Below are 126,788 nucleotides of genomic sequence, written 5' to 3' on the forward strand. Positions count from 1 at the left end.
TTGGGATCTCGCCAGGTACCCCCCTTCCTCTCTGCTCTGTGTGTGTGGGTGGGTTTCTGTAAACTTCAATTAAATGGAGAGCCAAGCTGTAAGACCAGGATGCCTACATTTCCCATCAAAACTTGAGGGAAGCTGACAAGTGTCCAACCTGTGTCAGGCGTCACTTGTAGCTTGGCTCTCAGAGAACTTTCATTCATTCATTCAGTCATTCACTCATTCATTCACATGATTAATAGTCCACCTTTCTCACAGAGACTCTAGGTAGATTACACAATGTAAGTCAGTATGATCAACAGCTGGGACATTTAATAAACAATGCTGAAACAAAACATAGGGAAGTTGATATGACATATTAATCAAGGTGGAAACTACCTAGTAGGAGCATACTTGCAGGAACAGACAGTGCACAGTAGTACAGTCTACAGTTTCTATCCTTTAAACAAAGCATCATTCTGAACACTTTCCTTGTAGTACAGCCCTATTACATGTGTAAAAAGCCCTCCAGGACCTCTTAGGCTTCGCGGTTCCCCGGCAAGGAAATGGCCTTGGAAGAGACGCGGGCCTCTAAACAGCCCCATCTTTCACAGAGGGAGCTTGTTAAAACAGCGCGCCTCTGTCACCCAGCTAAGAACAGCGCCACCTGGCAGAGCTCAATTGGCCCAGCTGTGCAAGAGGCTGAACACAGAAATCCTACGCAGGGGTACACCTTACAAAGCCCAACTGACTTAGATGGGTGGAGCTCTGTTTAGGATTGCACCTCAAACTTTCTTCACTATTACCAAGAACAGAACCCAGAATAGGAACCGGCGGGGGGGAGGGGGGGAATCATCAAAGGCAGGGGACAAGTACAACATCTGTGAACAAAATAAGTGTCAGCTGAAAAAAGGCTTACATTTTAAAAAAAGATATTCTCAAACAGGGTGGTTTAAGGGAAACTTTTCTGTTCACAGTGTACACACTATCATAACTTGAGTCACAGCAGGTTGTGTGTGTATAGCAGCCTCGTAAGTCATTTTAAGCAGAGATGACAGTTTGTATGTGTGTCCATCATAGTAGGCGCAACCTCTCTCAAACCTCTTTCAGCTAAATTATAGTCTCTCACCAGTCTCTGTTTTTTAAATGTCCCTTGCCCCACTTCTCAACTTTAGAGAAACTGCAAAAAGAATTGGTGTCAGCTTTCACCCTCTCAGTCATACCTGTGGGATTTTGTAGATGCTCAACATGCTGGAAATGTCACCAGAGATGTCAGAGGTCGCCCCTTCAAGAAGAGCCAGTGGGTTACTCTGACCTCCACAGTTGTAGTTGGGAACATTTTTCCATTCTGGAGAAGCCAGGTCTACCAAGGCATCATAAGTCACTCTTTTATCAGACATGGTCTCATACATATTGTAGCCCAGAGTGATGTTGGGCAACAGCCTGGGATTCCAATTGATCTCCTGAATGCTAAACACGAAGGACAGGATGTGCCAGTACTTTGAAAGTACTAACCTGCAACAAAATAGATGTATCATATTTTATTATGTGAAAACTTTTTGCTCCCAATATATGTTTGGAAGGCACATGATGCACCAACCTTGCTTAAGCTAAGCAAGACTGGATCTAACTACTGATCACAAAGGAAACTTTCCTAACAAAGCCTATGTAGGATGCCTTGTTTTCCAAATTGGGAGAGATGTGGAATATAAAGGTGGAAGGTAAATGTATTAAATAGTACCCAGCAAGTTCCAAACACCCATCCCATTCTTCCCTGTGATTGATATACTCTGCCCAGTTTAATATATATTTTAATAGTATGCAATCATAATCTATCACCATGATATCATTTCTTACGGGATCATGAAGACAGAGGGAGGCGTGCGGAAATGGTATGGTATATATGTAGCTTGTGTTGTTGAGAGGAGTCCGCTGATGACGTAGTCTCCTGGGCTGTAATAATTCAATGAAGGCATGTCAAGCATGGAGTTACGTACGAAATTCAGTGGGCATTTTGCCTTTAGCATCCCACAAGCCGCATGGAGCAGTAGCAGCAACACTAGCAGCAGCAATGATGCCATCCTGGCTCTGCCTGCCGCAGTCCCTCCTTCTTGGCAGCACTTGGTCGGATGTGTGGATAATTAGACGGAGCCAAGAGTGCCTCCTCTGCAAGTCCAAGGTTTACAGTGACATGACTGACACAACCATGGATGCCGATCTTAAGGAGGAGATGTTGAGCCACACACCAGCCCCAAATATCAGCCTCAGCCCTAAGGAAGGATTTATATACCATTCTGGCTTTTCCAGGCTTGTTTGCAAGGACTTACATCGTGTTGCTCTTGATCCTGATGTTTATGTTATTGGTTTCAAAGGTGATAATTGGAGAAATCCCTTGAGATTTAATCAGAAGAAGAATAAATCACCATGATTTTGATAATGCCTCATACAGGACTCTCTGGTGGTTCCACGGACAGGTGCACAGCTGGAGAAAACAGGATTGCAACAATCCACCCTCCTTGCCTCCTCCTTGCTCGCTCTTCCTTCTCTCCTTCATCTCTCTAGCTCTTCCTCCTTCCATCCTCTCTCTCTCTGAGCTTTTGTCAGTCACAGCTCACTTCATCAGAAGTGACTCGTGACTCACAAAAACTCATACCCTACCACTAATTTTATTAGTCTTATAGGTGCTATTGGACTCGTGCTCTTTTCTACTGCTAACATGGCTACCCAACTTGTTCATTTATATGTTGATTCTGTGTTTTAATCCTTCTGTGAAAATGTCCAGAAATTTTATTTTATTGTATTTTAAATTTTATCTTGATGTTGTCAGGGTTCGGCATGGGCGTGGTAGCGCAGAGCGCTGGTGGGCTCATACCCTATGGCTAATTTTGTTAGTCTTATAGGTGCTACTGGACTCTTGCTCATATAAATCAACAGTTCACCAGAGCAACTTGACGTTCTGATATGAGTCACTGAGAAGGCAAACTGAGTTGGCCTGAGTTTTACAGAATAAGAGTCAAACAATTTATTTATGATGAACAGTATTAATTATTTCAAAACAAAAATGGTTTACTCCTCAACATTATGACCATATGAACCAGACAGTGTATCAATCAAACCACTTCCCACACCACACACAATCTACTTCCTATCACCCATTGCAGTTTTGTACTTTATGTTACTAGAAACAAAGCCTGTTGTGAAAAAAAATACAACGGGCTCTAGAGAGCAGGCAGGCAGGCAGGCATTCCCTCCTCCTCCATCACTGATCTTGGACATTGCCACCTGCTTCTCACCTGATCTCAGCAATGTGAAGGGATGGTGGACTTTGCTACCTGCTGCACACTTGATACAGGTCGGGTAAAGGGGGGCAGGCATTGCCACCTGCTCCGCTCCTGATCCCAGCTGGGTGAAGGGAAAACGGGCATTGCCTTCTGCTCTGTGCCTGATTACAGCTGGGTGAAAGGGGGCAGGCATTGCTGCCGGCTCCAAGCCTGATCCTAGCTGGGTGAAGGAGAGTGGGCATTGCCACCTGTTCACTGCTGGGTGAAGGGAGGAGTGGGCATTACTTCCTGTTCCTCACCTGATCCCAACAGGTGAAGGCGGGCAGTGGGCTTTGCTACATGCAAGGGGGGCAGGCATTGCTACCTGTTCCAAGCCTGATCCTAGCTGGGTGAAGGGGGTGTGAGCATTGCCTCCTTCTCTGCTCCTGATTCCGGCAGGTTGAAAGGGGGTCAGAGATTGCTGCCTCTTTGGCACCTGATTCCAACAGGGTGAAGATGGGGTGGGCATTGCCACCTGCTCAGTGCCTTATTCCAGTAGGCTGAAGGGGGCAGGCATTGCCACCTGCTCCATTTCTTATCCCAGCTGGGTGAAGGGATGAAGAGAATTGCCTCCTGCTCTGTGCCTGATCCCACCTAGATGAAGGCACTGGGTGGGCAATGGCACCTGCTCCACTCCTGATCCCAGCTGGGTGAAGGGGCGGGCATTGCCATATGCTCTGCTCTTGATCCCAGCTGGATGAAGGGGTGGGTGGGCATGGCCCCCTGCTCCAATCCTAATACCAGCTGAGTTAAGGCAGAGAGTAGGCATAGCCACCTGGTCTGCTCCTAATACCAGCTGGGTTAAGGTGGGGGTGGGCATTGTCACCTGCACCACTCCTACTACCAGCTGGGTTAAGGTGGGGGGTGGGCCTTTCCACCTGCTCCGCTCCTAATACCAGCTGGGTTATGGCAGGGGGCAGGCCTTTCCACCTGCTCTGTTCCTGATCCAAGCTGGGTGAAGGGGGGAGGGCATTGCCACCTGCTTCGCTCCTAATACCAGCTGGGTTAAGGTCCAGGTGGGCATTGCCACCTGCTCCACTCCTATTACCGAAAAAAAGCAAACAGGCCGTGAAATCTAACTAATAAATGTTTCTATTGTAAATCAATCAAATTTAAAGCAATATTCCAGTCAACTTAAACAAAAGAAACAATATATACAGACATACAGGGTGGGTGATTACAAAGGGCAAAGCATCATATAAAGTAATTCAAATATAATTCAACAAGAATTCCTGTGCAATATTAAAGTGCTATGTGCCTAGAATTGACCAGAGGTCTATACAGTAATCACCAAAGTCCCAATAAGTTTATGGTATAACAATGCAAGAAGGTCTTCAGTGCAATAAATTCCTTTAAAGAAACGGTGTATATGGTCTCATATGATGACGAGAGGCAGCAGAGAAGAAGTTGTGTATCTATTATTCCCTCTTGCTCTATTCCCAAACCTCTGGCTATATCTCCTAGGACTCTTTGTGTGTGTGTGATTATTTCCCCCCAGTAATTGGTGTGTATGCGCATGAAGTTCTTGTGTTCAATAAAAGTTATTGTTTCGTATTAAGCACCAGACTCGCTTGTCTTATTATAGGAAGGGACCTGGTATACAAAGGTGATAGATTCCAGTTACCGCCTCTCGTATAGTCGTCTTCCTTGCTAGCTAATTCCCCCCATAAATCATATTTATGCAAGGAGACCACTTCAGGTAACAGGTTGGCAGCCAGTATCTCCCTTCAATACCTCCTGGAGACGTTGGAGAGGGCAAACAGTGTGGAGCCTGAGAGGACAATGTGCTGAGTCAGTGTAAGGCTGCTTGATGTACATACATTCCTGGAGGCAGGGCCATGGCTCAGGGGCAGAGCACCAGTACTGAATGGAGGAGGTCCTGGGTTCAATCCTTGCTAGCACCACTTAAGGAGTTCAGGTGCTGCAAAAGGCATTTCTGCGCCTCTGGTCCCAGAGAGCTGTGGCCGGTCAGAGAAGACACGTTCCTTGCTCCTTGGACTGAAGTCTGTTGTGTGGGTACATGCCCTACACTTTTCACAGTGAACACCGGTGGGCAAAATTCATTCCGCTGCTCTGCCATCTTCCTTTAGCAATCCTTTGATTCCTTGATCATCCAAAGGCCAAACTGCTTCATTAGCTGGTTTCATCCTCTGGATATATTGAAAGATATGTTTACTGTTTATCTTGATGCTTTCAGCAATCCTCTCCTCCAATTCTCTGCCAAATTATTCACTTACACTTCTTTTGCCAGACCCTGTGCTGCGCCCATACCAAAAATGGCCCCAGCGTCAAAACAATGGTAGGACTCGCAAAGCAAATGAAGGGAATTGGAACATTCCTGTGATATTTGCAATGGAAGTGAAGGTTTACTCATACAAAGACAGGGAGGTACAGGTAGCCCCAACATGGAAGGTGGAAAATATATCCTCCTTTACAAAACAAAGGGAGTTAAGAACCTCCCTGAGCAAGCAGAGACAGTTGGGTAAACTGGTTAGAGTGTCTGTCTAGGACCAAGGTTCATACCCCACCTCTGAAATGGAAACCTGCTCGATGGCCTTGGGACAATCACACCATCTCAGTCAAACCAACCTCACAGGGTTGTTGTGAGGAAGACACAGAGGTTAGGAGAATGCTGTAAGCCCTTCAGGTCCCCATTTGGGAAAATCGTGGGGTATGTCTACTGTTATAAATGTAATTTTGCCAACCTTTGTCTTAAAAAAGATTGTCACTCTTGTGCTTCATCAGTTCCTGCCGCCGCTCTTTCAGCAGGAGGCAGAACGGCTCATTCAGTATTCAAATTATTGATAAATATTGCAAGACAAGCCCTGCAAATCACAAGATCACAGAGTGCAGCAAGGGATGCCACAACCTAGTTATTGAATCAATAGCTATAGTCGATATCTGGGAGGGTCTAGCAGCCATCACCTGACACACAGGTTTTTCCCCCTTCTGAGTCCCACCACAGTTTTCATTTTCCATCTATCCCACTGCTCCCAGTGCAAAATCCAAAAGAAAAATATAAAGTGGGTTTGAAGGGATACGATCTGGGCCTGAGTATAAATTCACCCAAGCCTGGAACAATCACTGGGATAAAACTGACAGACAAAAGAGGCTTCATTTTTTAAAATGAACAAGGACAAAGTTTATTTAGACAAAAAACACAACTTGAGATGAACATTAACACTTTGATTGAGAGCCAATGGGGTGTAGCAGTTAGGTTGTCAGACTAGAATCTGGGAAAACCAGGTTCAAATCTCGACTCTGTCACAGAAGCATGCTGGGTGATCTTGGGCCAGAATCACTCTCAGCCTAACCTACCTCAAAGGGTTGTTGTGAGAATAAAATGGAGGAGAATTATGCCACAGGCTCAACTACTTTAACACACTCCACATGGATCTGCCACTGAAGAGAGAAAATCCAGCGGGTATGGAATGCCATGTCAACTATTATTAGGCTTCACATCTAGAATGCACATTAAACACTTTTCGCAATTTCTCCGTAATCGACTGATTAGTTTTTACGCTCCATTCCAGGTGCTGCTTCTAACCTACAAAGCTTTTCAGGGCCCAGGGTCCACATCTCTCTACAGGACCAGCTCTCTCTATATGCTCTGCTGCAATAGCTTCGCTCATCTGAGCAAAGCCAAGGGGTGAGTTGTATAGCTGCCCATATCGAGACAGCGGCTCTTACGGCTGCCACTTCATTTACATTCAATTTAATTTTTTGAATTTCTAACCAGCCTGCCCTGCAAACAGGCTCGGGGGGGGACAACATTGTTAAACTATAATAACACTTTTAAGACTAACCAACTTTGCTGTAGCATAAGCTTTCGAGAATCACAGTTCTCTTCGTCAGATGCATCTGATGAAGAGAACTGTGATTCTCGAAAGCTGATGCTATAGTAAAGTTGGTTAGTCTTAAAACTGCTACTGGACTCTTTTCTATTTTGCTACTACAGACTAACACAGCTAACTCCTCTGGATCTATAACAACACTAAATACAGTATAAATCATACAGTACAAAATACAGAATACAATTTAAAACCATAAAACCATATCCAGTAGCAGTGAAGATATTTAAAAAATACACTTCTTCAGCAATCAAAAACGGTAAGACTGGCCAAGTTACAGATGTTTCAAATAAGCAGTGGACCAAGGCCACAGCAGAGATGCTGACCAGGTAGCCCACCCAGACCTCACTTATCGTTATAGGCCTGGTGGAACATCTAGGAGGGCACCGATCTCGGGGGAGAGAGAGTTCCACCAGGTCGGTGCCAGGACCGAAAATGTCCTGGCCCTAGTGGCTAGGCAAATGTCCTCGGGGCCAGGGACCACCAGAAGATGTTGATCGACTGAACCAAGAGCCCTCCAGGGAACATACGGCTAGAGGCAGTTCTGCAGGTCCCAGTCCGTTTAGGGCTTTGAACATCGTAGTCAGTACTTTAAACCTAACCCGGAACTCAACTGGAAGCCAGTACAGCTGGCATAAAACAGGTCTAATGTGTGTGGTCTAATATCACAGTGAGGATATGTGCTGCTGTATTCTGGACCAGCTGCTAACTTCTGGATCAACCTCAAAGGCAGCGTTGCATACAGTGAGTTACAGTAGTCTAATCTGGAGGTGACCATTGCCTACATCACTGTTGCTAGGTTGCTAGTCGAGAGGTAAGGAACAAGCTGCCCGATCTGCCGAAGATAATAAAATGCAGACCTGGCAACTGCAGTGACCTGGGCACTTGGGAGACTTGCCTGCCCGATGTGCTCAGGAAGGGTCCAGCAATTGTACCATCCCACAGACTGTGTCAAACAGAATGGTTTAAGGTGGCATATTCATAAAGGGAATGGAGGTAGAAAGTGCTGTCAAGTCATAGCTGACTTATGGTGACTCTTGGTGGGGATTTAAAGGCAAGAGACTAAGAAAGGTGGTTTGCAATTGCCTGCCTCTGCATAGTGACCCTGGTCTTCCTTGGAGGTCTCCTATCCAATCACTAACCAAGGCCAACCTTGCTTAGCTTCTCAGATCTGACCAGAATATGTTTGCCTGGGCTATCCAGTTCAGGGCAAAAGAACAATTAGCTTCCTCCAAACAATCATTAGGAAGGGAGGGAGGGAGGAATGTGTAAGACAGAATGGTTTAACATAAATGTATTTTATGTAATGTCCTTCAACACTCAAAACATTTCTATGGTTCCTCTCCTGCATCAATTTGTTGATGACGAGTAAGGTTCCCACTCTGACTGAACCTTTTCCCATACACCTGGCAATTATATGGCTCCACTCATGTGTGAATTCTTCAATCGGAATTAAGGTCTCCTCTCTGACAGAAGCCTTTTCCACACTCCAGGCATTTATAAGGTTTCTTACCTGTGTGAAATCTATGGGAATTAAGGTGTCCACTCCGACTGAACCTTTTCCCACATTCTAGACATTCCTATGGCTTCTCCCCTGTGTGTATTCTTCTATGGGAATTAAAGTTCCTGTTCAGTTTGAACCTTTTTCCACACTCCAGGCATTTATAAGGTTTCTTACCTGGGTGAACTCTTCTGTGGTAATTAAGGTGTCCACTCTGAAGCTTTTCCCGCAGACCAGGCAGCTATATGGCTTCTCCTCTGTGTGAATTCTTTGATGGGATTTAAGGTGTCCACTCTGACTGAAGCTTTTTCCACACCCCAGGCATTTATAAGGTTTCTTACCTGCGTGAATTCTTTGGTGGGAAGAAAGGTTTGCACTCTGACTGAAACTTTTCCCACACTCCAGGCATTTATATGGCTTCTCTCCTGTGTGAATTCTTAGATGGGAATTAAGGTGTTCACTCCTACGGAAGCTTTTCTCACACACCTGGCATTTATATGGCTTCTCCCCTGTGTGAATTTTTTGATGACAAATAAGGTTTGCATTCCAACTGAAGCTTTTCCCAAACTCCAGACATTTATATAGTTTCTCCCTTGTCTGACTTATTTGATGGGAATGAAGGTTTCCATTCTGATTGAAGCTTGTTCCACACTCTAGGCATTTATGTGGCTTCTTCCCTGAGTGGATTCTTTGCTGGGAAATAAAGCTTCCAGTATAACTGAAGCTTTTTTTGCACTTCAGGCATTTATATATTTTCTTTCTTTCATGGTCTTTCAAATGCATTTTAATGTCTGATTTTTTAGGAATTTTCTTTCCACTTGCTGGATAATCATTTATATTATTTCCTTTGTACATTTTTTGAAGAAGTGGAATTTCATGACAGTCATCACCCTGTGAAAGACCAGAATTATTCCTCCTTTTACCTAGGTGTTTTCTCTCCTTCTTCCTCATTGAACCACAATATTCAACCTCCTCTTTTCCATGTGAATATGTATCCCCTTTTTCCAGGTCTAGATGCTCAGATGTTCCATTTGCTGACTCCCACATGCCACCTGCTGAATGAAAGAGAAACCTCGTGTGATCATAGGACACTTTTATCACATATTGTTGCCAAGAGTTTTCTACTTTGCTTTGTAATGGTTGTGTTTGCACTCTGTGGATGCATTGAGATCCATGCAATGGCTGTACATAATAATTGACTATGAATTTTCATGACCTGACTGAAGAAGACATGTGGGTCATTTCCAACCATTATTTAAAAATTGATTTCTGATGGCCCAAACCAATTACAACAATACAGTGGGATTTACCCATTCCATTGAAATATCTCTCTGGTATCTTGTTCGTGTAGTTCAAAGTTTTGCTCAGGCATAATTTTGGATGATATGTTAGTGTAGTATACAAAAATGTTAACCATGAAGAAGGCCATACAGCCAAAATACGTTTTGTTTGCTTTGGTATACGTGCATTTTACACCTCAATGAATTGTACCTAATCACAGGAAAGATTTCTGTAACATCCGTGTGTGTATAATTAAACATTTTTCGATTTAATAATTTTAAAATATTTTTGGATATATACCTTATTTCTAGATAAAAGGGTTCCCTTTTTTCCACCTTCTTGGTCACCTGCACTCTTTGAATGCTCATGGGTTAAGCTCACACGCTGTACCCAGTTCTCCCCCTCACTTTCTTAATCGCTTCTAAGTTCCAAGATGACTAAGCTGGCAGAGCAGCGATCTCTATGGTAATGAAGGAAACACTAGATGACAAAAAAAGAGTGTATACTGTGGAGGAACGGGCGCTAGCTCTCAGTCCGGGCAACTGAGCCGCCGTCAATAGCCTGCTAGCCCCGCTATCTGCCTCCGACCATCCCTGGTGGGCGTGGCTCACACTCTCCATCGCTGCCACCACTCACTGATTTGTACACCGCCTGACTGAGGGGCAGTGAGACCCCTCCAGCTGAATTTCCGTACTGGGAAGTGAATTACCCAATCTTTGGTTGGGCCCTGGAGAATTGGCAACCCACCAAGGTCTACCCTTATCAGTTTCTCCTGGGCTCCCTCCTTTCTTGTAGCGTGCCAAGTGGGGGAGGTTATGTAGTCAGAGCAACACAAGGTTCTTTATATTCAAAAAGTATAATTTAATAACTATATACAGAGCACTTGCACAGAAAGCAGGTAAAGGCACAACACATAGGGGTAGACCCCCCCCTTTCGTAACCCATAGGGCAGAAACTTAAACAGAAGAGAACCGCCATCTGCTTTCCCTACCACACTGTTCCCTACTCTACCTTAAGAGGGTGGTGGTCTGAGGGAAGGTTCCCCCTTTCTTTCCTTTCTGCTGCCTCCCAGGCCCTCCACATTTAGGGCCTAGGCACCTGGGTTTCACCCAGCAGCAGGAGGCTCTCCTTCTTCAACCAAGAAGGCGACTTACTTCCCCTCAGGATGGGCTGGGTATTTCTGTGGAGGCTGCTCCACCCCTTATTTTTCCCGCACTTTCTTGGCCCGGGGCAGCTGGGAGCTGTAGTCCAGGAAGAAGGGCGTCCCCTACCAAGACTCCTGCAGGCCCCTCCCTGGCACTACAGCCCATTAAACCCCATGGGGAACATTTTTTCCCCCTTTAAGACAGATTAACCGCAACCAGCACTCATTTCACCCTTAGTAACCATTTCGTTACATAAACAATGGAGACTTCCTGCCTCAATATGAACCCGGCATTTTATGAAGTTGTTATACCTTAGGATATTCTTGTGCTGTTTTTTTTTTAAAAAAAATTGCAAAAGCCTTGGAGGCCCAGGGGAGGGGAATGGCCACTTCTGGAGAATTGGGGAAGGGAAACCTGCCAAGTGGAAGCCCCATGGCTGCTGCACATTATCTTTAGCAACAGGGAAACCACAAAATTCCCTCCCCGTGTGGAATCCCATCAATACCAAGGTTTAGGGTCTAGATAGCATTTCACTAGGACAGTTATTGGCAGAGTGACAAGGGAGAGAGAAAATTCTGGCCTAGTCACCTAAAGCAAAGGAGAAATCAGTGGCATTTCTGCCCTGGTTCATTTTCCCAAGGAAATTTCCAGGAAGGAGATGCACTAGTTTTTAGAAGGGGGGCTTCCAGTCGGTGTGTGTGTGTGGCTTCTAGGGAAAAACGTGCCTTGAGAAGGCAGCCAAAAGCAACCATAAAAGAGAATAGAGATACGCGATCCCGTGGCTAAATGAGAGATGGTGGTTAGATGAAGAACGTAACTGGACTGATTTTAACATGTACAACAAACTTTGATCCAGTAACTCAGATGTGCCTCTCTTTTCAAACACATCATAGTGACCAATAAAGCATGAGGAGATAAGATGCATTTTTCCATACTTGATTTTCATGGGCACAAATATTGTCATCTGTGGTGTTCAGTTCTTGTTTCTTTTGTGTGTCCATTGTACACTAAGCATTTAAGGTAAATATTTCTCTCTAGCAATAAAGCCCATTGTGAGAAAAAATACAATGGGCTCTAGAAAGGGGAGAGTGGGCAGGCAGGCATTCCCTCCTCCTCCTCCACGCCTGATCCTGGACAAGTGAAGGCAGGGTGGGTGGGAAATGCCAACTGACCCTCTTGATCCTGGCGGGCTGAGGTGGGGGGAGGCATTGCCACCTGCTCTGCTCCTGATCCTGACTGAATGAGGGGGGTAGGAATTGCCATCTGTTCTGTGTCCAATCAGAGCTGAGTGAAGGAGGGTGGGCATTGTCACCTGCTCCACGTCTGATCCTGGCCGAGTGAAGGAGGGTGGGCATTGATGCCATCTGTGCTCCTGATTCCAGCCAGGTGAAGGTGGGGGTGGGCATTGCCTCCTGATCTCAGCTCGGTGAAGGCATGGAGCCGGCATTGCCACCTGCTCCGTGCCTGATCATGGTCAAATAAAGGTGAGGGGCAGGCATTGCCACCTGCTCTGCTCGTGATCCCAACCATGTGAAGGCAGGGAGTGGGCATTGCCACCAGGTCCGCTCCTGATCCTGGCTGGAAGAAGGCAGTGGGTGGGCATTGCCACCTGGTCCGCTCCTAATCCCGGACGGGTGAAGGTGGGGAGCGGGCACTGCCATCTGCTCCATGCCTGATCTTGGCCGGGTGAAGTCAAGGGCAGGGTTCGCCACCTTCTTCACTCCTGATCCTGGCTGAGTGAAGGCAGGGGGGGCTGGCATTGCCATCTGCTCTGCTTCTGATCCTGGCTAGGTGAAAGTGAAAGGGCAGGTATTGCCACCTGATCCGTGCCTGATCCCAGATGGATGAAGGCTCGCGGGCGGGCATTGCCTCCTGCTCTTTCCTGATCCCAGCAGGGTGATGGCTAGAAGCAGGAATTGCCACCTGCTCTGCTCCTGATCCCTGTCAGGAGAAGGTGGGGAGCGGGCATTGCCACCTGCTCTGTTCCTGATCCTGGCTGAATGAAGGCGGGTGGGCATTGCCTCCTGCTTCCCTCCTGATCCTGGCTGGGTGAAGGCAGGGAGCAGTCATTGCCACCTGCTCCATTCCTGATCTCAGCCTAGGTTTCCTGCCCCAGCAGTGCCCTCTAGTGGGGCACCAGGGTAGGAAGTGAGTTGTCTAGAATACGCTTACTTTTATATAGTAAGATGAGGTCTTTGTACGCACCAAAAGCCTCAATTTTACATTGGAAGAAAGCAGGAATTAAGAGTCCAGTTTACATTCAAAAAGAGAAGCCAGCCACAGAAGTGACAGTTCACTCTCACCATTCACCTCAAGTGTCCCCAGCAGAAGCAAGAGTCAATCTTGCTTCTTGTAGAAGCAGCTGTCAATCTTGCATCACCTCTGAAGGGAGAAAAACTCCTGCCTTCCACAAGAACACCCTGTTCACCCAGCGCCTGTGCTACATGCAAGTCAGCTCTGGGCCAGCCTGGCTGCCCTTCCCAAGCAATCCGCCACCGCTCTGTCCCACCACCTTTCTCTCTGCCAGGGTCTCTGAGAGCAGCTCTTTCCTTGTTAAAACTACAGATTGGGTAGGGAACTAAACCAGCCTCTTGATGGGCTGCTCCAGACAACAGGCCATCGGCTGTAAGTGGAAGAGATTAATCCTGACTAGGGTTTAAAACTGGCTGGGAAAGCCGGGATTTCCGCTGCAAGGTGCTGAATGTTGCACTGCTGTGGCATCCTGCTGGCTCATCTCTCTGGGCCAGGCAACACGGCTCTGTGCTTGGGGGAGGAGGTAGGATGTGTTCATATGAGATCTGTCTGCAGCTGCTTTGAGTCATGTCTCTGAGGAAAAGCCCACGCATTGCTTTGCAGGCCCAGCATCCCAGGATCAAGTCTCCAGTTAAGGGATGGCCAGAGAGCCACGGCCTCTCAGAGTGGAAAGCACTTGGCATAAGTCATCCAACTTGGGAGGAGGAAGTGGCCTGTTTTCATACAGCCAGGATCTACAAGCAGCATTTCAGCTTCATTCATCTGAACAGGGCCTTCTGCAGATATCACCCTGCAGTTGGTAAAACCAACAGCTGCCTGCACTCGTCCTTTCTCTGTGGCAGCCTCCATCTTAAGGAATGGCTTGTCTGAGGACATCATGAAAGCTCCAGATCTCTTTGTTATTATAAATCATGCAAGATCAAATTATTCAGAAGGGCTTTCTACTCAGATTATAGGGCAGTGTCATAAATAAATAATAGCTGAAAGAGATACCTTGGAAAGGGACAGGGACTGTAGACTAGACTAGGTAATGTCTGCTGATGTACATATAGTCCTCTGGGTAGTTCAATGTTGCTGAAGATGTCATGTTGATTAATTATGCTTTAATTGAGAAAGATTTCATTTATATGTTCGGCTTTATGTTAGTTGTCAAATTTGTGCCTATGATACCCTATCCTATCTGTTTTTCCATTGCATTTCCTAACTGTTGATCTAATTGTGTTTTTACTCTGTGAATGTCCTTGCTATTGATTACATTGTGTTTACTTGCAGTATGTAATCCGCCTTGGATCTTGGTGAGAAAGGCGGACTATAAATGCGAAATATGAAATCACAAGCCAACCAAGCTCTTTGAAGAAGAAGCTCAAACTCCAAGGAGAAACAAGGCCATACAAATCTACCAGCCCTTGGAAGGAAGTACGAGCAACACACAGTTCCTGCAACAGATTAAAAGCAGATACCTGCCAATCCTTCCTCTTCATCAGAGATCCGGGGAAACAGCTCTTCCTCTTCTTCCAGCCAGGATACGAGGCCAGGTTTGGCAATCTCAGGTCCTTTTATCAGGGAAAAAAAATCCACAAAATTATAATGCTTCTCTGTGCACATACATTCAGTAATTCCAAGCCAGGACTACTGCTCCTCCAGGAATACACAACAGACAAGTAATAGGGGTGGGATGTTATGGGGCCATATTTGGCACTGGAAGTTCTGTGCCTGTTCCATGCCATGCTGAAAAGGAAATACCAGCTGAGAACTATGTCAGAACTAAGAGAAGCCAGCAGAGCTCCGTCCATAGCCACATCTCAAGATGAGACAAGACCCAGACTGGAGGGACCCCCGCCCGCGGTTAGCCCTCCCACCTTCTCCAGATCAAGGTTCATGGCACCTCTTCCGATACCCTCTCTTGTGGTCCAGACGCAGCAATGCCAGAAGGGCTCCTTCGCCACAAGGACCCACAACCCCTCCCACATCAGAGGAAGAGTCATGGATGGTGGCAGAGATCAGCCAGTGAGCCCAGAGCAGATTGCCTGACCACATCTTTCCTCAATAAGGAGTTCCTTAAAAGCAGTCCACACATCATGAAGAAGAGATCCCAGCAGAAGAGGATCCTCACCCAGAGAGGCCACGTTCCCAAAATTCTCCAGCATGACCTCCTTGTACAGGGCTCTCTGGGCTGGGCTCAGCAGGGTCCACTCCCCCTGGGTGAAATGCACAGCCACCTCTTCAAAGGACACCCCACCCTGGAAGGAGAAGAAAAAGTATCTTTATATTGCTGGAAAGGTGGTCCATGAGAAAGAAAACCCCAAAAGTTGGTGAGGCGTAGTGTTTAGAGTGAAAGACTAGGACCTGGGAGGACTGAGTTCGGATTCCCTCTGTGCCATGCAAGCTTGCCCAGGGGCATTGGTCCCATCCAAATTTCACAGCCTAAGCTACCTCACAAGACTGTTGTTGGGAGGGTTAAGCAGAGAAAAGAAGAATGGGTGTGAATAGCAGCTTTGAGCCCGTTCAGTGAACAAAGCAGGAGGTGATTTTGAAAACAGGAATAAATAAGAAGAAAAACCAGGGATGGTAAAACCAAAGCAGAATCTCAGCAGCAAAGAGGAGGGGAGAAGAGCCTCATGGAGACCTTTGCCTCCCCGCTCCAAGTCTTCCTTGGGGACATTCCAGGCCCACTGGGGCTCTCTTCATTCACAGGGGCCAGCAGCCTGGTGGGGAAGAGGCCAGAGATATCCATGTAGAGCGGCAAATACTTTTCCATGGGAAATCTGTGGCACAGTCTCGTGTTCTTATCTGAACATGGAACCCAACACAGGATGAGACCCCTTCCCACCTTCCAAGCAGGCAGCCTCGACATCTTGCATCGCTAGGACCAAGGGGAAAGAGCAGATCCTCTGATCCTTGCAAGGGAGGAGGAAGCACCCCTCCGTTCCCTGCACATCTCCCTTACCTGAGCCGGCTGCATGGCTGGACTTTTCCTTCAACACACAAAGGAGAAAGCAGAGAAACTATCGAGGGCGTCTTTCCGCTGCTTCCTGGGAGGGTGAGAAAGAAAAATGGAGGGAAACTATTTTTGCGGCACACCAATTTCTATGCCAGTCCCTTCAGCGAAGCTCTCTCTGGATTTGCTTCAGGGCACAATTCAATATCTTGGGTTTGATCAAGGAAGACTCCAGAGTCTTCGATTTTATTTTTATTTATGTCGTTTATATCCCGCCTTTCTCATTGAGACTCAAGGCGGATTACATAGTGTGGGATCAGTACAGTCAATATCAAAGACATTTCAGCAAACAATACAATAGGTAATATAAATACAAATTTGCATACATAAAATCAGCCAAAATCCAATGCAGAGTAGAAGAAATGCTGAAATTGAGCATAAGCCATCTAAGACCAACATATTAATAACCTAGAACTACCCAGTAGGATCTTTCTTAAAGGAATAGACAGTACATTATAGCATATACGTAAAGCAACAAATGTGCAAATGAGATCTAAAGACCCAATATCTCCCCGCCCCCCTCCCCAGCCATTCCATATGGGGGAAGGGTCCATCTTCCTTATCAATCTGTCCCCCTCCCCCCCCCCGGCCATGTTTCACAGCAACCTTGCCAAATCCTTTCCTGGGCGCTGAGTCCCTGACCCAGCCAGAAGCCACCCTCCTCCCCTCTGAGGGAGGACAAGACCCTCTGGCCTGTTCCACACACAACTAGTAGGAGGCAATGGAAATGAGGTGGCTGAGCCCTGAGGTGATGGGATGGCCTGCCTGAGGCGAGGCGGCAGGTGGGAGATGCCAGCTGGGAACTGAAATCTCCCCACACAGAGAAAACTAGCCCTTCAGGGGAAAAGATTCTGCTCTCTCTCTCTCTGCTTGCCATGACACTTTTCTGTGATAGGATTTTAGCAGAGGGAGGCATCCCAAAATGTGTTCTTCCTTGCACAGTCTCAAGCCGATTTGAAGGCATGTGTGGAGAAAGCAGGGGAAGTGCCTGAAATTGCCATCCCCTCCACCCCCTCACGTCTCTGCCAGCTCATTCTGCTTGACATGCGGAATTGGTCTGAAACTCTGGTTTATCCATGTGCCAGACGGGGGATGTTTCTCTTGTCTGCTGACCCCAAAGACATCCTGCACCCACGGATGATAATCTGTGGGAGGTTGGAGGGAGAAGTCCCCTTCACACACACCCAGTAGATGAGAAAAGCAGCCAAGAAGTTACGGGAGACGGACCAGGGCAGCCAAGTAGAGTAACGGAGGAGCAGTGGAGAGGAAGGGGGACCATCTAAGGCGTTTTCCACACGAGGCCAGGCTTGTCGCAGCTGCAGCCGCCAATACAGGGCAGCAACAGCAATGGGGCTTCCACAAGGCAGGTTTCCTGTAATTTCCCTGCCCCCTCTTCCAGTAGTGCCCACCACCCCCTAACCCTTCCGTGTCACTGATTTTTTTCTCCCCCTTGTTTTAAAACTTGGGTACTGGACTGATATAACTACACTGTCATAACGTCATACCAGGATGTGAATCAAGTTCTTTGAATCCCATCTTCCGCCTTTTAAAACAGGTACGTTTCTAGCCCCCCTTGTTGTGAAGATATGAGGAGAAAGGCTGATCTCTGCAGAGGAAGGGTTAGTTTTTTTTTAAAAAAAAAGCAAATTGGGAATTCTAAGAACCTGACAGAAACATTGTTATAAGAATAATCAACAGCCATTTTAAAAATAAAATCCACGGGGCCTTTTGCAGGAGAGGAAATGGCTGCCATGGAGGCAGGGGAATGGATGCTGTGAGGGTAAAATAGAGAAAATCCAAACTTTCCTGGTTTGCCGAGAACTCCGGAATTTTGGTGCAGGGGCCTCCTGGCTTTGCAGAGAGGAGGAAATTGCTGTCCAGCGGACTTTTCCACACACCACACACCACTTCATGGCAAAGCCACGGCACAAAGGATCCATGAGAATCCTTGCCTTGGAACAATGTTTTTGGACTGTGACATGCTTGCGAACCAGTAGTGGCATGATTTTTGTGGTCCTATCTGTGGCTATGGAAATGATATTGGATTGTATGGTGAGTTTGACACCAAGTAAAAATCCAGAAGATCCAAGAGGATCCATTCCCTGCAATCCTGTTTTTACACCGTGGCAGCTCTTGGAAGTGGTGGGTACATGAGATTTTGGGTGCAATCTGTGACAGCGAACATGATATTTGATTGCATGATGACTGATGGGTGGTGCCATTTAAAAATCCAGAGGATCCGTGCTTTTGAACCACATTTTTGTGCCGTGGCAGTGCTGCAGTGTGGTGGGTGCATGATTGATCCATGCCTTGAAACCACATTTTAAGGGTTGAGCATTGCCCCCTTAAGTCAGCTGGGATCAGGAGTGGAGCAGGTGGCAATGCCCGACCCTGCCTTAACCCAGCTGGTATTAGGAGTGGAGCAGGGGGCAATGTCCACCCCCACCTTAACCCAGCTGCTATTAGGAGTGAAGCAGGTGGCAATGCCCTCCCCTGCCTTATCACAACTGCCATTAGGAGCGGAACAAGTGGCAATGCCCACCCCCGCCTTAACCCAGCTGATATTAGGAGCACAGCAGGTGGCAATGCACACCCCCTTAAGTCACCTGGGATCAGGAGTGGAGCAGGTGGCAATGCTCGACCCTGCCTTAGCCCAGCTGGTATTAGGAGCAGAGCAGGGGGGGGCAATGCCCACCCCCACCTTAACCTAGCTGGTATTAGGAGTGAAGCAGGTGTCAATGCCAACTCACCTTCGCCCAGCTGGGATCAGGAGCGGAGCAGGTGGCTATGCCTACTCTCCGCCTTAACCCAGCTAGTATTAGGAGCAGAGAAGGTTGCCATGGCCCCCCTTCATCCAGGTGGGATCAGGCACAGAGCAGATGGCAATGCCCGCCCCCTTCAGCCTACTGGAATAAGGCACTGAGCAGGTGGCAATGCCCACCCCATCTTCACCCTGTCAGAATCAGGCACCAAGGAGGCAGCAATCTCCGCCCCCCCCCTTTCAACTTGCCGGAATCAGGAGCGGAGGTGGCAATGCTCGCACCCCCTTCACCCAGCTAGGATCAGGCTTGTTGCAGGCAGCAATGTCTGCCCCCTTTGCACGTAGCAAAGCCCACTCTCTGCCTTTACCTGTCAGGATCAGGCAAGGAGCAGGAAGTAATTCCCGCTCCTCCCTTCGCCCAGCAGGGAACAGGTGGCAATGCCCTCTCCTTCACCCAGCTAGGATCAGGCTTGGAGCAGGCAGCAATGCCTGCCCCCCTTCACCCAGCCATAATCAGGCGCAGAGTAGAAGGCAATGCCTATTTTCCCTTCACCTGGCTGGGATCAGGAGCGGAGCCGGTGGCAATGCCTGCCCCCCTTTACCCGACCTGTATCAGGCATGCAGCAGGTAGCAAAGCCCACCACCCCTTCAGTTGATGGGAGCAGGTGGCTATGTCCACCCCCTTCCTTCACCAGCCAGGATCAGTTACGGAGGAGGAGGGAATTCCTGCCTGCCCGCTCTCCCCTTTCTAGAGCCCGTTGTATTTTTCCCCACAACGAGCTTTGTTTCTAGTCCCTCATAATTGTGCTGCAGCTTTCCTACATCTGTGGCCTTTTGGGGGGCTACCAGTTTTCTGCAGAGGTAATTCTGGTCCCATTCAGGACTGCATGGGGAGAAGTCCCAGTTGAGTGATGGGCTCTCCCCTGCTGTGGGGTGGGGGATGGGGGAGAGAAATAGACTTCACTGCTATCCGTTGTTAAGTACAATTCTGGTGGGTGGTTTCTCTGTTGTTTAATATGTCAGAATCCCTTAGGCTGTTTTAGCCTTTTTTTTCCAGCTCTGTATCAGATTCTTGCTGGTTTTAAATCTTGCAAATTTGCATTTATAGATCTTATTGCATTGTTTATTGAAATTGACTGTAGTGACTCACACAACTTAATCCACCTTGAGTCTCACTGAGAAAGGCCGACTATAAATAAATAAACAAGACCCACCCACCCACCTCGCCCCCAGCAAAAGGCAACCTCTCCTGCCAGTTCGCTCTTAGTTCTGTCTGGGGAGGGGAAAGTCAGAACCTAAAAGAAGAGAATCATGGCAAAGCGCGGGCTGGACCCTGCTTGGAGACTGAGAGCGGGACCACAAGTGACGCCTGACACAGGTTGGACACTAGTCAGCTTCCCTCAAGTTTTGATGGGAAATGTAGGCATCCTGGTCTTGCAGCTTGACTCTCTGACTGCTGTCCAATGGACTTTTCAACTGTCACTTGTCCAACATTCCGCCAAGCTGCCTACATTTCCCATCAAAACTGGAGGGAAGCTGGCAAGTGTCCAACCTGTGTCAGGTGTCACTTGTGGTCCCGCTCTCAGAGAGGAAGGGTGCGTTAAGGCCAGGAGCTTCTACTAGGTTTGCAAGCTGCTCTTCATTTGCTAAAACGCTTCTGGCATCTTCCAGCATTTCCTGGCTTGCTTCATCAACCTGTTCATTTCAAACAAGAAAAAATTCCAATGTACTGCCCATAACGGATTCTGCAAGAGCTCTAACAACCCCACTTCCCCCTACAAAAATGCAAAGACCGTTCATTGGCCAATCGCGTGGGTGGAGGCGAAAGGCAGGCAGGCAGGTGCGCTCTCTAGTGAGGTCCCCCTTTGCCCCCTTGGCTGCCTTAACTATTTAAATACTAAAAGGCACCGCAACAAAAGAAAATTTCAGTGGCGCAACTGGGAAGAGCAGTGAGACCTCCTTTGATGGGGGCGGCAGCATTTTTTTTTTTTTTAAATCAGCTCTCATCCAAAGCAAAGCCTGAATTGCTTCTGTCTCTAGGGTTGCCAGCCTCCAGGTAATAGCATCATAAGCACAAGGAAAGGCTGCTCCTGTACCAAGCAACGCAAAGAAAAGAGAGAAAACCTCATGGGAGCACAAGTAAATAAATAGTTATATATAATTGTATATAATTTTCAATTGCAAATTGCTACTAATCTATAATATACTCAAATAGCAAACATTTGTACAGAAGGAAACAATAAAGAGAGTCCAGGAAGTAGTATTTTCCTTTAAAGTAACCTTCAGTAGAATCTTCACAAAGACTTCCTAGAGAAAATTGTTTGAAGTAGCAGACATGCTCATAGTGGCGGCCACGCCCGATCGGGGGCCGGCTGTGTGACAGTTTTCATCCCCTCACTTCATCAGGGGCGTGGTTCACAGCTGTTGCATACACATCAGGTGTATTCTCATAGGGTATTTTCATAGGTTAATTCAAAGCTGTAATATAAATAGATTCCAACTTAAACTGCTCAAGGCTAATGCCACAAGATATATAACAATGTATACATAGGCAACCATACCACTAACCTGTTACATTTATAATGAAAGTATTTTAAAGCACGCATTTTCTCCCTTCCTGGGAAGCGGCAGCAGTATCTTCCTCTGCACACTTCCTATCCACCCACATGGTATTTAAAGACATCAGTAGTACCCTTTCATACAGCCTCCAGGTAATGGCTGGAGATCTCCCAGAATTACACCTGGCCACAGAGATCAATTCACCTGGAGAAAATGGCTACTTTGGGGGTTAGACTCTATGGAATCATGCCATGCCACGGTCTTTTCCCTCCCCAAACCCTACTTTCTCCAGGTTTCTCCCCTCAGATCTCCAGGAATTTTCCAACTTGGAGCTGGCAACCCCCCCCCCTCTCATGGCGAGATTGCATCTCAGGCTTAAAAGTCAGAGAATCTCAAAGAGGGGTGAGGAAAGGAAGATTCAGAACCCCCTTCCATGCACACTCAGACATGGGATCGTGCCCTTGGAGTTCCCCACATATTGTACCACCCATCTCTCTGTGACACTGAGAGATCTCTGTCTTTTGGTGCTACACCTCTGAAGATGCCAGCCACAGCTGCTGGCGAAACGTCAGGAACTACAATGCCAAGACCACGGCAATACAGCCCGGAAAACCCACAACAACCCTTGAACACAATATAATCAGTAGCTAGGACATCCCCAGAGCAAAAATACCATCTGAGCAACAGTTAGGGCATTCCATGAAAACAGATACACTAGGGTAGGGTAGTTGCAAATGTGAAAAGTAGCATAAAGCTGAACACATTGGCTGGATAATGCACTTCCAATCCTCTTTATAGATCATTTGGAATGGATTTTTTCGTGTGTGGAACAAAAAATCCACCTCAAACGACTGATAAAGTGCATTGAAAGTGCATTATCCAACGTGTGCGGAATCAGCCATAAAGGAAACCTTTCTGAATTAAAGCATAATTAACATGACATCTTTAGCAATGCAGAACTACCCAGTAGGAACAGACAGTACTCACTAACCTAGTCTATAGTCCCCTGTCCCTTACCAAGGTATCTCATTTAGCTATTTCTTATGACACAGCCTTATAATCTGAGTAGAAAGTCCTCCTGAATGTCTGGCTCTCTCTGTTGGTGAGCAGACGTGCCAACCTCCAGGTGCAGCCTGGAGATCTCCCAAAATGACAACTGATGTGTCCAGATGACAGACCAGTTCCCATGGCAAAAAATAGCTGCTTTGGAGGGTGGACTTTTTGGCTTGATACTCCACTGAGGTCCCTTCCCTCCTCAAACCCACTGTCCCCTTGATCCACAACCCAAATTTCCAGGAGAGGTCCCCTCTGTGTTCCTAGCTCACCCATCCAGTTTTCCTCCATTAGCGGCCTCACCACGCCCCCCCCCACACACACCAACTAGGGAACTTCTCTGGCAAGACAGTTCTGGATCTGTTCTACTGAATCTGAAGATGCTGAACCTGGGTTCAGTCAAAGAGGTTTCCTTAAGCAGAGCAGGCAGTCCACAACGAGAGAAATAAAACAGGAGTCCAGGTGCCCCCCTCCCACCCCTGGGCTGGATATCCCAGGAGAGCCTGATCTCATCAGATGTCAGAAGTTAAGCATAGAATCATAGAGTTGGAAAGGACCTCTAGGGTCATCTAGTCCAACCCCGTGCACAATGCGGGAAATTCACAGTTAACTCCCGCCATCCCCACACAGTGACCCTTACTGCATTCCCAGCAGGGAAGGCCTTGGTTAGTAATTGGATGGGAGATCTCCAAAGAAGACCAGGGTTGCAGAGGCAGGCAATGGCAAACCACCTCTGTTAGTCTCTTGCCATGAAAACCTCACCAGTGGTTGCCATAAGTCAGCTATGACTTCAGGGCAGGAATTCATTTCAGGTGCCCCCTCCAACTAGAATCAGCTACTTAAGTGTTTCCTTCATCAGTTGCATGAGGAATACATCCATTCAGGAGCAAACAACAAAGGTGGGGGGGGGGGAAGATGTTACAAAGAGAGGCCTGTTTAGAATGATACCCAATGAAAAGTGTAATCAATTCATTTGACTGGGTGGGGGGTCACTCTCAAGTGTTGTTTTAATAGGAAAAATATAAAATCTAGTACAGGATAAGCTTATCAAAAAGGAATGCTGAGCCAATCAATATCTGTAAGGGGTGAGATACGCAAGACACAAGAGGCATTCCAGGTCACTCTAAGCCTGGGGAAGGGGAGAAAATAATCTTGCACTTACTAACTAAATCTAATTCAGTGATTTTGTATTGTCAGATCTTCAGATGGGAGCCCCCAAGCGAACAGACCCTCCCCTCGCAGTCTCTTGCTTCTCCTCAAGTCTTGGCCCTGGCAAAGAGATCCTTTGGCCTTGTCAAAAGTGGACTGGGCCAAGATAGAAGGTGGGAAGAATGGAGGATTCTGGGAAAGAATTGTAGGAAAGATCCTGGCTGAAGACACCGCCAGCTCCGAAGCCCAGCGCCAACACTTCAGGCATTTCTGCTACCAAGAGGCTGAGGGGCCCCGAGAGGCTTGCAGCCGACTCCACCATCTTTGCCTCCAGGAGCTGAACTCAGAGAGGCCCAGCAAGAAGGAGATGCTGGACTGGGTGAACCTGGAGCAGTTCCTGGCTGTCCTGCCCCAGGAAATGGAAAACTGGGTCAGAGAATGTGGGCCAGAGACCAGTTCGTAGGCAGTGTCCCTGGCAGAAGGCTTCCTCCTCAGTCTGAGGAGGCTGAGAAGCAGCAAGGGTAGGTGAGGCGGACTCATCCTGGGAGGTGCAAAGGGCAGAAAATGTGAAAGACGATCCTAAAACTCTTTCTCCAAGTGCCCCCTTTCCAGGAATTAATGTGTGAAACATTCCCTTCTCTCCCATTCTTCCCTAGTAGGCCTAGGCCTACTACTGAACTTTTCCTGTCCTCATCCTCTCTTCTCCTCATTATTCTCTGCTGTTTAAAAGGCTATCTGAAGAGGCAGAAAAACCTCCCTGTCCCCAGCCAGGAGCAGCTCATCTGCGGGACTGCACAGGATGTAGCTGTAAAAGGGTAAAAGCTGTAAAAGCTGTAAAAGGTAAAAAGGATTCTTTTAGGCAGTGGAAAACTAGTCGGAGTGAGGTTGATAAAAAGGAGCATAAGCTGTGGCAAAAAAAGTGCAAGTCTGTGATCAGACAGGCAAAAAGGGAATATGAGGAGCATATTGCAAAGAACATAAAGAAAAACAATAAACAATTCTTTAAATATATTAGAAGTAGGAAACCAGCTAGGGAGGCAGTGGGGCCCTTGGATGACCAAGGCGTAAAAGGATTACTAAAGGGTGATAGGGAAATGGCCGAGAAGCTGAATGCGTTCTTCACTGTGGAAGATAAGAAGTGCATGCCCACTCCGGAAGCACTGACTTTGGGAGGGGTTTTGAAAGACCTGAGTCACATTGAGGTGACGAGAGAGGAGGTTATGCAACTGCTAGATAATTTAAAAACTGATAAATCACCGGGCCCAGATGGCATACATCCAAGAGTTCTGAAAGAACTCAAGTGTGAACTTGTAGATCTCCTCACAAAAATGTAATCTGTCATTAAACTCCGCATCTGTTCCTGAGGACTGGAAGGTAGCTAATGTTGTCCCCATCTTTAAAAAAGGTTCCAGGGGAGATCCGGGAAATTACAGGCCAGTCAGTCTGACGTCAATACCGGGTAAGTTGGTGGAAACTATTATCAAAAATAAAATTAGTGGGCACATTGATGACCAAAAGCTGATGAGGAAAACTCAGCATGGGTTCTGTAAGGGAAGATCTTGTCTCACCAATCTGTTAGAGTTTTTTGAGGGAGTGAACAAACAAGTGGACAAGGGAGACCCGATAGATATTGTTTATCTTGACTTCCAGAAAGCTTTTGACAAAGTTCCTCATCAAAGGCTCCTAAGTAAGCTCAGTAGCTATGGGATAAAGGGCCAAGTCCTCTTGTGGATCAAAAACTGGCTAATTAATAGGAAACAGAGAGTATAAACGGGCACTTCTCACAGTGGAGGGTGGTGAGCAGTGGGGTGCCACAGGGGTCGGTATTGGGTCCAATGCTTTTTAACTTGTTTATTAATGATTTGGAATTGGGATTAAGCAGTGAAGTGGCTAAATTTGCAGATGACACGAAATTGTTCAGGGTGGTGAAAGCCAGAGAGGATTGTGAGGCACTCCAAAGGGATCTGTCGAGGCTAGAAGAGTGGGCATCCATGTGGCAAATGAGGTTCAATGTAGCCAAGCGCAAAGTAATGCACATTGGAACCAAAAATCCAAAATATAAATACAAGTTGATGGGGTCTGAACTGGCGGAGACTGACCAAGAGAGAGATCTTGGAGTCATGATAGATAACTCACTAAAAACGTCAGCACAGTGTGCGACTGCCATAAAAAAAGCTAATGCTATGCTAGGGGTTATTAGGAAAGGGATTGAAAACAAATCAGCCGGTATCATAATGCCTCTGTATAAATCGATGGTGAGGCCTCATTTGGAGTACTGTGTACAGTTCTGGTCGCCACACCTTAAAAAAGATATCATAGCACTGGAAAAAGTACAGAGAAGGGCAACTAAAATGATTAAAGGGTTGGAACACTTTCCCTATGAGGAAAGATTGAGGCGCTTGGGGCTCTTTAGCCTGGAGAAAAGACGACTGAGGGGAGACATGATAGAGGTTTACAAGATAATGCACGGGTTAGAGAAGGTAGAGAAAGATGTGTTTTTCTCCCTTTCTCACAATACAAGAACTCGTGGGCACTCTATGAAATTATTGAGCAGTCGGGTTAGAACAGATAGAAGAAAATACTACTTTACACAAAGGGTGATAAACACATGGAATTCGTTGCCACAGGAGGTGGTGGCAGCTACAAGCATTGCCAGCTTCAAGAGGGGACTGGACAAATATATGGAGCAGAGGTCCATCAGTGGCTATTAGCCACAGGAGATAGATGGTATTCTCTTTGTGGGGAGGTGGTGCTCTGTTGTCTTGGTGCTGGAAGGCAGGCAGTGGGAGGGCTTCTGGTGTCCTGGCCTCACTGACAGTCCTTTAGATAGCACTGGATTTCTAGCCACTGTGTGTGACAGAATGTTGGACTGGATGGGCCACTGGCCTGATCCAACATGGCTTTGCTTATGTTCTTATGATGGTGACAGAAATGCTGGTTCTCTGGATAAGGATTGACGGGGGGCATTTCAGCTCCTGAGAATTTCTATCTTTGAGCTTCCTTCCCATGTTAGAAAGCTTTAACCAGCACTTTGAATTTTACAAAGAAGCAGTGTATTTGTATGTAGGAAGAGCTGAAGAACAGAACGCAAACATTTATTCATTTTATTGATGATATGATTTATTATTTATTCCCTTCCCCCAAAGCACTTGTTCCTCCATGACTCCTCCACTTGTTCCCTTCCCCCAAAGCACTTGTTCCTCCATGAATTAGGATCACTCAACCAAGCCATGCTCTCAGTACAAGTGTTTCCTGGCACGGGATTGCTTTCAGCACAGAGCATGGCCTTTAGGGTGGTGGCTCCAGAATGGTGTAATTCTTTGCTCCCAGAACCTGTAAGAGTTCAATCCCTTCCAATTTCTCAAAGGGCCTGAGTGAAATTGCATACATGCTTACAGTGTGGAAAGAGCTTATCTTGAAATAGTAACCTTAAGTACCATCTAAGAATCCATTCAGGAGAGAAACCATATAAATGCTCAGAGTGTGGAAAGAGCTTCAGTGTTTGTAGGTAACTTGCTTCTCATCAAAGAACCCACATGGAAGAGAAATCATATAAATGCTTAGCGGGTGGAAAGAGATTGTCTTGGAATAGTAACATTATGTCCCATCCAAGAGTCCATTCAGGGAAGAAACCATATAAATGCTCAATGTGTGGAAAGAGCTTCAGTCAGAAAGAGTACTTCACTACCCATCAAGGAATCTATAGAAGAGAGAAACCACATAAGTGCTCAGAGCATAGAAAGAGCTTCGGTCATAAGGCCAGACAACCCATCAAAAATCCACACGAGGGGAAACCGCATAAATATTTAGACAATGAAAAAAAATTTGGAATGAAAGCCATCCTTACAACCCATCAAAATGCTCACAGAGGGGTGAAAACATATAAATGCTAAGGGTACAGAAAGAGCTTCAGTCAGAAGGGCAACTTAACAGCTAATCACCATTCCCACATAGGAGAAACTATATGGGACACATAGAGCTTCTCCTCCTGTTGACAACTGATGGACTGTAACCTTTTTGGGGAGCAGTGTTTTCTTGTTAACATTGTGGAGACGTCTAATGATATTCCAAATGTAAGGCCAGTTGGATCAGACTGAAGGTTAATGTGCTCCAGGTTCCTGTTTCACAAAGTGTCCAACTTGGAGGACCAACACACAGTACACAGAAGCCAAGTCCCTCCACTTTGTTGCTTCAGGACAGCTACACAGAGGCCTGCCTACGAATGTAATCTGTGAAGAAGCTAGTGTGTGCTCGGAGGGAAGGAAAAGTGAGAATCTTACAGTATGTGTGTGGCAGATTCTAAGAGGTGGAGGATACAGGGGAATTCCAAGGAGGCTGCAGTAGCCATACACAGCAAGATCGTGTGTATGTTTTGTTGTAAACAGCAGGTGACATTCCCACCTGCGAAGAAGTCAGGAGATGTGAGGGGTGAGCAAAGTTACTTCAGGATAAGAGACACCTATACTTTGATCCCCCATTTTGTGTCCTGGATATTTGAGGGAGAAGGAGTATCTCACAAACTCCCTTTACTTCATGTCAGACCTTCTTTATTTTTACACATAATGCCTTTGTTTACAAATATATATTCCATCTTTCTATAGTTTGAGGCATCATTAAATTCATCAAGGTAAGACAGATAAAAACTCAACAGAAATCATCCCCAAACGCAAACCCATCCAGTTCAGAACTGAGAGAGAGAGGGGGGGAAAAGTCCACCCAAGCCCTCCAAAACAGGTCCTTCCTACAAAACGAGGACAGTGGGGTCACGGATGTCACTTTCAGGAGACTGTGTTATGCCAGGACCCCGGCAGTCATCCAGTGTCACACGACCTGCTAGAATCTAGGAAAGGTCCATGAAAAAGCAACTCCACCTCGCTTTTGGACCCAGAGACCAAAAGGCCAGGGGGAGAAGTAGCGTTGATCACGGTCTGAAAGGAAATAAAATGCTAACTAAAATTGACAGAATGCAAAGTGAGGTGTCTGGGTACGATTTGGCAAGAAGGTTCATCATAAAGGAAAATGTCCTTACTGGCTAAAAACATAAAGAAATGGTCGTGGTTTGTGGTTCAGGGGATTTTAAAGACAATGTCTAATTGATTTTATTGCCCACATTTCTCACCCAGACCGAAGGCAGATTACATAGTGTACGTCAATATAATCTATCTGAAGAAGGGAGCTCTAACTCTCTCTCAAAAGCTTATGCCCCGAAAATCTTGTTGGTCTCTAAGGTGCCACTGGACTCAAATCCTGCTGTCCTACCCATTTCATCTCCTTCCTCAGTTCACCGTAACAGCAAAAGTTGTCTCCTGTATCTGAGTTCCGACAAGCAAAAAACATTGTCATTGGATTTGAGTTACTCATATCAAGACTAGCTGCTGTCATGGCTGGCTTTTGTCCCAAACAAATACTAGCATAGGAAATAATTTCCTTTGAAGCCTGAAATTAGCAGATAATGTTGACTCTGAGAACCATGGTAGAGGACTGCCCCGAAACAAAGGGAACTCAGGTTTAAATGGGCTGGGATGTAAAAAGGTAGTTAAGTCCCCTGTGCAAGCACTGAGTCATTACTGATCCATGGGGGGACGTCACATCACAACGTTTTCTTGGCAGACTTTTTACGGGGTGGTTTGCCATTGCCTTCCCCAGTCATCTACACTTTACCCCAGGAAACTGGGTACTCATTTTGCCGACCTCGGAAGGATGGAAGGCTGAGTCAACCTTGAGCCGGCTACCTGAACCCAGCTTCCGCCGGGATCGAACTCAGGTTGTGAGCAGAGCTTAGGCTGCAGTCCTGCCGCTTACCACTCTGCGCCACAGGGCTGGGATGGCAGCCACCAATAGGTCGTTTCTCTTCCAGAGAGACCGCCACTATCTGCCAAGCACAAGAGCAACAGGATCCAGTAAAATATGCTTTGATACCTTCCTGTCTCTATTCCTCTGTGCTCTCTCTGGGCCCCTTCTCTGCCACTACATCTATCTCAACAGCCCCTCCTGCTCCAGCCTCCCTCTTTCTCACAACCAGAACCCCACATTTCTCTCCCCCTCTCCAGGCACTTCTGCATCCAGTAGTTTCCCCTCATTTCCTTCTCTTTGTCCTCACTAAGAATTAGCATGCACTCCCCCTCTCCCAAAAGAGACTAAGTGGAGGCTGGAACATTGAATGTGTGTGAATGTGCCATCAAGCCATCTTTGAAGATGGGATGAGACTGGACTATACCACGCTACCTGCCCTGGAGGGTCTAAAACAAGGGAATAATCACACAAAGACTGAGACTGTCATCAATTGCCTTTATGAACCGCCACTGATTAATTGATGTCTTTCCTTCTTTGATCCATTTATTAGAATAAAGTTTACAGTTGCCTACTAGAGATGTCTCCCAGGCAATGGGGGGCTTTCCAGGAAAGAACCTGCCCCTAGAAGGGCACCTGGAAGCAAACAGGGAGGCAAGCAATTTGTTTTGAAATGGTGAATATACGTCCCCCAAAGCTGGCAGCTGTGTGTTGCACCAACTGGAGTTTCCAGGTTGTCTTCAAGGGCAGCCCCAAGTAGAATGCATTGCACCAATCCAGCCTGGATCTGTCACGGCCTAGCTGTTTGACTCTGTAAGGGAGGCCAGTTTATCAGTGGTTGGAAATGAACCAAGGTGAGCCCAAGGAGATAAAGCTGGACGAAAATGTTTTAAATTAATTAATTAAGGTAGCATCCCCTGTGCCTGGGGGAATATACCTTTCTCCCAGGGGGAGAGAGGCAGGCTCAGCATCAAAGACATTTTTTTTAAAGGATCCGGTCTGGGGAACCATACCCAACTTGCTTTCCCTATAGCCACAAAGCAGCTGTGGGGAACTGATTTTTTAAAGTAGGGCAGGGGTCAGATTTGGGCTCGGAGCATGGGGAGGGGGCTTCTGCTTTCCCCCCGCAACATTTTTTGAATCTGACACAGTCCCATTTTGTACCTGCATATGCACCCAACTCTTTTTACAAGTAATGTTTATTTTGTCCCTAATATTTTGTCCCAGATACGCCTTCCTGTTGATATTGGATCCGCGCCGAGGATTTTTCCTGCCATGGTTTGAGTTCCTCCATGGTAGAAAGGCAGCAAATAAGCTTTTTAAATAAAATAAATAAAAATGGCTTCTCCTCAGACAGAGCCTCCTGTTACTTTTCTCTCTGCACCGTCACTTTACGTTGCCACCTACTTTTGGGGTGACGGGTCTTCCAGTGCAAGGAGGAAAAAAGGGGGATCTCAGGACAGGTGACATGGTCTATAACCACTTCTGCTACCTGAGATCTCCGTAGACTGCAAAATCAAAAGCCTTTTTTTAGGGATGCTCCAAATAAACTGGTGTGCAACCTTTCATATTCTCCAGAATTCTTCGTAATTCAGGATATTAAAATGAGTTGGAGGGAGGGAGGAAAAACTCAAATATTATTATTAATAACCTATTTATATACCGCTCTTCAGGATGACTTAACACCCACCCAGAGCAGTTTACAAAGTATGTCATTATTATCCCCACAACAAACACCCTGTGAGGTGGATGGGGCTAAGAGAGCTCCTAGAAGCTGTGAGCCACTGACCCAAGGTCACCCAGCTGGCTTCAAGGGGAGGAGTGGGGAATCAAACCCAGCTCTCCAGATTAGCGTCCCACGCTCTTAACCACTACACCAAACTGGCTCTTTTCAGGAGTGTTCACCTCCAAAAGTTCAGCTGAACTAGCAGTTCCCCAGCAGGACTCTGCAGCTGAAGCAAATTCATCCAACGGCTGGAATTTTAAGGTTTGGAAGACAGTCTGGCCCTATGTTGGGGGGTAGGGTTGCCAACTCTGGCTTGGGATATTCCTGGAGATTTGGGGATGGAGTCCAGGGAGGGTGGGGTTTGGGGAAGGATCTCAGTGTGGTATAAAGCCATGCACCCTCCAAAGCAGCCATTTACTCCAGGGGAACTGTCAGCTGGAGATCACACGTAATTCCGGCCAGTCCCCAGGTCCCACCTGGAGGCTGGCAATCCTACCTCCAAAGCAGAAGGCGGCCTCCACTGCCAGGTTCCTCCGAGCTTGGTCTGGAAAGGCGAGAGAGAGGGGTGGGGGCTGGAAGGAGCCCCTTGTCTGTCCTTTGTTAAACGCGGGTTCCCAACATCTTTTCAGCTTGCTCAACTTCCTCCAAAAAAAATCAGCATCCCTCCCACCGCCTTAGATCCTGCAACAGGAATCAACTTTCGGCTTTTTCTCCCCGAATAAATGCAAATGCCCATTTTGCAAAGACTAGGGTGGAAGGGAGGGGGGAGCCAGAGGCAGGAAGGAGCACCCTCCATTGACAACCCAACACACACACACACGTTTCTTTTCTCCCTAGGAAGAGAACCTCGACTGATTTCAGTACCGGCAGGACGACGAAGAGAAGGCGCATCTGCAACGCGTTTCCTGCGCGTTCCTTCGAACCGCGGCGCTGGCGAAACGCTCTCGCCTCTCCCGGCCTGCGTGCCAAGGTGCCAAAAGGGAGGGGCGTGCGGGAGTCCCTTGGACTTCCGGGGTGGGGGCAGCCCGAGCAGGAAAGGGAGAGAGCCTGCGTGCCTAGAAAGGCCGCGGGGCATTTTCTCACGAGTAGCAGCAGCCGTCCCCGAGATCTGGTGAGCCGAAAGCGCCTTTGGGTGTGGGTGGGTGGAGAGCGTTGTAATGCAGGAAGAACGATTGGGATCGGGGCGTGGGGAGAAGCCCAGGCAGTGAATAGAGACAAAGGAAGGGGGCGGCGAGTGTAGCTTTTGATAACTGGGGGGGCGATCTGGGCGGTGCGCCCCTGTCAACGCTTGGAGCGCCGAGCCTTGGCGGCTGAACTTTCCCCGAGGTTTGCAAGGAGGGCTGCCCCTCACAGAGAGCATGACAGAAGTCCAGCCTGGGCGTTGGTTCCCGTGGCCGGATCCTGCCCTTTCAGGACGGGGCCTAACTCGCAGACCTGTCAATTGACTTGTTTCTTGGGCAGCCGGACGCCTGAGCTGCTCCTCAGTTCCATAAAGACGGAGGCTGCCCAGCCCTATCCAAAGGCAGTGCTGAGTTAGAAAACCCAGATTCTCTTAATCATTTTGGACTGAAAAAAAATTATCGGTGCCAGTCCTTTTAACCTTCTGAGTACCGGAAGCATTTCTGAATCTGCTGACTCTACAGTAGCACCTGTAAGTCTAACAATATTCGTGGTAGGGTATGAGCTTTCATGAGCCACAGCTCAGCTCTTCAGATATCTATCTACTGACTGAATCTTTGCTGTTGATAGGGTTGCCAGCCTCCAGGCGAGGCCTGGTGATCTCCTGAAGTTACAACTGATCTCCAGAAAACAGATATCAGCTCCCCTGGGAAAATGGCTGCATTGGAGGATGGACTGTACGGCATTACAACCTGTTGAGCTCCAGCCCCTTCCCCAAACCTTGTCCTCCACCCCCCAAATCTCCAGGTATTTTCCAACCAAGACCGGGCAACCCTCGCCTCTGACCCCCATGAGCACATGAAACTGTCTTATGCGGAATCAGCCCCTTGGTCCATCAAGGTCAATGTTACCTGCTCAGACTGACTGCAGCTATCCAGGGTCTCGGGCAGAAGTCTTTCACTTCCCCTATTGTCTGGTCCTTTTTACCTGGAGGTGCAAGGGACTTAACCTCTCCTTGACAGGGAAATCAGTTACTACAGAATTCACAGGATACTTCCCCGCTTTGATTTTGTGGGCTTCCTCAGTGCCCAGCACTGGCAAATGACACTGATTGAGCTTTAGAGTTGCCTGCACATACCACGGTCTTGAAACCCATTTCCTTTTGGTTGAGGGCAATGATGTGTGTCCATAGAAGGGTCACATGAACCCCTCCGTGGGGGTGTCTCTTGGGTGATGATGGCAGAGGGTCAGGTGGTTTAGCCTCACCCCCCACTTGACCACACCACTAACGTGAAACCCATTCTAATCAGTCCGGGGGTGCTGAGATTGTTGCCTCCCCCCACACCGTTTTTCCTGAGCATTCCACAAACCTGAAACCCTTTTCTATTGTCTCATGTCGATGAGACTAGTTCTTAGTGGAGCCACACAACCACCTCCATTAGAGGTCTCTCAGGGGTTGGGGAGCTACCACCCCTCAACTTTCCACCTATGCCTGCTACAGCCTCTGGGATGATGAGAAAAGTTCTTAAAGGGTTCACAAAACTATTGCCTCCCCAACATTCCATCTGTGCATGTCAAGGATTCTAAACTTCCTCTTAGACTTACTTTCAACTAAGCGCCAAACTACAAGTGACGAATGACACAGGTTCAACAGTTGTCAGCTTCCCTCCAGTTTTGATGGGAAATGTAGGCAGCTTGGCGGAATGTTGGACAAGTGACAGTTGAAAAGTCCATTGGACAGCAGTCAGAGAAACAAGCTGCAAGACCAGGATGCCTACATTTCCCATCAAAACTTGAGGGAAGCTGACAAGTGTCCAACCTGTGTCAGGCGTCACTTGTAGCTTGGCCCTAAGACCTCTCCTTAGTCAGCCAGGTCATGATGTGTTCTTAGAGGGATCACATGAACCCTTGGAGACCTCTCAGGGGTCACATGGGTCTGGGTCATTTCCCACTACATGGGGTAGAAGTTCCGGGGCAAAGGAAGGTGGATCTTAACATATAGGGAGGGAGGAGGTGGGGCACCTGTCACTTTTTTATGATTGGAGGAGTGTCCTACATATTGCTACTCTCTTAGGTTTGAACCATATGGCTCTCAACCCGAGGAAAGCTTTACTCTGTGGGCCGCAGCTGAAGGAAGTCTTTGTTTTGTCTTTGATTCTTTCCTACAGAGGAAGTCTCTGATGCTGGCCTGATTTCATTCTCTTTTGCTTGCCTGCTGAGAGAGTGTCATAGCTTGCCCCAAGAGCACCTCGTTGGCTTTGCAGGGCTTTGTAGCTCCATCCATTTTGCAATTCCTGGACTTAAGAAAGAAACCGGTAGAAAAATTTTCTAGCTTTGTCTGAGCCTCCCCTGAAAGATGGGAAACTCTGCCAGGCCTAAAAGAAAAAGAGTTCCTGATGCCGTCAAGGCTGCGAAGAATAGGAGGTTCTGGAAAAGAAGAGTGCAGAAAGGCCGGGAGAGGGACACCATCAGCTCAGATGTCCTGTGCCAGCGCTTCAGGCGTTTCCACTACCAGGAGACCAAGGGGCCCCGGGAAGTTTGCAGCCGGCTGCACCGTCTTTGCTGCCAGTGGCTGAAGCCGGAAAGGCACAGCAAGATGGAGATCTTAGACCTGGTGATCCTGGAGCAGTTCCTGGCCATCCTGTCCCCAGAGATGCAGAGCTGGGTCAGGGAATGTGGGCCGGAGACCACTTCCCAGGCGGTGGCCCTGGCAGAAGGCTTCCTCCTGAGCCAGGCGGAGGAAAAGATACAGGAAAAGCAGGTGAGAGAGCGGATAAGAGGGGTGGAATTCATCTTTGGAAACCTGCCCGTTACCCCTCCAGCCCTCTTCCTTTCTTAATTCATTTTCTAATGCCATAGGTGTTATTTCAGACAACTGATTCCCTTGAAGCAAAGAAGACTCCATTAAACATCAGGAAAATGCCAGTTGTCAGCGGGACCTCACAGGAGGGTGACCAACAAAAGGGGACACAGGAGGGTAAGACAGAAGTGGCACATGTACAAAATTACGTTTTGATCCCACTTTTCGTAGCTGAGGGCAGCACTCATGACACTGGGTTCCCTGTCTGTCCCACATTCACTCTGCAGGTAGGCTAGGCTGGGCGTGTCTTGTCCACAGTCAACCAGGAGCCAAGAATCCAAACCCGAGCCTCTCTAATCTGCATTCAGTGCTCTAACCACTGTGTACCACTGTTTCATCTTTGCCAATTTGTATTTTAGAATAGCTCGATTCTCTTATTTCATTGCTTGATTGATAAGCAAACAAAGCAGCATCTCACCATCTAAAGACTAAACCTATAAAATCAGACCAGAATTCAGTTTGGCCGCCAAGAGGATAAAAGACCTATTTTGTCTCCTTCACAGGAAGTGGAAGGACACTGGCACTTAATTCGAGACCTTCTCGTGGTAGAATGGAAACCACTTCTGTGCAGCCAGTTCAGGTAAGGGTACGCGTGTTTGCGGATACCACGGACAGCCAAAAAGACAAATAAGTGGGTACTAGATCAAATCAAGCCTGAATTCTCCCTAGAAGCTAAAATGACAAGACTAAGGCTATCATACTTTGGTCACACCGTAAGAAGAGAAGACTCTTTGAAAAAGTCAATAATGCTAGGAAAAGAGGAAGACAGCAGGAAAAGAGGAAGACCTAAAACGAGATGGCTTGACTCAATAAAAGAAGCCACGTCCTCCAGTTTGCAGGAACTGAACAAGTCTGTTAATGATAGCATGTTTTGGAGGTCGTTTATTCATAGGGTTGCCATAGGTCGGAGGCAACTTGATGGCACATAACACACACGTGTGTGTGCTTACGGAGAAGGGCTGGGGACTCCCCCAGGGGCCTCTGTCCCTGATACCACTTCCTGGGTTTTGTGTCCTTCAGGGAGGGTGTGTATGCTTCTGCTGAAGAACTCCCGGCCATCACACCTGTGATCCACAAGGAGAAAATGTTTCCTTCTTTCAGGACGTGGTGACCTTTGAGGATGTGGCGGTGTATTTCTCAGGGGCGGAGTGGGCTCTGCTGGATCCGGAGCAAAGAGCTCTGCACCAGGAAGTCATGGCGGAGAACGGCAGGAATCTGGCCTCTTTGGGTATGGCTCCCTCTTGAAAGCGGGGATCGCTTCCAATGTCGGTCTGCATCAATGCCATGTGCACACAAGCCTCTCCTGCACCGAATTTCAGCACTTGGAAGATTTTGCTAAGTCCAAACCAGCACATTTAACCATGCCAAAAAGGCAGCATGGTTATCACAAGTTGAAATGTAGTATTTGTATTCAGGATAATTTAGTTCTGATGAACCTATCCAATGCATAAAAATCTAAAGCGTAGCATGACAGGGTAAGATGGAAATCAGGCCAGAACTGAACTCTGCAATAAGCAGATCAACAAACCCCTGGATGGGATGGAAGGCTATAGGTTAGGGGTCCCTTATCTTTTAAGCTTACAGACACCTTTCGAATTCGGACACAGCGTGACAGGCAGTCACTAAATGGCTGCCACAAAATGGCCGCCACAGGAGGCAGAGCCAGCCCCAAAATGGCTGCCACAGCTTACTTTCAATCAGCTTGGGTCTGGCCCTGCCCACTTACTAAAAATATTTGGCAGGCACCAGGAAAAGTTTCAGTGGGGACCCTTGCTGTAGACACTCCATAATCTCTTGAAGATTGGCATTCTGGAGGACTCCCAGAGGAGACTGAGGGCCTTCCTCTGTACTTCCTCATATCTAATCTCAACAGAGGATGCAGAGTAAAGCCTCTCCAGATGAGCTTAAGATGGAAAAGGTAAATGGGGAGAAAGGGTTCTGTGAAGTATGCATGCCCCAGGCCAAGGCTTGATAAGGTTGCCAGGTAGCTATACCTTCCCATCAGGGGGAGGGGGACGCAGTACTCCCCGGCAAAAAGTTGTTCACATTTGCTGATGTGATGTCATCACCTCCGGAAGTGATGTTATCATGTTGGCCGTGGGAGTTGCCTTCCCCCAGGGAGACATTTCTTCCAGTGTTAGAAGACTGTCGAACTATAGGTTCATTGAGAAGGAACACATTTCCCATTTTCAGTTAGCCATGTTAGTCTGTAGTTAGCCTGCATCTGACAAAGAGAACTGTGGTTCTCGAAAGCTTATATTGCAGTAAAGTTGGTTAGTCTTAAAGGTGCTACTGGGCTCTTTTCTATTTTCCATTTTGTCTCCTTCACAGGCAATGGAAGGACAGATCATTCTCGACCGTCTCTTTGTGGTGGAACGGAAACCACCTCTGAACAACCAGATCAGGTATATGGGGGATGCTTATGGGGACCCCTCCAGAGGTCTCTGTCCCCTGTCCTGTCTCCACTGGGGATGGTTCGAATGCTCCCGCTGAAGAACTCCTTGCCTTCACTCTCTTTCTGGATTACCCACAAGGAGAAAACTTTCCCTTCTTCTTTCAGGGTCTGGTGACCTTCGAGGATGTGGCGGTGTTCTTCTCAGAGGAGGAATGGGCTCTGCTGGATCCGGGCCAAAGGGCCCTGCACCAGGAAGTCATGGCGGAGAACGGCAGGAATCTCACCTCCCTCGGTATGCCACCCTTTGTCTTGCCTGATAAATTTGGAAAATAGAAATTACTGTTGGCGTCATTCTGTGTCAGTGCATTGCGGGAAATGCACTGAAAATGACAGTGGCTAGACCCTGTTCCCTTAAAGCTCCATTTATTTGTCTTTTTGTAAAAGGTATTAGACCTGAAAGCCAAAAGATTTTGATCAGCAAACCCAAAAGATAACATCAAAGAATTCATAAAACCTACTTGGAAAAGCACTCAAGCGCTTTCTCTCTTTTAAAAACTCTTCCCGCTTTTTGATGTTTCAAATCCTCCTCATCGGGGTCTTTGGACAGGAAAGCAAAGCCTGTTTGCTACATCAGGAGGAATCAGAGATAGATGTCAGAAGATGCCTCCTGGTTCACCTATCTAGGAACTGGGGGTTGGTCTGACCTGGATGGCTCAGGCTAGTCCTAGCTCATCAGCTCTTGGAAGCTAAGCAGGGTCAGCCTTGGTTAGTACTTGGATGGGAGACCACCATGGAAGCCCAGGGTCGCTATGCAAAGCCAGGCAATGGCAAACCACCTCTGTTCATCTCTTGCCTTGAAAACCCCATGAGCAGTCACCATAAGTCAACTGAGACTTAATGGCATTTTCTGCCACCACTCAGAGGGAGCTTCTCTCCAGGACGGGGCTTCTTTACCCTTTCTTGTGACCTTAAAGTATGCATCTGGCTCCTTTTCCATGACTGCTTTCTTTGTGTCCTGTCAAAATTCTAGTAGTAATTTGACCACATTCCGTCTGTCCATTGTAATGCCTTGTTAGTTCAGCAAGGACAGTTCCCTTGAAAATAATGCTTTAGCCAAGGCAATCTGCACGTTGATCACTTGCAGTTAGACTACTGTGAAGTGCTCTACATGGGGCTGCCCTTGTTTGGAAACTTTAGTTAGCAAGGTCCATGTCAGATGTTTGGAAGGGAAGGCAGCATGGTACAGCTCGATCTCGTCAGATCTTGGAAGCTAAGTAGGGTCGACTCTAATCAGAACTTGAATGGGAGACCACCAGGGAAGACATGGGTTGCTCCGCAGAAGAACAGCAGGAGCCAGTTTGGTGTAGTGTTTAAGAGCGGCAGGACTCTAATCAGGAGAACCGGGTCTAAATCCCCACTCCTCTGCAGCTCTCTCAGAGCTCTCTCAGCCCCACTCACCTCACAGGATGATTGTTGCTGTGGGGATAACAACAACATACTTTGTAAACCACTTTGAGTGGGCACTAAGTCGTCCTGAAGGGCGGTATATAAATCGAATGTTACTATTATTATTTTAGTCTAGTGGCCTCTGAGAGAGGAAGGTTTTCATACACTGGTAATAGGGCCGTACCATAAGGAAATGGTTCAAAGAGATGCTTCAATAAAGGCTGTTACTGTCATTTATGGGATGTTAAATTGCTTATTTCTGCAATCTCTGTCCTACTGTATTGTTTATTAAACGTCTCAAGTGTTGATTTATTGACTTACACTGTGTCATTCGCCTTGAGTCTCAGTGAGAAAGGTGGCCTCGAAATAATGTAAATAATAAACAGACAGACAGATAGATAAGATTTTCAGAGTATAAGCTTTCGAGAGTCAAAGCTCCTTTCTTCAGACACGATTCGGAATGGAGATCGCTAAACCTTTATATCACTGCCAAAGGTGAGTGGGAAGCTCTGACTTTCAAAAGCTTACACTGTGAAACTCCTGTTAGTCTCTAAGGTGCCACTGAACTAAAATCTTGCTGTTCTACTGCAGACCAACATGATTGCCCACCTAAATGATCTGCAGAGGAAGGCAATGGCAAACCACCTCTGTTCCTCTCTTGTCTTGAAAACCCTACAGACCTAGAGTTACCATGAGTCGTCTGCTTCTTGGTGGCCCACAATTATTGTTATGCTGAGTTGTTCCAGTCTTCCTGGAGCCCATGGGCTTAGAAGGGCGTAGCTGTGCTAAATTAATCTCATGTATCAAACTCTGTCCTTCTGGTAGAGATTAATTGTAAGTATTACCCATGAGGCTTGAAAGATTTCTTGGAATAGCTGGGGGTGGTGGAATTCTTTCATCTTCTTGAACGTACAGGTGAGCTGTATGCAGTTGATGTGTCCACATGTTCACTTACTATGTGGAAAGGTAAAGAGGGCACAAGCAAGCTGGCATGGCCTCCGCCTTAAGTGGTCTGCATAGGAGAAATATATGGAGGAAGTGATGCTTTTGGAACACTGCTGGTCACAGGGAGAGGGTGTGCACGTGGGCAGTTCCTCTGCATGTGTACCCCGTGCCAACCACTCAGCCATCTCACAGAGGCAGAGGGCAGGGGTAGCTCATTCGTGCATGTTCTGCCTCCCTGCATAGTGAGTGAACGCACTACATAGGGCTAGTCTAGACCTTGATCCACCTTGACCAATATTGTCTCCTTGGACTGGAAGTCATTGTCGAAAGTCTAGGATGGCGTCTTCCAAACATTGGTATTTTGAGGTGCCAAGGAATGGGCCTGGAACTTTCTGTTTAGAAAGTCCATACTCTGCACCATATTGTCAGCCTGTTCATATAAATCAACAGAGGCTGTTTTTACCCTGGACAAAATCCTCCTGGAAACATGCTTTCTGTTACTCACAAAAGAAATGCTTTGCGTTATTTGTGATTTGAGGCTACCTTTTCTCCTTTACTAAGGTTTTCTTTTTCTTACTTCCGCAGGCGATGTGAGGGTGGCTGAGAAAGTGACAGAGCATCAGAGAAAGAAAACCGAAGCAAAGGAGAAACAGGCAAAGAAATCCATGGCTCCTGAAGGGGCCAGTTGTCTGGAAACCCCAAGCCAAGAAAAAAGTGGTAAAGGAAAGAAAAGAAACAAGCTCTGTCGTGTTGCAAAAACCTTTCCTAGTAAATTAAACCTTAGGCCCCGTTGGAGAACACACAGTGGAGGGAAATGCTCAGAGCTTGGAAAGAGCATCAGTCAGAGCAAAAACCTTAGTTCTTATCAAAGAGTCTCCACAGAGGAAAGACCGTACGAGTGCTCAGTATGCGGGAAGAGGTTTGTTCAGAGTGCACATCTCGCTGCCCATCAGAGAAGCCACACAGGAGAGAAACCATATAAATGCAAAGAGTGTGGAAAAAGGTTCACAGAGGGCAAAAGCCTCATTGCCCACCAAAGAATCCACACAGGGGAAAAGCCCTTTGAATGCTCCGTGTGTGGGAGAAGCTTCAGAGTCAGCATAACCCTTACTTACCACAAGAGAATCCACACAGGAGAGAAACCGTACAAGTGCTCAATATGTGGGAAGATTTTCAGAGTCAGCTCGAGTCTTCGTTCACATCAGAGGATCCACACAGGGGAGAAGCCATATAAATGTTCAGTATGTGAGAAGAGCTTCATTCAAAGTGCCCATCTCATTTCCCATCAGAGAATCCACACAGGGGAGAAACCGTTTCGCTGCTCAGATTGTGGAAAGACCTTCAATCAGAGTGCAAACCTTATCCGACATCAAAGAACGCATAATGGATAGAAGTTATGTAAATCATTGGCCACACAAAACTTCACCTTGGTATTGACCACTCGCCAATTCTTCTATTTCCCATCAATTTATACCTTGCAAGCACTTCACTGATTGGGTGGACTTTGCCCTTGGTTCGGAAGGCTATATACCAATACTCAACACTTCTGGGCCCAGGTTATATATGATATTAATTGTTGATAATAATGGTATTTATTTATTTATCTAGAATATTTATATACCCTGCCTTTCTCCTAATATAGTCAGGATCCATGGCATATCCCTGATGTTTGTTCAGTTTAAGAATGCTATATACCTAAGGGGGAAACATTAGTTGGACTCTCCACTGTGGTTGTTTATTCTTTTAATTGGTGCTTCCGTAGTTTGGACTAGGAAAAAGTGATCAACGTTTATAATAAAGGAATGCCTTATTGAAGTTTTGGAGGTCTTGACATGGAGAAACTCACAGGCATATGGACATTTGTTGAGAGTTCTTTCCCCCCATTTGTTTTGTTCTAATTTTTTTAAAGGTATAGAGAGCGAAAGAGATGGTTAGGGAGGGTCTATGGCTCAGTGGCAGACTATCTGCTTTGAATGCAGAAGGTCCAAGGTTCAGTCCCCAGCATCTCCAGTTAGAAGGACCTGTTGGTAGGTGATGCGAAAGACCTTTGCCTGAGTCCTTGGAAAGCAGCTGCTAGTCTGAGTAGACAAGATTAATTTGGAACTTTCTGCATACGCAACTTATTCCTGATTTTCTTAGCAATCAATATACAAGCATAGGAATTGGTTTCGGTACCATTCTATATGACTTCCCTTCCTCAGCATTTTTACATTTGTGGAATCAGTTTATTTAAATTGCCTTAAATAATCAGGATTTTCAAGTGAGGATGCTGTTGTCATCGGTGACATCATCGATGTCCACCCTTTATTTTTTGTGCATGTTGCACCCTTTTGTGCATGCCCACCCTTTATTTTTTGTGCATGTTGTTATCGCTAGATTGATATAAGGTCTGAATTTTTTTTTAAAAAAAACTGAAAATGAACAATGGTTGTTGTGGGTTTTCCGGGCTGTATTGCCGTGGTCTTGGCATTGTAGTTCCTGACGTTTCGCCAGCAGCTGTGGCTGGCATCTTCAGAGGTGTAGAACCAAAAGATAGAGATCTCTCAGTGTCACAGTGTGGAAAAGATGTGGCAGGTCATTTATATCTACTTAGGAGGGGTGGGACTGAGCTGAGTCATCCTGTAAGAGTTTCCCAGGGTGTGGAATGCTAATGGCGGGAGGCTTCACTGTATCCTGAGGAGGTTCTTTTGCATATGGATTGGTGCTTGATGTGCTAATCTTCTCTGCAGGGCTATTGTCGGGTGTGGAGTGTTTTGTTAGCCTGGTGTTTTTCAGAACTGGAAACCATGCTCTGTTCATTCTTAAGGTTTCTTCTTTCCGGTTGAAGTTTTGCTTATGCTTGTGAATTTCAATGGCTTCCCTGTGCAGTCTGACAAAGTAGTTGGAAGTGTTGTCCAGTATTTTGGTGTCCTGGAATAAGATACTGTGCCCTGTTTGAGTTAGGCTATGTTCAGCCACTGCTGATTTTTCCGGTTGTCCAAGTCTGCAGTGTCTTTCATGTTCTTTTATTCTTGTCTGGATGCTACGCTTTGTGGTCCCGATGTAAACTTGTCCACAGCTGCAGGGTATACGGTATACTCCTGAAGAGGTGAGGGGGTCTCTACTGTCTTTTGCTGATCGTAGCATCTGTTGTATTTTTCGGGTGGGTCTGAATACTGCTTGGAGGTTATGCTTTTTCATAAGCTTTCCCATCTGATCAGTAATTCCTTTGATATATGGCAAAAACACTTTTCCTGTAGGAGACTGTTTTTCCTTGGTTGTTTGATTCATCCTGGGTTTGATTGCTCTTCGGATTTCATTTCTGGAGTAGCCATTTGCCTGAAGTGCGTGGTTTAGATGATTAATTTCCTCATTGAGAAAGTGTGGCTCACATACCCGTCTTGCACGATCCACTAATGTTTTCATTATGCCTCTTTTCTGTCGGGGGTGGTGATTGGAGTTTTTGTGTAAGTACCGATCAGTGTGAGTTAGTTTCCTGTAGACCTTGTGACCTAACTGAAAGTTCGCTTTGCGGATGACCAAGGTATCCAGAAATGGGAGTTTTCCCTCGATTTCTTTCTCCAAGTGACAAGTATGTTGTACTTGATGTTGTATCCCTGTTTACCAAGGTTCCAGTAAAAGACACTATTGCACTGATTAATCAGATTTTCCCAGAGGATGTAACAGCCTTATTCCATCATTGTCTGACAACCAGTTACTTCCAATGGGATAACGAATTCTATGAACAGATAGATGGGGTGGCCATGGGGAGCCCTCTCAGCCCAGTTATAGCAAACTTCTACATGGAACATTTTGAAAAAACAGCTCTAGAATCAGCACCCTACAAACCTAGTGTATGGTTCCGGTTTGTGGATGAAACATTTATCATTTGGAGCCATGGGGAGGAAGAATTGATGGAGTTTTTGAATCATCTCAACAACATCCACCTGAACATACAATTCACAATGGAGAAAGAAATCGAGGGAAAACTCCCATTTCTGGATACCTTGGTCATCCGCAAAGCAAACTTTCAGTTAGGTCACAAGGTCTACAGGAAACCAACTCACACTGATCGGTACTTACACAAAAACTCCAATCACCACCCCCGACAGGAAAGAGGCATAATGAAAACGTTAGTGGATCGTGCAAGACGGATATGTGAGCCACACTTTCTCAATGAGGAAATTAATCATCTAAACCACGCACTTCAGGCAAATGGCTACTCCAGAAATGAAATCCGAAGAGCAATCAAACCCAGGATGAATCAAACAACCAAGGAAAAACAGTCTCCTACAGGAAAAGTGTTTTTGCCATATATCAAAGGAATTACTGATCAGATGGGAAAGCTTATGAAAAAGCATAACCTCCAAGAAGTATTCAGACCCACCCGAAAAATACAACAGATGCTACGATCAGCAAAAGACAGTAGAGACCCCCTCACCTCTGCAGGAGTATACCGTATACCCTGCAGCTGTGGACAAGTTTACATCGGGACCACAAAGCGTAGCATCCAGACAAGAATAAAAGAACATGAAAGACACTGCAGACTTGGACAACCGGAAAAATCAGTAGTGGCTGAACATAGCCTAACTCAAACAGGGCACAGTATCTTATTCCAGGACACCAAAATACTGGACAACACTTCCAACTACTTTGTCAGACTGCACAGGGAAGCCATTGCAATTCACAAGCATAAGCAAAACTTAACAGGAAAGAAGAAACCTTAAGAATGAACAGAGCATGGTTTCCAGTTCTGAAAAACACCAGGCTAACAAAACACTCCACACCCGACAATAGCCCTGCAGAGAAGATTAGCACATCAAGCACCAATCCATATGCAAAAGAACCTCCTCAGGATACAGTGAAGCCTCCCGCCATTAGCATTCCACACCCTGGGAAACTCTTACAGGATGACTCAGCTCAACCCCACCCCTCCTGAGTAGATATAAATGACCTGCCACATCTTTTCCACACTGTGACACTGAGACATCTCTATCTTTTGGTGCTACACCTCTGAAGATGCCAGCCACAGCTGCTGGCGAAACGTCAGGAACTACAATGCCAAGACCACGGCAATACAGCCCGGAAAACCCACAACAACCATTGTTCTCCGGCTGTGAAAGCCTTCGACAATACATGAAAATGAACACATGGGGAAATCTTTCCATGGGAAAGCCTAAAAGGGGAGCAGCTCCACCACCCATACCTAAGTTCCCCCTTGCAGTCCAAACTACAGAGCCATACCCGGGCTGACCCAGAGCGAGGAGAGGGAGGCTGGCACTGGCAGGACAAAGTGACCTCTGTTTGGAAAGAGCCTGGAGAACAGCGGCTATGTGCTTTTCAAACTGCTGTGCCTTTTTTGGTGTCAGAAGTGGCCCACCCCCACCCCCGTCCTGGGTCACCAAAGATTTTTCATTTTTTTTTCATATTGCTATATCAACCTACCATTGTAACAATAAATGCAGCAGATTCTTTGAATTCCCAGCTTTCAATAAAAAAGGGAAGTCTCTAGTCCCTTCTTATATAGAGATATAAGAAAAAAGGCATATATCTGCAATGGAAGGAGCTAGAGACTTACAGTGTTTTTTATTTGAAAGCTGGGAATTCAGAAAATCTGTTGCATCTGTTGATGATATATCAATATGAAAATAATGATAAAAAAAACTAGGAAGGGAGGGAACAGAAGGGAGGGAGAAGGCTAGACTGACCATGATGGACCGAGGGTCTGATTCAGGGTAAGGGAGTTTTATCTGATCATGTGGTGGAACAAGGAATACCACTCCTGAGAGCGCATCAAATAGGACTAGTTAAAATCCCTTTCAAGATGTTTATACATTAGTAAAGAAATGCAGCTGTGGAGATTATCAAATCCCAGTCTGAGGGGATTATTTCCTTTATTCAACTCCACACAAGACTTGCTCTGTGGTAGTCAACCCATGTTTCATGTTTCAGATTTGTAATGTTCAGATGAGGTCAATGAATAACGCAGAATTCTTTCTTGGAAATATCCCCCAAAGACATTATTTAGATACCCGAGGTTAAACAGTGTCATCTTGAGCAGGGTTACGTTCTTCTAAATCCATTAAAGGTTTTAGGAAGGGTGTAACTCTCTTTAGGATTACTTTGTAAATATATGGTTTTTTCAGCAGATACTGGAGGTTGTGAGGAATGACACTGAAGGATGGGGGTTTTTTACATCATGTTAAGATATTGGTAGAATGCTGCAAAAATAGAAATGTTCAGGAGCATATTTTTCTAAGGGGCTTAGAACTGTAGTATAGTACAGCCCGGAGGGTTATTTTATAAGGCAGTAGAATTGTAGTCTGTTGCAGCGTTTATTGTATGCATCACCTTTCTTTCATGGCAGTACCTTCTATTTTTGTAATCCACTTTCTGCCTTACAGAATGTCATTCCTTGGGGAGAAGGCTGCATTGTTTTCCAATTCTGTAATCCTAGTCCTATTGCATTGGGTATGCTTATGCCTTATGCTATCTGATCGAGTTGTTAGACATGTGCCTTGCATTTCAGTGAGAAGGGTGAGCTACTCATGAAATAAATAAATGCACAAATAAAATTTCCATTAGGGGAAATATTAAGAGCCCTGTGGCGCAGAGTGGTAAACTGCAGTACTCCAGCCCAAGCTCTGCTCACGACCCGAGTTCGATCCCGGCGGAAGTCAGGTTCAGGTAGCCGGCTCAAGGTTGACTCAGCCTTCCGTCCTTCCGAGGTCAGTAAAATGATTACCCAGTTTCCTGGGGGTAAAGTGTAGATGACTGGGGAAGGCAATGGCAAACCACCCCGTCAAAAGTCTGCCAAGAAAACGTCACGATGCAACGTCCCCCCATGGGTCAGTAATGACTCGATGCTTGCACAGGGGACTACCTTTACCTAGGGGGAATATTAGGGAGAGGCAGTGGATATAGTGGTTAGAGTGTTGGACTAGGATCTGGGAGACCTGGGTTGAAATCCTTGCTCTGCCAATGGAAGCTTGTTTGGTGACCTTGGGCCAGTCATTCTGTCCCTCCTAACCTACCCCACAGAATCATTGTGGAGGGGAGAATGATGTGGAAAGTTACTTTGGGCCTTCGTTGGGAAGAACAACGGAAAAAAATATGTAAATAAATATTCAGAAGTCAATAGAACTTAGAAAGGCTAATTAAGGATGAAAGCCAGTAATTAGAAAGAAAGCTACAAGACGAACATAAAAAATCCAGAAATTTGAGGGAATATGAAAGGTTGTTTAACTTTGAGGTTTGTCGGAATTTCTGAAAGTCTCCCAGAATTAATGATGAGTTTTGTTCAGCAGAAAGATTTTTGGGCCTGGCAATAAACTCTATCAGCAGAAAAGTTTTAAGACGTGAGAAAAATAAAAACAATATTACTAATACATTATGAGTGAGTAATCAGTATCTGCCTTGAACAGGAGATGTGCTGGAACGCTTCACAAATTTGTGTAAGATATGGCATGAATCAGATTTCCCATTAGAAGTGTGATATTAATATCTTCCGATCAAAAATCAAAATTCTACAACCTCAAGCCCAGGATCTGAAAAAAATCAAAAGCACTTTTTCCAGTAGATGAGATTGTTGTTGCTATAAAAAGATTACAAAATAGGAAGGCCGTTGGGCCAGCTGGTTTGATGTGTGAAAACTCCTGATGAACAGCTTAAAGAACCATTAAACAGACTCATCAATGAGTCAGTTCTGTGAAAACATAGTCTATTTTTTGGAATGAAGCCAGAATAGTTGTCACATTAAAACCAGTTATTGCTAATGCACTAATCGATGTTATTTTGAATTTTATTGACCGGCTTTTTATGAAATTGATGTTTGTTACTGAAATCCATGATTTGTTAGTTTGTTTTAAGCAGTGTTTGTGTTTTTAGATGCTGAAAAAACATTTGATAGAGTAGAATGGAGGTGATTATAGGATAAATTAAAATGTTTTAATTGGGGGTGAGTGGGAATTTACAGATTGGGTGTTTTAAATATACAGGCACTCAGGAAAGCCTGATCTTCTCTGATCTTGGAAGCTAAGCAGGGTCGGCCCTGGTTAGTAATTGGATGGGAGACCACCAAAGAAGATCAGGGTCTCTAGGCAGAGGCAGGCAATGGCAAACCACCTTTGTTAGTCTCTTGCCTTGTAAGCCCCAGCAGGGGTCACCATAAGTCAGCTATGACTAGATAGGACTTTCTACCACCGCCACCACCATGAACAAGACCAGATAAATTATTAATAGAGATGCATCTGAATTATTTTCATTTCATTTTTGCTATTTGTATGAATCATGTTTTGCTATTGCAATAAGAAGTAATGCATATGTATTAGAAAACCTGTATTCGAATTTTTGCTTTTTGAAGATTACTTTGCACTTATGTTGACAAATCTACCAGATTCAGTTAAAGAGTTGTTTGCCATCCTAAATGATTTGGGTCAAATGTCAGCATAAAAAGTGAACTTGAACAAAGATGAATGTCTTGATAGGAATAACAAGCCAAAAGGAGGAAACGGCCACTTAGATTGCGGTGTTTTGCAGCTTTGTAGCTTTATTATTTTTTATTATCAATATTATTTGTCTTTGTTATAGCGACTAATAAAATTTATTTTTTAAAAAATGGTGAGATGTTGAGAGTATTCCTTCAGGGTAGGGCAAGATGACATAGAGCAAACTGCAGTAAAATTGGGATGGGAGAAAATTGTTTCCTAACTTATGCGTATACCACATTTTGAGAGATCTTTTGAGCCTTACTATGCAAGAGGAAACTCAACTGGAAAAGAATTCTGACACAGGTATTAAATGTTCTTAATTACATACTTTATTAAGATACACAGCAGATTCTGTGTCATGCATCAAAAAAGACTTGCGACCTTGGGGTTTAATTCAGTGCGGTAGATCCAACCATCCTGGACAGCTACTGGATAGCTGGTGGTTAAAGTGTCAAACTAAGATCTGGGAGACCCAGGTTCGAATCCCTGCTCTGCCATGGAACTTCACTGGATAACCTTGGGTATTCACACACAATCAGCCCAACTTACCTCACAGGGTTGTTTAATCTAATAAAATCTATCTCCCATGTAGCCAACCTTCCAATGGAAGAGGCACTTAATTTGCAGAAAAACTCATGAGATCGGAGGAAGGTTTCAATCTTGAGCCAAAAAAAAAAGTGGAGGTATAAATATATGAATGAGTGAATGAATGAACTCTGCTTATTAGAGTGGTAGGGTAGGGGAAGAATCTCTGTGACTGATCTCCTCATTCTAACAAAAGCTCTTTTACAAAGTTCAGTAATGCTTCACTACTATGGTAACACAACATAATAGAGTACTAGACTTGATAGGGTCACTGGTTTCTAAGGGCAAAAGAGGCTTCGAATTTAATCTTTGCCCTTCTTCTGTAGTGGAGGAAATTAAAAGTGATAGGACAGGTAGAAGATGAAACCAATCAATGGCAGGAAAAAGTGAAAGACTCACTTTTCTAGGATGAGACAACTCCTTATCACCTCCTTTCTAGATTTCTGACAGAAGTCCTGTCCAATCGCTTCCAACTGGGAAGGGTCAAGAGCGTGGTTAAGTGTTTGGGCTGTGAATCAGCACTCTGCTGATTCGAATCTCACTACTGCCATGAGCTCAGCAGGTGGCCTTGGGGATGCCACTCCTCTCAACCCCAGTTCCCCAGCTGTATTATGGGGATAGTAATAACACAGATTTTATTCACTGCTCTGAGTGAGGTCCTAATCTGTCTAGAAGAGCAGTATATAAACACAGTTGTTGTTGTTGTTGTTGTTGTTGTTGTTGTTGTTGTTAGTGTTCTACATAATTCTGAACATTATCCAGTGTTCCCTGTCAGTATTATTCTGGGGTCTCTTCACTAGCTGCCAATTAGTTTCTGGGTCCAATGTAGGAGCTGGTTCTTACCTTGAAAGCACTTCATGATGTGGGGTTCACATTTCCGAAAGACCGGTTCTCCCTGCGTGGTCCCATGTGGCAGCTCCATTCGTCTCAGCAAGTTCTATGATCAGTTCCTCCAGTGTCTAAGTCACATTCTGCCATGGACTTTTTCTGTGGCTTCTCTATGCCTCTGGGACGCCCTTCTGGAGAGAAATCAAGGGGTCTCCCACTCCCTGGGCTTTCCTGTGATGATGCAACATGGAGCTATTCCAGAGACCTTTTGGGGCAGCCTGAGTTTAGGCAAAGGGAGAATACTCTGCTAGCTGGGGCACAAACTCCAGAACACAAACTCCCCCCACATGTCCACCAAATATGATAGAATGTTGCATCCGTACATTGACATTTCCAACACCTTCCACTGTAATCCTTATTGGTTCTTGCAAGATCCTTGGGGAGTGATAGACCATCAAAAAAACATTTTGTACCAATTCTCTCTTAACATTTGACAGCCTGTAAATTTGATTTCTTTTGTCCCTAAGTTTTCTCACTGATTTATAGAGACACTTTCTGCAAACTTTTCCATCCATTTTATCATCCAATTTTTAACTTGATCCAATTCTGTGGCATATTGCAGAAAAATTTTATATTTTATATACTTTTCCTAAGAAGTGCTATGAATGTCGAACACTGTTTTCTGTTCTAGTTGGCCATCTTCTTTGGATATTTGTTCTTTCAGACTGAACACCGTTTGACAATCCATCAACCAGGGGATGTTTTTGACTTTGAGCACCCATCTCTCGCCAGCCTTTTCTTCTCCTCCCTTTTTACAACTGGGGCTTGCTCTCTGCTGCCACGGTCTGGCTAGAATTAGAATTGCAGTTGGTCAGCTGGCATCCAGACTCTCACAGTGCAATCCTATGCAGAGTTACTCCAGTCTAAGTCCATTGAAGTCAATGGCCTTAGACTGGTGTAACTCTCCATAGGATTGCACTGTCAGTGGAAGAATCGGTCACTGCCGGGGTGGGTCTGCCTCGGCTGCCCTAATCAGCCAACGTGGCCCTAGGCAATTGCCTGCGGTACCAGTGAAAGGGTACCTCAAAATGGCCCAAGCCAGCCCTGACCTGACACAGAGGCATCTTCAAGGAAGCAGCAGCCACATTATGAGGCTAGTGCATGAGGTTTTCTGTACTTTCAGGGGCCCAGAGGACCTCAACATCAGGAACAGAATTTTTTATCTTAATATAACACACACAAAAGAACCTGCCACTGAACAGCTAAGAGGTCGTATCTTATGTCATACCTGAGCATCGAGAAAATGAGAAGAGTAAAAACACATTCCTCTTTCCCTAGATGTAAAACCTCTCTCTCTCTCTCTCATGCGAAAGGGAGAGGCAAAAATACTGTAATACTTGCAGTTTTTTTCACTTCGGATTACCTTCTCCCTCTGGCTGGCTGCCTCTCTTCAGACCCTCTGCTGTGGGTGTTAAAAGCGTGAGTGGCTGTCCCCCTCTTAAAGGGCACCCTCCTTCCCCCCACAAGTCCCCCAACCCCCCAACCCCCCAATAAATTCACCAAGGGAAGGAGAGACTTAAAATTACTGGGTCATTTTGAGGTGGGAGGTCTCCATTGTGTACTCTCTCTTTTTTGTCCTCTAGTGCTACATTCATTACTATAGAAATGGCTGCTCTGCCAGTTTAATCATCTTGGAATTTAGAAGGGATTGGAAATTGAGGGGAAGAACTGGATACAGTGTGTGAGCTTAACCCCTGAGCATTCCAAGAGTGCAGGTGACAAAGAAGGATGAAAAAAGAGGAACCTTTTATTAAGAAGCTAGAAACAAAGCCCATTGTGAGGAAAAAATACAATGGGCTCTAGAAAGGGGAGAGTGGGAAGGCAGGCAATCCCTCCTCCTCCATCACTAATCCCAGCCAGTGAAGGAGGGGGGTGGGCATTGCCACCTCCTCCAAGTCTGATCTTGGCCACTTCAAGGAGCTACCTGTACCACACTTGATACAGGCCAGGTAAAGGGGGGCAGGCATTGCCACCTGCTCCGCTCCTGATCCCAGCCAGGTGAAGGAGAAGCAGTCATTGCCTCCTGGTCTGTGCCTGATTACGGCTGGGTGAAGGGGAAAGGTCATTGCCTCCTGCTCTGCGCCTGATTACAGCTGGGTGAAGGCAGGCAGGTATTGCCGCCTGCTTTCTGCTGGGTGAAAGGAGGAGCAGGCATTGCCTCCTTCTCTGCTCCTGATTCCAAAAACCACAAAGGGCTCCTCCAGAAACTACAGAGAATTAACAAAACACCACCCTTCCCTGAGAACACAGTCAAAATTGTTACAATATTAATAAGTTGATATATGTGTATAAAATGCAGAAAGTGCTCAATTTCATCAATAAATTACAATAAATATATTAGACAATCTACATCACAATAAATAAGCCTATTTAACAACAATATTCAACGGGTGGGAAAAAATACAAGATTCAAAGACAATACAAAGTCAATACAAAAATAGTTCATTCATCTAAAGTGCCTGCTGGTATTTGAGCCAAATCCATCAAGGAGCTATAAAGTGAATCATCTGATGCTGTACAATTGCCTGCAGATGTCTGCGAAGCCATGAAGCTTCAAAGTGCCAGCGTGCACTTTAAATGAATGAACTATTTTTGTATTGACTTTGATCCCAACTGGGTGAAGGGGAGGCGGGCATTGCCACCTGCTCCGCTTCTAGTACCGGCTGTGTTAAGGCATGGGGTGGGCATTGCCACCTGTTATGCTCCTAATACCAGCTGCGTTAAGGCAGGGGGTGGATGGGCATTGCCTCCTGCTCTGTTCCTAATACCAACAGAGAATTAGGCCATCCCTGTAAGAAACTATGATGCAAAAAAGAGGGAGGTGAATCCCACAGGGAACAAAAGAATCAATTTCATGCCATTTATAATACAATGAGTCAATTTATAAGTGCAATTGAAAGTGCAAAGTGCTGTTCATAAATATTCCCACAATATAACAAATTCATAAATATCCATTCACAAATGTCCATACAAGTCCATACAAGGCAACATTTCATATATGAGCATTCTCCAAATAGTCCATAACTTCCGGGTAAATCCTTGATGAAACAGTTTTTTCTTTCTTTCCAGATCTTCACGTGAAGAAACATCGCCGCCTTGTCCGGGTTGAGTGACTTAAGTGCTTAGGGGTGTTCCCCATGGGGGCTTTGAAATAGACTCCTGAAGAAGCAAGTGCGAAATCTGCTTGCAGCCGGCCACAGATTGAGGGTTATGCAGGAATGAGGTTTACTGCTGCTTTTACAACTGACCTCATTATTGTTATACAGGAGAAGGTTACGCAGAAATGAGATTTACTGCTGCCTTTACAACTCACCCCACGAGTGTTTTGCAGGGGTGAGGCTGACTGTTGTTTTTATAACTTACCTCATGGCAGGAAAGCCTTTCTACTTTATATTTATGAATGCATAAGAAAGAAGATCTGGAAAGAAAGAAAAAACTGTTTCATCAAGGATTTACCCGGAAGTTATGGACTATTTGGAGAATGCTCATATATGAAATGTTGCCTTGTATGGACTTGTATGGACATTTGTGAATGGATATTTATGAATTTGTTATATTGTGGGAATATTTATGAATTGTCAGCACTTTGCACTTTCAATTGCACTTATAAATTGACTCATTGTATTATAAATGGCATGAAATTGATTCTTTTGTTCCCTGTGGGATTCACCTCCCTCCTTTTTGCATCACTGTTCCTAATACCAGCTGTGTTACGGAGGGGGAGATGGCCTTTTTCACCTGCTCCACTCCTAATACCAGCTGGGTTAAGGTGCGGGTGGGCATTGCCACCTGCTCCACTCCTAATACCAGCTGGGTTAAGCTGGGTGGAGGCATTGCCACCTGCTCTGCTCCTAATATCAGCTGGATTAAGGTGGGGGGAGGGCATTTCCACCTGCTCTACTTCTAATACCAGTTGGATTAAGGCGAGGGTGGGCATTGCCACCTGCTCCGGTTTTTACTGTATGGCCTTCCTCATGGTTAAAATATTTGTATACACACATCCATACAATGCAAAAATTATTCCTGACCAACACTTTGAACTACACAAACAAGATACCAAGGAGATATTTTCATAGAAAGGTTATACCCTACTGTATTGTTGTAGTTGGTTTAGATCATCAGAAACTGGTTTTTAAATAATGGTTATAAATGATCCACATTTCTTCTGTCAGGTCATGAAATTTACAGTGAAATGTTATGTACAGCCACTTGCATGAATCACAGTGCATTTATAGAGTGCATACACAACCATTAAAAAGCAAAGTAGAAAACTTTTGGAAACAATATGTGATAAAAGTGTACTATGATCACACCAGGTTTCTCTTTCATTCAGCAGGTGGCATGTGGGAGTCAGCAAACGGAACATCTGAGCATTTAGACCTGGAAAAAGGGGAAACATATTCAGATGGGAAAGAAAAGGTTGAATATTGTGATTTAATGAGGAAGAAGGAGAGAAAAAACCTAGGTAATGGGAGGAATTATTCTGGTCTTTCCAAGAGGGATGACTCTCATGATATTCCACTACTGCAAAAAGTGCACAAAGGACATAATCAAAATGATTGCCCAGCAACTGGGAAGAAAATTTGTAAAAAAATGGTGATTAAAATGCATTGGAAAGCCCATAACAGAAAGAAAATATATGAATGCTTGAAGCGCAGAAAAAACTTTGATAGGAGTGAACACCTTACTTCCTATCAAAGAAGTCACACAGGGGAGAAACCATATAAATGCCTGGAGTGTGGAAAAAGCTTCTGTCACACTGCATCCCTTTCTTCCCACCAAAAAATTCACACAGGTGAGAAACCTTATGAATGCCTGGAGTGTGGCAGAAGATTCAGACAGAGTGGAAACCTTAATTCACATCAAAGAATTCACTCAGGGGAGAAACCTTATAAATGTCTGGACTGTGGAAAAAGCTTCATTAACAATACAGCCCTTTCTTCCCACCAAAAAATTCACACAGGTAAGAAACCTTATAAATACCTAGAGTGTAGGAAAAGCTTCAGTCAGAGTGGCAACCTTAATACCCACCAAAGAATTCATACTGGAGAGAAAACATATAAATGCCTGGTGTGTGGAAAAAGCTTCTGTAACAGTGGAAGCCTTAATAGACATCAAAGAATTCACACGACGGAGAAGCCATATAAGTGCCTGGAGTGTGGAAAAAGCTTCAGAGATAGTGGAAGCCTTAATTCCCACCAAAGAATTCACACAGGTAAGAAACCTTATAAATGCCTGGTGTGTGGAAAAAGCTTCTGTAACAGTGGAAGCTTTAATAAACATCAAAGAATTCACATGAGGGAGAAGCCATATAAGTGCCTGGAGTGTGGAAAAAACTTCAGAGAGAGTGGAAGCCTTAATTCCCACCAAAGAATTCACACAGGGGAGAAACCTTATAAATGCCTAGAGTGTGGGAAAAGCTTCCGTGTCAGTGGAAACCTTGATACCCATCTGAGAACTCACACAGGGGAGAAGCCATATAAATGCGTGGAGTGTGGAAAAAGCTTCAATCAGAGTTCACCCCTTTCTTCCCACCAAAGAATTCACAAAGGGGAGAAACCATATAAATGCCTGGAGTGTGGGAAATGCTTCAGACAGAGAGGAAACCTTAATTCCCATCAAAGAATTCACACAGGGGAAAAACCCTATAAATGCCTGGAATGTGGAAAAAGCTTCAGTGATAGAGGAAGCCTTAATAAACATCAAAGAACTCATACAGGCAAGAAACCCTATAAATGCCTGGAGTGTGGGAAAAGCTTCAATCGTAGTAGCATCCTTACTTACCACCAAAGAATTCACAAAGGGGAGAAACCATATAAATGCCTGGAGTGTGGGAAATGCTTCAGACAGAGAGGAAACCTTAATTCCCATCAAAGAATTCACACAGGAGAGAAACCCTATAAATGCCTGGAATGTGGAAAAAGCTTCAGTGATAGCGGAAGCCTTAATAAACATCAAAGAACTCATACAGGCGAGAAACCCTATAAATGCCTGGAGTGTGGGAAAAGCTTCAGTCGTAGTAGCATCCTTACTTACCACCAAGGAATTCACAAAGGGGAGAAACCATATAAATGCCTGGAGTGTGGGAAATGCTTCAGACAGAGAGGAAACCTTAATTCCCATCAAAGAATTCACACAAGGGAGAAACCATAGAGATGCTTGAAGAGTGGAAGGATGTTACATTAAATTAATTGCCTTACACAATTAGAAAGCAATGTATTAGTGTAACAACATATTTCATACTTTGGTATAATTCCTTAAGAGATTTCAGAGATTAAGTACTTTATTCTGGCCACCCAACAGACGCAGCATAGCTACACTGGTATGGCTCTAGTATTGTGCCAGCCCTGATGGTTACCTCTCAGTGGGCCTTCTGCAGGAGAGGGGGAAGAACACACACCATTCTGCAAGGTCCAGAATACATAGTGAATGCATGGGAGTCCCTAGAAACCCTGGCAACACCCACCAAAGAACTGTGCCCTATGATGACCCCTGAGTTGCAGAAAGGGGCACAGCCAGCCCGCGCCCACTGATGGAGACAAAACTCATTGATGCAGCTGCAGCCCCTTGACACCATCACCACGGGAGCACCAGAAGACAGGAAAGGCTCACCGACTGTGCAACTAGAGGTGTAGCCTGTGATTGTGAGCTGCAGAAGCCAGTCCTCTCCTGTGCGCCCCACAGATGAGTTTCTTAGGTTTGTTCTCCTTAAAACGATCTGACTGCAGCAAAACAAAAGGTCGTCTGAGTTCAACCCACGGCTACCACAACCAAGAATGGAGCTCCTTCTATGCAGCAAAGGTGGTATTCGCTGAAGAGGAACACCACTGGGTAGTGGGCATTCTGCTGCATCCCAGACATAACCTCCAGCAATATGGGGCAAGGCAGGGACCCTGCAGAGACTGGCATGCCAGTGTGGAAAGGCCCTGGGATAGGGTGGCAGGGGCCCCTGGATCAGTCCCTCACAGGGTAAGAGGCCAGAGTCAGACCAGCCCCAGACAGCTGATGTTTTTCCCCTGGAAATCCCAGGCCACAATCAAAGGGCCTGTCCCTCCCAGCAGCCCCTTCCACCCAGAAACCCCCACACACACACACACACCTGCCCCCATCAAGCTGCTTTGTTTGTCCGATGCCTGCAGTACTGTGGGGAGTGTCAGAGCCAGAGACCTGCCCCCTGCAACTGCATACAAATCCCCCCCTCTTGCCAGCCCTCACCCATTCCCTGTGCAACATGTACACGGCAGCCAGCAGAGTGCGTGAGTGGGAGGGGTGGGGACTGCAGAGGGTGGCCGAGTCAGCCATTTGTAGGAAAATCAAACAAGTCTAGTGGCATCATATGAATTCCAAAATGAACTTCTGAAAATTGGATCCCCCCCTCCCCAATAACATGTGAAGAAGAAATCGTTCTGGGAAACTCCATGGGGAGATGACAAGGGGAGAGGATTTGGGTCAGAGAATGGTGTGGCATGAGAGGGACAGGGTGGGAAGCAAGCCTCATCCACTCCACACCAAACCGACAGGGACGCAACTGGAACGTTCCAGACTTTACTGAGCAGCAGGAAGGCAACAGTAACACGGTCTGAGGGGTGGAGTTGCCAAATCCCTCTTCCCAGTGCAGCCCCTCTGCCATCCTGAGCTGCTCTGTGAAGCCTAGAGTGGTTGGGCGAGCTGTTGCAGCGTGTCAGTGAGTGGGGCGTTCATGCTGGAAGGAGCCGGGCAGGAGCTGGGGAGATGGGGGCCCCAGCGCAGAGAGGCAGGATGCAGACTGGCCACAGCAGCCAGCCCCTACTCTGTTGTCCTTGTTGAGTCACCACCTGCATGGAGGCCAGTGACTTAGGCAGTGATGCCAACCAGAGAGCACTGCAGCCAGGACAGTGGGGCTACGGCAGTGCCTGTGGTTCCCCCTACCACCACTGAGGGGGGCTCCATTTGCCAGGCTGCCCCTCTTGAAGTCCATGCCTTACCCATCCAAATGACCTTTTTGCGTCCCTTTAGTGGAGTTGCACTTTATCTGGGCCTGCTCCGTCTTCCAGTGCTGCCACATAGCGACCCAATTCTTCAAGGCAACGGTTGCCGTGGTTGTTTGGCCAGAAGATCCACAGGGCACAGTATGGCCCAGTACAGATTAGAAGAGCAGCCTGACTCATATCAGTAGATCATAGAGGATGTCTTTGGCACACATTTCTAAGCCGGAATATTAGGGTCACTGCTTATCTCTGGTTGCCGGTTGTTGCTGGGATCTGCTGGCAGCCACACATCCGAGCTACTGAGCTCTGCAGACAAAATCCCAGGAGCCGCCTGCGTAGCTGCCAGAGTTCTTCTCCCCGCAGGGAGAGAGTTAACTTGGCCTCATGGCTAGAAAGTTTGGAAGCTCAGAACAGAACAATGTTGGAAGGGGCAGGACACACAGCAGTGACACAATGGCATGGCCTTGTGTAGATTAGAAGAACCATCTAACCGTATCAGTGCAGGGACATGTCTGAAACTAACAGACATGTCCATATTCACAGAAGTGAAGATGCGATTCAAGGATGGGTGTATTGGTATTGGTCCAAAAATATATTCATATGAAAGTGAATCTTGTAATCTTGATTTTACATAGACTGTGTTAAGATGAAATGTAGCAAGAATGAACTAACAATTTTGATATAAGAAGAAATTTCAAGTACAGATTACTTTTTATGATGTTCAGAGTTATAAGATAGTCAAGAATGTGTGCCCTTATCAAGTGGGACAGCTAACTGTTTTTTGAAATGATTTTCTAAAGTGATCAGGGACTTCTTTCTAGAAGGAACTCCTTGCTTGTGACCTGCTTATCCTTGGAGTAAGAAACTTTTTTGGCCTCCTGTAATTGCTCTTCTTTAATGATCTATGTAGCAATGATGGATGGTAGGATTTTCTGTTGATTTAGCTAATGTTGAGAATGTTGCATAATTGTGTATTAATAAATGCTTAGAATGGAAGCAGAGATTCTGAAAAAACATATACTTGTGTCATATACCTGTTAAAGATCCTAAAAATGTTATTGAGGTGTTCCTCTTGCCAGGGACTCATTGATCTGATATATAGGAAAGCTACCTAGATGCTTAGAGCTTCTTATGTGCAGAGCATATTGAAAGATCTCGTGCTGTCAAGAAGTGGAGCCTGGGCCCTGAATGACTGTAGGTTAGAAGCAGCATCTGAAAACTAATAAATGGCACATGGGAAAACTGCAGAATGTGTCTATTGCATTTTGTACCTTAAAACTATTAGTAACTGACTTGTGGTAGTCTGTACTAATTTTACTTTCTAACTTCAAGGGCAGACCCATGTGGAATGCATTACAGTAGTCTAGCCTTGTGGTTATGCCACAGATCCACATGGCCCGACCAGCAGGTCAAGGTAAGGCGCTATCCTCCATGCTATTGTAATCTCTTTCTGTGTGAGTTTTATGGGGCTCTGTTAGGAATAGAACTTGGAGACAAAGCAAGTTAATACATTTCTTCATGTCAAAGCCATCAGTATTCAGAACAATTGAACAAGATTTCTATAACTAAACACAGAGGTGTAACAAAGAACAGATGCTTGCCGCAAAAAAATTCTTAGATTCAGTTAAGCAACTGATGACCATAGAATATGGTGTTGAGTAAAGTCCAATGTTTCTGGTCCCCCCAGGTGCCAGGGTCTTTCAAGGCAGGCCTCTTGGAACAAGGCAGTCAGCAGGAATTGGGGGAAGCAGGCTTCGGCTGAGGAAATGTAGCCCCTGTGCAAGGGGGTAAGAACCCAAAATAGCAAATAGCTCCCCTGCCAACAGACTCTCCCGGGGCTGCTTCCTCCATTGCCAGACTCCACCCCTACTGGGTGGGCTAAACCACTTGATTTGGGGGGGTTCCATTCTCCCTTGCTAAATAACCATCACCTCAACACCATGTTTCAATATTAAAACTCAGGAAGTTAATAGAAAATAAAAGTGTGGTAGATTATTACTGGTTTAAGACTGACATGGTTTGAGACTGCTGAAAACCTCAGGACAATCCTTCAGTTTAGGAGGTTTGGTTCTAACCCTTTGAGGCCTAGGAGATATCACAGGGAATTCGCCTGTAGAATTTGTCTACTGAGGCATTTGTTGAGTTGTCTGACAAGGAACAACAATGGATTATTGACAGATTGGAGTACCTGAGGGACAAGCTGGTTAAATCCAGAACTGAGAAGCAGCTGGCTTCAACTCCCTCACCTGCCCAAACACATGAGGAGATGATCACTGCAGGGCAAAATGTGGAGAAAACAGAATTGCAACATAACCCTCTAATTGACAGTGATATTGAGATCATAGACTCACAGTGCCCTAATAAGGACTTGGGGGCAGTGGGTGAGCTTCTGCCCAAGAGTATGAGAAATGGCTGTGTCTTTTTTGACAATGATAAATCACTGGAGAAGATGATGGGAACTGATTGAGAAAAGAGCCAGCAATTTCCAACCTCAAGAGTCTGTCATGGAATATTGCCGGCTGAAAGAACAAGTCCTGTGACCTGAACTTTAGCAGTTTCCTTAGAAAGTTTGATGTCATCTTACGCCAGGAAACCAGGGCACACTATGAGATTTTTTAAGAGGGTTTTAGGTTGCTCTCCTCATTATCAGGAAAGTCCTTAATAATAACTAATGTTTATGTGCCACCTTGTGCTGCTAAAGAAACCCTGACCTTCTATTGGGATGGGCTGTTAGAGTTTTTAGAGGGCCTAGAACGGAAATCCCCAGCCTTGGATATTATAATGTCTGGTGATTTTAACGCCAGAGTGGGACAGAACAGTTCAGACCTTGCAGGGAGATTAGGTTTCATTTCAGATAACGCCCTGCCTAGCTGCTTCCCGAAAGTGAGACGCTCCAAGGACTCACAAATAAATGAAGCTGGAATTTGTCTTGTTCAACTGTGCTTGAGGTTTAATTTGGTTAGTTTGAATGGGTTAGTTCCCTACGACCTCCCTGGAGAATTTACCTATGCCTCAAGTCATGGCTGCAGTGTTGTGGGTTATATGCTGATTTCCCCGGCCCTGGTGGATGGTGCGAGAGACTTCTCAATCCTGGGACAGGTAGAAAGTGATCATTTTCCCCTGGCTTTAGCATTAAATCTCCCCTCACCCTTCCGAGGGCGGGAACATCCGAAAGATGACTCTGGAAGGGTGATAAATAGGATGCCCAGAATCCACTGGTCTAACAAGGCTGCCCAAGTGGCAGCTTGTGTTCTGGACTCTCATATTTTAGAAGAATTCATCTCATTAGCTAGGAATTTGAACCAGACATCTGAACTGCTTCAGGAGGATGATAAAATTATGATTCAACTCCCTGAAGCTTTGAGGTCTCAGCCTGAGCAGCAACAGCGAGTAAAGGAGGTACCCACGAGAAGTTGGTTTGATAGGGAATGCCATTGTATGAAGGCCCAAGCGCGTTCTGTCTATCATCAGTACAGGGAATTGAACCTAGAGTGTCTCCCAAAGGAGTACTTTGAGCTTAAAACTGCATTACACCAATTATACAAAGATAAGCAAAAAGGCCTTTATGCAGAAATGCTGGGAACTCCTCCTCCAAGCCGCAATAAATAATGATACGAGGAAATTCTGGGCACTGATCTCAAGCTCTATGGGCAGGAATGGTTCTGTAAAGAGCTCAATAACAGTAAATGCCTGGTATGAATATTTCTTGAAGATCTTTCAGGTGAATAGAGTTAACATCATAGAAGAACCTGATTATAGCTTGGAGGATTGTTTAGAATGGCAGAGGATGAATCCTTGATTGTGTTAATTAAGCCAGGCAAAGCCCCAGGGCCTGATGAAATCCTGCCTGAAGCTATTAAAGCATTACCAGAGTGGTGGGCGCCCTTTTTAGCCACTTTGTTCACTGCTATAGATAAGTCAGGTTTAATACCGGAAGCATGGACAAATGTTATAATGGTTCCTATATTTTAAAAAAGTGATTGTCAGCTTCCAAGTAACTACAGGCCTATTAGCCTTTTATCTACTATTGGGAAGTTGTATGCAAGATATTTGGCAGACAAACTCAAGTTGTGGATATTAGAACAACAGATTTTAGGCCCAGAACAAGTTGGTTTTTGCCAGGGGAAGTCAACCTAGTCTACTGTATTGTGCTAAGCCACTTGCTGAATAAATATACAAAAGAGATTGGTCTTAAATTATATGTAGCTTTTTTAATCTTAAGGGGGCTTTGATTCCGTTGGAAGAAACTAAGGGCCATGGGGATTGAGGCAAGATTGCTTTTTTTGACTACTTTACTCAGAAACCACACATCAAGTTAGATGCTCCAAGGACGGTGATCTAAGTCCTACGATTCCAATTAATATTGGAGTTAAGCAAGGATGCATCTTAGCCCCCTTATTATTTAATCTTTTAAAAACGATTTCACCCCCTTTATGAAAGGAATTGACGGTCACAATCCAAAACTAGGTCCAAGGCACAGACCACTGCTCTTGTATGCAGATGATCATAGAGTCATAGAGTTGGAAGGGGCCATACAGACCTAGTCCAACCCCCTACCCAGTGCAGGATCAGCCTAAAGCATCTCTGACAAATATTCATCCAGCCTCTTCTTGAAAACCGCCAGTGAAGGGGAGCTCACCACCTCCCTAGGCAGCTGATTCCACTTTTGAACTACTCTGGCCATGAAAAAAATTCTTCCTAATATCCGGCCGGTACCTTTGGGCATGTAATCGAAGCCCATTGCTTCAGGTCCTACCCTCTGCTGCCAACTGGAACAGCTCCCTGCCCTCCTCCATTCAAAGCAAGAGGTTTGAACGCAGAGAGGAAGGGGGAAAAGTCTTCACTTGGGAGTGGAGAAAGAACGGGATGGGGGGGGGGGGGTGCTGAGCAGCATCTAGTGGGGAGGGGGTCGGATACCTCCCTTCCTTCCAAGCTCAGCCTCCGCCTGCCTGCCATTCCCCAAGCCCTCAGGCCGAATCCCTCCAAGGCCAGAGGGGAGTCCCCCCCTCGCCTCTTGCCAAAGGAGGAAGCCCAGGAGGGCGCGCAGCAGCCCCCTTGCAGCCCCCGTTCCCCGTCTCCGGGGAGCGCAAAGCCGGGCAATGCTGGAGGCGGGGGCGATGACGAGTCAACCGCCGGGTTAAAGGGAGAGAGTCGCAACTCCTAGACGTGCAGCGAGGAGGGGGGAGCAGTGATGTCACTTCCTGCCGTGCCCCCTCCCTGCGTGGGAATAGGGCCTCGGTCTTTCCCACGGTAGCATCTGCTCCGGGCCAGACGCGTTTGGTGAGTTACACTCGTGTTGGCGGGGGAGGAGAAAGGGGGGCGGGGTCAGGCCGGGCAGCGGAATCCTTAAGGGATCCTCGAAGACGGATTCCGGCCTCCTTGTCTGCAGTCGAAGCGCAAGATCCGGATCTCCTTAGAGGTCCCTCTTTTCTGCGCAGCCAGGAGAATGCCGGTGGGGCGGGGGCAGAGGCCAATGGCTTATGAAAGAGCTGCACCCCACTCCCACCCCCCAGCTCCTTGGCAGACCTGGAGTTCTGGGCAAAACAAGGCAGTTTGGGTTTTCTCTGCCCCATCCACAGGGCATCCCCTTCCGCTGCCTCCAAGGCAGCCGTTTCCTCTGCTGCAAAACGCCAGCGGCAATGGACTATCCTTATAACAAGGTGTCTAACAGGTTCTCGGAATTCCCAATTTGCATTTTTAAAAAACCAACGCTTTCCTTGCAGACATATGCCTTTCTCCTTATATCTTCACAACGAGGTTCGGGGGGGGGGGGCTGGATTTCCTTCTTAGAAAAGCAAAAGCTGGGAATCCAAAGAACTTGGTTCACATGCTGGTATAATACTAAGACACTGTTGTACCAATTCAGTTCCCAGCTTTTAAAACAAGTGTGGAAAAATCTGTGACTCTGAAGGTTTAGGGTTTGGTGGACACAACTGGAAGAGGGGGCAGAGAAATTACAGGAAACCTGCTATCTGGAAGCCCTGTGGCAACTGCACAGTATTGGTGGCTGCAGCAGCAACAAGCCTATCCTTGTGGGAAAAACGCCTTAGATGGTCCCCCTTCCCCTCCGCTGCTCCTCTGTAACTCTGCTTTGCCAACCTGGTCAGTCTCCTGTAAATTCTTGCTTGTGTGAAGGGGACTTCCCCCTCCAACCTCCCATAGATTATCAACCATGCGGACAGAGTGTCTGTGAGGTCAGCAGGCAAGCAAAATAGCCCCTCCCTGGCACGTGGATAAACCAGAGCCTCAGACCTAGTCCACGTATCAAGCAGAATGAGCTGGCAGAGGCCTGAGCACAGGTGGTGTTAATTTAAGGCACTGCTTTCTCCATGTGTGGATTCAGTGTGGCTTCACTGCAGATTGCACAAGGAATAACACATTTTGGGATGCTTCCCTTTGCTAAAATTCTCCTGACACAGAAAAGTGACATGGCAAGCAGAGGCAGAGGGCAGAACCTTTTCCCCTGAAGAGCTAGTTTTCTCTGTGCATGGAGATCTCAGTTCCTAGCTGGCATCTCCCACCTGCCGCCTTGAGTCAGGCATTCCATCCCATCCCCTCAGGGTACCTCATTCCCAGCCCCTCCTCCTAGTTGTGTGGGGCAGGCCGGAGGGCCTTGTCTTCCCTCAGAAAGGAGGAGGGGTGAGGCTTCCAGCAGGTTCAGGGATTTGACCAGGAAGGGATTTGGTGAGGTTTGGAGAAATCATGCCCAGAAAGGGAGGGGGACAGATTGATAAAGGAAGGTGGGGCCTTCCCCATAAAGAATAGTTGAGTGGGGAGAGATATCGGGCCCTTGGGAGAACTCACTTGTAGATTTGTTGCTTTAAGGAGATGCCATAATATACTGTCTGTTCCTTTAAGTAAGATCCTACTGGGTAGTTCTGGGTTGTTAATAATGTCAGTCTTAGATTGCTTAGGCACTATTTCAACATTTCTTCTACTCTGTCTTGTATTCTTTGTGATGTTATGTCTGCAAACTCACATTCAGTTTCTCTGTCATATTTCCTGAAGTGTCCTTGATATTGACAGTAGTGATCCCACACTATATAATCTGCCTTGAGTCTCATTGAAAAAGGCGGACTATAAATGATACAAATAAAAATAAAATAGAAGACTCTGGAGCCATCCTTGATCAAATCCAAGATACTGATTTGTGCGCCAAAACAGATCCAGAGAGAGATTCACTCGAGGGACTGGCATAGAAATTTGTGTGCAGAAAAAAGCGTTTCCCTCCATCTTTCTTTCTTGCCCTCCCAGGCAGCAGCAGAAAGATGCCCTGGATAGTTTCTACGCTTTCTCCTCCGTGGGGTGAAGGGAAAAGTCCAGCCATGCAGCCGGCTCAGGTAAGGGAGGGGTTCTCTGTGGAGACGTGCAGGGAAGGGAGGGGTGCTTCCTCCTCCCTTGCAAGGCTCATGCCGAGGCTGCCTGCTTGCAAGGTGGGAAGGGGTCTCATCCTGTGTAGATTCCCCGCTCAGGCAAGAAAACAAGACTGTGCCACAGATGTCCCATGGAAAGGGGTTTGCTCCTCTGCGTGGATATCTCTGGCCTCTTCCCCACCAGGCTGCTGGCCCCTGTGAATGAAGACAGCCCCACTGGCCCTAAGATTTCCTCAAGGAATACAGAGAGGGGGAGGGAAAGGTCCCCAGGGGGCTCTTCTCCCCTCCTCTTCATTGCTGCTTTTCACACCATTCTCCTCTCCTCCACTTAACTCTCCCCACAACAGTCTTGTGAGGTAGGTGAGGCTGAGAGGCTGTGAAGGGATCAATGTCCCTGGAGAAGCACTCATGACAGAGAGGGGATTCGAACTCAGTCCTCCTAGGTCCTAGTTCTTCATTCTAACCACTATGTTACACCCACTTTTTGGATTTTCTTTCTCCTGGACCAGCTTTCCAGCAATATAAAGAAACCTTCTTCTTTGTCATCCTCATCGTCATCTTCATTCTCTTTGTCTTCTTCCAGGGTCCGGTGTCCTTTGAAGAGGTGGCTGTGCATTTCACCCAGGGGGAGTGGAGCCTGCTGAGCCCCTCCCAGAGAGCTCTGTACAAGGAAGTCATGCTGGAGAATTTTGGGCACGTGGCCTCTCTGGGTGAGGATCCCTTTTCTCCTGGGATGTCCCTTTCTGGCTGTGAGGAGTGACTGTAAGGAACTCCTTCATGAGGGAGGAGGTGGCCAGGCTGCCTGCCCCGGGCCCAATGGCTGCCACCCAGTATGAGCCTTTCTCTGGGGTGGGAGGGGCCGTGGGCTTTCCTTGTGCAGAATGAGCCCCTTCCCTGCAGTCTGGTGTCAGGACCACTAGAGAAGGTGCCAAGTGAGCCTTGATGTGCAGCCAGCTGGGTGACCTTGGATCAGTCACAGCTCTCTTAGAGCTCTCTCAGCCCCACTCACTTCACTGGGGATAATAATGACATACTTTGTAAACCTCTCTGAGTGGGCGTTAATTTGTCCTGAAAGGCAGTAGATGAATCAGATGTTATTGTTATTAATAAAGTGGGAGGGTCTAGGGAGGGGCTTCCCTCCAGCCTGGGTCTTGTCTTACCTGGGCTGAGATACGGCTGTGGATGAATCCTTGCTGGCTTCTCTGCCACTGACTTAGTTCTCAGCTGGCATTTTCATCTCGTCTTGGCAGGGAGGAGACACAGAACTGCCAGCACCCGATATGGCCCCATAGCACCCTGCCCCTGTTACGTGTCTGTTGTGTATTTCTGGAGGAGTAGGCATCCTGGCTTGGAGCGGCTGAATTTATGAGCGCACAGAAGAGTCACAATTTGGTGTTTCTTTTTTTCTGATCAAAGGACCTCAGATTGCCAAACCTGACCTCATTTCCAGGCTGGAAGGTGAAGAAGAGCTCTTTCTCCTGGGCTCTGGTGCAGAAGAGAGAGTGGCAGGTAGGTGCTTTGATCTGTTGTGGGACCATGTGATGCCTGCATTTCCTTCCAGGGGCTGGTGGATTTTTGTGGCCTTGTTTCTCCTCACAGTTTGAGCCTCTTCTCCAAAAAGCTTGGCTGGGTTGTGATTGCTGAAATGGTGCTTGTAGGTCTTGAACGCATGAAAATAGGCAACTCCCCTTGTCAATCTCTTTAACTGGAGGTGGCAGGCCTTGATCCTGGGACGTTGGGTCTGCAAAGCATCTTCTTTTCCTCAGAGACAGGACTGAAAGCAACCCCAGACAGGTCTCATAGGAACACATTCTGGCTCCTCTTCTAATTGCAGAGGCTATGAAGAAAGGTCATTTCACCTCTGGCTGGGGGGAACCAGGGGGAAAGGACCCTGCAGGCCGTTGTTTTGCCCTGGGAATAAGCACTTGTACTGCAGGCATTGGTCTCAAGTTGCTAGACCTCAACAAGGAGCTTTCCCCCAGGTCAATTCCCTTTCTTCTTTCTCAGAGCTGCTTCCATAGGCCTCTGCAAGTTTCACAGTTAGGTTACCTGAAACAGTCCCTCTTTCACAGCATAAGAGTTCCCTGTTTACGTCAGCTAATATGGAGGTATGAGGGAATTCTTAAAACTGCCCTTGTTCGAGAGATTGTTAGAGACTCTTTCCATGTATAAATAGATGGAGTAAAACCTGTTGTTTCCAGTTTATAGGATGATGGAGGAAATTTGGGGAATCTGTCATTTCCCTCCATAATAGTGCGTCCTGAGGTCAGGTTATAAGAAGGCTTGGAGAAAGAGCGCAGATATTTCTTCTGCTTTTTATTAACCCTTTAACTGCCAGGACTGGAGTCCCCCTTTCCCTTCCATTGAAAGGGTCTGTTGCACACCAGTTCCTCAGGTTCCCATACGCCTTAAAAATGGTTGGATCAATGTGACCTGATTACTTTCTGTTGGGTTTTGACATTCTTAATCTGGGGATGAATGGACGAGGGATGTAGGGAAGTAATAGGTTCCAGTCCAACTCTGAAAACCAAAGTTCAGCCCTCTCATTGTGCAAGTATCTGCAGCCAGTCAAAACTCTCCATACCTACATGCACAGCAAAGCTAGATAGTTCAGACAGCCCTTACCTGTCGTTCTCATGCAGATCCACACCTTCAGTAAACAGAGACTGATGCTAGAACCCATTATCCTCCACTCGTCTTTCAAGGGTGGGGCACAAGAGATGGCAAAGATATTTGTGGGTTGGGGGTGGCGGTTGACTATTAGCAGGTGAAACCCCTGAATGACCTTTCAACCCGACCTGTTTGGGGAGGTGTGGATTCCATTGACCATCTCAGGGAGTGGGAGAGCCTTGCGGGCATTTTCACCCTGGCTCACCTGTACTGTCCTTCCCCTAGGCTCACCTGCGCTCTCTATACTAAATACCTTTGAGCGGACAATAAAGGAAGAACGGGCAGGAGAGAGAGCTTCTCAGGAATACCCAGTGTGGTCATTTGAACCAGAGCCTAGAAGAGCTTTGGACCATATTCCAGGAAGCGGAATGTTTGAGGAAAGTTTTGTGAGTTTCCCGCTTGGCAGCACTGAGAATGAAGCCACTGGTGAAGGAAGGGTGTACCAGCCGGAAGACACCTCATCACAGGAACTATCTGAAGAAGAAATCGGCAGCAGCCTCAGAGAAGTAGATCCTGAAGGTATGTTAGAAATAATGTTCCAGGCCGACTCCTTTTCATAGAATTCCAGAGTTGGAAGGGACCCCCCCAGGCCATCGAGTCCCAACTCCTTGCAGTGTGCCAGAATCCAACATCCAACCCCTCCCAACCAGGACAAAACATTCTATTTCTATTATTTCTATATTTTGAAATATCTTACTATGTAATTGAATAAGCATGTTTCAGACAACTCACTTTATACCCTGATGCACCACCAGAGAGTGGTGCTGCAGAGGACAGCCCAGGCAACTCACCATATTGCTCCAGAAAACATGCTGTGGTGGGAAACCCAGGCTGGGAAAAGGGACGGAGCAGGTGGCAATGCCCTCCCTGCGCTTTAACACGGCTGGTATTAGGTGCGGAGCAGGTGGCAATGCCCACCCCCTGCCTTAAACTGGCTGATATTAGAAGCGGAGCAGGTGGAAATGCCCGCCCCCTTCAGCCAACTGGTATTAGGAGCGGAGCAGGTGGCAATGCCCACCCTCTGCCTTAACCCAGCGGGTATTAGGAGTGGGGCAATGCTCACCCCCACCTTAACCCAGCTGGTATTAGGAGATTATGTTGCGGTAATCTTCATTACCGCAACACCAAGGCCGGCAAACCCGTTGCCATCTTCCTGCCGGGAGCTCACCCCCTCGGGTAGCTCACCGGTTGGGAAACCGCACCGAAGGGGTGTTGTGCTAATGAAGATCGTGTGCACACCACAAAAATAGAATGGAATACAATGTAATTTCTAGTGCTGCAATTTAATTGTTGAGAAAGATTCTAGGACTACATAGGTTGATATAAATTATCTTACATGGTCTTCTTAGAGTTGGTTCTCCTTTCTTTGATGTTATTCAACTGAAGACCATTCCCTCTTGATACAGCGACTTTGAGAGTATGCAAGGCCAAGTGCTAACAGCTGCTTGCCTCAGATCCCTTTAAGCCCCCCCCCCAATTTTCCAGCCATAAGGAGCAAAGGGGCTTTGGGGGGGGCCTCTAGCACCAGACCATTTTTTTCTCTTGTGTGAGGACATGCTACATGATTTCAGGGCACCCCAGTTGGATTTGCTTTTGTCAAATTACCTCATTTTCAGCGGGAAAAGACAGGATAAACAGCATCGGTATTCATAGTTTGCATCTAGTTTGGGAGTCTTTGTTCATCAGTTTTCATCATTACTCTTTTTATTCTTGTGATGCTGAAGAAAGTTCTTGTTGAGGCTTTAGCTGATTGAAAGAACGACCTGGTTTTTAGATGTAACCCTGTCAGAACCAGAGATCCCCTGCTCCCGTTCCTAAGATGCTGACCACAGCCAACTCTGCCCCTTGAAGCCTTCTGTCTGTTTATCTGAGTTTGTTCAGCCCCTGGGTTCACCCTGGGTGAATGTGTGTGCAGACAGCAAGCACTCTTGACACAAGTCGGTAAACGTATAGTAAACCTGACTTACAGCTTCCGGGTTTGTTCTTCAGATTAAAATCAGTCCAGTTACCTTCTTCATCTGGCTGGCATTTTTCTTCTGGTCATGTGCCCGTGTATCTCTGTTCTTTTTGATGGTTGCTTGTTATTGCCAGTGTCTACCCCTGGAAGATCCCTCTAAAGAATCGCTGCCAATAGGCCTTGGTTGAGGAAGTCCCTTTGTGAGAATAAGCTGGAGCAGAAACACCACTGGTTTCTCCATTGCTTGTATGACTACGTCAGAGTTCGCTCTCTCCCCCTTGTCTCTCTGCCAAGTCTCCCAGTGAAATGCTTATCTTCATTTAATTGTCACAAGCTACAGATCAGAAAGCGGGTTCTAGATCAGTCAGGAATTCTCCCTAGAGGCTAAAATGACTGCACTGAGGTTATTGTTCTTTGGTCAAACATGAGAAGACAAGAGTTGCTGGAAAACACAATAATGCTAGGGAAAGTGGAAGGCAGTAGGAAAAGAGATGGATTGATGCAGGAAAGAAAGCCACGGCCTTCAGTGTGCAAGACCTGGTGAAGGCTGATAATGATAGGAGGTTGTGGAAGACTTAACAAATGGTCTCCTTAAGACCAGAACAACTTGATGGTACTATAAACACACAGAAATCGGTCAATACTATCTCATCTATCACAAGACCAGACTCCCAAGCAAGATTTTGGAAAGTGTGTCCAGATACCAAACTTTGATCGGGAAGGGATATTGTGGTTTCCTCATTGCTCTTATGGCTGAAGATAAAGAACAGCAGCAATAGGGCTTCCCCATGTCTCGTTTACCTTCCCTGTCTTCCAGAAGTGGGCATCTTCCTCCCCTGGGCCACCAGAGCTTTTTCAGTTTTGAAAAATCAGCACAAGACTATTGTTATATTGATGCACCATTATAATGGTAGATGTAGCATGTTCTCTGAATTCCCAGCTTTCATTTTTTTAAAAAAAGTAAGTCTCAGACCACTGCCCTTGAGAAGATATGCCTTTTCTTTTATACCTCAGCAAGGGAAAAGGCTAGAGACTTACTTATTAAAAAATGAAAGCTGGGAATTCAGAGAACATGCTACGCCTGTTGTTACAATGGTAGATACATATAATGATATTCTTGTACTATTTTTTAACAATCCCCCCTCTGATGTGGGGAGGAAATGCTGTATGGACTGGAAAACCCCATTTTTTTCCATGAACAATACAGACAATGAGGTTTTACTGCCATCATTCCCAAACATTTGGAGCGTAGCAGATTTGAGAAAGATTGAAGAATAGCAAAGGAAGTTCTGGGAGGTGCACAAACATACTGCAATGCTGTGGGGAAGCAAGAATAAAACCCAGTTCCCAAACGTATTCATATTTTGCAGGGAACCATTATGGAAATGCCCTTTTTTACCTTCTCCACATCATTTGGTTCGTCCCCCAATTTCATGCTCAACTTTTTTCTGTGCTAGTGCCAGGTATGATAAAACCGACCCCACACGTCCTTGTTTTTCGCACACTCAATGAGAGATTTAGTCATTTGGTTGTGGTATTAAAGTTACTAGATCACATGGAGGTGTTCCTCTCTCTCTAGTCTTTCCCCTCTCCTTCTCTTAGGCCACTGGGGTTTGCACTCTGCTGCCACCTTCTTGCTAGACATAGAATTGCAGGCAGCTAAACCCTCAGTAAAAGAATCAGCCTATGCAGGGGAGGTCTGGGCCTCAGCCACGAGGCCACCCTAATCAGACACTAGGCGGACATAGGTGCCAGTGGAAGGCCACCAGCCAGTTCTGTGTCCGCGACCCCAGCAGCCCAGCCACCACCACTACCCCACGTGACTGCCTACCTATGGCAGCAAGGACAGTCCAGGGAGCTGTGGGAGGTCGTGCTTCCTAATTCCCTCCCATTATTGTGTGGCAGAAGCAGGGGCAGACCCTCTTTGCCTTCCCTTGCTTCTTGTCTCCTCACAACCCAAACAGGGGCTCAGAGGACAGGAGATCCGAGGAGCCAAAACCGCTTAAGCCAGCCCGAGTCCATGAAGAGGCATTTTCAGCAAATATCAGATTGCCTTCTGCATCTGGCTGGCCACCTCTCTTCAGACCCTCTATTGTGTGTGTTAAACCTCAGAACTGGCTGTCTGTCTCTTAAAGGGTGGCTTGTTCTCCCCAAAAACAGGGGCAGGGGAAGGGCAGTATCCATTTTATATTCTGTTTTTTGTTCTCTTGGGCTACAGTCATGACCATAGAAATGGCTTGTCTGCCAGCTTAGTCAGCTTGGAATTTAGAATGAAAGAAGCCAGGGGGCGGGGACTGGGTACAGACTGAGTGACTATAACCCCTGAGCATCTCCAGAGTGCAAACAGCCATCCCAAAGCAAAGGAGAAAACTCTGACACTGATAGGTTGTAAATCTATTCTCACACCAGGTTTCTCTTTCTTTCTGCAGGAGACATGTGGGCATCAGCGAATGAAACATCTGAGCATCCAGTGATGGCTAAAGTAGATACATATTCAGATGTGAAAGGGAAGGTTGAATATCATGATACACTGAGGAGTGAGGAAAGAAAACATCCATGTAAAGGAAGAAGTAATTTTGGTCTTTTACAAGGTGAAAACATTCAAGAAATTCCACTATTTGATAAAAAAAATTCGGAAGAAACAGATGTTAACAGAAATTGGAAAACCCATAACAGAATGAAAAAATATGAATGCCGGGAATGTGGAAAAAGCTTCATGACCAGTGGAAACCTTTATTCCCACCAAAGAATTCACACAGGCGAGAAACCTTATAAATGCTTAGAGTGTGGGGATAGCTTCGCTCAGAGAGGAGGCCTTACTTCCCACCAAAGAATTCACACAGGGGAGAAGCCATATAAATGTGTGGAGTGTGGGAAAAACTTCACAACCAGTGGAAATCTTAATTCCCACCAACGAATTCACACAGGAGAGAAACCTTATAAATGCCTAGAGTGTGGGGATAGCTTCGCTCAGAGAGGAGGCCTTATTTCCCACCAAAGAATTCACACAGGTGAGAAGCCCTATAAATGTTTGGAGTGTGGAAAAAGCTTCAATCAGAGTGGAAGCCTTAGTCACCATCGAAGAATTCACACAGGTGAGAAATATAAATGTCTAGAGTGTGGGAAAAGTTTCAGTCAGAGAGGAAAACTTAATTCCCACCAAAGAATTCATACAGGGGAGAATCCCTATAAATGCCTAGAGTGTGGGAAAGCCTTCCGTGATAGTGGAAAGCTTAATCACCATCAAAGAATTCACACAGGTGAGAAACCATATAAATGCCTGGAATGTGGAAAGAGCTTCACTGATAGAAGAAGCCTTATTCTTCATCGAAGAATTCACTCAGGTGAAAAACCATATAAATGCTTGGAATGTGGAAAAGGTTTCACTGATAGAAAAAGCTTTAATCACCATCGAAGAATTCACACAGGTGAAGAACCATATAAATGTCTGGACTGCGGAAGAAATTGCAGTTGTAGTGGAGAACTTAATTCCCATCAAAGAATTCACACAGGTGAGAAACCATATCAGTGTCTGGAGTGTGGGAAAAGCTTCAGTCAGAGTGGGCAACTTAATTCCCATCGAAGAATTCACACAGGGGAGAAACCTTATAAATGCCTAGAGTGTGGGAAAAGCTTCAGTCAGAAAGGAAGCCTTACTTCCCACCAAAGAATTCACACAGGCGAGAGGCCATACAAATGTCTGGAGTGTGGGAAAAGCTTCAGGATTAGTGGACATCTTGTGTGCCATCAAAGAATTCACACAGGGGAGAAACCTTATAAATGCCGAGAGTGTGGGGAAAGCTTCAGTCAGATAGGAAGCCTTACTTCCCACCAAAGAATTCACACAGGTGAGAAGCCATATAAATGTTTTGAATGTGGGCAAAGCTTCAGGGTTAGTGGACTCCTCAATTGCCATCAAAGAATTCACACAGAGGAGAAACCTTATAAATGCCTAGCATGTGGGGAAAGCTTCAGACAGATAGGAAGCCTTACTTCCCACCAGAGAATTCACACTGGTGAGAAGCCATATAACTCTTTGGAGTGTGGAAAAGTTTCAATCAGAGAGGAAGCCTTAACCACCATCCAAGAATTTGTTACCCCAATGAGTCTCCTTGAAAGTTTTGTGGGAGAATTAGCAGCAGGTAGAGGCTAGGTGGGGTGGGGGCAACAGGCAGGATTTCTACCTTTGTCTGTCGTGACTCAACCCTCAGAGAAAATAACTAAACAAGGTGTTTTTCCCAAAACAGTAATGAACTTTATTGATACGAGAAAATAAGCATATAAGAAAGCATAAAAACATACCTCTACCTACAAACCCACAGATTTCTTGGAAGGCAGTGGGGAAATTGTAGAAAGTGGGGATTGGGGAATAGTTACCATATAGACGAATAGCGTTGTCTGCTGTGGAAAGCAGCTTTGAACAGCCAGCGTTCTTGCAGAGATGCTCAGAGATGCAACAGTCTTGTTTGTCCCAGAAACACGTTGACTGCAATCAGGTTTATACTGTAAAATAGACCATAAGGCAGGAAGGTACTACATGCCCCCAATAACAACAAGGCAAGGGAGGTTTCTCTCCAGGAGGTGATAAGGAAACGGGGCATTTGTCTCTTGGAAGTGACAGAGGAATTGTGACATAACTTTAAGTCTCTGATGTGGATCAAGGGAACAGGTGAATGTTGATTCCTATTGTTAAAATAAACCAGTTGGGGCTGATGGATTACCCAGGAAGATTGGATAGGAAAGGGAATCAAGTTATATACGGACCACACAAATTAATACAGGCAAGAAACCATGTAAGTGTCTAGAATGTCGGAAAACTTTCAATCAGAGTGACTTAATTCCCATCAAAGAGTTCACACAGGAGAAACCTTATAAATGCCTGGAGTGTGGAAAAAGATTCAGTGATAGTGGAACCCTTACTTACCATCAAAAAATCCATATAGGGGATGGGGGACGGGTCATTATGTGATCATGGTGGATGCCTGAGATCCTCACTCCGAGCCCCATCTTCTACGTACAACCTAATCAAAGCACTTCAAATGGGCGAGCCTCGGGGGGGGGGGGATGGGCAAAATCAGGGGAGGCAGGGGAAGCCCTCCAGTTCAACTAACCCCACTATGAAAGCATTTCTTGCATCTATCGATGCAAATGAAGACTCAACAAGAAAAAAAAGCAGATGCAAGACAAAATGACCACCGCTAAAAGCTCTTAAGAACTGGAAGTAGCGCAAGCCTTAGAAAGTGATTTTAAAATTGCAATTGAAAAAACGGAGGAAAGGATTGTCTCAAGGATAGAAGGACTGCTCAAACCTATCACAGAGCAACTCGGAGAGATCAAAGATTCATTGCATCAGGTAGCCCAGGTCACTGATACTGCAATGGAACTGGGAATTACCCTACAGGACAACGTACATGATGTCCAAAATAAAGAAGCATGGGTTGAAAATAATCTAATTGACTTGGATTAACAAACGAAGATTTAATAATATCAAGATAAGAGGCTTTGACGAAAATGAAGGCACCACAGATCTTACAGCATCCCCAGCAGGCTGGCTAGCCCAAGAAATAATACCGGAAGAAGGACTTGCCCCCGTCATAAACAAATGCATATCGATTCGGCTATGCGAGGAATTTAAAAATAAAAAAGCAGAGAGATACAGTCGTGAAACTCATGGATAGTAGAGTTAAAGAGAAAATCATGACAGTTGCAAAAGCCTTTCTAAGACTTCTCTTTTCAAAATAAAAAATATCTGTGTTTATCAGGACTTATCCACAGTGACTCTCACCAAGAGAAAAGAACTAAAGTCAATAGTAACCCAATTGTTGGAAGCCAACATCAGACGCTGCTGGGTAGCTTCTACAAGACTTGTCGCATTTCCAAGCCGCTGACTTAGATAGCATTTCCCAAATGTTGGTAGGACTGCACTTGAGTCCTGTATTGGAATATTCCCCCAGCAAAAGTAGACTGGAAAAAGATTGAGCGTCACCGAAGAAAAGGAGTACCAATTAAAAAGGACATTTAAGGGGTGTTCATAAATTCCTACAGTGTTAAATCAGTTCTTGAGAAAGCTAGATGTAATGTTTGAGTTTCCTTTGTTAATATTTAAAGATGAGAAATACTCCAGTTCATCTACTTATCATCGTCAGGGTGGGGGACGGGGAGGAATAGTGGGGACTTTAAAGCCTCCCAGATAGGTAATAACCCCCAGATACTGGGCTTTACACCCCTTTGTTAATAAATAGAAGAGCAATCAACATAGAAATTTAAATTCTTTTTCTCTATTTTATTTTTAGGGGCAAATGTTTTGGCCGGTTCCCTCTACTAAAGGGGTGTAAAATGTGTTGCCCTATTGTTATTGAGAGTTGGTAATATCCTATTTCCTGTTTGCATTCGTTTTATCTATCCTGATCTAGTGTTTACTTAGCAGACAACTGAAAGAAAACCAGTCACAGATTTTTGAAAGACAGCTAAGTTTGGACGCAGGGAGCTACAGTATCTAATATCCAAAATTAATTGCATACTGTTAAAAACAAAACAGAAGAATAAAATCCTTTCCTACTAAATAATTTGGCAGAAGGACTGTAAAATTGACTTGTCAGAGGATAATTGGAAAGAATGTTGGCACTCACATATCTCTTTACATCCAAGATGAATAATATCGAAAGGCAAACAGTTAAAATCTTCATGCACTGGTTTGGGATATCAGTCAAGCTGCACCGTATAAACAAAGTGTTGTGCTCCTCTAATTGGTGGAAGCAATGAGGCGTATCAGGAACTTTAATGTGCCACTGGTGGGATAACTTATGTACAAAAAAAACCCCCTTTGGGACAGTAAAAGCAAAATAATAGAATGTATTATGTGGCACCCAAAACCACAGGGTACATTTTTCTGAATCACTGGCCCTATTTATCAGTTTCAAAAATTAGAATACACAGCTGTAATATGTCATTTTCTAGGCACGTCTATAAATGCTAGGTTCAGGGGATAGGATTTATCATTTCAGTTAAGCTTGCTTAATGTTTATGATATGTGAACTTGTTTGTAAAATTTAAAATGCCTTTTGAATAAAATATAAATTTTTTAAAATCCACATCAGAGAAACTATATAAATGTCTGAAGTGTGGAAGAGGCTTCAATGATAGTGGAAGCCTTACTTCCCACCAAAGAATTCACACAGGTAAGAAACTGAATAAATGCCCAGAATGTAAAAAAAAGCTTCAGTAGTAGAAGAAGCCTTTCACTCCTTAAAAGAATTCACACTGGGGGGAAACCCTATAAATTGCTTAGTGTGTGGGAGAAGCTTCAATTGGAGGGGAAATCTCAATTCCCATCAAAGAATTCATACTGGGAAGAAGCCATATAATTGCCTAGAGTGTAGGAAAGGCTTCAGTTAAAGAATTCATACAGGTGAGAAACAAATGTTTGGAATGTGGAAAAGCAGTGAGTGGTAGTGGGGGCCTTACTTGCCATCAAAGAATTCACAGGGGAGAAACCATATAAATGCCTCACATGTGGGAAAGGCTTCAGTATTAGTGGAAACCTTGCTTACCACTGAAGAATTCGCAGAGGAAAGGAACCATAGAGATGCCTTGACTGTTGAAGGACATGACATGAAAAGAATTGTCTTACATAATCAGAAAGCTATTTTATTTTTTATTTTATTTGTGTCATTTATGGTCCACCTTTCTCACTGAGACTCAAGGCAGATTACACCGTGTGCGATTAGTGCAGTCAGTATCAAAGACAATTTCATAAACAATACCATAAATAAATAAAGACAACTTTACAAAGACAGAACATTAGCAATACAGAGTTGAAGAAAATGCTGAAACAGAACATAAGAAATTTTATCAATACCAAGTTGATGAAAAGCTGAAACAGAACATAAGCAATTATAGGGCTGACATAGGAGCACATAGTAAAAGCAATAGCTAGTACCTAAGGCAACATAGTGGTGAAGTCTATGGTCCCTAGTTCATTAGCAGAGCATCTGAGACACCTCTCTACAATACAAAAGGCTTTATGAATAATTCTGTTTTGCATCGTTTGCGGAAAGCTAGGAGAGTGGGGGCTCTCCTGACTGCCTCACACAGGCTCTTCCACAGGGTAGGGGCCACCACAGAGAAAGCCCGTGTATGGGCTGCTATTGATTTCGCCCATGTGCAGGGTGGCACCTGCAGGAGACCCTGTTCAGATGAGCAAAGGGAGGCAGTCCTGTAGGTATGCCAGACCAAGGCGTGAAGAGCTTTTTATGTGATAACCAATACCTTGAACTGAGCACAGTAACTGATAGGTAGTTAATGGAGTGATTGAAGAACGGTGGTGATGTTCATGTTCCTGCTCACTCTTAATAACAGTCACACCACAGCGTTTTGCACCAATTGGAGTCTTCTAATTAACTTAGATGGAAGACCTATGTATGCTGCATTACAGTAGTCAAGTCTTAAAGTTACCATGGCATGGATCCAGGTGGCTAGTTTGGCCAAGTCGAGGTAAGAAGCCATCTTCCAGGCTACAGTGAGGTTGTAGAAAGCATTTTTTGTGGCTGCCGTAACTTGTTCTCTAGTAGTCGCATTGGATCCAGTATAATCCCTAGGCTCTTAATTGAGTCTGCAAGGATCAAACAAACTCCATCAAAAGTGGGGAGTACAATGTCTTTCAAGATCTCTGCCTTCCCAATAAGCATGACTTCTGTCTTATCTGGGTTCAATTTCAATTTGTTCGTTTTCAGTAATTTTGCCACAGTTTTCAGGCAGCGATCCGAGATTTCTATTGCATCCTGTGGGGAGCTGAATAGTGAGATATTGAGTCGGGTACCATCTGCATATTGGTGACATCCAACTCCATAGCTCAAATGAGATCTCCTAAAGGCTTTTTGTAGAGGTTGAATAACATGGGAGATAAGATTGTGCCCTGAGAAACCTCACAAGGTAGTTCCCATTCTGGAGATAGTTGATCTCCTACAGCAACCCTTTGAGTCTGTTCCATGAGAAATGGTTTAAACCTGTCTAAGGCACATCCTTTGATGCCCACTTCTGTTTCTAAATGCCTCAACAGGATGGCATGGTCTACTGTATCAAAGTCTGCAGATAGATCTAGGAAGAGCAATAAGGAGGCATGGCCTTTGTCTATATACAGACAGAGATTATAAACTAGTGCTATCTCCCTCCCATACCCTGGTCAGAATCCAGACTGGAAAGAGTCCAGAGTGCTCCACGCTGCCCTGGGAGGGATTCGATCTGCGAGAGTCCAGATGCCCGGAGAGTAAGAAGGGGGGAGCCGCACCCCGCATGGTAGCAAAGTGGCTAAAGCATCCCCTTGCTTTAGCCAGTCTCAAAGTCCTTGCTATTGACTGCATTAATCACACACTGTGTAAGCTGCCTTGAGTCTCGGTGAGAAAGGCGGACTATAAACGGCATAAATAAACGTCCTTCCCCTGTGACTGTCAACCAAAGGAAGGCTTCGATCTTTGGGCCTCAGTTGAAGCAAGGGGCTCTATTTTGTTTATTTCTTTGGAAAGTTCCTATTCTGCCTCTGCAGGGAATTTGCCTGAGATGGCTTCCAAAATGAAATGTCAGGCAAGTTAGTAAAACCCACCATGGCTATTTTGCCTGGTTTGCTGGGAGAGAGTCCCGGAGAGTAAGGAGGGAGTCACAACCTGTCTTTCTCTCCCACCCCCACCCCCCGTATCATGGGACAGGGGCCTTTGATTGTCCCAGCCAGCATCGTTGAATCAGCACCCCCCACACATCTGGAATTGCATTTGTGTGTGTGTGTGTGTGTGTGTGTGTGAGAGAGAGAGAGAGAGAGAAGGGAGGGGAGAGTACAGCAGAGGGAAATAGATAGGGCAAGCATGTTGGCTCCTTGTTGGTTTGTCAGCCACCAGGCTACAGGCCTCATTATCCCACCCTGCTCCCTATTTAGCCAACCCCATCCTAGAGCTTCCTTAGCTGCAGCCAAGTCCCTCCCTAAAAGGAGCAAAACTGGGGCAACGGGTAGGAGTCCAGGGGCACCAGAGAGAAAGACTGGCAGCTGCCCCACTGCGTCCTGAGGAACTGCTGGCCAAACTGCCACTGCCACTCTGGCCTTGCAGGATCGGGGCCCTACGCAGCAGCACCTGCAGGTGGAGCAGGCCCAGCCAAAGTGCAACTCCAGGGAAACGAAGGGGAAGTATCTTTTGGATGGATACAGAGTGCTCTTTATTCTGGCAAGGAGAGCCCCTCCCCCTGTGGTGACAGAGGGAACCGCAGGCCCCCCCACTGCCCTGGCTGCACTGGTCCCACGACTGTGCTGGTTGTCATCACTGCCTCCGCCTCTGGCCTCCATGCAGGCGGTGACTCAACAGGGAGGACGACAGTCCGCCCGCTCTGGGGCCACCATCTCACCGGTTCCAGCCTGGCTCCTTCTGGCATGCAGGCCCCACTCACAGGCAGGCAGGCTGCCACAGGGAACGTTCCCCACCCATCCCCGCAACTAGCAAAGGCCAAGGGGTTTGATGAGCCCATTCCTTGGGCCTTCTTATGGTTGCCTTGCAGCTGTTTGATCAGATGTGAAGAGAGGAACCGTTGTGTCCCTGTGTGTGGCTGGCTTCCCACCCCCCTCCCTCTCACACCACACCCTTCTCTGACCCACATCCTCTGCTGACCTTCTGTAATATCCTGGTTTCTTCTCCACACAAGACGGAGGGATTCCAGTTCAGAGAAGAGCATGCTGGGATAATACATGTGGCTCGTCTTTTATTACCACTCATAATGGACTCGGCCACTCCCTGCAGTCCCCAGCCCCGCCCACTCACACACTTGCAGGCTGCTGTGTACACGTCGGGGCTGGTAAGGGGGGGGACATGTCTGCAGTTGCAGGCGGCAGCTTGATGGGCCAGGGGCATGGGGTGGGCTTCAGGGCGGAAGGGGGCTGTATTTTCACAGACTTCATTTTCCTGGGCACAGGCTGTGTTGTCTACGGTATTCCAACGGTTTGTTTTTTGTGAATCCATCCCATGCTACGGCTACGCTCCTTAAGATAAACTTTTCTCATATGATCACTGCACTCTCAAAAACCTCATTCTTGGAGCTATAGGAGAGAATGGCAGAGCTCCTGCTTTGTGAAGAATCTCTCTAACAAGTGCGGTTTTAAGAATTTCCTCCTGTCCCCATGTTGGCTGATGTAAAAGATGTCTTCTGATGCTATTAAAGAGGGTCTGTTTCAGCAACCCTGACTGTAAAACTTCTCTGAGGCCTATGGAGTTAGCTCTGAGAAAGAAAAAGGGGAATTGAGTTGGGAAAAGGCTCCTTGTTGAGGTCTAGCAATTTGAGACAAATGCCAGCAGTACCTCATTTCCCGACCTAAACAATTGCCTGAAGGCACTTTTCCCTCAATCCCCCCAGCAGTGAAAGGACACGGAATGGAATGTTTAAACATGCAGACCTGGGTGTGAGTGAACTAATGAGGACTGACTCAGGATATTTTCAGTCAAAAAATCACAAAGCCTTTTACTGTGGAATTAACAAACGCAAAAGAAATGCTGTTGCTCTAATAATGAGGCGAGACATAGCACAAGCAGTCCCGAGCTACAATGCAAAGTTTGACCGAGTACTATCAATCAGAGTTCATGGAAGGCCTGTTACCAACATTCAAGTTTATACCCCAACTACAGATGCTAAGGAGGCAGAAATCGAAAACTTTTACGCAAGTGTCCAAGAAGAAATTGATCATACACCTAAACAAGATATGCTGATAATCATAGATGACTGTGACACAAAAATAGGAGACAAAGCAGAATCAAACATTGCTGGAAAATTTGTACTAGGATCACAAAAGGAAGGAGGAAAGCAACTCATAGAATTTTGTGATGCCCAAAAGCTGTTCATTGCTAACACATGCTTCAGGCAACCAAAAAGACAATTGCATTTGTGGAAATCACCTGGTGACCAGTACAGGAACCAAATAGATTACATAATTGAAAGCAGAAAATAAAACTCTAATCTCTCTGCTAAAAAAGATCAGGAGCTTTTCTGGCTGGTTTCATCCTCTGGATATATTTAAAGATATGTTTATTGTTCATCGTAGCACTTCTAGCAATCTCAGGTTCTCTTTTGGCATGCCTACTTATTGACTTACACTTCTTATGGCAGACCCTGTGCTCCTCTCATCTCAAAACTGGTCCCAACTTCAAAACATAGGAGGGACTCCCTTTCTCAATGTGAAGCCAAGTTAATTCTACTCCTGCCTACAGAGACATCCTCTATAGTTTTCTTGGTCAAATCCAGCAACGGTTTCCCTATATTTCTGGCTACATCTGTTGAGACAGTCTTGAGGGGTGGGGTGGGGGGAGAAGGGGCCAAGAGAATCAGAGAAGCATCATGCCAGCACACCTGTCACAGCAACACAGGTGCTTCCTGGGATTTTGACTGCAGAGCCCACAGGTGTGTCTTATGTTCCCCAGGGATGGAGAGCAGGCAATGGGCTGCAACTTGGACACGCATTTAGGGTTGCCACCTCAGGCTTGGGAAATGATGGAGTACAGGGAGCGGCCAGAAGGGATGGGAAGCCGTAGTACCTGCCCTGGCACGTTCATCGCAGGCATCATCCTAGAGCCACATCTTCTTAGGAATTGGCTGTTAACCTCTGAAACACCTTACGCAATTATAAGAAGTTATGCAATATATTATTACAGTGATTTCTGATTCTGTAAGACAATTTCATATAAAATCCGGCATCTCTAGGGTTCCTTCTCTCTGTGACTTCTTTGGTGGCGAATAAGGCTTCCACTAATCCTGAAGCCTTTTCCACATTCCAGGCATTTATATGGTCTCTCCCCTGTGTGAATTCTTTGATGGGAATTAAGGCTTCCACTCTGATTGAAGCTTTTTTCACACTCTAGGCATTTATATGGTTTCTCTCCTGTGTGAATTCTTTGATGGGGTTTAAGGTTGCATCTTTCACTGAAGCCTTTTCCACAGTCCAGACATTTGTAAGGTTTCTCCCCTGTGTGAATTCTTCGATGGGAATTAAGGCTTCTACTCCAACTGAAGCTTTTTCCACATTGCAGGCATTTATAAGGTTTCTCACCTTTGTGAATTCTTTGATGGGAAATAAGGTGTCCACTCTGACTGAAGCTTTTTCCACACTCCAAGCATTTATATGCTTTCTCCCCTGTGTGAATTCTTTGATGGCGTATAAGACTTTGACTATCAAAGAAACTTTTTCTACAATCTGGGCACTGATAAGCTTTCTCCCCTTTGTGACTTCTTTCATGAGTATTAAGGTGTCCACTCCATCTGAAGCTTTTTCCACATTCCAGGCATTTATATGGTTTCTCCCCTGTGTGAATTCTTTGATGGGGTTTAAGGTTGCGTCTGTCACTGAAGTGTTTTCCACACTCCAGGCATTTGTAAGGTTTCTCCCCTGTGTGAATTCTTTCATGTGAATTAAGGTTTCCACTCCGACTAAAGCTTTTTCCACATTGCAGGCATTTATATGGTTTCTCTCCTGTGTGAATTCTTAGATGGCGTGTAAGACTTCCCCTAACACGGAAGCCTTTCCCACATTCCTGGCATTTATATGGTTTCTCTCCTGTATGAATTCTTTGGTGGGCTTTAAGGTTTCTTCTCTTATTGAAACTTTCCCCACAATCTAGGCATTTATATGGTTTCTCCCCTGTGTGAATTCTTTGATGGGATGTAAGGCTTCCACTCCCACTGAAGCTTTTTCCACACTCCATGCATTTATATGGTTTCTCCCCTGTGTGTATTCTTTGATGGAGTTTAAGGTGGCATCTGTCACGGAAACTTTTTCCACACTCCAAGCATTTATATGGTTTCTCCCCTGTGTGAATCCTTTGATGGAATTTAAGGCTCGTATTCCAACTGAAGCTTTTTCCACATTCCGGGCATTTATACGGTTTTTCCCCTGTGTGAATTCTTTGATGGGATTTAAGGTTGCGTCTGTCACTGAAGCTTTTTCCACACTCTAGGCATTTATATGGTTTCTCCCCTGTGTGAATTCTTTGATGGCGTGGAAGACTTTTGCTATCATAGAAGCTTTTTTCACAATCTGGGCATTTATATGGTTTCTTTCCTATATGAATTCTTTGGTGAGAATTAAGGATTTCCTTCTTCCTGAAGACTTTCCCACACTCCAGGCATTTATATTTTTTATTTTTGTTCCAGGTTTTACAATGCTTGGTTTTTCCTGGTTTTTCAGAAAAATCTTCTCCACTCATTGCACTTTCATTTTTATTGCTTTCTATGTACATCTTTTCAGGTAGTGGAATTTCATCAACATTTTCATTTTGTAAAAGACCAGAATTAATCCTTCCTTTAGACGGATATTTTCTCTCCTCTTTCCTCAGGGTATCACAATATTCAACTTTCCCTTCTGTATATGAATATGTATCCCCTTTATCCACTGGGTGCTCAGAGGTTTCATGCGCTGATTCCCACATGCCCCCTGCAATGAGAAAGAGAAACCTGTTGTGAGGGTAGGACACATTTACAACCTATCTGTGTCAGACGTTTCTACTTTGATCACTTAAGACCCCACAGTCTGTAGCCCAAGAGAACAAAAACCACAGAATATAAAATGGAGACCCCTTCCCCCCACGATCAGAGCTCAAGGTGACCCTGTTGTTTTAAGTTATGGTTTCAAACACGCAATAGAGGGTTAGAAGAGAGATGGCCAGCCAGATGCAGAAGATAATCTGACATGGAAGAAATTGACATTATTCAGATATTTCTTCTTCTCTTTAGAACAGTAGATAAGTTTTACATCTAGGGAAAAAAGGATGCATTTTTAACTTTATTTTCTCTGTGCTCAGATGTTATGCTGTTCAGCTGCATGTTCTTTCTGTAAGGGAATTGCACAGTATATCCTTCCAGAGAAAAAATAATGCTCCCGAAATCGGATTCCTCTGACCCCTGTCACCACAGAAAACCTCTTGCTTTGTCCTCGCAATGGACAATCTGCTTCACTGAAAAGGCCTCTTCATGGTCTCAGGCTGGCAAAGAGGGTCTGCCCCCTGACCCCACCCACCAATTATGGGAGGGAATTATGGATCACGATTAGGGATGTGCGTTTCGGCATTCAGAATGCCGAAAGAATGCCGAAACAAAAGTGTTTCGGCTTCTTTCGGGGAATGCCGAAACGTTTCGGGGAATGCCGAAACGTTTCGGGTAGCCGAAAGAAAAAAGCCGAAACGTTTCGGGATTCTTTCGGCTTTCTTTCGGCTTTTCAATGGGAAAATGCCTCCGTCTTCCCGGACGTCTGGGGGAGGCATTTTCCCACCGAATAAGCCCAAAATTGGTGGGGACCTTCCTCTAACCCTTCTCTAACAACCACCCAAGTTTCAGACAGATTGGACTTTGGGGGGCCATGTTATGGCCCCCCAAAGCAGGTCCCCCCATCCTCCCATAAGAAAGCGAAGGAGCAGCATATTGTTAGCATGCTGCTGCTCATCTTTCTTCATTATTTCCTATGGGGAAAAAATGAAGAAGCAGGCTTCCTTTGCCAGGGGTGGCATTTTGCATGCAAAATGCCCCCTCACCCTCAGGGGCCCTTCTCCCACCCCTCCTTCCACCCCCCACCAAGGCTCAGCCTGCTCCCACTTGGGGGGGCCATTTCATGGCCTCCCCAAGTAGGTGCTCTAATCTCTACCACTGACAGCTGGGGAAGGCTTGTGTTGCCAGGGGTGGCATTTTGCATGCAAAATGCCCCCCAGCCCTCAGGGGCCCTTCTCCCACCCTTCCCCCCACCCCCCACCCAGGCTCAGACTGCTCCCACTTGGAGGGGGGCATTTCATGGCCTCCCCAAGTAGGTGCTCTTTTCTCTACCACTGACAGCTGGGGAAGGCTTGTCTTGCCAGGGGTGGCATTTTGCATGCAAAATGCCCCCCAGCCCTCTGGGGCCCTTCTCCCACCCTTCCTCCCACCCCCCACCAAGGCTCAGACTGCTCCCACTTGGGGGGGCATTTCATGGCCTCCCCAAGTAGGTCCTCTCAGCCCCTAAAGTCCACCCCTTACAGCCCCACACAAACCCAATTCCCCCCCAGCTGCCACACACAGACCCAAATCCCCACATTAGCCCCTCACAGACCCAAATCCACCCCCACCTGCCCCACACCCATAACCCCAGGAACAGGCTGGCAAAGGCCAGCCCTCTCCCTTTGTTCCCTATGCTGGGAACTTCTAAACTCTCTTTCCCTGGGCAATTCTGCACAGCCCAGGGGTGCCACAATGGTGGGCACACTTCTGAGTGCCAGCTGGTCCCTGTGAAAGAGCACCTGAACCACAGACACCCTCCCTCAAATTCCCCCACCACCTACAGAGATGGCTGGCCAGCCAGCCCCATTGTTCCCTATGATGGGAACCAACTGCACAACAAAGAATAAAACAAGAACAACACAAAATAAAGTTTTAAATTTTTTTTTCTCCCTTCCAAAGTACAAGTAGGCAAAGCATTATGACACATTACACCAGCAGTCCCCCACACAGAAAAATTAAAGCAAAACTCACTTAACATCAGAGAATCACAAAGCACGATTCCTGTCAAAAACACTTTATTTCTTGAACAGCTTTAGGTTACACAGCAGGGGGGAACACCAAAGGGCATGGCAGCACTATCTTACACAAAAATAACACAACTCACTTAACATCAGAGAATCACAAAAGCACAATTCCTGTCAAAAACACTTTATTTCTTGAACAGCTTTAGGCTACACAGCAGGGGGGGAACACCAAAGGGCATGGAAGCAGTATCTTACACAAAAATAACACAACTCACTTCACATTAAAGAATCACCCCAAAAAATTGCTGTCAAAAGCACTTTATTTCTGTAACTGCTTTAGGTTACACAGTAGGAAGGCACCACAGAGCAGGAAAGCAGTGTACTACACAAAAATAATACAACCCACTTCACCGTTTTTGACAGCAATTGTGTTTGTGTGATTCTCTGATGTGAAGTGAGTTGTGTTATTTTTGTGTAGTACACTGCTTTCCTGCTCTGTGGTGCCTTCCTACTGTGTAACCTAAAGCAGTTACAGAAATAAAGTGCTTTTGACAGCAATTTTTTGGGGTGATTCTTTAATGTGAAGTGAGTTGTGTTATTTTTGTGTAAGATACTGCTTCCATGCCCTTTGGTGTCCCCCCCCCTGCTGTGTAGCCTAAAGCTGTTCAAGAAATAAAGTGTTTTTGACAGGAATTGTGCTTTTGTGATTCTCTGATGTTAAGTGAGTTGTGTTATTTTTGTGTAAGATAGTGCTGCCATGCCCTTTGGTGTTCCCCCCTGCTGTGTAACCTAAAGCTGTTCAAGAAATAAAGTGTTTTTGACAGGAATCGTGTTTTGTGATTCTCTGATGTTAAGTGAGTTTTGTTTTAATTTTTCTGTGTGGGGGACTGCTGGTGTAATGTGTCATAATGCTTTGCCTACTTGTACTTTGGAAGGGAGAAAAAAAATTTAAAATTTTATTTTGTGTTGTTCTTGTTTTATTCTTTGTTGTGCAGTTGGTTCCCATCATAGGGAACAATGGGGCTGGCTGGCCAGCCATCTCTGTAGGTGGTGGGGGAATTTGAGGGAGGGTGTCTGTGGTTCAGGTGCTCTTTCACAGGGACCAGCTGGCACTCAGAAGTGTGCCCACCATTGTGGCACCCCTGGGCTGTGCAGAATTGCCCAGGGAAAGAGAGTTTAGAAGTTCCCAGCATACGGAACAAAGGGAGAGGGCTGGCCTTTGCCAGCCTGTTCCTGGGGTTATGGGTGTGGGGCAGGTGGGGGTGGATTTGGGTCTGTGAGGGGCTAATGTGGGGATTTGGGTCTGTGTGTGGCAGCTGGGGGGGGAATTGGGTTTGTGTGGGGCTGTAAGGGGTGGACTTTAGGGGCTGAGAGGACCTACTTGGGGAGGCCATGAAATGGCCCCCCCCAAGTGGGAGCAGTCTGAGCCTTGGTGGGGGGTGGGAGGAAGGGTGGGAGAAGGGCCCCAGAGGGCTGGGGGGCATTTTGCATGCAAAATGCCACCCCTGGCAAGACAAGCCTCCCCCAGCTGTCAGTGGTAGAGATGAGAGCAGAGCACCTACTTGGGGAGGCCATGAAATGGCCCCCCCAAGTGGGAGCAGGCTGAGCCTTGGTGGGGGGTGGGAGGAGGGGTGGGAGAAGGGCCCCAGAGGGTTGGGGGGCATTTTGCATGCAAAATGCCACCCCTGGCAACACAAGCCTCCCCCAGCTGTCAGTGGTAGAGATTAGAGCACCTACTTGGGGAGGCCATGAAATGGCCCCCCCAAGTGGGAGCAGGCTGAGCCTTGGTGGGGGGTGGGAGGAGGGGTGGGAGAAGGGCCCCTGAGGGTAAGGGGGCATTTTGCATGCAAAATGCCACCCCTGGCAATGGAAGCCTGCCTCTTCATTTTTTCCCCATAGGAAATAATGAAGAAAGATGAGCAGCAGCATGCTAACAATATGCTGCTCCTTCGCTTTCTTATGGGAGGATGGGGGGACCTGCTTTGGGGGGCCATAACATGGCCCCCCAAAGTCCAATCTGTCTGAAACTTGGGTGGTTGTTAGAGAAGGGTTAGAGGAAGGTCCCCACCAATTTTGGGCTTATTCGGTGGGAAAATGCCTCCTCCAGGCGTCCTGGAAGACGGAGGCATTTTCCCATAGAAAAAAGCCGAAAGAATGCCGAAATAATGCCGAAAGAATCCCGAAAGCCGAAAGCCGAAAGAGATTCTTGTTTCGGCTTTCGGCTTTAATTATAGAGAATCTTCTTTCGGCTTTCTACTTTCGGCTATAGCCGAAAATTTTTGGCTTGCACACCCCTAATCACGATCCCCCACAGTTCCCCGCATTGTCCTTGCTGTTGGGGTAGTGGTGGTGGCTGGGCTGCTGGGTTGGGGACACACAGCTGACTGGTGTCCTTTCATGGGCACCCTGGGTGATAGTCTAGGTCCACCTAGTGGCAGATTAGGGCGGCCTCATGGCTGATGGTCAGACCTCCCCTGTGTCGGCTGACTCTTCTGCTGGGAGTTTGGCTGTCTACTGACAGTCTGCAATTCTAAATCTAGCGAGAAGGTGGCAGCAGAGAGCAGATCTCAGTTGCATAAGAGAAGGGGTGGGGAAGGCAGGAGAGAGACGAACTCTTCTTTGTGATCTAGTAACTTAAAAACACAACCAACAGGGTAAATCTCTCACTGCAAGTGGTAAAAGCAAGGACCTGTGAAGTCGGTTTTCCCATACTTGGAACAAGGAAACAGAAAAAATTGTGCATTAAATTGGCGGAACTGGAGGAGCGACAAGGACAGAAGTTGGCGCAAAAAAGACTCTTGCAATGGAAAGGACTCCAGTCCTGCCAGTTCAGGTGTTAAAAGAAGAAGAAGAAACATCTGCGCTCTTCCTCCGAACCTTCTTGCAATCTGACCTAAGGACGCACTATTATGGAGGGAAATTACAAAATCCGCTGTTTGTTCCATTTCCCCATAAACTGGAAATAATAGGTTCTAGTCATCTATTTATACATGGAAAGAGAGCCAAAATAATTTTTTCAGCATTTGATGGGTTCACTAGAAGCCCCGTATGCAATTATGCATAGTACTCTCAGTTTTAAGACAACTCTGTTTAGGATTAGAATGACCCGAACACCTGAATATTAGTTTTGGGGTTTAAAAAAAATGACATGGCGGGAAGACCAAAACTACAGGAGAAGGCACAGTGAGAGTCTGGTGTATGTAGAAAGGTTTTTAAACAGGTAAATGAGCTTTTCCCTGTGACTTCAGCATCCACATATACCCCGATTTCTAAGGAAGACATGGGGAGAGAAGTTGCATGTTTCCAAATGGGATTTCCTGGGCTCAGACATTGTCACCTTTGGTGTTCAAGTGTTTTTTTCTTGGGTATCCATCCTATGCTTTGCTCTTTAAGATAACGCTTTCCCACGTGGTCTCTGCACTCACTGAAAGCCTCCCTTCTTGGCATCACGCACAACACGCTACAAGAGTTCCTGCTTTGAGAAGAGTCTCCCTAACAAGGGCGGTTTTAAGAATTCCCTCCTACCTCCATAGTAGCTGATGTAAAGAGAGAACTCTTACGCTTTTAAAGAGGGTCTGTTTCAGGGAAAAAACCTGAAAACCCTTCAGAAGCCTGTAGAGGCAGCTCTCAGAAAGAAAAACGGGAATTGACTTGGGTAAAGGCGCCTCGTTGCAGTCTAGCAACTTGAGACCAACGCCTGCAGAACAAGTACTTATTCCCTGGGCAAAACAAGGGCCTGCAGGGTCCTTCCCCCATCAGTTCCCCTCCTACCAGAGATGAAATGACCTTTCTTTGTACCCTCTGCAATTGGGGGAGGAGGCAGAATGTGTTACTAGGAGAGCTGTCTGGGGTTGCTTTTGGTCCTGTCTTTGAGGAAAGGCAGATGCTTCGCTGTGCAGGCCCAGCGTCCCAGGATGAAGGCCTGCCACCTCCAGTGAAAGGGATTGCTGAAGGAATTTGCCAGTTTTCATATGTTCAAGACCTACAAGCACCATTTCCACACTTACAAGCCAACCAAGCTCTTTGGAGAAGAGGCTCAGACTGCGAAACAAAGCCCCAAAGTCCACCAGCCTCGGGAAGGAAGTACGGGCAACACACAGTCCCACAATAGGTCGAAACCACTACCTGCTAATCCTTCTTCTTCATGAGAGATCAGGACAAACAGCTCTTCTTCTCCTTCCAGCCTGGAAATGAGGTCAGGTTTGGCAATCGGAGGTCCTTTTATCAGAAAAAAGAAACACCAAATTGTGACTCTTCTGTGTGCTCATAAATTGAGCAATTCCAAGCCAGGATTCCTGCTCATGCAGAAATTCACAACAGACATGTAACAAGGGCAAGGTGGCACGGGGCCATATCTGGCGCTGGCACTTGCGTGCCTCATCCTTGCCAAGATGAGACGGAAATGCCAGCTGAGAACTAAATCAGCGGCAGAGAAGCCAGCAAGGTTTTATCCACAGCCGTATCTCAGCCCAGGTAAGACAAGATCCAGGCTGGAGGGAAGCCCCTCCGTAGACCCTCCCACCTTCTCCACATCAAGGCTCACAGCACCTCTTCTGATGCCTTCTTACGTGGTCCAGATACAGGGCTGTCAGGTGGGGGCTCCCTCTCCACCGGGGAAGCCCACAACCCTTCCCACATAAGAGGAAGGAGGGGCAGAGATCAGGCCCTGGGCCCAAGGCAGACAGACTGACACTTCCTTCCCTCAGTAAGGAGTTCCATACAGTCAGGTCTCACAGGCAGAAGGAGGCAGCCCAGAAGAAAAGGACCCTTACCCAGAGAGGCCACGTTCCCAAAATTCTCCAGCATGACTTCCTTGTAGAGAGCTCTCTGGGTGGGGCTCAGCAGGCTCCACTCCCCCTCGGAGAAATGCACAGCCACCTCTTCAAAGGACACCGGACCCTGGAAGGAGAAGAAAGAGTTTCTTTATGTTGCTGGAAAGGTGGCCCATGAGACCACCTGTAGTGGTTAGAGAGAAGGCCCTGGGAGGACTGAGTTCAAATCCCCTCTCTGTCATGGATGCTTCCCTGGGGACATTGGGCCCTGCACAGTCTCTCTGCCTAACCTTCCTCACAAGACTACTGTTGATTGGGTTAATTGGAGAAGAGCAGAATGGTGTGAAAAGCTACTTTTGGTCCTCAATGTCCATGAAGAGGACATTTGTAGCACAGTCTTGTTATCTTCTGTGAACATGTAATTCTACACAGTGGGTGACCATTTCCCACCTTCAAGTGGGCTGTCTTAACATCTTGTGGCATCAGAACTGAGGGGAAGAAACCTGATCTGCTGAGCCCTGCAACAGATAAGGAACCATTTTTCGCACTGCCTGTCCCCATCCCCCCCCCCTTACCTGAACTGGCTGCATGGCTGGACTTTTTCCTTCACCACACGGAGGAGACAGCGGAGAAACAGCCAAGCGTGTCTTCATGCTGTAACAAAGAAAGATGGAGGGAAACGCTTTTCTTCTGGGCATAATTCTTCCAAACCTCACCAAATCCCTTTCTGGTCAAATCCTTGACCCTGGTGGAAACCCCCCTGAGGGAAGATAAGGCTCTCTGGCCTACCCCGCACAACTTGGAGGATGAGTTGGGAATGAGGTACTCTGAGGGGACAAGATACTCAGCCTGACGCAAGGCGGAGTGGAGATGCCAGCTAGGAACTGAAATCTCCCCACACAGAGAAGACTAGCCCTGCAGGAGTTGCTATGCAGTGTTACAAGAAATGAGAGGGTGCAAAGCAGCAAACGGAAAATCATTCCCTCACAGCTAACTGTCCATCAGAGAAATCAGAAGGGCGATGGGGTGGGGCATGCCACCTTCGGCTGAAGCAATCCTATATAGCCCTCATGTAAAGACAGACGAGTGGGGCGCTCGTGTCTCCAAGGCCCCCGTGCCTCGCAGGGGCAGCTAGAGAGGGGGCAGGTCTTTCATCAGAATCCAGCCGTGACCTCCACCCCTCCCCTCCCTGGACTCTGCTGCAGAGGCCTCCCGGCTTTGCAGGAATCTCCCGGATTGGGGGGCTGTTAGAGGAGCCCCAAAGGACCCGCTCTCCAGCCTGCCTCCCCTTCTCCTTGCATTTGCCCCCCCCCCCCCCCCCGCCATCAGTTCCTGCTTTTTCTCTCCCGCAAACACGATTTCAACTCACCAAACGCGCCTGGGCTGGAGCAGCTGCTACCGCGGGGAAGACCGAGGCCACATGGCTGAAGGGGGGGGGGCACGGCAGGAAGTGACCTCACCAGCCCCCCCTGCTCCTCGCCGCACGTCTAGGAGTTGCGACTCTCTCCCTTTCGCCCCGGGGTTGGCTTGTATCCTCGGCGAGGGGAACGGGGTCTGCAAGGGGGCCGGCCCGGCTGCGGCGCGCCCTCCGGGGCTTCCTCCTCCGGCAAAGGCGGCGCGGGGGTCGCGTGTCTTGCTGCAAGGGGAGGGGGCGAAGGGGGGGGGCTCCAGTCTGCCCTGGGAGGGATTCGGCCTGAGAGTAACGGGAGAGAGTCCGGATGCGCGGAGAGTTAGAAGGGGGGAGCCACCTCCTGTCCTCCCCCCACCCACCCCGCATGGTAGCAAAGGGGCTAAAGCAGGTCCCGACGCACACACCGGGAACTGCGGGAAGGTCCTTGATATTATACTAATCTCACACTGTGTAATACGTAGGGTTGCCAGCTCCAGTTTGGGAAATTCCTGGAGATCTGGGGGGGATGAAACCAGGAGAAACCTGGAGAAAGTGGGGTTTGGGGAAGGCAAGGACCTTGGCATGGCATAATTCCATAGAGTCCACCCCCCCCCCCCAATGTAGCCATTTTCTCCAGGCGAATTGATCTCTGTGGCCTGGAGACCAGTTGTAATTCCGGGAGATCTCCAGCCACTACCTGGAGGCTGGCAACCCTAGTAATACGCCTTCAGTCGGGAGGGAGAAAGGCAGGATATAAATGAAATGAATGAATATGAATGAATGAATGCCCTTCCCCGGTGACTTTCAACCAAAGGAAGGCTTTGGTCTTTGGGCCTCAGTTGAAGCAAGGCTTTGTTTCATTTATTTATTTGGATAGTTTCTATTCTGCCTTTGCAGGGGAGTTACTCACTAAAAATCTCCCAGTATGTATATACTATATGACTATAAACAATTTTAATAAAGTACAAAAATTAACACAAATGCAAAAACGATTCCATACAAATGTCTGTCACTATGCAGTTCAATAAATATAATACAATCAACCTACACTAAACAAAAAAATGCTATGACAGGATTTTGATATGGTGTATTTGATGTATGTTTATATGGATTGTATCCTGGTCATTACCCCTTGATGTTCTGGGTCTTATTGGAGTGTTTTGCTTATTGGAATATTTGCAGACTGGTTATAATAGTTAACCGTTGTTTAGTGTAGGTTGATTGTATTATATGACTTGAACTGCATAGTGACAGACATTTGTATGGAATAGTTTTTGCATTAGTGTTAATTTTTGTACTTTATTAAAATTGTTTATAGTCATATAGAATATATTTACATACTGGGAAATTTTTGGGCAGTAGCTTGTAGCGTCATCTCCCTTGAGTGCCTCTCTGAGTGTTGGCGTCTGCGGGGAAGTTGCCTGAGGTGGCTTCCAAAATGAAACGTCAGGAAAGATATTAAAACCCACCATGCCTATTTTGCCTGACAGAGTCTGCCCTAATAACGGACAGACAATGTGCCCAGCAATGGACAGAGGGAGTGCCCCCTGGTTTTCACAGGTGACTGCAGGGAGAGAGTCCCGGAGAGTAAGAAGAGGGGGAGCCACGTCCCGTCTCCCCCCCCCCCGCCCTCACATCATGGGAAAGGGGCCTTTGATTGTCCCAGGCATCACTGAAGCAGCCCCCCCCCGGCCCCGATCTGGAATTGCATTTGCAGGTTACAGGCAGTGTATTGAGTGTGTGTGTGAAGGGGTGGGGGGGAATGCAACAAAGAAAAATAGACAGGGCAAGCATGTTGGCTCCTCGTTGGTTTGCCAATCACCAGGCTACAGGCATCATTTGCCCCGGATCTAGTGAGTCTGCTTCTATTGGGCCAGCACCTTTGGGCTTTCTAACCTCTCAAAGAAATCTGCAATTCTGCTTTGGATTGGCAGGCTATGAGAAGTAGTACGACATCTTTAAAAGGGGGCTAGACACGTTCATGGAGCAGAGGCCAGTTGCTAACTTTCAGGGCTTCATGGAAGCTCCATGTCCTGATGCGTTGCTGTACAGGAGCAGCAGTGGAGGGCTGTTGCCTTCCTCTCCTCTTGGGGCCTCCGGTTGGGCACTTCAGAAAGCAGGTACTGGGCTTTGCTGTGAACCAAACAAGCTCTGCTGATGTTCTTACCTTGTGCCTTTCAACCCAAGGAAGGCTTCTGTCTGTGGGCCTCCGTTGAAGCAAGCCTCCATTTCATTTATTTATTTGGAAATGCTCTATTCTGAGTCTCAGAGAATTTACCTGAGGTGACTCCCAAAATGAAATGTCAAAAAAGCTATTAAAACCTACCTGACCCTGTGCACCTGCAGAGGGAGAGAGGAGGTGCCCCCTGGTTTTCTACAGGACTGCTGGGGCAACCAGCACTCCCAAGCAGCAAACCTGACATTTCAAGGGGATCGTATCCCCATCCAAGACAAGAGGGATCTTCCACCGCTGGTCAACCTTTCGACTAACCCAGAGAGCCTCTTTTCCATCAGGACTGAGCTCCAGCTTGTTCTCCCTCAACCAGCCCACTGCTGATTGCAACCATCAGTTCAGAACATCAACAGATCCCTCAGAATTAGCTGGAAAAGGAAGGAAGAGCTGGGTACCGTCTGCATATTGGTGACACTGCAACCCACACCTCCCAAGGACCCTTCCCATTGTAAATGGGAATATGAAAATATGAAACAGCAGAGGGGATAACATTAAGCCCTGTGACTCCATGGGTCAGTGGAAATGAGGTAGAGGAGGACTCCCCCAGAACCACCTTCTGAGACCGGGCACCCAGATAGGACTCAAATCACCATAACATGGTGGCCCTGAATCCCTCGGCTGAGAGGCGACTTAGTAAGGTACGAAGGGAGATGGACATGAGTAATGCAGAGAGATCCAGGACTGGGAGGGCACCCGCTCTCCGTCTAGTTCTCAGTTGTCACTGACCACAGATACCAGACTGGGTGGATAGGGGGTTCCCCCTGCAGGAATCTCCATCAATGGAATCTTCTTTATCCCCAAGAGCTCAGCATCAGGCCTGTATTATACCTGAGGCTGACTAGGCCGAAGCCTAGGGGGCCCCTGCAGGGACGAGGGGCCCGTCAAGTTTTATTTGCTGAGGCACAACCCCACATAAATTACAATTAATTGGTTTCTTATATAACCTCTATTAATAAGAGACTTGTTTCCTTATTGAAGTGAAGAAAACTGTCTCTTATAATAAACAATTTTCCATAAATAATATATTTTAATAAATAATAAAATATTAACAGTATTCAACAATTATACTCCCAAAATGTACTTTCCTGAAGAGTTCTAACTCGAGCAAAAAAAAAAATTCAAAGTGTGAATAGAATTCTTCAGGAGACTCACAAAATGGATATAGGGCTATGTACTGAGGACAAGTACCTACCCTACCAGGGTCAAGCTGTCAGATGTGGTGGGGTGAAAGATCAAAGTGCCACAGGGGGACCAATAATACCTGAAAGCCTAGGGGCCCGGCCATGGGATATTAGGGCCCTGCTCGGCATGGCATATGTGGGCCACATTTCAACCAAAAAACCACCCTGCAAGGTAGGTTAGGCTGAGAGACTGCATGGCCAAATGAGAGTCAACCTTTGTACCCAAGCCTTCCTCCAAGCAGTAGCCTGACCTTCATGGCTACCAAAGACTGCTCCCCCTAGGGATGCTTCTGCCTCCTTCTCAAGTGGCCACGTCTTCTGGGTTTCCAAGCTGTAGGGCGCTTGCACCTTGGTGTGGGACTCAGGAGAAAGAACTAGCCAAACCGGTGCCTCTGGCTCCCTCCTCACTCAGCCAGCTCCACCCCGGAGCTTCCTTAGCTGCAGCCAAGTCCCTCCCTACAAGGAGCAAAACTGGGGCAACGGGTGGGAGTCCAGGGGCACCAGAGAGAGAGACTGGCAGCTGCCCCACTGTGCCCTGAGGAACTGCTGGTTACATCACTGTACTGGTTGTCATTACTGCCTCCATCTCTGCCTCCATGCAGGCGGTGACTCAACAGGGAGGACAACAGTCCGCCCACAGCAGGGGCTGGCTGCAATGACCAGCGTGCATCCTGCCTCCCTGCTCTGGGGCCACCGTCTCACCGGTTCCAGCCTGGCTCCTTCTGGCATGCAGGCCCCACTCACCGGCAGGCAGGCTGCCACAGGGAACGTTCCCCACCCACCCCGTGACTAGCAAAGGCCAAGGTATTTGATGAGCCCATTCCTTGGGCCTCCTTAAGGTTGCCTTGCAGCTGTTTGATCAGATTTGAAGAGAGGAACTCTTGTGTCCCTGTGTGTCTGGTGTGCAGCAGATGAGGCGGGCTTCCCCCCCCCTCTCACACCGCAGCCTTCTCTGACCCACATCCTCTGCTGCCCTTCTGTAATATCCTGGTTTCTTCTCCACACGGGATGGAGGAATTCCAGTTCAGAGAATAGCATGCTGGGATAATACATGTGGCTCGTCTTTTATTACCACTCATAATGGACTCGGCCACTCCCTGCAGTCCCCAGCCCCGCCCACTCACACACTTGCAGGCTGCTGCGTACATGTCAGGGCTGGTAAGGGGGGGGGACATGTCTGCAGTTGCAGGCGGCAGCTTGATGGGCCAGGGGCATGGGGGTGGGCTTCAGGGCGGAAGGGGGCTGTATTTTCACAGACTTCATTTTCCTGGGCACAGGTTGTGTTGTCTACGGTATTCCAACGGTTTGGTCTTTGTGAATCCATCCCATCCTATGCTGCTTAAGATAAACTTTTATCATATGATCGCTGCACTCTCAAAAACCTCATTCGTGGAGCAATAGGAGAGAATGGCAGAGCTCCTGCTTTGTGAAGAATCTCTCTAAGAAGTGCGGTTTTCAGAATTTCCTCCTGCCTCCATGTTGGCTGAAGTAAAAGGGGGCTTCTGATGCTATTAAAGAGGGTCTGTTTCAGGAACCCTGACTGTAAAACTTCTCCAAGGACTATAGAGTTAGCTCTGAGAAAGAAAAGGGGGAATTGGGTTGGGAAAAGGCTCCTGGTTGAGGTCTAGCAACTTGAGACCAATGCCAGCAGTACCTCATTCCCAGAGCTAAACAAGTGCCTGAAGGGTCTTTTCCCCTCAGTTCCGCCCCCCACCAGAGGTGAAAGGACACAAAAATTGGAAACATAACCCATGTCTTCTCTTCACCCTTTCACAGCGTGGCTCTCAGCTTCACTGACACAATCAACCCCCCTCACATTATTAAAGTCCAAGAGAGGGATTCTAAATTATTATTTATTTTATTATTATTTTATTTGTCATTTATAGTTCACCTTTCTCACAGAGACTCAAAGCGTATTACACAACATGAGATTAGTAAAATCAATATCAAGTACATTTCCATACAGTGTCAAGGACATTTCCATAAACAATGCGATAGGGTAAATATATACAAGTTTACAAAGACATACCATTAGCGAGGATTCATTACAGAGTAGAAGAAATGCTGAAACAGAATGTAATCAACTAGAAACAAAGCCCATTGTGCCCTCCTCCTCCATCACTGATCCTGGCTGGTGAAGGAAGGGGGCTGACATTGCCACCTGCTCCACACCTGATCCCAGCAACTGAAGGGGTGGAGGGCTTTGCTACCTTTGCTGCATGCCTGATACAGGTCGGGTAAAAGGGGGGCTGACATTGCCACCTGCTCTGCTCCTGATCCCAGCCGGGTGAAGGGAAAACGGGCATTGACTCCTGCCCTGTGCCTGATTACAGCTGGGTGAAGGGGGGCAGGCCTTGGTGCCTGCTCCAAGCCTGATCCTAGCTAGGTGAAGGGGAGTGGGCCTTGCCACCTGTTCCCTGCTGGGTGAAGGGAGGAGTGGACATTACTTTCTGCTCCTTGCCTGATCCTGAGAGGTGAAGGCAGGCAGTGGGCTTTGCTATGTGCAAGGGGGGCAGACCTTGGTGCCTGCTCCAAGCCTGATCCTAGCTAGGTGAAGGGGAGTGGGCCTTGCCACCTGTTCCCTGCTGGGTGAAGGGAGGAGTGGACATTACTTTCTGCTCCTTGCCTGATCCCGAGAGGTGAAGGCAGGCAGTGGGCTTTGCTATGTGCAAGGGGGGCAGGCATTGCTGCCTGCTCCAAACCTGATCCTAGCTGGGTGAAAGGGGTGCAAGCATTGCTACCTTCTCTGCTCCTGATTCCGGCAAGTTGAAGGGGGGTGGAGATTGCTGCCTCCTTGGCACCTGATTCCAACAGGGTGAAGATTGGGTGGGCATTGCCACCTATTTAGTGCCTTATTCCAGTAGGCTGAAGGGGGCAGGCACTGCCACCTGCTCCCTATCCCGGCTGGGTGAAGGGAAGGGCATTGCCTTCTGCTCTGTGCCTGATCCCACCCCGGTGAAGGTGCTGGGTGGGCAATGGCACCTGCTCCACTCTTGATCCCAGCTGGGTGAAGGGGGCAGGCATTGCCATCTGCTCTGCTCCTGATCCCACCTGGATGAAGGGGGCTGGGCATGGCCTCCTGCTCTGATCCTGATCCTAGATGGGTAAAAGGGGGTTGGCATTGGCACCTGCTTCACTCCTAATACCAGCTGGGTTAAGGTGGGGGTGGGCACTGCCCCCTGTTCCACTCCTAATACCAGCTGGGTTAAGGCAGGGTCGGGCATTGCCACCTGCTCCACTCCTGATCTCAGCTGACTTAAGGGGGTGGGCATAACCACCTGCTCTGCTCCTGATCCCTGCTGGGTGAAGGGGGTGGGCATTGCCACTTGTTCCACTCCTAATGCCAGTTGGGATAAGGCAGGGGGCATTGCCACCTGCTCTCCTCCTAATACCAGCTGGGTTAAGGTGGGAGGTGGGCATTGCCACCTGCTCCATGCCTAATACCAGCTGGCTGAAGGGGGTAGGCATTTCTACCAGCTCCACCGCTAATATCAGCTGGCTGAAGGGGGGGCGGGAATTTCCACCTGCTCCACTCCTAATAGCAGCTGGCTGAATGGGGCGGGCATTTCTACCTGCTCCATGCCTAATACCAGTTGGCTGAAGGGGGGCAAGCATTTCTACCTGCTCCACTCCTAATACCAGCTAAGGTGGGGGTGGGCACTGCCATCTGCTCCGCTCCTATAACTGGCTATGTTAAAGTGGGAGGTGGGCATTGCCACCTCCTCCGCTCCTAATACTGGCTGAGTTAAGATGGAGAGTGGGCATAACCACCTGCTCTGCTCCTGATCCCTGCTGGGTGAAGGGGGGAGGGCATTGCCACCTGCTTCGCTCCTAATATCAGCTGGGTTAAGGTGGGGGGATGGCATTGCCACCTTCTCTGCTCCTAATAACAACTAGGTTAAGCCAGAGAGTGGGCATTACCTCCTGCTCCACTCCTGATCCCAGCTGGCTGAAGGGGGGTGGGTATTGCCACCTGCTCCACTCCTAATATCACCTGGGTTAATGCAGGGGGCAGACATTGCCACCTACTCCACTCCTAATATCAGCTGGTTTACGGCAGGGGACTGGATTAAAGGGCTGCGACTTGGACACGCATCTAGGGTTGCTACCTCAACCTTGAGAAATGATGGAGTACAGGGTGGGGACAGAACTCAGAAGGGACAGGAAGCCATAGTACCTGCCCTGGCACGTTCATCCCAGGCATCATCCTAAAGCCACACCAGGGGCATTGTCAGGTCCACAGTCCTTCAATATTGCTTGCTGTACTTTTCCAGTAATGTTTCTGTGTGTATATTAGCAGGAGCAGCTTGGTTCCCGAGACAGCCTTATCTAAGATGGCTCACCACAGCGGCCTTGGGACAGCTCCTTCCTTTCACTTTCCCACCTTCTGTACCAGCTGGGTAGACACCAAGGGTGGGGGATGGCTGTACATAGATCTCTTGTTGAGAATGACGTATCAAGGGCTTGCTACAGTGTATCAAACCCTTGATACGTCATTCTCAACAAGAGATCTATGTACAGCCAGAAGTTTACCTTAGCCTTTGGATAACCTATGGACACTTGTATTTTCTGAATATATATTCTCTCAATAAAGAATCTTTGACTCAAGAGACTTTGGATTTCTTGCTGCAAGGGGTGGGAGACTAAATCAGAGTATCCTGCTTTCCATAGACTGACATATTGTTGAGAATCTGATTCTAACCCCACACCCTGGAGAGATGGCTACCGGATATACCCTGATGGAACCGTCTGAACCAGGAGAGGTGGTAGAGGGACATTCTAACCAACCACCTGGGACCTACCTCCCGGCACAGCCTGGAGACAGGTCATGGGCTGACCTGGGAGCAATTCCCCGGAGTGGAGCTTCCCATCTGACGTGGACTTCCATACCTACACCATGACAGTGGGCCCCCCGGCCAAAAGAGGAGAAAGAGTGACGCAGAGGGACTCTGTTTACACGCTACTCGGCCAGGATGGGACTCAGTGGCAGCATCGACCCTCACCTCTCTCCTATACCTGAGGCTGAGGGAAGGAGTACCGGAGGAGATTATGTTTGGGAGATGCTGCAAACTTCCACGGTGGCAATTCTCCCAACGCTCAGCGTAGCCCTGGATTACCGCTGGGATGTGTCTGCCGGATGCTATGTGGAGGAGCAGGGACTGCTCAAAAGTGAGATGAGGAGGGAGCCCCCTTCTCGCGATTTACAGGAGGAGCTCAACAAGACATCCAAGCAGGCCACCTAATTGCGGTAGGAGCAGCGCAATCAGCGCCTCGGATGTACAAATTGGAGGGGGCCTCATGGAGGGCTCCCTCGAGTCTACTTCATCAAGCTCCAGTGACTATCAAGATGCTTCTGGAACTCCTGTCGGAGCGGGCACCCCCCAGGATTCTGGGGTCCCAACTGACCCTGTGTGAACTACACAAAATTTGAGTGTAGGAATGGAGCCTGATTTCTCGATGGAGGAATGGAATCGCCCGTGGATAATGCAACAAGCTTGGGAGGAGGAACTCCACTGGGCTGCTATGCAAGCACCTGGAAACCCAGGCGATGGGAGGCAGCCCACTATGCTGCTCTGGAAGCCCAAGTGGAGGCCATGAGAGGGGAGTTAGCTCACGCAGCCCAGGTGATGGAAATAATGCTAGTCCAACCTGCGGGACCTTGTCAGCCAGAACAACCAGCAGTCTTACTGCCACCGCTTGTGCCAGTGGGCACCCAAACAGTGGCGGCCAGCCTGCGGGCCCCAATTGCACCGGCATCATCTAGCAGGAGGAGAGTGGAAGGGCCCAGACAGAGATAACCGGCAGTGCCACCAGTGCCTTACCCTGGCCCATCGAGAGATCAGTGAGGTGGAGCGGCTGCACCTCCTGTACCACCACCCGTCCACCCGGCTCCCAGCGCCCACCTGCACCGCGAATCCAGTCTGCATCTCATCGCGCACCACCCGTACAGGCCCCTCAAGATCATATGGGCCCCATACCTCCCACTCAACCAATGCCACCCCAGCCCCACCTGGAGCGTACCCAGATGTCAGAGGCAGGGGGGTGGAATTGCCCATGAGATGGATCAAGTTGGAAGCTACGTTCGATGGCAACCCATGAAAGCTGGGATTCTTCATTGTGCAAGCCTTGTAATTTTTTAATGAGTGGGGGCATCTTTTCCCCTTGGAGCAAAGCCGTGTCATCCATTTGGGATCCTGACTGGACAGAGTGGTGGCAGAATGGTATGTAACCCTTCATGACACAGGGGCACCTGAACTTTTGGATTTACAAGGCTTTATATCGGCATTGAGAACCCAATATGAGGACCCAGTGGAAAGCGAGAGGGCTTGCACTGAACTAAGAGCCATTAGACAAGGCTCGAGACTCGTAAGGGAATACACAGCTAAATTCCACCAGTTGGCAACCAAATGCCCAACCTATCACGAGGATGTTAAAATTGAACTATTCCGAAACGGATTAAATCCCGAGCTCCTGGATAGAGCCTTGATGCAAGATGACCCGCCAACGCTCTTACGATGGATCCAACTAGCGTGTGAAGTGGAAAACCGCACCAGGTAGTCCGCCTAGTAAAACAACACCAACTTGCCAGTGCAAGGAGAGCGCCAAGCGCCCCGGGAAGAGGCAGAGGAAACCCTGGAGGAACAGGGATAGGCAGAGGAACAAGAGACACCTGCTTGCTGCAAGGCCTCTGTTTACAGTGTGGGAGTAGTGGGCACTTCGCAGCCCAATGTCCTCTTAGAGCCCCTTCAGAACAAGCGGCACCGAGGCCAACGCCTGCCCCTCGAACCACCAAGAGTGAGCGTAAGCCCCTTCCGCGGCGGGGAAAACAAGACACCGGGTTGGAAGCCGAGGAACTACCAGGCGAGAGTGTTCTCCAGTCTCAAGAAGGTGAGATGTCCGTGCAGTCGGGAAACGAGGAAGATCAGCCGTAAAAGGGCCGCAACGGCAAATCACAACCCCCCATTGCATGGGAGGGAAAGGGGGCCATACTATTTATGCCAGTTACTTTGGTCAATCCCAAGAAAGGAACTCACTTGAGAGTGCAAGCACTCCCATGATATTATATCCCCTGCATTAATTAGTCCATAGGCTCGGGATAGAAATGCATGAGTTGGAGGACCTGATAGTTTTTGAGCAAATGGATGGGTCCAGCATAAGCCCTGCCCCATATGAAATGAAACCCTTGCAGACCGGCATGGGGAACCATTGGGAAGCCCGACCCTACATTGTCAGCCATGTGGCCAAATATCCATTAATTCTGGGCAGTCGCTGGCTCTGTGATCACAACCCTTACATCAAATGGTCGGAGGGGATGATAGTCTTCAGTGGGGACCAGTGCAACAAGCATGCATGGGCCAAAGAGTGAGGAGGGACAGCGCCATCCCCCTTAGAGGTTGTCCTACTGACAGAAGAGGAGTTGGTGGGCATTCCCCACGAATACAGAGATCTGGCACAAGCGTTTAGTGAAAGAGAGGCGGATGAACTTCCCCTCACCGCAATACAGACTGTGCCATTGAGCTTGTGCCAGGAGAAAAACTGCCCAAAGGCAAATTATATTCTATGAGCCTGGTGGAACACCAAGAATTAAGGAAATTCATTGATAAAAATTTGGAGAGAGGCTTCATCCGACCGGCTAGTTTGCCGCATGCGGCCCCTGTGCTATTTGTAAAAAAAAAAAGACCGCGGTCTGAGATTGTGCATGGACTTCAGAGGCATTAATGCAGTGTCCATGTCCAATGCCCACCCGATCCCGCTAATTCGAGATTTGCTTGGTGTAGTAGCGCAAGGCAAAATGTTTTTGAAATTGGACTTGAAAGATGCCTACTTCCATGTGAGGATACGGGAGGGGGACGAATGGAAGACAGCATTCAACACGCCCTTAGGACAATACGAATATTTAGCAATGTCTTTTGGTCTCAAAGGAGCCCCGAGTGTGTACATGACCCTCATCAGTGAAGTGTTACATGAATACCTGTACAAAGGGGGGGCGGTTACCTTGATGACGTGTTAATTTACACTCAGGATAAAAAATCACACATGGAATTAGTTTGCAAAGTTCTGAAGGCTCTAATCGAGCACAAATTGCCTGTAAAACTGTATAAATGTGAGTTCCACAAGGAGAAACTAGATTACTTGGGATATTGTATTTCCAGTCAAGGGCTGAAAATGGATCCAGCTAAGATCCAAGCCATAGAAGGGTGGATGGCCCCCCAAACCAGAAAGCAGTTACAATCGTTCCTAGGGTTTGCTAACTTCTACAGACCATTCATAGAAAACTTTGCACAAATTGCCCTGCCTCTAATGGACCTATTGAAAACCAAGGGCAAGGGCTTAAAAGCTAACCAACAGCACTCCAAGTTAAACTGGTAATTGGATTGTCAGCAGGCATTTGAACAACTAAAAAGTAAGAACCTGTGCTGCAGCACCTAGATGAGAACCATAAATTTGTTGTGCAGGTTGATGTGAGCGACACAGCAATAGGAGGGGTACTACTACAGCAGGAGAAGGATGGGAAACTTTACCCGTGTGTCTATCTATCGAAAAAATTTTCATATACTGAGAGAAATTGGAGTGTGTGGAAGAAAGAACCTTTTGCAATTAAACTCGCTCTCACTACCTGGAGACAACGGTTAGAGGGAGTCTGTCATCCATTCGAAGTCTGGACAGATCATAAAAACTGAGAAGCCCTACGCACCCCCCAGAGACTGAACGCCAAGCAACTCTGATGGGCAGAATTCTTCTCTAAATTTGATTTCACTCTGAATTATCTCCCTGGGAGGGCCAACTTCCTGGCAGACGCCCTTTCGCACATGCCCCAGCATGACAGCCCAAAAGAGGAAGTCATCGACACAGCGTTTTCGCCCTCCCAATTGGGAGGAGCGGTGATAACGTCCAATAAGGCAGCAAAAATGCAAAACAGCTTGAAACCTGAGCTGACGGAATGGAAAGGGAGAGTGACAAGCGAAGTGGAAAAGGAGGGGGAGGAAGCACCCAAAGCCGAGCTCACGCAAACAGAAGCAGGAGAGTGGTGCCGGGGCTCCAAACTCTACATACCAGTTAGCTTAAGAAATAAATTCTCCAGCAATGCCATGACTCCAAATTAGCTGGACACTTTGGCTACCTTAAAACCCTCAATTTAGTCCAACGCCAATTCTGGTGGCCAAACATGAGACGGGACGTCTCCCAATATGTTTCCTCCTCTGCCATTTGTATAATGGCCAAACCAAGAAGGGGAAAACCACCTGGACTGTTAGAACCATTAGAAACTCCCCCTCGACCATGGGCCGTAATTTCGATGGACTTTATAACAGATCTACCACCCTCAAAAGGGTGCACGTGTATTTTAGCAGCGGTGGACTTGTTTTCTAAACAGGCACATTTCATTCCGTGTACTGCTATTCCCACTGCAATGAAGCTGGCAGGCAACCTTGTTCATGAAACACATAGTCAGGCTGCATTCGTTTCCACTCAAAGTGATCTCAGACAGAGGCGTACAATTTGTTGCCAAGTTCTGGCGGGAGCTCCGGCAAGTTGAGGGGATTGAACATAGAATAGGCCCCGCTTGTCATCCGCAAACCGACGGACAGACGGAACAAATTAATCAAGTGCTAGAACAGTTTCTCAGATGCTATATCAATTATCAACAAGACAACTGGACCAACTTTATCCATTATGCTGAATATGCATATAACAACGCAATACACAGTTCCACAGGAACCTCCCCCTTCAAAATAACACAAGAATACGAGGGACAAGCCCTACAATTTGAATCATCTCCAGATTCACAGAAAACAGGAGACTTGGTCCTCTCTTACAGAGCAATGGGAAATCATCCAAAAAACTTTTTAAAAAGCCAAAGAAGACTATAAAAAATATGCCGACCACCACCGCAAAGAGCAATGGAAACTACAACCAGGAGATAGTGTGTATGTTTCCACCAAACACTTCAAAAGAGAACAACCATGTAAAAAGTTGGGACTTAAATACATGGGACATTTCCCAGTCAAAGGAGTAATTAATGTTGTGACAGTAGAACTAACAAAGAACCTACGCCAAATGCACTCAACAATCCACTTCAGCCTATTAAAGAAAGCACCACAACCTGATGAATGGCATCCAGAAAAAGGAGTCCCACATCCTACCCTCATCGATGGACAAGTCCACTATGAAATAGAAGAAATCTTGGACTCCAAGATAAAAAACAAAAAAACTTTATTACCTTATCAGGTGGAAAGACTTTGATGAAATCTTTAGGGAATGGGTAGCAGCCTCCCATGTAAATGCCCCTAAACTCGCTGCCAAATTCCACAAAAATTACCCGGACAAGCCGGGGTCTGTGGGCGAGGGGAGGTCTTTAGAGGGGCAGAAATGTCAGGTCTGTTACCCACAGTCCTTCCATATTGCTTGCTGTATTTTTCCAGTAATGTTTCTGTGTGTGTATTAGCAGGAGCAGCTTGGTTCCTGAGACAGCCTTATCTGAGATGGCTAACCAGAACGGCCTTGGGACAGCTCCTTCCTTTTTCTTTCTCACCCTCTGTACCAGCTGGGTAGACATCGAGGGTGGGGGATGGTTTAGAGGGTTTGATATACTGTAGCAAGCCCTTGATACGTCATTCTCAACAAGAGATCTATGTACAGCCAGAAGCTTACCTTAGCCTTTGGATAACCTATGGACACTTGTATTTTCTGAATATATATTCTCTCAATAAAGAACCTTTGACTCAAGAGACCTTGGATTTCTTGCTGCAAGGGGTGGGAGACTAAATCAGAGTATCCTGCTTTCCACAGACTGACAGGCATCTTCTTAGGAATCGGTTGTTAACCTCTGAAACACTTTATGCAATTATAAGCAGTTATGCAATATCTTATTACACTGCTTTCTGATTCCGTAAGACAATTTCAGATAACATCTGGGATCTCTAGGGTTTCTCCCCTGTATCAATTCTTTGGTGGCAAGTAAGGCTTTCACTCCAACTGAAGCTTTTTTCACATTGCAGGCATTTATATGGTTTCTCTCCTGTATGAATTCTTTGGTGGAAAGTAAGGTTTCCACTACAACTGAAGCTTTTTCCACATTGCAGGCATTTATAAGATTTCTCCCGTGTGAATTCTTTGATGACATGTAAGACTTTCACTGTCATAGAAACTTTTTTCACAATCTGGGCATTTATAAGGTTTCTCCCCTTTGTGAATTCTTTCATGGGAATTAAGGTGTCCACTCCGACTGAAGCTTTTTCCACACTCCAGGCATTTATACGGTTTCTCACCTGTGTGAATTCTTTGATGGAGTTTAAGGTCGCATCTGTCTCTGAAGCTTTTTCCACACTCCAGGCATTTATATGGTTTCTCCCCTGTGTGAATCCTTTGATGGGAATTAAGGCTTGTACTCCAACTGAAGCTTTTTCCACACTCCAGGCATTTATATGGTTTCTCCCTTGTGTGAATTCTTTCATGGGAATTAAGGCCTGTACTCCAACTGAAGCTTTTTCCACATTCCAGGCATTTATACGGTTTTTCCCCTGTGTGAATTCTTTGATGGAGTTTAAGGATGCGCCTGTCACTGAAGCTTTTCCCACACTCCAGGCATTCATATGGTTTCTCACCTGTGTGAATTCTTTGATGGGAATTAAGGTGTCCACTCTGACTGAAGCCTTTTCCACACTCTAGGCATTTATATGGCTTCTCCCCTGTGTGAATTCTTTGATGGAGTCTAAGGTTGCATCTGTCCCTGAAGCTTTTTCCACACTCCAGACATTTATATGGTTTCTCCCCTGTGTGAATCCTTTGATGGAAATTAAGGCCTGCACTACAACTGAAACTTTTTCCACATTCCAGGCATTTATACGGTTTTTCCCCTGTGTGAATACTTTGATGGAGTTTAAGGCTGCGTCTGTCACTGAAGCTTTCTCCACACTCCAGGCATTTATATGGTTTCTCACCTGCGTGAATTCTTTGATGGGAATTAAGGTTTCCACTCTGACTGAAGCCTTTTCCACACTCAAGGCATTTATATGGCTTCTCCCCTGTGTGAATTCTTTGATGACATGTAAGACTTCCACTATTACGGAAACTTTTTTCACAATCTGGGCATTTATAAGGTTTCTCCCCTTTGTGAATTCTTTCATGGAAATTAAGGAGTCCACTCTGACTGAAGCTTTTTCCACACTCCAGGCATTTATATGGTTTCTCACCCGTGTGAATTCTTTCATGGGAATTAAGGCTTCCACTCTGACTGAAGCTTTTTCCACATTCCAGGCATTCATACGGTTTTTCCCCTGTGTGAATTCTTTGATGGGAATTAAGGTTTCCACTCTGACTGAAGCTTTTTCCACACTCTAGGCATTTATATGGCTTCTCCCCTGTGTGAATTCTTTGATGACGTGTAAGACTTCCCCTATTACAGAAACTTTTTTCACAGTCTGGGCATTTATAAGGTTTCTCACCTGTGTGAATTCTTTCTTGGGAATTAAGGCTTGTACTCCAACTGAAGCTTTTCCCACATTTATACAGTTTTTCCCCTGTGTGAATTCTTTGATGGAGTTTAAGGTTGCGTCTGTCACTGAAGCTTTTTTCCCACTCTAGGCTTTTATATGGTTTCTCCCCTGTGTGAATTCTTTCATGGCATGTAAGACTTTTGCTATCATAGAAGCATTTTTCACAATCTGGGCATTTATATGGTTTCTTTCCTGTATGAATTCTTTGGTGAGAATTAAGGATATCCTTCTTCCTGAAGACTTTCCCACACTCCAGGCATTTATATTTTTTATTTCTGTTCCGGGTTTTACAATGCTTGGTTTTTCCTGATTTTTCAGAATAATCTTCTCCACTCATTGCACTTTCATTTTTATTGCTTTCTATGTACATCTTTTCAGGTAGTAGAATTTCATTAACATTTTCATTTTGTAAAAGACCAAAATTAATCCTTCCTTTAGATGGATATTTTCTCTCTTCTTTCCTCAGGGTATCACAATATTCAACTTTCCCTCCTGCATATGAATATGTATCCCCTTTATCCACTGGGTGCTCAGAGGTTTCATTTGCTGATTCCCACATGACCCCTGCAGTGAGAAAGAGAAAGCTGTTGTGAGGGTAGGACATATTTACAACCTATCTATGTCAGACGTTTCTACTTTGATCACTTAAGACCCCACAGTCTGTAGCCCAAGAGAACAAAAACCACAGAATATACAATGGAGACCCCTTCCCCCCACGATCTGAGCTCAAGATGACCCTGTTGTTTTAAGTTATTGTTTCACACCCACAATAGAGAGTTAGAAGAGAGATGGCCAGCCAGATGCAGATAATCTGACATGAAAGTAATTGACAATATTCAGATATTTCTTCTTCTCTTTAGAACAGGGGAGAGATCTCTTCTATTTGTGGAGAAAGTTTTCTTAGAATAATCCAAAAAATCTATGATAAACAAAAAAACAGAATCTTAGTTAATGGCCAGCTAACAGAACCAATAAAAATCGAAAAAGGAACGAGACAAAGCTGTCCACTATCACCTCTTCTGTTCATAATATAACATTGGAAACACTTATGGATAAGATATGAAATTCAGATGAAATTAGAGGAGTTAGAATTAAGAAGCAAGAGTATAAGCTACAAGTGTTTGCAGATGATCTAGTCTTCATTTTAGCAGAACCTTTAACATCAATCCAGGAGCTCCTGCAAGAAATTAAGGAATATGGTGCCTTGGCAGGCCTAAAAATAAACACTCAAAAGACAAAGCCCATTACAAAAAACATGCAGAAACAGCAGATGGAAGAACTAACCCCAAAATCCCAGTTTGTAATTGAAAAGAGGATAAAATACCTAGGAATCTGGATGACTAATAGATGTAGTTCTCTGTATGACGATAATTATATGATATCAATAAAAGCAATTTAAAAAGATCTGAAAAGGTGGAAAGACCTGCAGATATCATTGCTGGGAAGAATTGTGGTGATAAAAATGAATTTTCTACCAAGAGTTCTATTCTTGTTCCAAAGCATACCAGTAGGGCTACCCCAAGTTTTTTTCAAGGAACTTAACCAGGCTGTACAGTCTTTTATTTGGCAGAATAAAAGATCGCGAATTAAACTGAAAGCGTTACAAGACACAGGAAAAAGCAGGTTTTCCTCTACCAGATTGGGGGTTATACTATAAGGCCTGTGCGTTGACTTGGTTGAGAGAATGGATTAGCCTGGAAAATGAAAGACTTTTAAATCTGTTTTTTTTAAATAAATTTTTATTGGGTGAGTTGACATACAAATTAAGTAATATGCATTTCCCCCCATATATTCTTGTTTCCCCCACCCACACCCTCCCCCCTTTTCTTGTTCGACTTCCAACAGTTTTCCAACCCCTTGTCTGTCTGTCTGTCTATCTATCTAATTTTAAGCTGTTTCCTAATATCTAAAATACCATGGAAGGACGTGACTTATTGATGGGCTGGCATGCATTTCTCTGGTATAAAAAATGGGAATACCTTAAATACTTCAAAAATCATTGGATAAGGAAAGCAGTAGTGATGGTTTGGGAAAGAATAAGCCTTGTCTTTTATGAGAAAATCCCTTTGTGGGTCTCCCCAATCGAAGCATTTACACAACCTAACTTGAAGAAAGAGGGGAAAGCCCCTACCTACAAGGTACTGTTGAAACCAGGTGGTCTATTAAAAAACCCAAAAGAAATGACAGATCTAGACATTGAGTTGGGACGTTGGGGCCAGGCACAATTGGAATCAAGATATAAAAAAGACAAGGTTTTCTATGAAATGATAAAATGGGCAGAGAATGTGGGATATACAACTGACTTAGAGCAATGGTCGCAAATGTGGAAGGGCAATTTAAGGATGACAAAAGCAGCCTCTTTGAAAGAAAATATTTACAAAATGTTTTATAGATGGCATCTAACTCCTATTAGGATAGCCAAAATGTCTTTAAATATGTCAAATATTGGAAATGTGAGAGTAACCCGGGTTCATATTATCATTTGTGGTGGACATGTGAAAAAGCAGCAGAGTTCTGGAAGATGGTCCACAAAACGACTCAACAGATACTTAAGATTTCATTGCCTTTGAAACCAGAACTCTTTTTATTAAACCACAAGGTGGTTCCAGTTAATAAAAACCAAAAACATTTGATTTTGAATATAATCACAACAGACAGGATATTATATGCGAAACTTTGGAAAACGACAGCCATTCCAACGCAAGAAAATCTGATTGAAAGGATTCTTGTGACAGCTGAAATGGATAAATGGTTGAGTTTATTGAAAGAGATGGACAATACAATATATAATGACATTTGGGATTCATTTTATAGCTGGGTACAGAGGAAACCTGAAGAAAACTAGCTCTTAGTTAGGATGAAGACTTTTATGGACATTATTTAAAATGAATGGAAAAATTTGCAAATAAGTGGCTGATCTGCAGAACAGATTGATGTGACAAGAAATAGATTGAGCAGCGCAATGTATTAGAGTGATATAACAGGAACTTCTTTTCCCCATCCCTCTTTATTCTGTATTCCCCTTTTCTTAGTAAAAATAAAAATAAAAAACCTATTTACCCCCCCCTCCAAAAAAAAAGAACAGGAGAGAGATAAGTTTTACATCTAGGAAAAGAAGGATGCGTTTTTAACTTTTTTATTTTCTCTATGCTCAGATGTTGTCATCTTATGCTGTTCAGCTGTATGTTCTTTTTTGTGAGGGAATTGCACAGTATATTCTTCAAGAGAAAAAAATGATGCTCCCGAAATCGGATTCCGCTGACCCCTGTCACCACAGAAAACCTCTTGCTTTGTCCTCGCAATGGAGCAGCTGCTCCGCTCAAAAAGCCTCAATATGGTCTCAGGCTGGCTTAAGCGATTTTGCCCCCCTTGGCTTACTGCGCTCTGAGCCCCCCCCCCTCTGGGTTTTCAGGAGGCAAGAAGTGAGGGAAGGCAGAAGGCAAGGAGGGTCTTGCCCCCTGATCCCACCTACCATAATGGGAGGGAATTATGGATCACGATCCCCCACAGTTCCCTGCACTGTCCATGGTGCCATGGGTGGATAGCCAGTTGGGGTAAGTGGTGGTGGCTGGGCTGCTGGATTGGGGACACACAGCTGACTGGTGTCCTTCCACTGGCACCCTGGGTGATAGTCTAGGTCCACCTAGTGGCTGATTAGGGCGGCCTCGTGGCTGACGGCCAGACCTCCCCTGCGTTGGCTGACTCTTCTGCTGAGAGTTTGGCTGTCCTCTGACAGCCTGCAATTCTACCTCTAGCGAGAAGGTGGCAGCAGAGAGCAAATCTCACTTGCATAAAGAGAAGGGAAGGGGGAAGGCAGGAGAGAGATGAACTCCTCTTTGTGATCTAGTAACTTAAAAACACAACCAATAGGGTAAATCTCTCATTGCATGTAGTAAAAGCAAGGGGGGAGCAGACCCATTCTTAGCTCAAGCAGGGCTGAGCTGTAAGGCTCTCCCTCCCCTCCCCATCCCAGGCTTACGTGGGGCTGTGGAGACTGGTGGGCAGCTCCATTCCCACCCCCTCCTGAATTAAGCGGGGCTTGCTCCTTCCTCCCCCCGCCCTCTCCAGCTCAAACAGGGCTTCAGAAAGCAGCAGGCAGCTCACCTTTTCCCTCCCTTCCTCAGCTCAAACCATTGCAACAACAGGTGTGGCATGTTCTCCGGATTCCCAGATTTCCTTTTTTTAAAAGCAAGTCTCTCTCCTTGTCTCTTGCAGAGATATAAAGGAAAAGGCATATCTTCACAAATGAAGTGGCCAGAGAGTTATTTTTTAATAATGCAAGCTGGGGGTCCAGAGAAGATGCTACACGGTCTACTCCAATGGTGCATCGATTTCACCATATTCTTGGGGGTCCCTTCCAGCTCTGTGATTCTGGGATTCCATGAAAAGGAGCTGGCCTGGAGCTTTCTAATATGCCTTCAGGACCTCTTTCCTTGAGGCTGCTGCTGTAGGTTTAGGTGAAGGACAGTCTCGGTGAGCCAGGGTATAAATGCCAGCAAGGCTCTCCCACTCCCTGAGATGGTCAATGGAAACCACACCTCCCCAAACAGGTAGAGTCGGAAAGGTCACTCAGGGGTTTCATGTGTTCATAGTCAATCCCTCCCCCAACCCACAAATATCCTTAACATCTCTTGTGTCACAGCGCTGAAGATCTACTGGAGGATAATGGGCCACAGCATCTGTCCCTGTTTTCTGAAGGCTTCTTCTGAATGCACCTGCTGGGCCATGACAGGCAAGGGCTGTCTGAACTATGCAGCTTAGCTGGATCCGCTCTGCATGTGGGAACGGAGCGCTCTGACCTGGCTGCAGACACTTCCCCAATGAGAAGGCTGGAGTTGGGTTCTTAGAGACGGAGGGGAACTTTTTACTTCCCTGTGTCCCTCGTCCATTCATCCTCAGATTAAGAATGTCAACCCTATAGAGGTCTAGCAACTTGAGACCACTGCCTGCAGTACAAGTGCTCATTCCCAGAGCCAAACAAGGATCCTATCCCCCCCACCAGCTCCCCTCTGCCAGAAGGCAAATGGCCTTTCCTCCTACCCCCTGCACTTGGGAGCGGAGCCAGAATGCCTTCCTAGGAGACCTGTCTGGGGTTGCTTTCAGTCCTGTCTCTGAGGAAAAGAAGATGCTTTGCCTTGCAGGCCCAACGTCCCAGGATCAAGGCCTGCCCCCTCCAGTGAAAGGGCTTGCTGAGGGCAGTTGCCTGTTTTCATATGTTCAGCGTTCACAACGACCCACCCAATCTCTTTGGAGAAGAGGCTCAAACTGTGAGGAGAAACAAGGCCCAAAGTCCACCAGGTCTGTGAAGAAAGTACAGGCATCAAAAAAATCCCACAAAAGATTGAAGCAGCTACCTGCCAATCCTTCTTCTTCATCGGCGATCAGGACAAACAGCTCTTCTTCTCCTTCCAGCCTGGAAATGAGGCCAGGTTTGGCAATCGGAGGTCCTTTGGTGAGAAAAAAGACACACAACATTTTTCTGTGTGCCCATAAATCCAGCAATTCCAACCCAGGGTGACCACTCCTCCAGAAATACACAACCGACAAGCAATAAGGGCAGTGTGGGATGGGGTCTCATCTGGCCCTGCCACTTCTGTGTCTCCTCCCTGCCAAGACGAGACGGAAAGGCCAGCTGAGAACTAAGTCAGTGGTGGAGAAGCCAGCCGGGATCCATCCACAGCCGTATCTCAGCACAGGTAAGACAAGACCCAGGCTGGAGGGAAGCCCCTCCCTAGACCCTCCCACTTTATTAATAACAATAACATCTGATTCATCTACTGCCTTTCAGGACAAATTAACGCCCACTCAGAGAGGTTTACAAAGTATGTCATTATTATCCCCAGTGAAGTGAGTGGGGCTGAGAGAGCTCTAAGAGAGCTGTGACTGATCCAAGGTCACACAGCTGGCTCCATATCAAGGCTCACTTGGCACCTTCTCTAGTGGTCCTGACACCGGACTGCAGGGAAGGGGCTCATTCTGCACAAGGAAAGCCCACGGCCCCTCCCTACTCAGAGAAAGGCTCATACTGGGTGGCAGCCATTGGGCCCGGGGCAGACAGCCTGACCACCTCCTCCCTCATGAAGGAGTTCCTTACAGTCACTCCTCACAGCCAGAAAGGGACATCCCAGGAGAAAAGGGATCCTCACCCAGAGAGGCCACGTTCCCAAAATTCTCCAGCATGACTTCCTTGTAGAGAGCTCTCTGGGCTGGGCGCAGTAGCGTCCACTCCCCCTGGGAGAAATGCACAGCCACCTCTTCAAAGGACACGGGACTCTGGAAGAAGAGAAACAAGAATAAGAAGAGAGTTTCTTTACATTGCAAGAAAGGTGGTCTGGGAGTAAGAAAACCCAAAAGGCCAGTGTCCTGTAGTGGTTAGAGTGAAGGCCCAGGGAGGACAGAGTTCGAATCCCCTCTTTCTCATGGATGCTTCCCTGGGGACCTTGGGCCTTGCACAGCCTAACCTGCCTCACAAGACTGCTGTTGGGAGGGTTAATTGGAGAAGAACAGAAAGATGTGAAAAGCTACTTTGGGTCCTCCATTAGTGAAAAAAAACCTAGGATATAATTTCAAAATAAGAAAGTATAAATAATCTTATAACACAATTGTGTTAATGGTTTTCTGATGACTCACACTGATTCCACTGAGCAGGTGCGGAAGTGTGCCCTTAGTGGGGATATGGAGGGGAGTCGCAGCCGGATCGGGGAGGCTGCCAATCCCCCTCCATGCACATCCTGCCCATAGTGCCCTGATCTGGATGGCTGCCTGGCAAAGGAGCCTGGAGCACCGCCCCCCCTTGCACTTCCCACCCACAGCGCCCCGAGTGGGGTGGCTTCCTGGAGCCATCCCCCTCATGCTCCCTGCCGGCAGCGCCCCAATCACTTGCCTCCTCGCCCTACCAAAGCCACAATCTGGGGGGTGTTGAGTGGCATCCCAGGATGGCTGCCTGGCAAAGGAGCCTGGAGCGCCGCCCCCCCATGGAGGCCTCCCTGGCCTCCACTCCCCCCCCAAAACCATGATTCTTGGGGGGGGGAGTGGTGTGGCATGGAGGTGGACAAGCCTGGCTCGCCTGCTCCCTCCCCAAAATGGGTGTGTGTGTGGGGGGGGGGGGGGAGATTCTAGAGAGGCTGGGGTTGGGGGATAGAAAGGGCCTCAGCAGCTTATGATGCTGCCCACCCTCTGAAAGGGTGGTTTCTCCTCCAGACCTGATCTCTATGGCCTGGAGATCAGCTGTTATTCTGGGAGATTTCCAGCTACCACCTGGACACTGGCAACCCTAGGGGATGCCTTGCTTGCCTTCAATCCCCACAAAGCCACGATCATGAAGGGCGGGGGGGGGGGGGACAGGCTTGCCTGCCTTGCCCCCCCCCCAAAGCCTAGAATTACTCTTCTCCAGGTGGGGGCTAGAGATCTCCCAGAATTAGCACTCACCTCTAGGTGACACAGCTCAGTTCCCCTGGAGAAAATGGCTGCCTTGGAAGGTAGGCTCAACGGGCATTATTTCCACCTGAGGTCCCTCCCCTCTCCAAAGCCCACCCACCCAAGGCTCCACTCCCCCCCATCTCCAGGAATGCCCCAGTCTGGAGCTGGCAACCCTACAAGTCCCAATGGGGAAGTGAGGGGGCCTCGCAGGGTCAAAGGGGGGCACAGCTGTGGGCATACCTCGCTCACCTCCTCCCAAGCTACAATGGGGGAGAGGGCAGGGGGTCCAGAGGTGGGCATGCCACTCTGCCCTCCTTCCCCTGCCCCAGATCGGGGTGCTCGGAAGGGGGCAGTCTTCCAGCTTTGTTTCCAGTAAGAAATATCAGGGATGAAATATCAGGGATGAAAAAACCAAGGTGGAAGAAAACCCGGTAGGAACATTTGTGTCTCAACCCCCCACCAGACTTCCTTAGGGGCATCCCAGGGCCAGGGGGGCTAACCTTATTTGCTGGGGGCTAGCAGCCAAAGGAGGGGAGAGGCCAGAGATGTCCCTGAAGAGGAGCAAATCCTTTTCTGTGGGATAAATTTTACCACAGTCTTGTTTTCTTCTCTGAACATGGAATTCTACACAAGGGGTGACCATTTCCCACCTTCTAAGTGGGCAGCCTCAACATCTTGTGGCACCAGAACTGAGGGGACGGGACCCGATCCACTCAGCCTTGCAACAGAGAAGGAACCCTTCCTCACAGCTGATCTGCACCCCCTCCTTACCTGCGCTGGCTGCATGGCTGGTCTTTTCGCTTCGCCACAGGCAGAGGACAGTGGAGAAACAGCCAAGCGTGTCTTTATGCTGCGATCTGGGAGGGGGAGAAAGGAAGATGGAGGGAAACGCTTATTGCTGCGCCCAGATTTCTATGTCAGTCCCTTCCGGGAAGCTCTCTCTGGATTTGCTTTGGGGAGGAATTCAAGATCAATCAGGATTGAACAAGGAAAGCTCCAGAACCTATGGCTCAGTATCTCTCCCCCCGCCCCCCAGCCATTCTCTACAGGGGAAGGTCCCGCCTTCCTGATCAATCTGCCCCGCTCTCCTTCTGGCCATGTTTCCTCCCAACCTCCCCAAATCCCTTCCTGGGCGCTGAGCCCCTGACGCTGCCGGAAGCCACACTGCGCCCTCCTCCCCTCTGAGGGAGGACAAGACCCTCGGCCCTGCCCCACACAACTAGGAGGAGGAGCTGGGAATGAGGTGCCCTGAGGGGATCGGATGGACTGTCTGACTTGTGTGGCACGTAGGAGATAACAACTAGGAAGTGAGACTAGCCCTGCAGGAGTTGCTGTGCCCCCGGCAAGAAATGAGAGCTAGAGATTGCAAAACAGCAGACCGAGAACCCCTCCCTCACACCAAACGGTCTACAAGAGAAATCAGAAGGCCAGGGGGGAGCAGGCGACCCATAGACAGAAGCAACCCTGTATAGTCCTGCTGGGAAGGCGGAGGAGTGGGGTGCAGCGAGGGAAGCCAGCTCGTGTCTCCAAGGCCCCCGTGCCTCGCAGGGGCAGCTAGAGGGGGGGCAGGTCTTTCACCAGCCTCTAGCCCTGAACACCCCCCCCCCGGGACTGTGCTGCAGGGGCCTCCCGGCTTTGCAGAAATCTCCCCGATTTGGGGTGGGGGGGCGTTAGAGGAGCTCCAAAGGATCTGCTCTCCACCGCGCCTCCTGTTCGGTTGAAGGGGGGCGTCTCCTCTTCCCGTTTGATTTGTGCCCCCCCCCCGCATTAGCCTCATCCGCGCAAACACGCTTTGAACTCACCAAACGCGCCTGGGAGGCAGCAGACGCTACTGCGGGAGAGACCGAGGCTGGAGACACGAGCTGGCGAAGGAGGGGGGGGGCACAGCAGGAAGTGACCTCACCAGGCCCCCTCCTCGCCGCACGTCTAGGAGTTGCGACTCTCTCCCTTTCACCCCGGGGTTGGCTCGTGCCCACACGACAAGGAACGCGGTCTGCAAGGGGTCTGCTGCGCGCTCCTCTGGCGTCTCCCTTGGCAACAGCGGTGCAGGGGTCGCGTGCCTTGTTGCAAGGAGAGAGGGGGAGGGGGGCTCCAGTCTGGCCTGGGGGGGGGGATTCGGTCTGAGAGCAATGGGGGAGGCCCCGGATGCTCAGCGCATAAGAAGGGGGAGCTCACCAGGCTACAGGCATCATTGCCCCGGGAGGAAAGGGCAGCTTGGGAGACCGGGCTGTGGCTCAGAGGGAGAGCCTCTGCCTGGCCTGGGGAAGGTCGCTGGTTCAATCCCTGGCGGCATCTCTAGTTAAAAGGAGCAGGAAGGAGGGGATGTGAAGGGCCCCTGCCTGAGACACCCGAGAGCCATTCGGAGGAGGCCAACAGTGTCCTCAGGCCGTTTCATGGGTCATGTGCGACTCTTTGGGATCACAGCCCTGCTGAGCCTCCCTCCACTCTCCAAACTCCTCCTGTTCCAGACCCCACCCCCACGTCTCCCAGAATTTCCCAAGTCAGAGTTGGCAACCCTCCCTGCAGGATGCGGCAGAGGCTGCAATGGTTGCCCTTTAGCGGTCCCTCCAGGACTTCCGGAGGCTGCTTCTACGGGGCCTGCCCCTTTGGGCTTTCTTACCTCCCAGAGGAATCGACAGTTCTGGACTTGTCAGGCCTTGTACAACATCTTTAAAAGGGAAGAGGGTAAATGGAACCTCCATGTCCTGAAGCAGTATACCCCTGAAGGCCCATTTCTGTACAGTAGCGCAAGCGGAGGAATCTTCTGAACTCGGCTGCTGGGCTGGACTGACCTTTGCTCTGATCTGAACAAGCTCTGCTGATGTCCCTTCCCTGGTGACAGTCAACCCAAAGAAGGCTTTGGTCTGTGGGCCTCAGTTGAAGCAAGTCTCTGTTTCATTTATTTATTTGGAAATGTTCTGAGTCTCAGAATTTGCCTGAGGTGGCTCCCAAAATGAAATGCCAGAAAAGTTATTAAAACCCACCTGACTGTGTGCACCTGCGGAAGAGGGGAGGAAGTGCCCCCTGGTTTTCTACACGACTGCTGGGGCAACCAGCACTCCCAAGCAGCGAACCTGACATTTCAAGGGGAGCACATCCCCGTCTAATCCAGGGGGGGATCTTACATCGCTGGCCAGCCTTTGAACTAACCTTCTATTTTATTACCACTCATAATGGACTCGGCCACTCCCTGCAGTCCCCAGCCCCTCCCACTCACACACTTGCTGGCTGCTGTGTACACGTTGGGGCTGGTAAGGAGGGGGGGGGGGACATGTCTGCAGTTCCAGGCGGCAGCTTGATGGGCCCGGGGCATGGGGTGGGCTTCAGGGCGGAAGGGGGCTGTATTTTCACAGACTTCATTTTCCTGGGCACAGGTTGTGTTGTCTACGGTATTCCAACGGTTTGGTCTTTGTGAATCCATCCCATCCTATCCTGCTTAAGATAAACTTTTATCATATGATCGCTGCACTCTCAAAAACCTCATTCGTGGAGCAATAGGAGAGAATGGCAGAGCTCCTGCTTTGTGAAGAATCTCTCTAACAAGTGCGGTTTTCAGAATTTCCTCCTGCCTCTATGTCGGCTGAAGTAAAAGGGGGCTTCTGATGCTATTAAAGAGTGAGTTTCAGGAACCCTGACTGTAAAACTTCTCCAAGGACTATGGAGTTAGCTCTGAGAAAGAAAAGGGGGAATTGGGTTGGGAAAAGGCTCCTGGTTGAGGTCTAGCAACTTGAGACCAATGCCAGCAGTACCTCATTCCCAGAGCTAAACAAGTACCTGAAGGGTCTTTCCCCCTCAGTTCCGCCCCCCACCAGAGGTGAAAGGACACAAAAATTGGAAACGTAACCCATGTCTTCCCTCTACCCTTTCACAGCGTGGCTCTCAGCTTCACTGACACAATCAACCCCCCTCACATTATTAAAGTAGGTGTCCAAGAGAGGGATTCTAAATTATTATTTTATCTGTCATTTATAGTTCGCCTTTCTCACAGAGACTCAAAGCGTATTACATAGCATGAGATTAATAAAATCAGTATCAAGTACATTTCCATACAGTGTCAAGGACATTTCCATAAACAATGCGATAGGGTAAATATGTACAAGTTTACAAAGACATACCATTAGCAAGGATTCATTACAGAGTAGAAGAAATGCTGAAACAGAATGTAATCAACTAGAAACAAAGCCCGTTGTGCCCTCCTCCACCATCACTGATCCTGGCTGGTGAAGGAAGGGGGCAGGCTTTGCCACCTGCTCTGCTCCTGATCCCAACCGGGTGTAGGAAAACGGGCATTGACTCCTGCCCTGTGCCTAATTACAGCTGGGTGAAGGGGGGCAGGCCTTGGTGTCTGCTCCAAGCCTGATCCTAGCTAGGTGAAGGGGAGTGGGCATTGCCACCTGTTCCCTGCTGGGTGAAGGGAGGAGCAGGCATTACTTCCTGCTCCTTGCCTGATCCCGAGAGGTGAAGGCAGGCAGTGGGCTTTGCTATGTGCAAGGGGGCAGGTATTGTTGCCTGCTCCAAACCTGATCCTAGCTGGGTGAAAGGGGTGCAAGCACTGCTACCTTCTCTGCTCCTGATTCCAGCAAGTTGAAGGGGGGCGGAGATTGCTGCCCCCTTGGCGCCTGATTCCAACAGGGTGAAGATGGTGTGGGCAATGCCGCCTGCTCAGTACCTTATTCCAGTCGGCTGAAGGGGCACAGCAGTGCCACCTGCTCCACTTCTTATCCCGGCTGGGTGAAGGGAAGAAGGGCATTAAGCATAAGAACATAAGAACATAAGCAAAGCCATGTTGGATCAGGCCAGTGGCCCATCCAGTCCAACATTCTGTCACACACAGTGGCTAGAAATCCAGTGCCATCTAAAGGACTGTCAGTGAGGCCAGGACACCAGAAGCCCTCCCACTGCCTTCCTTCCAGCACCAAGACAACAGAGCACCACCTCCCCACAAAGAGAATACCATCTATCTCCTGTGGCTAATAGCCACTGATGGACCTCTGCTCCATATATTTCTCCAGTCCCCTCTTGAAGCTGGCAATGCTTGTAGCTGCCACCACCTCCTGTGGCAACGAATTCCATGTGTTTATCACCCTTTGTGTAAAGTAGTATTTTCTTCTATCTGTTCTAACCCGACTGCTCAATAATTTCATAGAGTGCCCACGAGTTCTTGTATTGTGAGAAAGGGAGAAAAACACATCTTTCTCTACCTTCTCTAACCCGTGCATTATCTTGTAAACCTCTATCATGTCTCCCCTCAGTCGTCTTTTCTCCAGGCTAAAGAGCCCCAAGCGCCTCAATCTTTCCTCATAGGGAAAGTGTTCCAACCCTTTAATCATTTTAGTTGCCCTTCTCTGTACTTTTTCCAGTGCTATGATATCTTTTTTAAGGTGTGGCGACCAGAACTGTACACAGTACTCCAAATGAGGCCTCACCATCGATTTATACAGAGGCATTATGATACCGGCTGATTTGTTTTCAATCCCTTTCCTAATAACCCCTAGCATAGCATTAGCTTTTTTTATGGCAGTCGCACACTGTGCTGACGTTTTTAGTGAGTTATCTATCATGACTCCAAGATCTCTCTCTTGGTCAGTCTCCGCCAGTTCAGACCCCATCAACTTGTATTTATATTTTGGATTTTTGGTTCCAATGTGCATTACTTTGCACTTGGCTACATTGAACCTCATTTGCCACATGGATGCCCACTCTTCTAGCCTAGACAGATCCCTTTGGAGTGCCTCACAATCCTCTCTGGCTTTCACCACCCTGAACAATTTCATGTCATCTGCAAATTTAGCCACTTCACTGCTTAATCCGAATTCCAAATCATTAATAAACAAGTTAAAAAGCATTGGACCCAATACCGACCCCTGTGGCACCCCACTGCTCACCACCCTCCACTGTGAGAAGTGCCCGTTTATACTCACTCTCTGTTTCCTATTAATTAGCCAGTTTTCGATCCACAAGAGGACTTGGCCCTTTATCCCATAGCTACTGAGCTTACTTAGGAGCCTTTGATGAGGAACTTTGTCAAAAGCTTTCTGGAAGTCAAGATAAACAATATCTATCGGGTCTCCGTTGTCCACTTGTTTGTTCACTCACTCAAAGAACTCTAACAGATTGGTGAGACAAGATCTTCCCTTACAGAACCCATGCTGAGTTTTCCTCATCAGCTTTTGGTCATCAATGTGCCCACTAATTTTATTTTTGATAATAGTTTCCACCAACTTACCCGGTATTGACGTCAGGCTGACTGGCCTGTAATTTCCCGGATCTCCCCTGGAACCTTTTTTAAAGATGGGGACAACATTAGCTACCTTCCAGTCCTCAGGAACAGATGCGGAGTTTAATGACAGATTACATATTTTTGTGAGGAGATCTACAAGTTCACACTTGAGTTCTTTCAGAACTCTTGGATGTATGCCATCTGGGCCCGGTGATTTATCAGTTTTTAAATTATCTAGCAGTCGCATAACCTCCTCTCTCGTCACCTCAATGTGACTCAGGTCTTTCAAAACCCCTCCCAAAGTCAGTGCTTCCGGAGTGGGCATGCACTTCTTATCTTCCACAGTGAAGACAGAAGCAAAGAACGCATTCAGCTTCTCGGCCATTTCCCTATCACCCTTTAGTAATTCTTTTACGCCTTGGTCATCCAAGGGCCCCACTGCCTCCCTAGCTGGTTTCCTACTTCTAATATATTTAAAGAATTGTTTATTGTTTTTCTTTATGTTCTTTGCAATATGCTCCTCATATTCCCTTTTTGCCTGTCTGATCACAGACTTGCACTTTTTTTGCCACAGCTTATGCTCCTTTTTATCAACCTCACTCCGACTAGTTTTCCACTGCCTAAAAGAATCCTTTTTGCCTTTTACAGCTTCTATTACATTGCTTGTTGACCATGCTGGCCTTTTCCTAAACCTATTTGTGCCTTTTCTAACCAGCGGTATATATTTAATTTGAGCTTCCAGGATTGTAGTTTTAAATAGTCTCCAAGATTCCCCAAGTGTTTTGACCTTTTTTACTTTCCCTTTCAGTTTCTTCTTCACGTACCCCCTCATCTCAGAAAAGTTACCCCTTTTGAAGTTAAACATGGCTGTGTTGGTCTTATTTGGCAATTTCCTATTTATACATATGTTGTACTCAATAACATTATGGTCACTGTTCCCAAGTGGTGCAACCACATTTACATCTCTCACCAGGTCTTCAGCATTACTGAGGACCAAATCCAGGATCACCTCTCCCCTAGTAGGTTCTGTAACCATCTGTTCCATAGCACAGTCATTGAGACAGTCTAGAAACTCACTTTCTCTCCCCCGATTCGAACACCCATTGGCCCAGTCAATGTGTGGGTAGTTAAAATCACCCATTACAACACAGTTTTTTTGTTTAGCAGCCATCTTTAATCCTGTCATCATTTTATAATCCTCCTCTATTTTCTGATCTGGAGGGCGATAACAAACTCCCACAGTTAAGTTTCCATTTGGGCCCGTAATTTCAACCCATAGCATTTCCAGAAGCGAATCTAATTCAGTTACCTTCTCAATCTTACTGGAATGTATACCTTCTCTTGACATATAGAGCCACCCCACCACCAACCCTTCCCTCCCTACCCTTCTGATATAATTTATATCCAGGAATCACCGTGTCCCACTGATTTTCCTCATCCCACCAAGTTTCTGATATGCCCACAATGTCTATGGATTCGCCCAACACTAAACATTCCAGCTCCCCAATTTTACCTTGGACACTTCTAGCATTTGTATATAAACACCTGTAACTTCCCCGGCACACTTTGCCTCGAGACGTAGTTAGGTCATCTGCACTGTTTGTCTCCATCTCAGTTGACAACTCTAATCTATCTCCCTGTAGAAGTGTTACACCTAGCCCTTCATCTCTCTGAGATGAACCATCCTGAACCAGAGACACTTTATCTCCTGTCGGCTTTCCCCTAGCATTTAGTTTAAAAACTGCTCTGCCACCTTTTTGATTTTAAGTGCCAGCAGCCGGGTTCCTTCTCGGGACAAGTGGAGACCGTCTCTCTTGTACAGCTCCCGCTTGTCCCAAAAAGAATCCCAGTGCCTAACAAACTTGAACCCTTCCTCCCTACACCATCGTCTCATCCACGCATTGAGACTCCTGATCTGCGTTTGTCTCTCTGGCCCTGCGCGTGGAACAGGTAGCACTTCTGAGAAGGCTACTTTGGAGGTCCTGGCCTTGAGTCTCCTGCCTAACAGCCTAAATTTTTGTTCCAAGACCTCACGACTGCATTTCCCAATATCGTTGGTTCCAACATGGACCACGACCGCTGACTCCTCCCCAGCACTATCTACCAGCCTATCTATAACACGCGTAATGTCCGCTACCTTCGCACCAGGCAGGCAAGTCACCATACGGTCAGAACGCGGTTGTGCCACCCAGCTATCTACTTGTCTAAGGATCGAATCACCAACTACCAAGAGCCTCCCTCCCACCCCACCCAGGGATGGTTCCTTGATGCGAAAGGAAACCTGCTCACTAACTGAAGAAGAGGTCCCTTCTGAGGGCATGTTCCCCTTATCCTCAGTACGGTGCCCTGATTCCACAAGATCCTCATTCTCCTTGACAACAAGAACGCTGCCATTTTTAGAGTGGGACACATCTATCCTGTCCCTGAGAATCTTGTCCTCGTGTCTATCTAACTGTCTCCGCTTCTCCAGGTCAGCCACCTTGGCCTCAAGGGTACGTACTCGTTCCCTGAGAACCAGGAGCTCCTTGCAGCGAGCACACATCCAGGAGTTCTGACCAGAAGGCAGATAGTCATACATGTGACACTCAGTGCAATACACTGGAAAGCCCCCAACCCCCTGCTGGCATTCTGACTTCATTATTCTGTTTTAGGAATAACATACTAAGAGGAAAGAAAACGGCTATGATCCCCCGGCTAAGAGCCACAGGCCAAGAGCCCTTTAGCTCTCGCCCTTCGGCTCGCGCCAAAGGCTCGCGCCCCTGCCCAGCAGTTGCCTTTTCAATGCAAAAGGTCACTTCCTGTTAAGCACAGGAGGTGAGCACAAAGGGGGTGTGTGGCTTGTACTCCAGCAACCCCCAGCAGCCTTACAAACACACTCACCCTCAAACACAATCAAGCCCAAACACACTCAGCCTCAAAACTACACTCAAATCAACACAAAACTACACACAAAAAGCCCCAAAGCTAGAGAGGACCACCCTTAGCTTCTCAGCTTAACCCACCACAGCCAAGAAAGGCAAAAAGCCCTTACCTCCTCTAGCAGCTGCAGACCATGTGCTCCTGAGCCCAGGTGACTCTGCTCTCCTGCTCTGTGCCTGATCCCACCCAGGTGGAGGTGCTGGGTGGGCAATGGCACCTGCTCCACTCTTGATCCCAGCTGGGTGAAGGGGGCGGGCATTGCCATCTGCTCTGCTCCTGACCCACCTGGATGAAGGGGGATGGGCAGGGCCTCCTGCTCCGAATACCAGCTGCGTTAAGGTGGAGAGCAGGCATAGCCACCTGCTCCGCTCTTGACCTCAGATGGGTAAAAGGGAGTGGGCATTGGCACCTGCTTTGCCTCTAATACCAGACAAGATTAACAGCAAATGGCCAGTCCAGTAAACAGAGATAAACAAGAAGCGTGAAACGCCCAGGACTGTAAACAGTACAATGAACTTCACTGGTCAAATGACTCCAATACACAATCAACTAGACCTTATGCAACACAGTTTTTCAATCCACAAAGTATAATTAATTGCCGCATAAGCAGTCACAACAAGTCCCACCCTGGGGACCACGGGAGTGCCAAGTGAGAACTAATGAGTCCATTTCAATTCGTATACTTCATATATATAATAAGTGATCTTGACTTTGTTCAAGCAGGTGAAGAAGGCGTAGTTCCAAAGCGTGCCTGAAGAGCTGGGGTCGACGATATTCTCCACAGATTTTCGTCTGAGAAGACTTCCTCAGGGGCAACAGCCTAACTCACTACACAATAAAGATTGCTTACGCGGCAATTAATTATACTTTGTGGATTGAAAAACTGTGTTGCATAAAGTCTAGTTGATTGTGTATTGGAGTCATTTGACCAGTGAAGTTCATTGTACTGTTTACAGTCCTGGACGTTTCACGCTTCTTGTTTATCTTTGCTTCTAATACCAGCTGGGTTAAGGTAGGAGGTGGGCATTGTTACCTGCTGCACACCTAATACCAGCTGGCTGAAGGCATTGCCACCTGCTCTGCTCCTAATATCAACCAGGTTAAGGTGGGGGTGGGCATTGCCACAAGCGCTACACCTAATACCAGCCAGGTTAAGGTGTGGGGAGGGCATAGACACTGCCCCGCTCCTGTTCCCACCTGGGCTTCCCACCACAGCATGTTTTCTGGAGCGATACGGTGATTTGCCTGTGCTTTCCTCTGCAGCAGCGCCCTCTGGTGGTGCATCAAGGTATAAAGTGAGTCATTTGAAACACGCTTATTCAACTATATAGTATGTTCCTTTGGCTGACAATAGACAATATGAAGCATGATAGTTCATAGGAATACATATTTAAAGCAGCAGATAATACGTAAGGCAATATAGCGGTGAAGTCTATGGTCTGTAACTCATTAATGAAGCATCTGAGAATCTGAGACCCTATCCCTACAATACAGCCCTCCTACCTGAGTAAAAACCTTATGAATAATTCGGTTTTGCATCAAATTATCTCCTGGAAGTGTCACTGATGGTGGATTGGTGAAAGCTGAGACACCAGACTGAGATCCATCCACCCCCTTCAGGAATC

The 126,788-nt window shown here is 47.0% G+C and overlaps 3 protein-coding genes across 3 annotated transcripts; 1 reads left to right on the forward strand and 2 right to left on the reverse strand.

The window, feature by feature from the left end:
* Positions 1–7,215: 7,215 nt before the first annotated feature.
* On the reverse strand, positions 7,216–16,298 carry LOC129327094 (zinc finger protein 664-like). Its single transcript, XM_054975530.1, has 4 exons — positions 16,272–16,298; positions 15,438–15,564; positions 14,785–14,877; positions 7,216–9,700 (listed from the first exon to the last, which is right to left on the reverse strand). The coding sequence occupies exons 1-4, from the start codon at positions 16,284–16,286 to the stop codon at positions 8,775–8,777; spliced, it is 1,161 nt and encodes a 386-aa protein (XP_054831505.1). The 5' UTR covers positions 16,287–16,298; the 3' UTR covers positions 7,216–8,774.
* Positions 16,299–35,204: 18,906 nt separating this feature from the next.
* Positions 35,205–74,447, forward strand: LOC129327190 (zinc finger protein 420-like). Its single transcript, XM_054975673.1, has 10 exons — positions 35,205–35,240; positions 35,339–35,456; positions 35,843–35,919; positions 36,441–36,567; positions 37,671–37,744; positions 37,900–38,026; positions 40,711–41,503; positions 54,770–56,082; positions 60,848–60,851; positions 73,511–74,447. Exons 2-10 carry the CDS (start codon positions 35,399–35,401, stop codon positions 74,184–74,186), a joined length of 3,249 nt encoding a protein of 1,082 aa, XP_054831648.1. The 5' UTR covers positions 35,205–35,240; positions 35,339–35,398; the 3' UTR covers positions 74,187–74,447.
* An 8,225-nt stretch (positions 74,448–82,672) lies between these two features.
* LOC129327876 (zinc finger protein 420-like) lies at positions 82,673–118,726 on the reverse strand. Its single transcript, XM_054976628.1, has 6 exons — positions 118,645–118,726; positions 116,796–116,881; positions 114,752–114,878; positions 113,960–114,052; positions 107,259–109,169; positions 82,673–84,158 (listed from the first exon to the last, which is right to left on the reverse strand). Exons 1-6 carry the CDS (start codon positions 118,724–118,726, stop codon positions 82,753–82,755), a joined length of 3,705 nt encoding a protein of 1,234 aa, XP_054832603.1. The 3' UTR covers positions 82,673–82,752.
* Positions 118,727–126,788: the final 8,062 nt, after the last annotated feature.

Source organism: Eublepharis macularius, chromosome 4 (genome assembly GCF_028583425.1).
Source record: "Eublepharis macularius isolate TG4126 chromosome 4, MPM_Emac_v1.0, whole genome shotgun sequence".
Classification (NCBI taxonomy): Eukaryota; Metazoa; Chordata; class Lepidosauria; order Squamata; family Eublepharidae; genus Eublepharis; species Eublepharis macularius.

Bases quoted from the DNA above. Each gene is read 5' to 3' on its own strand.
- LOC129327094 (XM_054975530.1), bottom strand. The intron at 14,878-15,437 runs GTGAGGATCCTC...CCCTGATAAAAG, and splicing joins TGGGAACGTGGCCTCTCTGG to GACCTGAGATTGCCAAACCT. The intron at 9,701-14,784 runs GTATCTGCTTTT...TCTTTCATTCAG, and splicing joins TGAAGAGGAAGGATTGGCAG to CAGGTGGCATGTGGGAGTCA.
- LOC129327190 (XM_054975673.1), top strand. From the start codon at position 35,399: ATGCCAGTTGTCAGCGGGACCTCACAGGAGGGTGACCAACAAAAGGGG. The intron at 38,027-40,710 runs GTATGCCACCCT...TTACTTCCGCAG, and splicing joins CAGGAATCTCACCTCCCTCG to GCGATGTGAGGGTGGCTGAG. The intron at 41,504-54,769 runs GCATAATGGATA...CTATCAAAGAAG, and splicing joins CTTATCCGACATCAAAGAAC to TCACACAGGGGAGAAACCAT.
- LOC129327876 (XM_054976628.1), bottom strand. From the start codon at position 118,726: ATGGAGGTTCCATTTACCCTCTTCCCTTTTAAAGATGTTGTACAAGGC. The intron at 114,879-116,795 runs GTAAGGAGGGGG...CTCTTCTTCCAG, and splicing joins CAGCCATGCAGCCAGCGCAG to AGTCCCGTGTCCTTTGAAGA. The intron at 109,170-113,959 runs GTAGCTGCTTCA...TTCTCACTGCAG, and splicing joins TGAAGAAGAAGGATTGGCAG to GGGTCATGTGGGAATCAGCA.